The sequence below is a fragment of the Melozone crissalis genome, unplaced genomic scaffold (genome assembly GCF_028551555.1).
Source record: "Melozone crissalis strain CALT ecotype California unplaced genomic scaffold, PUWL_Pcris_2 ptg000034l_1, whole genome shotgun sequence".
Taxonomy (NCBI): Eukaryota; Metazoa; Chordata; class Aves; order Passeriformes; family Passerellidae; genus Melozone; species Melozone crissalis.
Genome location: NW_026535812.1, coordinates 15,043,126 through 15,185,367, shown reverse-complemented (window position 1 = coordinate 15,185,367; position 142,242 = coordinate 15,043,126). Strand labels below are relative to the sequence as shown.

The 142,242-nt window shown below is 45.0% G+C and overlaps 3 protein-coding genes across 3 annotated transcripts; 2 read left to right on the top strand and 1 right to left on the bottom strand.

The window, feature by feature from the left end:
• Positions 1–19,882: 19,882 nt before the first annotated feature.
• OSTN (osteocrin) lies at positions 19,883–74,330 on the top strand. Its single transcript, XM_054283049.1, has 4 exons — positions 19,883–19,992; positions 67,469–67,567; positions 70,263–70,480; positions 74,246–74,330. Exons 1-4 carry the CDS (start codon positions 19,978–19,980, stop codon positions 74,328–74,330), a joined length of 417 nt encoding a protein of 138 aa, XP_054139024.1. The 5' UTR covers positions 19,883–19,977.
• A 4,681-nt stretch (positions 74,331–79,011) lies between these two features.
• UTS2B (urotensin 2B) lies at positions 79,012–87,965 on the bottom strand. Its single transcript, XM_054282941.1, has 5 exons — positions 87,646–87,965; positions 85,385–85,486; positions 82,057–82,094; positions 81,254–81,347; positions 79,012–79,585 (listed from the first exon to the last, which is right to left on the bottom strand). Exons 1-5 carry the CDS (start codon positions 87,767–87,769, stop codon positions 79,560–79,562), a joined length of 384 nt encoding a protein of 127 aa, XP_054138916.1. The 5' UTR covers positions 87,770–87,965; the 3' UTR covers positions 79,012–79,559.
• A 9,819-nt stretch (positions 87,966–97,784) lies between these two features.
• CCDC50 (coiled-coil domain containing 50) lies at positions 97,785–136,114 on the top strand. Its single transcript, XM_054282684.1, has 11 exons — positions 97,785–97,867; positions 115,662–115,724; positions 117,060–117,189; positions 121,636–121,726; positions 124,379–124,487; positions 130,115–130,221; positions 130,810–130,854; positions 131,419–131,523; positions 132,415–132,494; positions 133,489–133,580; positions 134,567–136,114. Exons 1-11 carry the CDS (start codon positions 97,819–97,821, stop codon positions 134,584–134,586), a joined length of 891 nt encoding a protein of 296 aa, XP_054138659.1. The 5' UTR covers positions 97,785–97,818; the 3' UTR covers positions 134,587–136,114.
• Positions 136,115–142,242: the final 6,128 nt, after the last annotated feature.

Below are 142,242 nucleotides of genomic sequence, written 5' to 3'. Positions count from 1 at the left end.
AGTTCTGGGGGAAAATGACTTTTAAGACTACAATATTGCTTCAGTGGAGATTTCACTTTGAATGTCATAGCAGCTCTTTTCTGAAGTTCTGGGAACACACATTTAAGTGTATTATAGTGTGTTAATTACTGTATGTTCTTTGTACCTATATTTTATTATGTAATTTCTATGATGTTTTTTATTTAAACAACAGTGGTGAAGCTAATCCTTCAGATTAATATTAAAAAAAATAAAATCAAACTTTTTTTCTGGTTTATCCCTTTTTTTGTGTAAAAATGGCCTTAAAGTTGCATTTGCACCATAGTGAGTGGGCTCTCAGAAGGGATAGTACAGAGAAGAAAATAATACTTACAGATTGTTTAATACAAGTTTGATACCAGGCTTACAACAGTTACAGTATGGGTTACTTTGAGTGCTGGTACCGGCACTGGTGTCCAAACCCACCCCAAATCCTCTTTACTTGTCCTGCCCTGTTACTGCTGCTATGCTTCTTAACCATGTTGGGTGGTTAAGTGAACCAGTGACAAAACAGAGGCTCACTTATAGCTCAGGATGTTAACCTATAGACAGGTACACACAGGTCCCTGGCACTTCCATGAATTTCTGATCATGTTTGTGAACCAAAGGTGTGAGAAATTAAACCTGATCAGACTGATTTGCAAAAATGCTTTTGAAAGGGAATTTATGCAGATACAGGTTCTGGCTGTTTTTCTGATCAGTCTTCCTCCTTGAACACAGGACTAAAAGGCACTTCCCAAATCCAGTCCCCTGCTGTTGAGACATTCTTAAACTTTTCAATCTCCCTCTTAAAACTAATTAGGTTATTTTCCTTATGTTATTCCCACTGTGAGGCTACCCCGTACTCTGGGCTCTGATGGCTGGACACTCTAGTTTCAGGCTGAATGTATTCATAGTAGGTATAATCCCTTTTGTCCTTGTGCCAAACTCTTGCTCTAGTTTAGACACTTCATCTCCCTCTCCAGTGTTTAGCCTTGATGTCTTTGCAAAACACTGTCACATGTTGTCTTTTTCTTTAGGTCAAAGAAGGCAGGTTCTTTTACAGTCTTTCCTAACCTTAGGAGCCCATCTCTGAAAACATTCCACTTGTTTCTCAGATGGATGACCAGTGTTACTCAGGTTGCTGTGTAACACACCATTGTTTACAGAAAAGCATTTCTCTTTTATATCTTCCTGGTATATTTTAGGGCAGCTTTTACCTTTCTCATCACTCTCTCACACGGGTTACTAGTCTTGAAATCACTGTCAGGTGGCAGTGGATTTTATTATGTGGGTTATTTAATACACCTGTGAGCTTTATTTCCTGTAAAATGCAGTTAACTCAAACTGAGTGTTCAGTGCTGTTCGGCTCCAGCTCTCTCGTGTTGATAGTTCTTGGTACTGTGGACTTCCTCAAGTGTTTAGACTGAAGAAAAAAGATGACTACAAGATAGAAAAGTTGCAAAACACCTTTCTGGGTTTACCTGCAGTTTTTCACAGCAAGTGTGGTGAGTCAATGACTAGAGGGTGGAATCTATCTGAAAAAGTTGAAGGTTTTCTAAATAGATAATGGCACGTTTTTGTGAGAGACTTGCTCTTGTGATGCTGGTACTGCTTTTTACTGTTCAGAATTTCACTCCAATTTCCAATCTGACATTTGTGGCTTTAGCTTTTTCTGGTTTGCCCTGTGTGCCGTTTGATGTGTTATAAACAACAATCTATGCTGTGTTTGTCTGGATTTCTGCAATTGTTTTTTTGTTTGCCAGCCACCTGAGAAGCGCTCCTCTAAATTGCACTTGATTGCAGCCTCAGGTACAGATATGAGGTTTCCCTGAAATGGAAAGGCAAATGGAAAAAGTGCATGTTTTATGAGCACAGAATATATTGACAGAATTCACTGCTTGCAGAATGTCATTTGAGAGTGAGAGGATAAAAACAGAATGAGTTTTATAATTCTTGTTTTTCTTTTGAATGCTTTCATTAATTCTATTGGGTATATTGATATTTTGTCAGAGGAGAACATTAATTGCATTTGTTTAGTATCCTATGGACATGTTCTCTCAGAACCCATCCCAGGCTCTATTTATTGCCTGTTTCTTGCCCTTTCCTTTGGCTGGAATTGTATCATAAAAGAACTCTGAGGTCCTGATCTTAGGGCTGGCTTTTGATGAGGGGATAGGTTCTCCTGAAAACTGCAGGTGAGAATTTGTTACTGTTGCCAATCTGATTAGTGTATGGAAGAGAAATATGTTCTACTCCTGGCTCTGATGTTGTACAGTTTTATAGTAGCACTTAAATGCCTGAATTTTCAGAACATCACCCATTTACTGTATAGACCTGAGTCGGTCTTTGCATTTTTGTTTCAGTTCCTCGTCTGTCAGTCTGGTGTGTCTGCTTAGATTTCACATTTCTGTAATAAAAAATATCCTCATGTAGCCCCTGGCCAAATGAATCCCTTTGTTCTTGGCTGAGACCAATTGGCTCCAGATGAGCAAATTAATTGTGAACTGATAATTTTTCATGACGCTTGGGGATTAATTGGATGGGAGTTTTAATATAAACCATGATGTAGTTATGGAGCAAAGCCTGTTCTTGGCTGGCATCAGCAGCATGCTGCTGCTGTCCATGTCCCTCATTCCAGAGGTTCCCACTGCACTGAGCTGCCATGCTGCAGCTAAGTAACCCTTACACCATAGAAAGTGATTCAGCAGTGCAAACAAAAGCCCTGAGGTAGTCCCAGGGTTAAATAACAGATGGCAGAAACAGTTTTTCTTGGGTGTGCTTAGAGTGTTGGCCATCGTGGCTTGGGGGAAATTGTTGCGCCCACAAGAGAAAGAGCCCTGTGCTGAAAAGCCATGTTTTTCTCCATGGTGTTTTCTATTGAACTAAAACTATTTTGCAGGGAGGCATGCCAGAAAAGCTTAGCTCACAGGTTTAGTCCAAATTAGGATAAATTTTCATGGGACCAGATGCAGAGTTGAGTGGGGCTTCGTGTCTGATCATCCACTGATGTGTGCATCTGCCTGCTTCTAACCTGGCCTCTGAGCTCCTGTGTGAACAGTGCTGCCAGCCCAAAGTACTGGCCTTCACCTATTGAACAGTGCTTTTCCTCTTGGCTCTGGCTCACGAGCTGGCAGTCTGGCTTCTCTCCATCTTGCTTTGGATGCAGAGCTGGGCACTTTCCATTCTTGGCTGGCAGTTGGGATGTTTGGCAGAGATCTCTGATCTGAGTAAATATGTGTGAGGGCATCTCTTCATTGCAGAGCTGCATGGCATTGCCTTCCCTAATCAATAATGAAAGAAAGATTCTAGGACGTGTGTAAATGTGTTGGAGGTCAGAAGGTGAAGGATGTTGTTGTCATGAGCTGAGAAAGATGTCAGGGTTTTTGTGCATAGTTTTCAAAGGCTGAGTTAAAGCAATAAGTCACGAGGGAGATAGCCTAGTAAAACAGCTCTGTCTGTATACACAAAATTTCCAGCTCCTAGTCCATGCAGGTAGTGTTCGATGAACTGGTGATGAAAAGGAATTAGTTGGCTGGTAATTAATCTAAAAGATTGTCAGAGGATTTTACAGGCTTATACCAGGGCTGGCTGGAGACAATAATCTCTTTTCTCGAAGAATGCCGAGGTCCTGACGCCCAGCTCGTTGGAATGAAACCTGAATGCTTTTTAATTCTCTGTGAGAGATTTTTTTTTCTTTCCCCTCTTTGGTTTTTGTTTTTAGCAAGGAACAAAATGTTTCATTGTGATTTTGTCAATTATTTTGATATAATGGATTAAAAGAGTAAATGTCTTCCAAATCCCAAGGCCTTTTAAAAGAATTCCATTCAAAACACATCAGAGCTGTTTTCTTCCCTGAATTTTTGCTGAAGTTTAATTTTAACCAAAAGTTTACACACTTGAATGGCAGCATGACTTCCCTTGTAGGAATGATGTGCAGTGGATAATAACTGCAGACAGGATTTTTTTTGGTCAGGTTATGTTTTATGCTATCCTGAAGGAGAAAGGGGTGGGGGGAGGTTTGTATCCATTTGGCAGCCTTGTACTGTGCCAAAGCAATGTAAAAAGGCCTGAGAGTGAATAAGAAACAAGAGAAGTATTTGGATTTTAACTGCTCCTGGATGAGAGAGCAGGATTCATCCATGCCTTACTGTAATTTTGCAATTCCATTGCAAACTGTTATAGTGCAGCAGGGAAGCAGGGAAAGAAAGGAGAGGTTAGTGCAGTGCAACACAGCAGGCTTTGGAGGGGAGATGTTCTCCTGGCTCCAGGTTCTTGTGTCAGTCTCCTGAAGTGACTGGAAGGAGCAGAGACTTTAATGGCAGCTATTGAGCTGCCCAGAAGCTCATGTGGATTCTGTATCATCTCTCCTTTCTCTCTTTCTAGTCAGACAGAAAGGAGACCTCTTGCCACCCACAGAAGCTGCAATGAGGTCTGTCATGCATGGCCAGCACCAAAGGTCAGCAGACTCCTGACATGCACATGGGGACCTTGTTGGCTCTGGTCAGTGTTTTCTGACCTCCCCCTTAGAGCTAGAAAGGTGAAGTGTTGTTTGAGAAGTTGCAGCTTCATTTGAACTGAACTAATTTCATCTGTGATTATCAACTATTAGCTGTTGGATGTTTTGCAACCCCACAAATTTTAGGCGAGTGTTATGTTCAGGGACAGGGCTTAGATCTTTCTGTAATCTCCAGCACCCAGGAGATACAAATCTACAAGGAAGAGTGTGGGCAAGCACCCTTGGTGCCTTGGGCACAAAGGAGTGGGGCCCCTGGAACAAAATACTTCACTGGGAAACTGGAAGACCCTACAGTGCCCCATTCTGGGTTGGCTGTCAGCCTGCAGAGTGACCTTCAATAACTTGCTTTTATTGCTTTGTTTCTCTTAAATGTGTGATGAGGAAGATACTATGATAGATGTTCTTACTGAGGAATAGCCCTCTGTAATTGCTGTCAGTTTTATTTTCAAGAGGAACATTAATTACAGACTTTATTCTTTCAAAGATTGGTTTAGTATCATGAATTTGGAGGGTTAGCTTATTGCTGAGAATGTTTTGGTTTTCATGCACTCCTGGACCCTGAGATGTTTAATAGAAGGATGTTGCAGGTGGACACTAGAGGGCTTGCTAGCATCTCTCCCTCTGCTCCCACCCGGGCACAGCAAGAAGGTTCAGCTGAGTAAATCAGAAAGCCTTCACTTAGGATCTTACAGCTGGATTTAAGTTTTGAGGATGGGGGAAACTGAGAAACACGGGGGAAAGGAATTGTTTTGTGCTGCATTTTCAAAATTCCATCAGCTCCAGGAGGATGATAGCACTTATTCTGCCTTATGGCGATGACTTTTCAGGTGCATTTTCAACCAGATAAAAGTTGCCAGTGCAAGGTCAGGCTGTTTTTCAGTTAAACATCCAGCCAAGCAGAACAATCCCAGGATGAGTTAAGTACAGGCACACTCACCTCAAGAGCTCGTGGTGTGTCCAGCCAGACTTATCCTGGCACCATTGTTGCCTATTGCTCTACTTTACCTGCTGCAACTTCACAGTGACTGGTTAAAAAACAATTATATCACTGTGTTCCCCCATCAGCTTGTGCTAAGAAACCTTCAATCACAGTTCTGGGCAATAGAAGGCAGAAAGGCTCTTATTAATTAATGTGCTGCCTGCAACCAGCCTTGCAGCAATGGGTTAAGCAGCACCGTCCCTGTAGATGGTCACTCACCAAACTATTTTTTGGGTTGACCTGCTAGGATTTCTCCCTTTCCTCCCTCCCCTTCCTCTTCTCTCTTTCTTTCTCTTTATTCTTTCCTTCAGGTCTCTTGATTTCATGCTGGCTTTCTAAATTGAGGATAAAGTTAATTCAGTGCACAATGCCACAGCTGGAACGAAATATGGCCAGTTGCCCGTGTGGAGGGGAGGGCCCTGTGCTGGCTGGGGGTGGCTTGTTGCATCTCCTGAGGCCACTACGGGCTGTCACTGATTTATTGATAGTGCTTCTAGCTATAAAGCAAGAAGTTAACTAATTATGAACATATGGTTCAGCTCACACTTGACTCAGCAGCCACCTTGTTAGCCTGGAGCTGCCTAGGTGTTCAGAGCAGGAGAGGAGGGAAATTTTGGGTGGAAGGTGTGGTCCAAAGTCCCACTGACAAGCCAGAGGGAGACTTGATTGATCTTAATCTATTCTTTTTGTTAGGAGGCAGCATGCTGCTGTCAGGAACAGCTTGGTAATAACAGATTTGGGGCCTCTAAGTCCTTGTGGTTATAGCCAGCATGCGACACTCGGTCAGCTCCTTGCATGCTCTGTGCTTAATTGGTCTCAATGGTGGGGTCTGAAATGAGACTGTGGTTCAAGGTGCAACACATGCTGTACCTGAAAGTGCAGCCTGGGAGCTGCTGCACAGATGTCAGCTTTTTACCAGTGGGCTTAGCACTGGGGACCCGGAGGGTGCGCACAGAAAGGGACCAGCGCTGTCTGAGAGGACCCTGCCGATTTTCAGTGCTTAATGTGGAATTAATTAGAGGAAAACTTTAGAGAGAAGGAGTGTGACTGGAAGAGGAACAAGGAGGGAGGCGCAAAGAACTTGTTAGGAAGTTAATCAAGGTGGATTGCAATTTTGCCTGCATTGAGTGGTCAGCATGCATAGTGTGGACACAGGAGAGTCTTTAATGGGAATTGATACCAGCCAGAGGGGGGAGGAGGGTGTCTCTTTCTGTCCATCTGTTGGTCTTTCACAAATGAATTGGTCTATGCCACAGGATTCAAAGCAGTATAGTTAGAGACTGGTTTTTTGTGGGCGTACATGGTCTGAGGGAAGAGTGAGCTTATTTCTGCCCAAACTTTTAAAACAATTTTAGGGTTCTTAGGCTTCACTTAACTGCAAATGCTGAGTGTAGAAACAAGACAGTTTTAATAACAGGCATCAAAAAGAACTCCAGGGATTAGTGATTTGACACAGCCAACAAACAGATCATTTTATGACTATCTAGGCAAGCAAAAGTGGGCAGAGGGGGCTCTCTGTGCTGGGGTGCATTAGCAAGACCACAATCAGCAGGCTGAGGGAGATGGTTGGTAACCTCTACTAGGCACTAGTAAAACTGCATATGAGGTACTGTGTCTGCTTTTGGTCTTCACAGTGCAAGAAAGTTGTTGTCAAACTGGAGAACCAAATAGGAGGGCCAATAAGCTGGTCAGGAAGCTGGAGAATGTGAGAGTGAGGGAGCTGGGATTGCTTAGCTTGGAGAAGAGGGCTAAATGAATCTGATGACAGTTTTCTGCTGCTGTGGGGGTATAGAGAGAAGACAGAGACCAACTCAGACATGCACAGTGAAAGCATTCAAAAGCTGGGAGAAGTTATGTTTGAATTAGATATGAGAGGAAGGAAAAAAAGAAAGGAAACCCAGACATGATAAGTTAGAGAGATAATGAAATCATAATTTCTGTGTTTTTTCACAAAAAAAAACTTTCCTGGGCCAAGTCTTGAGCAGTGTGATCTAAATTTGGAAGGAACTCTAATTTTCCTATGCTCAGGCTGCAGCTGGAGCACAGCCCAGGGCCTGGGACAGAGGCACATGGCTCACGTTCTGTTGGGTGCTGCTGTGCTGGCTGGTTCGTGGCTCTGGTGTCACACCACAATGCTCATGGCAATTATCATTGTTGCCTTTATAATGTAATGAATTAGGGCAGATAGTTAATGGGTAAAGTTGATCTGTACACAATAATTTGGAATATAATTCACCCAGATAAAGCAATAGCTTTTCTTAGCAGAGGCTGCTTTCAGCTGTGATTAGCTGGTTAGAGCTGAAATTATTTTTGAGGCTAAATAAGTGCCTGCCCTTCATCTCTATCTTATCTGATGTGAGAGGATGTAGAGGATCCTGAGTTGAGGACCAGAACGTGAGTGGTCCCTCTGGGATTTTATTTTGCTGCTGAAGATGGTTTGAGTTTACCGGGTGGAGATGCCCTGGTGTAAGTTGGAAGCAAGTGACTGATGTCACTTGTACCACAGGTACAGGCTATTGACAGGTCCATCTCTAGTCATGCTCATCTAGAGAAGGTGGAGGGGTAAATTCTCAGGCTATTAAATCTGCTCTTACAGTATATTTCTGGCCAAAGCCTTGCTTTGTGTTTGCCTGCAAGGACCTTCTCTGGCTGAAATCTTGGGTTATTGTGTAACCAAATAGGAATAGTTACATTAAAGAAAAGCACAGAGACTAAATGTTCAGCCCTAAATTCTCAACAAATTCTTATTTGTATCACTCTAATAGTGTGAGAGGGAGAAATCTGAAGCAATGGGCACTTAATCCCAGTATAAGGCTTTAAAACCTGTCTGCATGGTGCAAAACACCTTTGGAGGAAAGAAGAACCAGGATTTGGTTCTTCCCTATCTCTCTTGGGATCACCTCTGCTGTGTTTCTTACCCAGAGATGCAGTGTGCTACGGTGGAGATCTTCTTGAGGTAGTGTTGTCATTCCTCACTGCAAAAATCAGCCACTGCCTTGGTTTGTAGCAAATGCAGGTTATTTAAAAAGATGAGACTCTGGTTATGAAAAAATCAACTGAATTTGGCTCAGATTTGAAACTGGCTGGACCAGTTTGTGGTTTTGTACCTAACTCAAAAAGGTAGCTGCGGGTAAAAACTAGGATGTAGATCATAATCCCAAAAATACAGTAAATACTCAGAAATGTGTGAATTGGAAGTCTAATTTCAGACTTGATGCAAGGACATCTCCTAGTTGTCAAGTTAGGAGAAGCTTTCCTGACTGAAGTTTGAAGTTGTTATGCTGAGGCAGACCTGTAACTTAGTAGGAGCAGTTATTAGCTTTAGCTGGTGCCAGGTGGAAGTTGGGTAGCAATGATCATAGTTTTCTGGGCACCTTTTTTCTCTGGAGTTGACCAAAGAGGGGGAAAAAAAATCTGAGCAGAACTCCCAGTGCCAATGAATGAGACCAACAAATACAGATCAAAGGCAGAGGCAGTCTGCAGTGAATACCTGCAAACTGAAAACCTCTGTTCTCTGCAAGGAACATCATGTTCCTGCTTGAGTATGAGGAGCTTCTTTGCTGTGTGTTGGTAAAATGACTTGTTCCTTCATGCAGGAGCTGCAGTACCTGTGGTTTTATACTCAAAAGCTTATTTCTTTGTCAGAGAGACCTTGACATCACTCTGGATGAGCTCTGTAGGTGTTTTCCCATATAGAATTCAGTGATATTTCCCCATCTGCTAATTTATTTTGGCTTCCCAGCTGCAGCTGGGGCCTGAGTCCTGATGCTGCTATTTCATACCCATTGCTGCTCCCTCTCCTGCTGGATGCAGCTGCAGCCATTAGGGTGACTTTGCATCCCCCTGCACGCCATGTGCCCGATCCTTACCCTACAAAAGTATTGTTTAAAGGGCTCTGAACCTTCTGAACAAACTGGCCTGGCAGGGGGACTTTCAGCTTCCCTTCCTTTACGGGCACAGCAGCCTGTGTTTGTAAACAGAGCCTTAGAGGAGTAGTGGGAGCCACCGGAGGACTGTCAGCTGGTTAATTGGATGTCAGCTCCCTGCCGGGGACGGGCTAATGAGTCATCCTGCAGAAGGGGAATGGCCTTGGGAGAAAGGCAAGGAATTGGACAGCAATAATCACATCCACAGAGGAGCCCAGAGCCCACCTGTTGGGATGAAGGCAGAGCAGCATTTGGGGACGCAGGGCTCCCCTGTTTGGATTTTGCTAAACAGAGATTAAGCAGGCTCTGAATTTGTAAAGTTGAGATATTATTGCTGGAGCATGTGTTAAACAAGTGCTTGTGTGCATGGGCAGTGATCTAATATGCAATATAAACACTTTCAGTTTATAAGTTTTGGTGACCTTTGTTTTTAGAAAAATACCTAAGGAAAGAAATAAAAATAATGTCAATGGGGATTTTAATGCAGGAAATGTTGAGAGAATCATACAAGGAACAATGAAATAACTTCTTCAAATTAAGAAGCTTATTTCTTCTTTTGGAAACATAAGTCAAAGATCCTTTTTGCTGAAAACTGTCTTCTAAAACAGTGATATTTTTTCAATGAGAGCCTATTGTTAACAGAAGTTTTTGATGTTAGTGTTGTGTACATAAATTCACTTTATTCCAAAGAACATTTTGATTTGAAAATATTTATCATTGTAGTTACACTAATAAATAGAGGGATTTTATATCCCTTTCAAGAGGGGAAACACAAATGAGCAAGATTGGATATTGCTATTAAGTCCTTAAATAAGGGTGTGTGTTCCCATTTAAAACTATTTTTGCCAAAGAAAAAGTTAATAAGAGTGAAATGGGTAGACACGCCAAGGAAGGTAATATAAAGGTTAAAAGAATTTTTAAAAAGATAGCTGTAAGAAATCCTGGTGAGTCATCATGTCTCTCTGTATGCTCTAAAATGAGCTGCCCTTTAGCTGAGCTGTGTCTGATGGGTGTTTACCTGGCCTGCTCTTGAAAACAGAGAAGAATGGAAGATCCCTTGCCAACCAAATCCAGCATGCCACTGTTCTCACTGCAGAGATTTTCCTTGATATTGAATTTGTGGTAACTTAAGTTCATTGCTTCATGTCCTGCACTCCTTGAGCATAAAATAAATTCACTTACCTCTTTCAGCAGAATTTCCTATATTTAATACCTGTCTTAAATCTTCTTCAGAGGAAACACCACATTTTTCTTCTTCCACGTTATCCAAATCACTAATTGTTCTAGTGTCTATTTGCTATTTATTATTTGCTGAGCAACCAAGAGAAGATGGGGAGGAGGAAAACTAAGACTGGGCCCTTCTGCAAAGAGAGTTTGTGAGTTTGTTACCCAGGAGAACCTCTGTAGGTAGGAGCCACCTGCTAACTGGAGTGTCAGGGGAGTGGAGTCAGTGCTGGAATAGCCAAGCCAGAGTTGTCATCCTGAGGTCTGAGCACATCTCAGCTGTGAGTGGCCCACCCTCACAAGCACTGAGCTCCCTGGTCCTGGTGCAGCTCATGGCCATAGCACCAGGAAGACCTGAATGCCTCAGTGCCCCCAAGTCATTCAAAAATGGACATTCATGGGGCAGACAGCCAGCAGAGTCAAGGAGGAATTGGCTTCCATCCCAACTTGTGCTGCGTTCTGGTTTTTATCAGGGCTTCTCTGAGGTTTTCTTTATAGACAAAAAAGCAAATGGACAAAGCAGTGTTTCCCCTGCTCTGCTTTCACCTGTAGAGTCCAGACCTCGTCTGAAATGGTTGAGGCAAAAATTAATTTTGTTTCTAAAATTGCTTAAATAGTGCATAGTGGCCTGGAACTGGGGCCTTCATGGATAGGAAAACTCTTCTTTTGAAAGCTGTGGATCCCTTACTAGTGGTGGCATTCACAGGAGCTCCTGTTTACCCTGGACCCTCTCTTGTACCTTCTACAAGGGTGGCTGTTTTGGAGATTAAGGTTTCTAATGAGCCAGGATGCGCAAGAAAAAAAAAAAAAAAACCACAAAAACTTGCAGAGATGTGTAGGGACAGTGTGGTTCCAGTTACCCAAGGGAGGATGGAAGTGCTGTGTCACCTCCTTCCACATGGACAGCATGGCATATTTACCTGGCTGCTGCTTCTGCTAGATCTGATCTGTGGAGTAAAACCAAAAGGCTGTCAATCCTGCACCAAATTAAAACAGAATCATGAGAATTAACATGCTTTATAAATGCAGGTTAAGCACACTATAAGCACATTGTAATTATAGTCAGCTGCCTGGCTGCTGCAACCCAGTAGCCTGGGCTTAGGAATTGACTACACAATTAATAGGAGCTTATATTAAAGGCATTAGTAGAGTAACAAAAGCTTTGTAACAAGAGTGTGACCCAGCCTTGGAAAGAGACAATGAGGGTTTGTGTTCTATAATTAGCACACACAAAACCTCCCCATTAGCTTGACAGTTTTCGATTTGCCTTTTAAAGAAGTGAGCAGTGCAAAGCACCCTCAGCCCATCAGAGATGGGAGCTGCGCAGTCAGTATGGAGGTTTGGGGATCTCAGTGTTGTCTGTCTTTGGTCAGTAATAGCTGGTAAGCTGAGATACCTGATTACATAACTTAGATACAAGGGGAAACTCTGCCCCCACACTGAGTGCCAGTACCAGCAGGCAGCTCCTACCAGCCTCTGAAGAGATGAACCTCCTTTTCTCTTCCTTGCTCACCTGAAACAAGTGGTTCTCAGTGCTGAGAAATATTTTGACCTGTTGCAAGGCCTGATGGTTAAAGGAGAGAAGCAAATGCAGTAAGGAAGGGTTTTTTTCATATATGAACTGAAGTATTGGAAGAAATCTCGCTTTGAATTCAAGCCCACTGTGTCACAGATCTGTGACAGCTAGAATCTCTGAGGTCACACTGCAGGTCTAGGATAGAACTGGAGAAGGATTGTGGGAATTAAAGGTAACAAGCTAGAGAGGTGTCTGTAGGAGCAAATTTATGTAGAATATCTGAACCTGAAGAAAGGCAGAAAAACAGAACTTGAACACTAATGGAAAAATCCTTTTGAGGGAAGGAATATTCAGCAGCAGTTTATCTGCTTTGAATCCCATATTCATCTTGAAATTCAGATGATGCTTAACACAGAGTCCTTCTGGACAATTACCTGTGTGACCAAGGTAGAGTCTGATGGTTAAGGAAGAGGAAAAGGATTAGTGTTCACCTTCAGCTCATGTGTAAGTGTGCTAATTAGCTCCAGAGGTGCTCTGTTCAGGAGATTTGCATCCCTAGTGCTGCTGATCTTTGGGACAGGGCTGGCAGTGTGTGCAGAGCCAGTGAAGGACATGGGGTTGCCCTGCAGTTGCTGAGGTTCAAGGAATGCTCAGATCTACTCCATTCATCCACTAAAGACTGAGTTCTTGCATGTTTCTCTAGGAGTCTGTGATAAGGTTCTTTAACACTAAGCAGGACTTCCCCTCTTAAGAGAGGAGAGGTGGCTGAGATCAAGTGAAATGCATGACAGGGTCTTTCTGTGCTGGGACAGCACCTCTGAAACTTGGTGGGCAGATACAGAGATGATCCAGAGAGCAGCATGCAGTGCTTCTGCCCAGCCATTGACTCTCAATTTCTCCTATTTGCTGGATGTACAATACTGTCAATTTCTGACTAAAGGTCATGGGAGAACCTCTCTTAAGACTTTTTTTCACACTTTGGTTGACCTGTTCTTCCCTTAAGGTTTGGTTTACATCTTATACCCCTCCAAAGCTCATCTGTATTCCCAAGATAAACTCTTCTTGTCATTTTTGCTGTCATCCTACAGTTTTGGGGACAGGCATTAATCTAGAGAAATGTAATTTCTGTTAAAACTTTCCTGATGCCTGACTTTGTACAATGACCTAAATAGCATTCTAGTGCTTACCTGAGACAAGGTGCAGCCTTTCCTATTTAAAAAAGCAATCTTCTTTTTCACTCACTTTTCAACATTTTGCTACTTTCAGAAAAATTTTGTTTCCAAGTGGTCTCTAAGAATATCAGTCATTGCATAAAAATAATTTCCTATTGCTTGCTTTCTCTTCTTTTAACTATGCAGTCTGTGCTGGTGCTTTTTACTGAGCACACATTGCTGGTGGGCCCTGGCTTTCCTGTAGTGCCCTAATATGTAATACAAATGACATCTGTCATGTTTGATTTGTTCTGGTGCTTAAGTTTGGAGAAGAATAGCTCTCACTTGTGACGGGAGGTTTTGAGTCTCTCCCTCTGAGTTAAACTGCCTTGCAATTTGTTGTGGTCAGTAAAGAGGGCTGCTCTTTGCTGAGGCTAAAATAAAGTCCTGCTAGTGCACTGATCACTAGTAATAAATACAAAGATAATGCTTCTAGAAGTTCCTGAGCTTGAAATGCTCAAAAGTAGATGAGTATATGGCTGAAGCAGTGCCCTGCTCTTGCACAGTTTCCTAGACAACCTCTGCTAGCCACAGCAGAAGACAGGCTGTAGAGCTAAATGGATTGGTGCTGTTAAATCTACATTTTCACAAAAAATTACTTGATTATCTTTTACTCCTTCTCCTCAAAATGAGAGTGGATTACCCAGCTATGTGGTGTCATGTTGCTTAAACTGTCCAATATGTACTAGTTCTTACCCTAAACTTGGCATAGCTGGAGGGTTAATGTTTTCTGGGGTTATGCCAGTGATGACTTAAAAAAGATGGTTGAAAATAGTATTGCAGCCTAGACAATTGTTTGCTGTCTTATTGTTGTCTTGAATGGTGAAAAAGCTTAGAGCATCAAAATTCTTATTGAGTGACATTTTAAAAATTAAATTAAAATTTTAATTAGATTTCCTGCTTCTTTTGGTGTAGGCCTGCAGACCTCCTCCCCATTGCCTCTGTGTCCATTGGTGCCACCTGGTTCTTGGTTTTCTGTCATGTTGCTCCCTGCCCGGTGTCACAGTCTGTACTTGGGGTGCAAAGGCTTTGTCTTGTGCTGTTCTTATGATCGGAGGCTTGCCTCACGACTTCTTTCCTTAAAAAAAAATTCTTTTCCTTCAACCTTTCAATTTCTGCTAATTCTGTCCTTTGTTCTTTAGTGTTGACATAATGAATAATTTTATAAAGCTGTGTGGCAGATGATTTGCATGAAACATAAGCAAATAACTTCTCCTTTGCTTATAATGGTAGGGGAAGCAGTGTTTGTTTAGCTATACTCTGGTGTGCCTGCACTTTTTCTCTGAGCAGAGTTTGTTTTTAACATGCATGTATGGACACAGGAGTATCCACCCAATCTGCTTTATCACACCCTTGTGTGCACTCCTGTTGTGTGCCCTGAGTCCAGATAGATTTCATACACACAGCCTGACCGTCTGATCGTTGCTTTTATGCTTCAGAGTATGTTTTCAGAAATAATTTCCTGCCACATTCCTGACTGTATTTGTAGGCTGAGTTTATCCTGTTCCCTGCTGCTCCATGATCTGCCCCTAGGTTACTAACAACCCCAACAGACAGCCTGGCTCATGCGACCTGCTGCTTAGGCACAGATTAGCTCCCCACCAGCCATATGGGCTACCAACTTCACAAATTCCTCTCCTTTTGCTTTCTGCTCTCAGTAAAGTTAATGGACAGTTTGCTGGTAAAGAAAACATAAAACAAAACTGCAAACCTGTGACCTAATCACCTGGGTTTAACACAACTGGCCCCTCCATCTGCCTTTGCACTGGGATCTGTGAATATAAAGCAGGATCTAGTGCTGAGCATGATGCAGGTTCATCCTGGTGACTTTCCCTTATGGCACAGGTACTTGCTTACAATACAATGGAATTGGACATAGGCACTGTGCATATATTGCACACACCTAACCATATGTAATTGTATGTTCTTAAAAAGATCCCATTGTTTTGGTGGGCTTTAGTCAGTAGTGGCTCTTGTGGTCATTTCCTAAATGTTTTTAGACTGGCAGAGCACATTTCAAGGTGATTTCTCCACTGACATTGCAAGATACATATTTGGGGAGGAATGCATGAAGGGCCAGAAACACAAAGGTTTTATCAAAAAGCTGAAACCTTCAATGCCACATGCTGACTTTGAGGATGGCCTTTCTAAACATTATTTCCTGCCTGGGTCTTAAATGTAGGGTGCCAGGATGCTCAGGGATTGCTGGGCTGAATCTTAGAAGTGCTCCAAGCCAGCATTAGCAATTGTCAGTGGCGTGCTCTGCCCCAGCCCTGTGCCTGGACCTGTGGTGCCTATGGCTCCTGTCCAGGCTGTTCTGACTGGCTCTGCTTGGGCTTCTTGCCACCTGGGACAGACAAGGACATCCCAAAGAGAAGGCAGCAGTAGTCTGTGCTCTGGAAGACGTGCTGCCCATCTGAGATGCAAGTGGAGCTGCCTTAAGCCACCTCAGGCAATCACTAGTCATGAAATATCCTTCTGTCACTGAGGCTCTCTTATATTTAAGACTTGGGTTACAGGCATGCTGCAGCCAGTCACTTGTGAATTACATTTTATATCAGTACTTTGTACCTTATCTTTATCTGCAGTGTGTGTGTTCATGTACAGGTAACCTGATACCTATAAATATGTCAGATTATCATCTTTATAGCTGTTGGTTGGATATTTGGCTTTTGCTAAAAGTTGGATCCTTAATTTAAACCTGGAATTAGGACTTGCTTTGCATCTTAGGTCGCAAGCATTAGTTTATACAGTCTTTATATATCTTTGCTAAAGGACTAAATGGTTATGGAAAGAGCAGGACTTCAGGTAGCCCAATGAATTATATGATTGGTGAAACTGCTGTCACAGTTCCAGCACTGCTGTATTTACAAATATGTAGTTTCCTAAATGCTTCTGGAGAGGCTCCTTCTTTGAATATTTTAGCAAAAAAGCAATTTAAAACTTTAAGAAGAATCAAATGAAAAATACAATATATTTTAAACTTTAAAATGGAGATAGATTTTCTTCAATATTCTGCAATTTAAATAGGAAATATTAATAGTTTTAATCTCTTTGACTTTTCCATGTGTATTGCCATAGAAAGTCAAAGATAACTTATTGGACCTAATCGGACAGTTTACAGGCTCATCCCTCCTCAAAAATAAAAGGTTTTTGGTTTCTCCAAATTCTTCTGTCTTTGGAAAGAAGGAAAAAATAAGCCTTCTCAAATTAATAAAGAACTAACTGTCACCTCTCCAGTGACAGAATGCAAATTGGGATAGAATGAAAGAAAAGAAAGACACTCAAGTAAAGGTAGTTCTTATTTTCCAAATGATTGAGAGGGGTTAGTAAAAAAGGCTTCTATTATTTGTTTTTAGAAAAAAAAATTCTTTCCAAATATCCCAGCTTATGATCACCTTTTTGCTTTCATACTGAACATCTGTAGAAGCAGGCATCATGTGTGAGAAATACTGAAAAAAAATTTGGTAGTTCCACATGAGATGGTACCTTTGACTTGTCTGATGCTTTGGTTCCTGCCTCAAGCTGTAGTTGTTTCTTCAGAAAAAAAACCCCATAACATAAAATTGAAGCCAGAATCCATGCTTTCAAACAAATGGGATTTATAAGTGATTTTTGACATGTGCTGATTATTCTGAAGGAGTATATGCAATTTTATATGCTGTATTTTGTAAATGGAACTGCCTTTAATTTATCTGTACATCAGAGGCAAGTTTTCTCCTGGTTTTGTTCAAGTTGGTAACAGAGAAATGAGATGAAAGGGATGAGCTGGTTTCCATGTAGATTCATTGATTGATTCTTCTGGAAGTGTTACCTGAGGACAGGTAGAGCTATCCCTTATTACTGGGCTGCTGGGGAGCTAAATATCTGGGAAAACCCATCCTCACTTGCAGGTTCTGTGACCACAGTGTCATTCTTTGCAGCTCAGTTATTTAACTGTGTGACTGACCACAACGATCCTGGCTTTTCTCGTCTGAGCTTAATGGTGAAAATATCTCACTTTCATCTCAAAACTAGGTTGAAGATTTGTGGTGTTATTTGAAATGGCTGGGACTGTCCTTTGACTTGCCTATTGAATCTCACCCCCTTGGATCTGTTCTGGCTGTCTGAGGAGGGAGTGCAGAGGCAGGCCTGAGGGCAAGGCAGGTTGCGAAAGAGAAGTTGCAAGAGTCTGTCTTTGGGGACTTCAGGATTTTTATTTAATTCTAAGGTTTGAAACATCCCTTTAGCAATGAGGGAAGTCCATGGTGCCAGCCCATGGTGTGGCTCTGCAGCCAGAGCGGAGCACCCGGAGCTGGCCAGGAGCAGGAACTCCTTTGGTTGTTCCCAGCAGGGGCCGTGCATGAGCAGAAGGGGTTGTTGCTGTTTGCTGTGCTCTGCAGGGTTTATGTGCACCCTCATCTGACTGATGCAGACTCAGAGGAGCAGACACCATGTACAGTTATAAGGTCCTTGCCTCTCTGGTAATACCCATTCATCTTGAGTCCTCTGTCCCATCCTTGTGTAATGAAAATTTCTCAGCAGGATGGTGATTTGTGCTGTGGCCCCAGGTCCTTGGGAGGAGGGGGCAAAGGGGGAGGAAGAGATTTCTGTATTAGCAAATACCTTGGAGGTGGATGCAGGATATTTAGGGAGCACGTGCAAGCCGCCATGTGAGCAACAGGGAACCAAAGTCTTAATGAAAGCCTTTGGGCAGGAGGGTAGGGCTGGCTGCCCTGGACCCTGGCGCTGAGCTCTGCTGCAGACGCCAGCCAGGCCCTGCTGACATAATCCTCTTAGGGAGAGAGAGAGTGGCAACCTTTCCATTTGCTCCATGTTCCATTGGGATGCAGTGTTTGCTGTGTCCAAGTATTCTACATTTCTCCCTATCCTCTGTCTGAGGCACAGCAGGACATCTCAGGAAGGGAGAAGCTCTACAAGTCATACCTCTCCTCAAATGGACCTGGATGGATTTGGGATGGAGAGCTATGAATAGGTCTGCCTCCCATAAATCACTTTGGGCATGGAGTGGCTTTCCTTACAGCCTGCATTGCTGCCTCTGTACATCTCTGCTTTATTCCTGCTGGTTTTCTTCTCCAATGCTAAACCACGTTGTTTTTCTCTTGTTGTGGTTGCCTCCTTAAAGATCTCATGTAGAGTCACTCTGCTTTCCACAAGCTGTCTTCTAAAATGTTGGTTTTCTACCTCTTGATTATGGCTTTCTAACTCTTGAGACTAAACAGATGCTGAGATCAATATTCCAGGATACTTCATTTCTGGTACCAAAATTCCAAATCCAACTACCTGTTTTTTATTGTAGGGAAGAAAGCTCTGATCTAGGTCTGAATTTTGCCAATCACAATCTGAAACAAATGTTCTTCGCTTTTTTTAAAGAAGGAACTACAAAACCAGATTTGCCACCACATCTGGAGAGCCTGAGCAGAGCTTCTCTCTAACCACTATGAAACAGGCCTGGAGTGATGTTTGGGGCCTCAAAACTCTCTCAATGGAAAGTGTAATACCCCAAACCTATGGGTAAGGGTTTGCCAATCCTCACTCTAAAAGGACAGGGCTCTGCCTGTTCAGAGAGAAAATCAAACCTTTACACTCTGCTCCTGCTTTCATTAATATTCTTTATTTTGATCTTTTAAATGTTCTTCCCAGGCTTTGACATTTTGTAGCATTAAATTAAGAGATTTTTACATACCTAACATCTGTGGTACACTGTCCTCTCACCATTCTGGGAGAAGCTGGCCTTAGACATGTGGGTTTTGGTCTTTGCACTGGCCAGGTCAAGTACAGGAGCAGCATGTTTATTTCAATATTAAGTTGTCAGCAGTTTATACCAATATATTGTAAGGAAAAAGAGGTTCCTGAACATTATTAAGTCTTTAGTTTGGGATTAGGAGGTTTTAAGACAGATTTAATTAAACAGAGCAGGGACAGCTTTATGAACCTGAAGTTGGGGTTAATTCGCTCCCCTAGTGCTCTTATTTCTTGATTACACAAAGATGAAACAAATTCCATGTCCTACCTGGGGAGCCCTGGATGGGAATATGAAGTTTCATCTCCAGACAGTTCAGTGCCCTGTCAGGGAGGCCATGATTAATAACCATGTCAGGGGACTCTTAGTGCTGGAAAGAAATGCACTGGAGCCAGTCTGACAGCGAGCCAGTGCCACCCTGGGAGCTCTCATGGAGATCGTGCTGCTGCCTCAATGGGCCTGATAAAAGAGGCCCTTCAGGGCTGCAGCAAGATGGGGCAAGAGCAAAGTGGGATCCAGAAGTTGTCAGGAGGTCATGATTAATGGAAGCAGAGACAGACAAATTTAAATAAGCACCTTTGTGCTTGGCATCTCTTGGACTGTGATGAGCTCCTTTTCAATGGGTCAGATATAATTGGAGCTCGCCCCAACTGCCACTGCCACAGTAACCAAGCGCAAACAAATCCTTCTCAGAGCTGTCTTGAGTTTCTGATGGATTTTCACTGGATGCTTCCCACCTTTGCTTATTTCTGGCCCCCATGTCTCAGTGTTAAAGTGGCATGAGATTTGCAGAGGAGAACACTGTGACAGTCTGTGTTACACTTGCAGAGCTTTTCATCTTTAAACCTCTATTCATACAGACATGGACCTGACATTGGTGAGTTTCCTGCTAGATGCATAATAAAAAAATCAGGCATGAGTGTATTTTGTTGGGAGAAATGAATGAATGAGATATCTGGGGATATTGCAATGAATTAGGTTTTGTAGAATCAAGTGTTTGCAGAGCTTGAAACCCAAAAGGGGCCACCTTGCCTCTGACACCATATAGTTCTGTCATTTCTCTTAGTTCTCTCTACACTGGGGTTTTGTATGAGGTTAAAATATCCTTTTCCAAAAGACACCTGCCCTGATTTTGAAGTACTAGAGGACAGTGTCACTGTGTGAGGGACAGTGCCATTGTGTGGGAAACAGTTCCAGTGTTTAACTGCTGGTGTTATTTCAAGTCCTCCCCTTCTTTCCATTGTGAGTAGTGGCTTCCAACTATTGAATGAAAGGTCCTTATGTACCTGGAACTGGAAACCTGCTCACATGTGGCTGTTCTCATGCTACTCTTCTCTTTTGCTGGACTGAACAGACAAAAAAGATGTTTCTCAATCCAAATACACCACAAGTGTTGGACAAGACCAGGGAAAAACTGTCCCTGTTCTGTAGTTTCATTCCTCTATATGAAATGTGCAGCGATCAGCTCTCTTTAATTAAAAAATAGCTTCAAATACTAAATTTTTTGTGTGAACCAAAAACAGATGAACCTGCAGACCATGTTCCTGTGCCCCTTTGCAGATACATTCTCATTTCTTATTCCAAGCATCTGTATGAATTTGATGGGAGTTCCTGCTGTGGGCAATCACAGCTGAGCACTGAGTCAAGGATACAAATGAAGTCCAGACTTTTAAAATGTCATTTCAGAAGTCTTGTATAGTTAATGCACTAAAAGCCTAACAGTCTTTTTATTTTATTTTGTTTTTTCAGTCAGGCCACTTTATACATACAGTATTTGGGGAAAATTTAAAGCAGGAAACAGTCAGGATATTCTGAATGCATTTTGGTACAGACGATTTTCTCACTGGGTCTTTTAAAATTGTTTTGTACTGTTCCTGGAATGCCAAACAACGATGTTGGAGCACTGTTGACAGGCAGATCTGGACTGGGGCCCTGCAGACAGTTAAGGAAGGGCAATAATGCCACCTTATGTCCTGATTTGTCACTGCTGAGCCAAGTGCTTGGTTCAAGTCAAACACATTCTGAGCAAGGAGTGCTGTGTGCTGAGGCACCCCTGCTTTTGGAGTTATTGCCACAAGGCCAGAAAGAATCTGAGATGAATCTGAAATGACTGGTGTGGTGTTTTGGTAGAGAATTGACTCTTGCTTCACATGAGTTTGGGAGCATGAAATTGTGTGTAAAATGAAAACAATTTAACTCCATAGTGTTAACATCAAAACCTGTGAACATAATGATGCAAGCTTTCAAACCTATAAATATTTACATTAGATGCTTCCTGAGTTTTTAATTTGCACTATGAATTTAAAAGATTTTGAAGATAAATGACACTAAAAGTGGAGCTGCATTGGAAATAGACATTTACAGGCAGTAGGCTTCTATTTGCTTTTGACTGTTGCATGTTTTCTACAAAAAATTGAATTTTTTAGAAAATATAATTATCTGAAACTTAGCAGGACTGTATTTTATAAAAGTAGTTCCAGTAGTAGGAGCTAATTGAGCATCAATATGGCCAGATTCAAAATGAATATTTATTAAGGGTCTCTGATTATTTGTTTGTAGTCCCAGTCATTTGGAGGGGGGAAAGTGTGGTTTAAGAATTAAGGAATACAGTGTTTTCACAGAGTTTCTAGTTGAGAATGATGTGGAGGGCAATCTGCTGGAAAACCATTACTATTTTTCTCACATAAAGGGAACATAGTCCTGCCAAGTGGGTGCTGCTGAAATCATTGGCACTTGCTGAGATAAGCCAAAGCTGAATATGATGCTCTCAGAACATAGGTGGGCAGATAAAGCTCCTTCAGGTATAAGGCAAGCCTATTCTTCCCAATAAAGACTTTCTGCCCTTTGGTACAGATGTTTTCTCCATGTTATTAATTTTCTGTTGGGAAGTTGTTCTGCTGCTCCAAACACAGGCCCACTCAGGGAGTAAAAAGGTTTAGAACATGAGGCCATAAGCCAGTACAAGTACAAAAGCCTAATGCTTAGGGGTGCCAGAAGGCCATAGCTACAATTTTGCATGCATGGGGCTTGCAGAAAGTATGAATTTGATAAAATTCTGTAAAAAATGTTGAGAGCATGCATGTGATCACAGTGGATCATGGCAGAGGAACTTCTGCAAGGGTTGGTGATGTCATTATATACATATTCAGAAAAGAAAGGTGTTTCCTGTAAGGCAACAAGTTCAGTCTCACCAGGGGACAGGTGTGTGCTTGCTGCACATGTTGACACACATTTAAAAATTTGCCACTGTAAATATTATTAAAAATAAGTTAGTGAACTCGCAGCTTTAGTCATCAAGTGAATGTTGTTGCATGGGTCAGCTGAATGCCTCAAAAGATTCTCTGGCATCAAGAATTTATACAGGATCCTTAATTCAGCAGAACTCCAGAGCAACCAAAGCTGTACTTCCAGTTACAGGTGCCTGCTCTTCTTTCTCTCTTCCTGTTTTCTGGGGCCAGCATGCCTGATATCCTGCAGCACATATGGTCCTTTTCTGCAGAAGCGAGTATTTAATTTCTCTCAGCCGAAGGAAAAACCCCCAAAAAGCAAGCACAACCCAGGTTTCGATCTTCCTGTTACGACAGCATGGATTTGTTTTCCTTCGTGCACGGATCGCATGGTGGGGGGTTGCTGTTGTCTAAGCAACTTCTCTGGGATGGAATCCTTTAGAAAGAAAGGAAAAGAATCCACTTACTCTCCTGCTTTTGTAGTCTCATTCCAGGGTTTTGGCATCATCTCCCTGTGTATCTGTTGTGCAGATTAGAGAACATTTTACTCTGCCTTTGCTATCTTTATGCCCTTATGGGTTCCTTTGTAGGCAACACCTCCTCCTTGGATCAAGTTCATTTCATTTGCTTTCCTCCTGAACCCTTATCTCCTTGGTTAAATAGAGTGCCGAAATAGTTGGCAGACTTTGAGCATCTTTAATTATCATTAGCAAATTGTTGAGAACACAGCAGACAATTGACAGTCTGGTCTTCAGAGTGCCATTAAAAGAGATTAGAAAAGACTGTTTGTGTGCGTTGTACAAATTTGTTTGTTTTCTAGCCCTGAGAGTATAATGGAAATGTCCCAGCCAGACTGAGCTGTTGCTGTGGCACCAGTCAAAGCCTGGGACATACGAGTGAGGCATCGTTGTTCTGGGTTACCCAGGACCTCTGGGTTACTGAGCCTGGCCCTTCTGAGCGGAAGGCTTGCAGGGCAAAATGAAATCCCAGTGCAGACTGACTGCCCTGCCCCTCCTCAGCTTGCTGGGCAATGTCTGCCTACATGGCACTTGCAAGAGGATTATGATGCCACTTGTATATAATGACATCACTTAATTATATAAATTGGTACTGTAAAGGGTGAATATCTCAAGTAGATAAGTGTATAGAAAATATCAGTAAAAATGCTTTCGTTAAGAATAAAACAGAAAAAAATTACAGTCTCTAACATTGTCAAGGGAAGTTTGAATTGGAGGTAACGAGTGCTCAGCTTGTTTTCTGATGTGCAGGAGGTTAGGACTGTTTATGTGTTTATTTTGTCTAACATAAAAAAGAATTCTCATTTTACATGTGCAAGAATTCCTCTAAACTTTTGTTGTCACTAATGCCTTATGCTTGAGGAGTTTCCTGGAATAAACCTCCCCAGCACCAGTGTGTAGAGAGAGATTGGTGAAACAAAGGTCAGAAGGATGAGGCTCTGCTGCTGGCCATGGGTCTCCTGGCTCAGTTTAAATTACTGTAGAAAGCTTTCTTTTTTATGTGTCCAACAGGAGACATGCTGAAAACAGCCTTCACGCTTTGCAGAAATTCATCTGGCTTTCCCCTTTTTGTTACCAGTGTGTTTCTCACAATGAATTTGTCACTTCATTTTTGCAGTCACACATGAGTTTGAAATATTGAAGTGGAGCTTAACAAAATGTCTTAGATTTCTCACTTTCATCAAAATTCTGAGTGGTTGCATTTCAAATCAGTGATACTTTCTCTCAGGTTTCCTTGGAAATATGCAGACCTCTAGGAAACACTTAAAAATGTGCCAACTTCAAGCTTCTTGAGAAATCTGGTGGGGTTGATATGATTTCTCACACTGTTTTGCTGACAGATTCACAGTTATCATGGTTGTGTGGTTATCACTGTCCAAGCTCTGCACAGGTGGATACTGTAGTGTAAGGAGGAATTCGGGGGTGTCTGGAGAGGGATTCCAGCTGCTCTGTGGAATATGCTCTAGGATCTCTGATGCTGAGTTTTGCTCAGCCATGGCTCATCCTATGAGACAGCTTGGGTATGCAGGAGAGATGGTTCTGATTTCCCCTGTGGAGTGTTAAACACAGTTTTTAACAGAGAAGAGCTGAGAATTTTGCAGGTCTTGCAAACCACCAAGTGATCATTTCCATCACTGCCTGTTTTTTCAAATAGCTCCTGAAAGGCATTCCATGTTAGAGACTGGAGTCTCCTGGCCAAAAATAATGTTGTAGGGGCTAAAGTTGGACTTGTGTTTAAGGGAAGACTGGAAAAGTTCAGAAAGGAGAAATCCAGCCAGGGTTACCAAGCACTGAAAATGCCTCTGACATGAGAAGTTCCTGGGCTGAAAACAGTTGGGGAATGGAGGAATTTAAGGGAGCAGTATCATTCATCTGTGTGCTCTGTCTAGCTACTGAGGCCATTGTTGAGGGTGCTGCCTTAGGGAGGTGTTCCCTCTGATCCAATGCAGCAAAGGCTGTTTCTGTATAAAACTTCTTTCTAGTAACATAATTTTCTCCTAGCTTTATAGTCTCAGTTTTAGTGAGTACTGAATTCTCAGATAATTTGAGTGTTAATTATTTCCATCCAGAGCTGATAGATGGAACCCTGTGAAGCTGCAGACCACTGGGCACAGAAGGAAATCTAGATTTCTTGCAAAGATTTTACTTCCTTAGAAAGTACTGTACTGCTGCAGAAAATAAACTTTATACTTAGTACCCCAAGAATTTTTCCCCCTTTGCTGTGTAGCTGCTATGCTTTGGGCTCCAAGGGAAGCCCCTGTGTGAATCCTACAGATGAAGTGGACAAAGCTGCTGTCTGCAGCTCTGTGTGGCAGAAGGGCAGCAGGTAACAAATGCTGAGCATCCCTTTTATCCACTTTTCCAGCCTGATATTAGTTTTTCCACTGTTAAACCAGATTAGGATGTGTGTGTAGCTATTGCAGTGACAGAGATGAGGGCACGTTTCCCCTCTGCTGACCTGCTGTGCAGGCAGGGACTCCAGCTGCAGATCTGAGCAGCTTCTGGCCTGTGTGTGCTTGCTGTCCCCTGGGAAACCACACTGAGGGATGGTGGAGTGGCTTGATGAGACAATAACAACACAGGTTAGAATATTCTGATTTTTCAGTCATGTTATGGTTGACTTTGGCAGAGAAACTGTAACTGTCAAAGTGAGCTTCAGAGGTGGGAAGAAGCTCAACCCAAACAGGTTGAGAAGTGAGTTTTTGTCCCTCCCTGCAGGTCTTTAGCCCCATTGCTGCAGCATGTTTTTGCCCACACCCTGGTGGAGCAGTGTCTGTTTTCACATGGCACTCCACGTGATGCAGTTCTTTGGTTCTTCCTCCTTTTGACCCCCTAATCAATTTTTTCCACTTTCGTTTGGGAAGAAACAAAAGGTTTGGTGGGGAGAGAGAAGCAATTTCCTTTTAATTGCGTGTTTGTCCTTGTCTGTTCTCCCATCTTTTCAGATTTCTCGGAGCAGGGTTGGGACTGTTTTGTCTCTCTTATTTTCTCTGGTACCGATGGAGAAGAATGACATTTTCTGCTTGGATAGAAACCAATCACTTCCCCAGACCCCCTTGAAAAACCTTAATTTGCTCAACTAGTCAGTATTCCATCTTCGTTAAAAAGTCCCAGACTGGAATTTGGATTTAATCCTTTGACTCACATTTTTCCTTCTCTCCTTTGCCTTCCACATTCCCACTACTTTCCAAAGTACTTTCCTCACCACATTTTTTGATTGCTGTGCACTCAAGTTACCCTTAGCTCAGGAGGGAAAAGGACAGAAAAATACTCCCAAAACAAAAGCAAATAAAAAAGCCCCTCACCAAAGTAAATAAATAAGTAGACAGAAAACAGGCTGCTAGTTCATTTTCTTCTGTCTTTCCCTTAAGGCATGAGGTAATGCCAAACTATTCAGTGTGTGATGCAACTGCCTGATGGACATTCAGCGAATCCCAGCAGTGGCAAAAACAGTTTACCCAAGTGCAAGTTGGCAGTGAGACCGAGTTCTCCAACAAGAGACTATTTAAAGCCACAATGTGATGCATTTTTAACATTTTTATCCAGCACAGGATTTAATTGCTCACTGACAAACCACCTAGACATTTGTGCCTGGGTGTTTGTGACTGGAATTGTTTGCTGTCTGTGGCTTGTTTCAGAGCTGTTCAGGCATCAGCTGCAAGACTGGTGCAGGAATGATAATTTGTTCCCTTAGCACTTGCTGATAAGGGTTTTATGCTCTGGTCTCTTCAATTTTTCTGTAGTTATTTCTTCCCAGCAACCTTTACCCTTCTGGCAGATGACACAGGAAGGTGTCCTTGGCTGTATTAGCTGCACATAGAAATGAGAACCTGTGGCAGGGAGAGGTGAAGTGTGTTGCTGAAGGATGTGGGGGTATCTGTGCTGTGGAATGAAGAACAGCCACAGCTCAGAGCCACCAGGATGCCTGGCTGTGCAGGTGAGCTTTGCATCAGGGGCTCAGCTGGCCTGGCAGAGCTCTACAGCTCTCCCTCAGGCTGTGCCCCTGTGGATTATGCTGCTGACACAGCCACTGTAGGCATTTGACCACAGCTCCTCTATGTCCATGCACCTTGGTATTCCAAGCCCTGAAGCAGTGTCACTTTATACCAGAAATGTGTTACATACACTCTCCATCAATGGCAAACTGTGATCCTCAATCATTTGTGCATTTCTGTCTTTAATGCTCACCTGGTTCTTGAGGTGGATTTAACTTTACCAATTAAAACCCACTAAAAAGTTTTAATTTAAAGTGCCTAAAAAATGTGTTGCATCAAAGTCAACTCATTGTCACATGGGACTCACAGGATTCACAAACTCTCCTGAGTTGTGGCCTTGTCTGCTGAATGTTTTGACATCTTTGGGCAGAAGTAGCTTTGTGTAAGCCAGTGAAGGGTGCTGGAGTTGCACACACAGCCCAGCAGCTTTATTTCATTAGAGCTACCCAGGCAGTTGAACCCTAGCAGTATCTTTTCAGAGCAGTCAGCAGTGCGCTGGTATTTTCTGCAATGAAAGCTCCAGAGTAAGCCATTTGTTTGGGAATCACTGTGTGTTCTGAGGTCTCAGTTTCCCCTCTTGCTGGAAGGCAGCAGCCATGGTTGTCCTCCTTTGTGAAGCACTCAAAGGCTGCTGCTCCTGGGCTCCCTGCAGGCAGGCACTGCCAGCTCTTGGGAGCTTGCTGCAGGTACTGATCATCTGAATATATGGGAGACAGGAGGAGAGCCCAAGTAATTCCAGAAATTCCCTCTCCCAGTAGCCTCCCTCCCATCACAGCACAGCTTTGGGTATGCTTTGCTTAAGTATTAATTAACAAATGAGCCAATGCAGAGCACTTAAATGATTGTTCTGGTTAGATTGTTGAATCTCTTGGACCTCCTAGGCTTTCTTATTATTCTTTTTTTTTTTTTTTTTACCCTTTTCAATCAAGGCAAGCTGTTAAACGTGGTGACTGTGTTGACATTGCACAATATAGAACCGCCAGCTCCCGAGTCAGATCCTTTTGCTGCCCTTGCATGGGAAGTCACTGCAGAAACACTTTGCTGGGACATGGCACTTGATGCCATCTCACTGCATGGCAGGAGTCCAGGCCAGCACCCAGGAGTGAGTCCATGTGTGAGATTAGTTTAATCCTCTCTCAGAATCCTGTGATGGGGAGGGGAAGGACAATGACCCAGTGCCAGCGTTTATTTTGTCCACAGGTTCAGCTTGAATAGGGAGGAGAAGGTGGTGGTGGTGAGGAAAGGAGAGGAAAAAAACCTTCCTGGAGTTCATTTGGTATGGAGAGGTGCCAAGCCTGGGGGGGTGACTCACGAATGGGGAGTAAAGAAAAGGAGGGAAAGAAGAGTGGAATGATGATTAGAAATCACAAATGAAAGAATCTTGAAGAGGGGGTGAAGAAAAAAACAACAAAAAAAAACTTCTCTGCTTCTCTGAATATGTGTAGGGAGGAATAAAAAATTCCTTGCCTTTTCTAAGAGTCCTATTCATTAGTAAATGCACTTGCCCTGCTGCCAAGGGAAGAGGAGCACTCTGAACAACCTCCTTGGGAGGCACCTACTGGCTCAGCCCTGGTGAGAGAAAAATACTGTGTCTGCTGAAGTTTCTCCTGTGTTCATGTTTCTTACAGGGCTCTTTGGTCTCTTATCTCCCACTCCAGCCTCACATCACCATGCACACATCTCTAGGCACCCCAGAGACCACTAAGGACAGCCCCTGCAATCTGCTCTGCAGTGTGGAATCACAGGGCATTCTCTCCATTGCCTCATCCCTGTCTATTGCTGCCAGTGTGGAGCTATTCCACACGGACCAGGGGTGAGATCCCCTAAATGTACCATCCAAATGTAGGTGGGACTTCCCATCCTGGATGTCCGGGTCGTTTGAATAGCCCTCACCCTGTGGTGTGTGACTGGAACACTCAGCTGACCTGCCCAGTGGGACAGGCTGGGCTGGTGCCCCATGGCTCTGATCATCTGAGCTCTTCCTTCTTCTGCAGAAACCCTGGATGTGATCAAGCATCGAGGAAAGAGGCACAAGTGCCCCTGGGAGGAAGCAGTGGGGTGTGGGTGGAATCTGCAGCAGATTTTGGAGGCAGTTTAAGTGGCTGCTTTACAAGGGAGCTGTTTGTGGCTCTGCCTCTGCCACAAGAGCCTCTTTAAGGGCCAGGAGACATCTGCTCCAGTCTTGACTTTCTTATGGAGCTATTTGATGTGCATTTCACTCATGTTTCTGTTTTGCAGGACAGCTAAGGAATGTTCTGTACACAAGTCCCCATGCACACCATGTGCTGTTTTCTGGACTTAACTGCACTTTAGTTTTCCTCTTTTCCATATCCTTCCAGCCATTTCTTGTCCTTTTAAAAGAAAAGGGCATTATGTATATCCTGCTCCCTCCTTTATGCAAAACCCAGCTTTGAGATGGAACGGCTTTCCCTGCCAATGGGAATATGGGCCGGCCGGGCCGTGTCCGTCTGTCCGTGCGCACGGAGCCCCATCTAGACGGGCCGGGCCGTGTCCGTCTGTCCGTGCGCACGGAGCCCCATCTAGACGGGTCGGGCCATGTCCGTCTGTCCGTGCGCACAGAGCCCCGGCCGGGCCGTGTCCGTTTGTCCGTGCGCACGGAGCCCCATCTAGACGGGCCGGGCCATGTCCGTCTGTCCGTGCGCACAGAGCCCCGGCCGGGCCGTGTCCGTCTGTCCGTGCGCACGGAGCCCCATCTACACGGGCCGGGCCGTGTCCGTCTGTCCGTGCGCACGGAGCCCCATCTAGACGGGCCGGGCCGTGTCCGTCTGTCCGTGCGCACGGAGCCCCCTCTCGCGGCGTGGGACCCGCGGAGCGCAGCGCGGCCGGGCACTGCCGGGCTCTGCCGGGGGCTTTCGGGGACAGCGATTTGTGTTTTGTCGTTTGGGCTCAGGCGGGAATGGTCCAGCCTGACAGCCCTGGGAAAAGAGCTCCCTCCTCCAGCGAGCAGCTCCGGCAGGAAGGAGTAATTTTCACGGCGTCTGAACCCTCCCCTGGCTTTATCCTCTTTGCCCTATAAGACACACACTGCTTTCTTTGAAAACATTTTGTGAGTAAAAATAGAAATTAATAGAAAATATATTATTATAAAAAAGTACTGGATAAAGGTAAAATACAACCTACCCCCTGGTCTGAAACCCCAGGGGAGTGCAGATCTCTGTAAGTGTTATGTGCATATGATTATTTTATTTTCTTTAAACCAGATGTGATGTTTGGACTGGAATTCAAATCCGGATCTGAATTTCCTCACAGATCAGGTTTCTTTTGTTCTGGGACCCCATTTTAATTTTTGGCCAGCCAGAGAGGCAGAAACACATGTTTCCTGAAAGCAGCCTGTGTGATGCTGGATCATTAGGTACCAACAGAAATGACTGAAATGCCACATGTGAGTGCTGAGCAGGTACAGTTACAGTTGTGGAAAGTCTGTACTTTTTATGAGTGCTATGAGGAGTAATTGTTTAATCTGGTAGGGGAGAAGAAGTGTATTTGGAAACTAGAAGTAATTGATGTAGTCCCTGTTCCTGCAGTTCTCACCTCAATGTGCCATCAGTCAAAGCAAGCATTAATTTTTACCTGTTCTTCTAAATTACTTTTGACTACTTTCTAACTCATCCCCTGGGCTCTCTGAGGGTCTCAGAGCTGTGGGATAAGGTTTAGTGGAGAGCTGTCTGATGGAAGAGAGAAGACTGTCCCGTTTTTCCCAATCTCCCTTGCTGTGTTCTTTCTGGTACCCACTCTTCACTGGCAGCAGGGTCCCATGTATTTCCACTAAGGGGATTGAGGGCTGCAGGAGCCATGTAATCCCAAAGAGGTTGTAGAGACTGTGCTGCCAGCAGCCAAGTTCAGGTGCTCTTGCCCATCAGGAGTCCCTGGATCTCCATCCCTGGCTGATGGGCCCATGTGCAGGAACACTCAACTGCAGCACATCTGAGGGTGACAGCACAGGGCTCAGCTATCCTGGGTTTGCAATTACTGCACAGGAAGCTATTGGGAAGGAAATATTCCTGGAGCAGCCCATCAAGTTTAGAGTTTAATTCCTCTGTATATTTTTCTAAAGTGATCTCAGACTATAACTCTGAAAAGTGGAAATCCAGGGGGTGAAATTTGTAGCATAGAATATGTCAAAGGGGTGAAGAGAGAATTCCATTTGCCTTACACTGCTCTGCTGCGTGCTGAGAGCTGCCTGGGGTAAACACAGGTTTGAATTGTGCAACATCTCATTGGTACTCAAACCTGAATCACTGTTCTGGTAACTTTCTTGTGTAGGAAACACATATTCAGGGATCCTTTTGCTTTACATTTACGTAAATGCAAGACTGACTAATGTTAAAATATGAATCAGATTTTATCAGTTTTAAAACCCTTCCCAAACTATGTGCTTGGCTTGTCCTCATTTAGCATCCACATAATTGCTAAAGCAATATTCCAGTCAGTGAGGAATTGCAGGAAGTGTAAAGCTGCAGGTTTGTTTTTGGAGCCATTTGTAGAAGCAGCATTTATAGTCAGTGTAAAATTCTGCGCAAAACCCAAACTGTAATTTAGTTCAAACACTGTTATTTTATCTATAAGCAGATGTACAATAATTCTGATTAGCCAGCTCACCTGAGGGAAACTGAGGCAGGAGCACGGATCCATTGTGTGTTAGGGCTGAGCAACACACCCACGGGAAAGACTCTGTGGCTTTAATACTGCAAGCAACATTTTGCATTATTTAACTTATAAATACATTTAACTGGGGACTGGTTGAATATCCACCCCTGTTTTCCTGCTGCCTTGTTAGACAGTCTGCTCCAGAGTGGGATGGTAACTGCAGCTGTGAGTAACTTGGCCTTTTCTCTGCATGGCAATAGTCTGCAGTGTGTGTCACCTTTCTCAGATTCAGTGGCACAAAGCACAATGCTTTCTTGGCGTGCTAGGCACCTGCAGACCTCCTAATCTGCCATGGTAATAAAGACTTAGCCTGCATCCAGCTCCAGTGAATGATGGAGTTGAAGTGCTGGGACTGGCAGCAGGTGCTTTGTTGCATGTTTAGTGAGGAATGTGTAACACTATAGTGTTGCAATCATTGTTTTCTATTGCTGTAATTACAGCCAGGTCATTGCAGGGACTTGCTCTGAGCCTGACTGAGTATTGTAAATGAAGGTGCAGCTCATTTATTGAGGAAGTTCTTTGACTGAAGTTCTTTTGAGTGCATAAAACACAGAGAATTCTGGTTTTAGGCTTTTGGTATTATTTTGGTTGTTTTTTGATAACTACGCATTAGATAACTAAGATATCTTAGGTAACACAGCTCTGCATCTTCCTAGCTGAAAGCCACAAGCCTTTATTTGAAAAGCAGGTCACTGAGAAGTGGTTATAAGGGCTCAGATTGATTCTGAGAGGTTGTGCAGCCCTTCCTAGAGCTCATTAAAAACCTGCTGCACAAAGGGAGTTGCAGCTCTTTGAGGAATCATCTCAGAACTGTCACAGCTTAATGCGAACTGTCATGTATTATTTAGGCTTGTGAGTGATGGAGGAAGAGAAGATCTGGAAGTGGGAAGGGGTGTTCAGCTAAGGCAAACCATGTCCTGGGCTTTTGGCTGTTAAGTACATGTAATTTGAAGGCTGTTAGCCTGGGGGGTACCTGCAGGCTACTGAAGAATAGCAGCATCTTGGTAATTTAAGAGAGTTTCAGTATCAATACATGAGAAGTGATCAAAAATGGGCTGATGTAATTCCAGGAGCCTTCCACTATGTGGCTGGACTGGCTTCAGGAGAGCAGCATTCTTAAAAACTGGAAAGCACTTATAATTAATTAGTTAATTGTGGGAAGACTTCCAGCCTGTGTTGAATCTGCACACATAAGCACACACATATATTTTAGCAAATTTATTTTTCTGTTCTGTTTTCACATTTATGTAATTGATTTCAAATTTATTAGGGGTTGAAAAGCTGCCACTGGACAAAAAAAAAAATTCTTTGGTGCAGACAAATGACTGTCAGTTTGATTTAAAGTCTGTCATGAGTGAGTGTTTGCTCCCTACAGCTCCTATACAGGCAGGCAAACATAGAATTATGTGGTAGAGATACTAAATGTTTATTAGTTTTTCAGGGCTAACCACAAAGTGGAAATTAAAACCAGAAGTGGAATAAACTCTTTCTTGAGGCTTTCCCCTGACTAATGGAAGGAAATGTTTCTGGGCTGGTTGGTGATTCACTGTCCCAGCCTGTGAGCCGTGGTTGGAATAATCTGTTGGACTGATCAGATCTGGCACTTCCTGCTTTCCTTACCACAGGGTGCCAACAGAGAGGCACTGTTTGCCCTTGTGCTCTGAGCTCTGCTTGCAGCTCCTTCCCATTTAAAGCTCCTTCAACATTTAAATGAAGAAGGACTTTAATTTCATATGCTAGAAAAATTGCTTTAGTCTTTCTTACTGAACTGCCATGTCTAAGGCAAAAGCTATCAGATAAAAGATATTAAAAAAAAAACAAAAACAAACAAAAAACAAACCAAAAACCAAGGCAGGGCTTTGTTATATTTCAAGCAATCACAAGCAACAGTTTCTTTGGCATCAACTCAGGAAATTGTTGTGACATGTTAGTGATTTACAGTGAAAGAATCCAGGTCTGAGAGAGAGGGTGATGAGATAAATGTATGCTTATGATGGAAACAGACCTTGTTAACAGCATGTGGCATTTGTGTTCCCCTTGGATCACTGGTTTAGGATCAGAAGCTCTCCAGTGGGAAACACAACTGCAGTTTTTCAATGAACACCTGACAACACTTAATTTTGATTACTCGTTTTCTGGCTCTCTTGCATGCTGTATGTTTTCTTTTGGGATTCTCACTTGGTCTCTCAGTGTCCATTTCCCATAAAGCAGGGATCTCTGTGCTCTTTTATGAGCCCCTGGAAGGGTCTGGTGAGGTTGGAGTGGATTCACCAGTGTGAAACAGCAACACGTGTGTGCAAATCGCTGTCCTGTGTGAGCTGCAATTCCCAGCAAAGGTTTCTTAAGGGAAGGCAGCAAAGCTCAAGTGTGAGTTGGCCAAGAGGGGTCTGGGATCTGCAGCACTGAAGGTATCTGGATCAGGTTGACCTCCTAGGATTCCTCCTGGCCCTTGTTTATCTTGGATGCTGTGAAGCTGAGACAAAGAGCGATTAGCACAATGAGGCCATGCCCTTGGGTTTCCCTGCCTTTACCATGGAACAGTTCACAAATGGATTGTCTTGAAATACTGGGCTTTTTTCTTGTAAACTGAACCCAGCACAGGTTATTTATCATCATTAGTTTTTTATGGTTATTTGAGGCTTCTTTTAGTCTCTAGGGAAATCCACAGATTAAAGAGGTCTGTACTGCTGCAAACTTCTTCATAACCTGATACCATTCATATCTTCAAGGTAATGCCTACCTTTAACAACAGTAATGTCTGAAATCAAGGAAAGACAAACAAATCTTAGTGATTAGGGAAGAAATTGTTGATGAAAAGTTCATGCCTTTCATTCAAGTTTTGGATAAAGATTCATCTTCATCCTCTTTTTAGTTTTCTCTAGTGTCCCCACCCTGACTGTGACAAAAAAATCATGCTCAGTGCAGAACTTCAGGTAGACTAAATTCAGTATTGCTGTACTATCTGATTGATCCAGAAAAGAATTCCTCTGGCCTCATCACTAGATGGACACAATATGAGAAAGTTGTAACTCAGCAAGACCCAAGAGAGCCTTCCACTAACCATTGTCACTTTGGTTCTGACCATGTTCTTACTGTATTTTTTTAATTATGATCACGTATTTTATCTCCAAGAATTAGTTTATAATTTCTGCTCATCAGCTGTTGTGAGGAGCTTGATGGAGTGTGTAATAATTTCATATTTTCTGCATCAGAGTCCCTATCTCAAGACATTCATTACCATTCTGTCTTGGCATTACATTCTGAAGCCATGTCTGTCCTGATGCGAACTCTGGTAACATGGATGAGGTCTCTACCACACCATCCATGGAAGTAAATAAATATGCCTTAAAAAAAATAATTAAAGTTTGATTAAGAGCAAGTTCTGAAATAGTATCAGTATTGCCCTGTGTTTAGTTGTGTGTCAGGGCTGTTCTTGTTCCTTTCAGCTTTGGTACAATCAGTTCCTGTATGTTATCCAACAAATTTTAGGGGATTATAGGAAGTTTCACTATCAATAGACAGCATCTGGATTTCTGACATTCCCGTCTGCATGAAGTAGGATCTGTTCTGCAATTCAGGAGCATCATTATAATATTTATTTTACTATTTCACAAATATGTCTGTTCATTTTCAGTAATTCTGCAGGGATATGCACTGTTTTCATTGTGTTTTTCAAGTTGCTGTGGTTACAAGGAGATACTCCACTTATTATTTTCCATGTGCCAGATCTGTGCCCTGGCTATTGGCCCAATTCTATGAGGTATTTAATACCTCCTGAAAGTGTCAGGGTGCTGTCAACTCATACATAAACCAAAAGTTACTGAGGGCATTTAGTCAGCCTCGCTGTCTGTGTATGTGCTGCCAAACATGGAAGATTTCCAGTTTGATGCTCCTCTTTGGCTGCAAGTGATGCAAGTGTCAGCCTGAGCAGGAACAACATGTGGGAGAAATCAGGTGAATTGACCTCTCCAACAAGAGAAACAGAGGGAAATCGACTTCCACCTTTAATATCTAGCAGTTCTTTGTTTCTGCAGTCCCATAATCCGTACCTGGATTTCTTTGGCAGAATACCTGAAAAGGGGAATTGTGTAGGAGCTCTGCAGTTAGAGCACACTTGAAATCCAGAGGTAAGCTCTGAGTATGGTCTATGGTCCTAATATCATCTGCAGTAAGTGCCCTGGGCTCTCAGTGTAAATTGGACAGGGTGCTTGGCCAAGTCACCCCATTTCCTTTTGCTGCAGTTCAAGCTGAAATTGTTTATCCCTTTTCTGCAGAGCTGCTGTTCATGTGCTTCCCCTGTCATGGGTCCTTTCTCAGCAATGTGGGGTTTACTGACAGCAACAGCAACTGGCAGAACTTGGGGTTAAATTCTGCCACACTCAGGCACACAAAGAACTGTATATCTGTATCAACAGAGGTATTTTCCATGGAAATTCACTCCAATTCCACTTCATCCTGCCAGGCACTCACTGCCCACTGCTCAGGGTAACATTTGGCTGCAAGATCCCCCAGCTCTGCCTGTGATCAAGTCTTTAACCAAAGCAACTTCTGCGGCTGCCTGCAGGATGTTATTGTGTCAGTAGTGCTGCTCCTTCCCAGCAAAGGCTGAGACTCAAACCCCTCTGCAGCCTACATTTGTGCATGTGCTGGGCTGGGCCAGAGCAAACTGAGAGCAAAACTGGTGTGCGCTGGGACTGGCAGCTGCTGGGCATCCTATCCTCACACTTTTTACTTTCTGCAAAGCCTGTGAAAACTTTTAGGTTCAGATTTCTGGAAAATTCTATATTGATACCTATCCTTTTTTCTTGTGCATTGGGGCTGGGTTTCACTGGGAGCTCTTAAACACTAAGTTCTTGTAACCCCTAAGGAATATACGTGAATATTGAGATGTAGCAAACCCTTCAGAGTGGCACCAGACACTTCATGGCCTCACATAACTTCGGGGTGTGATGGAAGCATCTGACTTCTGACTCATATAATTCACAGTTCTCTCAGGGCCTAATACAGAGCTCCATCTCAGGGTCTCACCCTTAGATATATGTATAGGAAATGAGCATTGTAAACCCAAATGTCACCAGAAATGGCAGAATTGTTTTGATTGACCACTTACCTGTGCAGAACAGCTTCATGCTGCAAGGTGGAATAACAATTTTCAGTTGTGTAAAACTCTACTATATTTCCCTTTCAAGAGATTGCATAAGTGCTTTGAGAACTTGGCAAATCCTGTAATCTTGTCTTGCACAGAAATTGCCACACTGAGGTCCCCTCTAGTCCTGTACACCACGGCCTGCAATACATTATTTCTGAAGTCCAGGAAACCCTGCAGTGGACAGACATGGAATTAGTAATGTACAGCTGAAAATGTATTTTTGGTGAGATGTTAATTTGTAAAAGTACCCTTTCCAAGCTTTGTTATTGCATATCTGCTATTAATCTTCATTAGTACAGATTCAGTGCTTTTGGGAGCTGTTTAAATGAATGATGCTTTTAAAACTCTTATGGTGGAGCAATTAGAGAAGTACTGGTTTTCTGATAAAAGGATACACCTGATTGCTATTTTTTATTATCAGGGGAGGGAGGGGAACCTGGGCTTGGTATTTGAGATTCTGGGAAACAGAGAAGCTTTTCATTCTGTTGTGCTTTGGGCTTCTTTTGTAACTATTGGGAAATCACTTGAATTTGGATGGATGCTCACATTGCTGTGACTTGACAAATTATTGCAGATCACTGAGTCATGCTCACTGTCTTGATGCAGGTGCTCAGCTCTCCCTTCGTGTAAGGTCTTGTTGCCTTAGTGAATATTCCTTTATTGCATGCTTTGTGTCTGACAGATCTGCACTTGCAGAGAGGTGAGAGCTTTCACAGGGGTGCTCCTCCACACTGGGGGTGCACCCTGGCTTACTGGTGCCACTCTCTGTGAAAAGTGACATAAATTCACATTTGCCTCAGCCTGTGGCTAGATCCAGCTGCAGGAGGGCCAGCCTGAACATAAGCCAAAGGTCTGTAGCTGTGTGGGTGATCACAGAGCTTGGCCTCGGTGTGAATTCACCTCTGCATTACATATCATATCCCCAGCAAAGAGGCTAATTGTGAGGGAAAGTGCAGAAAATATCAAGCTCAGAAAATGCTAATTGTACTTTTAATATTGCTGTGAAGAATTCATCCCTTACCCATTGTTGGCTCACAGGCTAAGGAGCAGGCCAGAATAATTTCTGGGGGAATTTGAATCAAAAGTAGAGTTCCGATTTGGTTGGTTTGTTGGTTCCCCCCTCGCTCAGATTTTACAGAACTAAAACCCTGCTTTTCCACAGACACTGGCACACAGTGATCATCTTAATCAGAAATTGAGGTGAATGCTTTAAAAAGAAAGTGTCAGCTGCTATGGAAGGGTAGAGCAGAGCCTGGATTTAAGAAAGAATTGGCTGTATTTTCATCTAGTCCAGTGTGTTTTATTGTCAGGCTCACTTGGAGGAAGCATTGGGTAGGGACATGGGAGTCCTGAACTGTAAGGTTGGTGGCTGTTCCAGATCAGGTGGATGACCTTAGAGCAGGCACATCCCATCCCTTTGTCTCCATTTCTGGTAGGTAATTACATCCCACTGCTGTAAAATGCAGTGAGACCTTCCAGCAAGAGCTGTTATTATCTTTATGACAAACATACCATGCACTGTGTGAGCATCACAGGCGCTGCAGCTCCAAAGGCCTGGAGCCCTTCATGGACAGGACACAAAAATTATCCTCAAGCCATCATCACCTGCCTTCCAGTTCAACCTGATTTCCTGGGTGTTTGTATGGGAAAGAATGGGCTGGGCTTCAGTGATACACACGTTTGCTGAGATCATGTCTGGGCCAGGCACGTGTTGAATAAAGATCACCAGGGTCACGTTTGGTTTCCATGGTGATACTACAAACAGCAAAAGCAAGCCAAAGGAGATTGCACGAGAGCACTAAAACTGCTTCTCTCCAGTCCTGAGGGTGTGAATGTGTCCAGTTTGGCATGCAGGTGCAGCTCCAGGAAAGCATTAAACATGGCAGGAGAGCAGCACAGATGCTCCAGCTGAGTCCCCTGAGCCTGGGGCCTCTTGCTCTGGGTGTGCTCCTGTCTCCTCGAGATTCAGATGCACGGAGGAGTTTGTTGTGACGCTTGTTCTCTGTAAGAGAAATGGAAAAATAACACTGAGAGTCCACAGTCTGGTAGGACATAGATGAAGTAGAGTGAAATTAGAAATATGCAGGAATGAAAGCATGGATAGGTGGTATTGGTCTAAGTCTTCAAGAGGTTACAATACCATGATATCAGCAATTGTTATTTCAGTACAATTTTTATCAATTTTTAAATTTTTGTTGGTTTGCTTTCTTTTTTTGTTCTCATGGTCTTCATAGCTCCTCCTGCTCTTGTCTGGGTGGATGTATTAATCATCTCTTCGTTGTGAGACTAATGAACCTATTACCAGAAATTCTGATGATGACTTGGGAAAATCAATTAAATAAAGGAAGACTCTTAGCACACTGCCTTGGAAGGTCACTGCTAACAGAAGGAATTATTTTCCTCTTGTCAGTGGTATGGCTGGAAGCTGTTAATGTCATGCAGCACTGTGCTGCATGAAATGAGTGATGTGGAACTTGCCAAGTTTTATTCTAAGCGCTGGTGTCTGTATCAGAAACCTTGCCACTCCACTGCACTTATGGGAAGGAGTGGAAAAGGAGGGAAAATAATTTTTATACAGTATTTGTGTGATTGGTGTTTTAGCAAATTCTCTGGTTTTTTTTATATGAACTATCAGCAGTGCAGCCTTGAGTGTTCAAACGTGGGCTGTCCTCTGCCAATGTAAGAACAATGCAGGTGTTTTAGGCAGGTGACCTGTGGAGACAGGGATGCTTTCATGCTGCTGTACAAGGAACTGGGGAAACATCTGGAGACGGAACTGCAGTGCACAGCAGTAAAACTCTGCAAATTATTTGAGTGTGGGCTGGCAGTGTTTGGGCAGTTCTGCAGGTCTGACTTGGGCTGTCAGAGCAAGCAGCCTCCCATGCTGTTTGTCACAGAGTGCCTGTGCAGCCCTGACCAGATCACCCTGTGCTGCCTTTGGCAGGAGAGCCAGCAGATACTGCAGGAATGCCCCAGGGGCTGTCCTGCCAGCCTGGGGACATAAGGGACAGCAGAGCCACCCAGACCACAGCTGACTGAGCTGCTAAGGTCTCTGAGGCTACAGCTGCAGGACAACTTCCCTGGAACCTGGCAACTTGGCATCGTATTTGGGTAGTCTGCTGGGCTTCCTGCACACCTGTGTATTCTCACTGAGCAGCATGAAAGCCTTTTGGCATGCACCACAGGTAAAAGTTCCCTCCTGTTACTAATATTCTTTTTCCTGCATTTTAATTTAATTTCCCCTATCATTCCTTCTTTTTCCACTGCACATTTCCCCTTGAAAGCTAAGATTGCATGAACGGATGGATGTTTTTCTCCCCAGGTGCATGTAGCCTTTTCTGCTGTTTGAAGAAATGAACATTTGGGTTGAAGTGCACCTGCAATTCCCATTAATGTAGCAAAGTGAAACCAGCCCACTGGTGGAAGGAAATAAGCTCTGAACTCCCTTACTCTGACAACAGATCTTGTGAGGAAAAGAAAAAGCCCCAGAAGATGGCAAAGTAATCTGGTTTTTATGCCTGGGCAGTTTGTAGGATGTATGGCGGCTGATGGAGCCTGCATGCCATCAGGAGCTTTGCTCTGGACAGGAATGCAGTGCAAACACCCACAATTTAAGTATTTAACTGTACTGGTATCACCCAAAGATGTGTGACCCAGATGGATGAGCTAAAAACTCCTGCAAATGAAACTGTGTATGTGGAAGCTGTACAGGTTGTAGGAAAGGAAAACTGAGGGGACGGAAGTGCCTTCTTGACTTTAGTTCTTCTGCTGAGAGGTGGGGGTTTAGCAAGCAACTTTTGCTGTGGTTGTTCATGTCCTGATCATGTAGGGCACTTTATATCTTACCCTGCAGTTGCATTTTAGGATTTCTGTTTGGATAGAGATATGTTGCATACCAGTGAAGAAGGCTAAAAGAGAGAGGAGGCACACAAAGAGGAACAATGGCAATTTTGTTGGCTCTCAGGTGCAGGGACTGATGCAGCAATGCAGTCTGGGTTTGCAGTTTCTAGACCAGAGCATTTGCAGACCCCAGCAAGCCAGAATGGAGGATCTGAAAGGAGAACAGGGGAAACAAAAACTGAGAATGAAAAAATAAATCACATGGTCCAACTGCCAAATGTTCCCAGGCCACAATTGACTTTGGCACCCCTCCATCCCCCAAGGTCTCCAATTACTCTTAGGCCTCCACCACGAGAAAGTCAATGGTTTAAAAGTACAGTAATTAAAGAAATTCTTGATGTCATTTGGGTTTTGGAGCATTTGGACATTAGTGTTGTGTGATTGTGTTTGCACATGTACACCCTGCTTTGCTGAACCTGAGCTATGCAAGGACTGACACCTTCTGCCCTGGGGGAGAGGGAAGATGTGCCCCCCTGTTCTCACTCTGAGAATCCAGGAGCTGGGGGGATGATAAGGCACTTTTTGTGGAAGAGCTTTTAAGGTGACAAGTGCCCCCTTTGCTTTGTGCCAGCCCCACTCTGCTGGCCTACAGTGCTCTGGTTCCTTTGCAGGGGTGAATGAAATGTGAATAAAGTGTGTACTACACTCATGGCATGGTGACACAATCAGCTTGACCCTGGTGAAGTTGCTTGTGGCTCCCTCAAATGTGTTCAGGAGCAGAAAGGTGATGGGGAGAGCTCTGTTTGTACACAGCTTGTGGAGCAGACCCAGGCAGTGTGCTGGCCTGGAGCCTCCCCTGTGGGAGCAGGAGACAGCACGTTCAGCAGGATCATTCATCTGCTCTATCCAAAACAGTCTCAGCTGCAGAAGGGATCCCTTCCCCTTCCTGTCCTGTTTAGGGTTAGGAGGCGTGCTGTAGCCTGAAAATGTTCTTACAAGATGAATGTGCACTCCAGCATGCTGCACTTGAGCTGTGATCAAACTCTTACACAAAATCCCCACCACTGGATCTGGGTATCGCTGTAGCTCCATTGCTTCAACTGTAATTGAACTGCTTTGGGCTAAAGTATTGTTAATTTTCTTCACAGTAGCTGGGGTGGGGCTGTGTTTTGGACCTGTGCTGGGAAGTTCTGATAATTCCAGGGATGTTTTAGAACCCTGATGCTGAGCAGCACTTCCACATAGCCAAGGCTTTTCTGTCTCACCTCAGCCCAGCAGTGATGGGGGTGCACAGGAAGCTGGAATGGGACACAGCTGGGACAGGTGACTCTAGCTGACCCAAGGGATGTTCCAGACCATCTGACATTATGCTCAGCAAGGAGCTAGAGAGAAGGTCAGAGTCAGGCAAGGCTGCTCAGGGAGTGGGCATCTGTCAGTTGATGGTAAGCATTGTTTTCATTTGTATCACTTGTCCTTTCTGAGCATTATTTCTCTCATTTTGTTAATTTCCTTTTCATTAAAATTTATTATTGTTATCCTATTTCAATTATAAAATTGATCTTAGCTCACCAGTTTTTTTACTTTTACCCTTGGAAGTTTCTTTTTCCCCTGCTGGATCAGGGAATGAGTGATTGTGGTTCTTTGTTCCTGGCTGGGTTAAACCAGGACAGCAGTGAGTAAAGTGAACACACAGGAACAGCATGGGCTCAGAATAAAGACACAGACCTGCATGTGCTTTAAACAAAGGATAGATTTTTCCTTCAGAAATGTGGGTCTAAAGGTTAGAAAATCCTGCTTGCACTGCTGTAGAGTATTTCATCATTTCAGACTGGTGTCCTGCATGTTGAACTCTTTCTGCTGGCCAGCAGCAGCTAGGTTCTTTACTTTCTCTCTGGATTAAGTCCCAGAGGTGGTATTTTGTTAACGAGTACTTCAGTATAAAATATTGCTTCTCTGCAGATTGGAGTACAGATTTATGTACAGTGGTGCCAGACTGCACTCACATACACTGACTGTTCATCAGGGATGGATGCTGTGTACCAGCTGTTGGTACCCAACATGCAATTTTAAAAATTTTTAAGTCCCTAAGAAGTTATTAAAATGACCTAAAGAGCAATTAAAAATGTCAGTTAGATATTTGCTCTATCAAATGCCAAGCCACATAGTTTGTTTAATGAAATCAGTTTCCAGTAGAGTTCACAACATCATCAGTGACCTAAGCAGTGCACCTGACAGCTTGCCTGCCATCTCGAGCTGTAAATCTGGGTAACTAATGGTATATTGAAGAAGAAAAGGTCAATAAATGCAGAAATGTGGAGAATCTAATCTTTCCCTGGCACTTGTTATTCCTCCCTTCTCACTCTCCTTTCATTCTATAATCTGTCACATTAAACTAGTCACGCTTGGCCAGAGCCTGAGCAGGACAAGTTCCTGATAAAGCTGCATCTGTTCTTGCCACACATATCAGATGGACTGCAGCCCTGGAAACCTCTCTTCTGGAAATGCAGTTTAAGAAGGAGACATAAATGTATTTAAATGAATTAAATCTCAGGAAGAGAAGGGAGAGATTACAGGAGTCACTCATCTCTTCATGCACAATTTAAAAAGTTTTCATGGGCTTGGTTTTGCTGTGAATAAAACTGCTACTGTTGAGAACAGAAATGTCTTAGGCTTCTGAACAGCAGAGCTGGTTGTCTTTCTGTCTGCCAGCACATTTTTTCCCTGCTTTGCCCAGTCCAGAAAGAAATGACTCAGTCAAAAAGACTTCCTTCCTCTCCCTTGGGTGATTATTCCACAGCCTATTAGGTCTCCCCATTAGGAAATATTTCCAGCATCCTTTTCCCTGCACTTACTTTTAAAGCGTATTCTATGACTACGAATTATCCTAAACAGTGCCCTTCCATCATTAGTGTTTCCATTTCTCCAGTGCTTCTCTGTGGCTATCACATGTCCTGCAGCATTTCACTGGTGTTTGGTGTTTGTTTCACTAGCTGGGCTGCAGATGTTGAATTTATTTAACCTTTCCCTGTATGCCAAGCACAGGACTGGCACCAAGACATTTACACACCATTAAACAAGGGAGGTGCCTGCTAAATGTAATGACTTTCTTCTGGTGCTTTCATGGTAGAGGTTGTGCTTGAGAACAAGGGCAGCTTCTATTCTAAACTACATGGAAAAGGTGCAACTGCTGAAGAAGAATTGTTATAAACAGATTATATATAGAAGTACATTAATTTAGCATCCAGCCATGATTTAAGTCCACAGGGGAAGCAGCAGTTACATTTAATTGGCATTGGCCTCTCAAATAAAGACATTGCATTTTTATGTGTGCACAAGAAATTCCAACCAAATGGAGGAACAAGTATTAGGTTTACTAGGATTCTGAATTTTTACTGCAAAGGATATCTCTAAAACCACTAGAGTCTTTTAGGCTGTGGGAAACATTGCAAATGTCACCACACTACGTCTGGATGCATAATATGTATTTACTTTTGTGTGTCTGTATATTTGAGTTTCTTTAAATGTTAAGATTTTCTCTGAATTTCTTTAGCTCACTTCATGAGCAGTTATATAATTGCTGTATTTTGTATTACAGTAAATTGTTGATATGTGCTACCCACTTGAACTCTAGATATATTTTTTTAAAATTAAAGGTAGGGCAGATAGCTCTGTCTCTTATTTAACTTGTAAACATTTAGCATTTCCCTTCCTTTGGTTACTTATTGAATTTACTAAACTTTAGGTCTTAGTGTTGAAATTTTCCATGCCAACTCCATCTATTGAACAAAATATGGGGTGTGTGTGAATGTAAATGGTACTTTCTAAACTGATTTATTTTTTTTAGGTTTTTCTGAGAACAAGGCAACAGGAAAATGTGATATAAAAGTGCAAGAACAGTCATACCAGGTCAGGCCAGGCGTCTGTCTCGCTCAGGATACTCGCTCTGACAGAGCCAATCCTGCAAGCGTGTATTTGTCACTTCCTTCAAATATTCCCCCAGCCTCCAACAATTTGTGGCTGAGGGATTTTAGAACCAGACACAATATTTTCTGCTTGATAATCCTTGAGGGATTTTCCTTTGGTGACTTTGTTTTTGAATCTGTGTAAGCTTTTGGCACCTAGGATGTAATTTGGTGAGGAGTCCCACTGTTAAAATACACCCTGGTTAAAAAGAGGTCCTTTCTGGTTTTTAAGCATATTTCCTGTCATTTTCAATTCAAGATCCCAAGCTGTTACATTGGAGCCAATCATTTTGGGAGCCAGCTCTGCCAAACCCCCTCTTGGTCCTCATTTTGGATCAGGAGCAGTCAGCTCCAAGCTCTTTGCTGAGCAGACAAAGTAGAAGGATTTGGGATTGTTTCTTCCTGTGTGCATCACTTCACATTTATTGACCCCCAATGTCATCTGTCCATTTTCTGGGCCAGACAAACCATCTTGTCACCTTCACCTAAAGTTTTCCATAATCATTCCTTAATACTTTGGAATACCTAATTATTGGTATTCCAAAGTATTAAGGAATGATTATGGAAAACTTTAGGTTGTTGCACAAGGCTTGTTTTTCTCAAGATAAAAATACCAAGAGGTTTGGTTTTTTTTTTTTTTTTTTGAGCAGCTTTAACCGCTTCATATGAGAAAAAAGAGGAAAGTGGGAGTCAGGACTGTCAGGAATATGCATATTGCTATGCCCATGAGCATCCCAAAATTTCATGAGTCATGTAAAAGGAAATGCTGCAGATGCTTGACAGCAATGATTAAGGAAAACTGCAGATTTTCTGTTTTAATGAAAGATAAATACCTTTTATTAATGTAACTTTAGAGGGATGACTTGAGATACCAAAGGCCAATATATTTTGGTTAAAAAAATTAAACAGCAGACCCAGAGCTGACTGAAGTTGAGAGTGAAACTTGCTTAGAAATCAGTCGGATGTTGTATCAAATGTAAAAATAATGTTCCTGGGTTAAGAATGAATAGGAACTAGTCCAGGAAAAAGTTAAATGAACCTTCAATGTACATGCTTGAGTAAATGTTTTCAGTGGGGACACGTATTTTGAAATTGAAAACCATACCTAAAGGCTTTGCTGGACTCTTTGAGGAGTTGTGTAGTTGTCTGAAAATACTGAATTCATGTGAATTGTTTGAAATGTAAAAGCAATTAGAAAATAACTTCTTTATCAGGGGGTTTGACTGATCATTAGTTATTTGTTTGTTTTTCATGCATCTCTCCCAGTGTCCCTGTGAGCTGCAAACTTTGAGAGTCTTCTCAGGGTCTGGTTTGGTCCCCACGGAAGTTAATAAGTGGCAAAGTTCACCAAAACAGTATCAACAGGATTTTATTTATTTTTTTTTTCCTTCTAAAGGAAGTTTCTTAATCTCCTCCATTCCTTCCCCCGTTCCTCTCCAGGGGATCTATTCCACACAGCCCATGGAATTTTGGCCTCTCATTTGTACGCGGAAGAAAAGCAAATTTCAGAATGTTGGAACTTCCCACAGATCAGAAATTCCCTTTTCCAGACAGTTCTCCATGAAAGTGGCTTCTGTGGCTCCCTTATGGAGGATTGTCAGGCAGCTGCAGGAACACCTGAATGGGGAGAAGGAATTGTGAGGTAACAGAGCCACCCCCCTGCTTGGGGTGAGGCCTCCTCTGCCCCTGCAATGGCACTGAGGGCTCCCAACCCACTGTGGGATATATTCCAGAGCTTTGGCTCCTCTGCTGAGTCAGTTTAACCTCTCCAGCTCTAAAGGAAGGGATTATCTTTGTTAGAGAAGGGATCTCAGAGGTTCTGAGCAGGGCAGCCGTCACCCCTTAGCAGCATTCTCAGGGACATTTCAGTCCAAGCCTGCCAGCAAGAGGGAATTTTGAGGTGCGCCAGGAAGCATTGCTCCTTCTTCACACGATGGGCTTTCCCCAGCATAAAAGAAAATAAATAACAACAGAAGCAGAAGATTCCAATAGCCAGTAGAAAGGGAATTAAAATAGTTCTAGTGTCTCTCTTTACGTTGTCCCTGCTGCTTATATTTTGCCTTCCAGTGTATTATTTCTGCTGTCCACTCTCCAGACTCCTCTGTTAAATTTCATGTGGGAATATAACAAAGTAAAATTTCACTGAAATGCAGTAGAAACAGAAATAAGGGGAGGCAGGAAGCTCATTTTATGTATAAAAAAGGTAGAATTTAAATCATCTTGGAAATGTGTGTGGGGCAAGGCAGGGGCAGGGGGTGTGAGGGAGATCCTGAAGGAGTTCTGCTCCTCTGCTGCCATGTCCTTCCCACACCAGCTGTGACTCTGCATGTGCAGAATTTGAGTGTGGGTGGGACACTGCTCCTCATTCTCCAAAGTACATCTCCTGTAGCCATTTCCACAAGTAGGAGACCATGTAAAAGCTACAATTTCACTGTTTCTGATTTGTTTGTTTGTTTTCCATAGAATAGGGCAGTTAAAGTTCACACTTATACAGATGACAAAGGACCAGAGCAAATTTTAGAGCACTTTCTTTCCCAAGTGAAAATGATTGGCCTTTTCTGTGCTGGAAAAAATAATTAAAGGTGGCTGAGCTGGTCTGATTTGTTTGCTGTACCCTTAGTCTGTGACAAAGTCCATCACAAAATGTTCTTACAGAAGTTGAGCAGTGAGGAAGGAATGATGAAATACTGACTAATGGAGAAAAATAGAAATAAAATTATTTCCATTGTGTCTTTAGGAACAACAGCAGCTACCTTAAGGCTCCCTGGATTTTCTTCCTTGCACTTAGGGAACATAAATAGTGATCTTCATGAGCATCTTTGTGAGAGACTTACCAGCAGTGGCTGAAGGATTTTGCAGTTCTAGAAGGGAAAAGGAAATCAATCCCCTGCAGCAGCAACTTCAAGACCATTTAGCCTAACTTAAAAAATGTTCAGGGAGCAGAGATAAAGACAAAAGCAAGGAAATGCGTCAGATTCCCAGAGAGAGGAGGTGAGGGGTGGTGGGATGCAGGTATGTGCCTCTCAGAGCCCTGAGGTGAGGATCAGAGGAGATTCTGTGGGCTTTCAGATCAGCCTGGCCCTGCAAACACTGACTGTGATACCCCAGCCTGGGGGGCTGCACCCTGAACAGAGATGCCCCAGAGCTGTCCCTGACAATGTCATGTTGGAAAGGGACACAGAAAATGATTGTTTCCATCTATTCTAGTGCAGATTATCTGTGGAAAATACCAATGCTGTAAGGCAGAAGCTGCTTTATATGGCTCAGGCTTCTTTTATCCAGGGCTAACTTCTTGAATTTCAGAAATTTTTGTTTTTCTAATTGACACCAGTACAAAGAGAAGAAAATTAACTGATAAAAATCTCTTGCAGTAAGTGATCCTGGGGCTGCCTTTGCCATTAAAGTCTCTCTTCACAGCAGGGTCTTAAGGCGTGTCTGGAACAGGCACAAGAAGTGCCTTCCTGAACCATTGCCTGAAAATAACTCCACCAATGGACACTTGTGCAGAGATATTTTGGAAATGTGCTCCATCTCATTAGGAAATTCAACTGTGAGTACCAGGCACTCTGCTGAGGTTCCTGGGATGTCAGCCCAGGATCTCAGCATAGCTCAGAGAGCCGGTTTTTTAACTAAAATCTTTGTGCAAAATAATAGACATTGTGACGTGGGAAGCTTCATAAATTGAAAAATGTCAGTTGGTTTTGCAGAGGTTGCTTACTAATTTTCACCCCATAAAGATTTCAGAAGGGATTCTAGCACTTTGTTAAACTGCTGCAGTGAAGAATTCCATGTTTATTTATGCACACCTTGTAAACTCCCTGAAGTGGCCAAAGGCTCTGGTTTCATCAGCACACAGCTGGTGACTTCTCTTGGTTTTGCTGTGCTGGATTAATGTTCCCAAATGTTCTCAGATGTGTGTACATTAAATTCAGGTGTTTGTTCCCAGAGGAGGTGTGAGCACCCAGCTCACCTCTCCAGTCCAGCTGCTCTTGTCCAAAGGCCAGAGCCCTGCCTTGCCCTGTTCTGTGTATCCTTACCTTTGCAGGATATTTTGCAGTCAGAAGATACTTTTGCAGCCAGATCTGTTTTCTGTTTGGAGCTGTTGGCTTGGTTTCAGCCCCTGTCCCCTGGGCACCTCCCCTGTCACACTCAGCACACCTGGGTCTTGCCCTCTGCAGGGCAGGATTCCAGCCAAGTTTATGGCCCAAAATCTCGGCTGTTGGCAGGTTTAGTTGATTGAAAGTCACTGTGAAAATCTCTGCAGCTCTGTACAGTGAATTGTTCCCCCTTTCAGGATATGTGCCCCATGGAAAGCTGCTTAAGCTGGTGGAATAAAGTAATGTTTTCTCAGTTTTCAGCAGGTCTCAGAGGCTTCCAATCCTCCTGAGCCACATTTTCATTCCAGTTACACCAAAACAAATGCTACTGAGGACAGAGGAGATACAACACCAAAATAATACTGTGAGATACAAGAAACCATACACTTATTTTGGTACTTTATTCTTCACCCTGTGCTTGTGTCCTTGTGTGTCCCTCCCCGTCCCCAGCAGGATGTCCCCAGTGCTCCTGCCCCAAGCCTTTTTTTGTTGAGCCATATACTTCCCTCATCTGGAATATCTCCATTGGTTTTTGTGAATTTCTCAGGATTTTCATCCCCTATAAAGAACATTTAGTTCATTGCTTGCAGTACTGACACTGCCTCAGCCCTGCAACAACTGTGGAAGATGGGCCAAAGGCAAAGTTGGGGTAGGCAAGAATATTCTCCGCTGGAAATGCTGGGGGCAGATTTTGCAGTCCTCTTTGTGCAAGTTTGACCCAATCAGTGTGTAAGCTGGCCAGAAAAGGTATCTAAACATTGCTGGTATGAAGTGGGTGTGCAAAATGAGTGGGACTTGCACTTCACTGGGGCCAAGGGGAGGCATTGAACGGCATGAAAGGAGAAATAGAATGCAGAGATGTGTGTGGGCATTTATCTGCATGAAGAACAAGGGAAAATAAAGCCCTGTACAGAATTATGCTATTGGTGGATCTAGCTGCTGGTGTTTTGATGAATTATTGTTGCTATTACAGCGATCTGGAGCATGCAAAAGGGATGAAACTTGTCAATTAAAAAATAAATAAACGCATTTAGGACAATTTTCTTAGTTGCCAGCTCTCTGGAGGGCAGTACCAAGGCAGCTCTTGCTGTTCCCTGAGGAGGGGAAGGGGCAGGTGACCTGCACTGTGTCTGCTGGGCACTCCTGCAGGGGCAGGGCTGGTTCCACTCCTCTCAGAAAGCTGCAGTGCCTGCCTGGGTGCCAATGCTCAGTGTGTACATCGGTCCTGCCAGCCCTGGGATCCACCTCTGGCACTCAGATGTGATGCTGATCCCTCTGCTGTGCTGAGGACTGGCTGTGTGGCAGGTAAGGAGCTTCCCCTCTCTGCCTCCAGAGCAGGCGTGACCTTTGCTGCGCCCATGGAAGGGGATCTGTTGATGGCTCTGTGTGGAGAGGGATGATTTTTCCTGGCAGCACTCTTAGGTTTGCTTCCTAAGTAGTAAGAATATGTACAGTTATCGTTTATGTGCCTTTAAATTCTTTCCTTTACTCAGAAGAGGTCAGTGCGTAGAAAGAGAATTTGGATTATTAGGCTGCTGGCACTGACCTGCATTTTCCACTGTGTGTACTTGGAATACAGTTTGGTGCCTCTCCTCATTTGTTTCCTTTTTCCCTTCCCCTCTTTCTGCTCCCACCTTAATAAGAAGTTGGATTTCTCTTTCAATGCTAAATATTTTAAAATTTTCAGTGATCCATTAAACCACTTTAATTTCTCTGGAAATCTTTAAGATTGCACATTTGATCTCTTGAAATGTGAAGAGCCCAGTGAAATGATTGAGGCATATTAGTGCTTCAGTCCTCAGTGTGCCCAGAAGACACCAAATTTCTGTCCTTGCTACTGGAACAAGAGCTTTGAGAATGTGGGATGTAATCCTGTGAGGTGCCATAGCTGTCACTCTGAGCTGTCAGTCTGCAGGTGGGGAACCTGCTGATGGGGCTCTGGGAAAGGAGAACTCCTGACCCTGTAGTTTTGAACTACTGTTAATGGTTCATGGCACTGTTAATGTCATGATAAAGGCCACCTTGGTCTATGTGATATTTCTGCCACTTAGAATCAGTGTTTTTCAGAAAGTAGTTTTACTTAGGTAGGAAAGTTATTTTTTGTTATGAAGAGAGTTGTGACTAGGGGTTCTCTGTGGCGCAATCCATCAGCATGTTCAGCTCATGGCTGAAAAGCTGAGGTTTGAGCCCCTGCATGGATGAGTTTTCCCTTTCCTCTGCCCCTGTGATGAAGGTTGGAATTAGATCACCTTTAAGGCCCAGCTCAACCCAACCCATTCTATGATATTGGGCTGCAGGGTTTTGTCCACACAAGGCTGGCTGTTGTAAAGTGGGATCTGTGTTTCTGGTGGCAGTTCCCAGTGCAGAGGAGAAAAGGAGCTGCCTCTGTAGCCCCACAGTTATCTCAGGGCTTGGGAATGGGGATTCAGGGGATGTAATGCCATAGGAAATGGCCAGGGATGCATGTGATGGCATGATAATAAGTTGTGGTTCCTAGGAACCAGTCCTACTTCAGAGCACACAATGGAAATAATTCTGCTTCTGCTGCTGTTTTGCTCTAAAAGAGATATTAATGTAAGAAATAGAGTAATTTAGAAAGAACTGTCTTCTCCCCAGCTGGCTGTTGTGGCAGCAAAAGCCCCATAACTGAGCCATTCCCTGAGCCAAGGTTATTTCTAAACCCCTTTTAGTTCATGGAAAACAATTTGCAGAATTTTGAGTGGTTTGGGAACAAGAAAAGTCATTTTACAAATCATTGTCTGCTGCAGGAAAAGCAATTGTCATGGACATAAAACCACACTATGGGTGTTTTTAGTGTATCAAGTCATGTGACAAATCAGAGGGCTACCAAAGAACAATTTCAACACTGTCAAACAGCTTCTGCTCTGCCTGCACCGTGATTATCCTCTCAGTTTACACAGATCTTTGCCCTCCTGTGGTGCTTTAATAACACCACTGTTACCTGCTGACATTTGAATTCTCACAGCCCCTGCAGTCATCAGTCACTGCCAGCCCTGGGCTGGGGTTTCTCTCCCCATCCCAACGTGGGGCTCGCAGCTCAGACAGCTCTTCCTGACACGGCTTCCCATGGCCCCAGAAAACAGCCTGCAGAGCCTCTGGGTGATGTGCCTGGCTGCCCAGAGGCTTCAGAGCTTGGGCAGGCAGCAGCAGGAGGGAGAGGCTTCATTTCATGAACCCTGGCTGCTCCTCAGGGTGGTGCTGCTCACTCCGAGTTATTTGTGTGGTGGGAGATGGAGGGGAGGGGGGAGTCCCTTTGGTCCATGGGGCTTACAGGACCAGGTGGAAAAAAGAGATGGAAGAAGGGCAGGATTGAGGTGCTTCAGACAGTGACTGTGTGTGATAAATGCCTTGAAGAAAAGGGGTCTGAGTTTCTCTCCACTCAGTCTCTGCAGCCAGGCTTTGGCTTGTCTGTGCTGGTGTCAGTCACAGTGCTGACTCAGTGTAATGGCAGCATTCTCTGCTGTCAAGGTGCTGAGTTGAGAGCAGTTATTCCACTGCTAACTCCCTGAATAGAAGCCAGTCCCATGTCTGGGGTGGGAAGAAACAGGGATGGCTGGGGCTGGCTGGTTTTTCTCCCTGTTGGTTGCTTATTTGGTCTACTGAGAACTAAACTCATCTCTCCACAAATCAGGGAATCAGGCTCTCCCTGCTACTGAGAGCCTTAGGTATGGGCAGGACTGACCCCAGTGGCATTGCTGTGTGCCCAGGAGTGTCTGTGTGCAGCCAGACATGGCACCGCCCAGGGCAGGGTCTCTGCCCCACGGGATGAGCAGAGGTGAGATGAGCAGAGGTGAGTTACCTGTGGCAGTGTTCCTGGTCTGTCACTCCTTCAGCAGCAGCCTTAGTAGCCTGCCTCACTTTTTAATTTTTTTTTTTTCTTTGTTGTTGTTTTGTTTAATATTCTCCTTATGTTATAATGTACTTTTATTCTCTGTTATTTTATCGCAGATTTTGCAAAAAAGATCGGCCACCTCTATGTTTACCTTAAGCAGGTCTGATGTGCAAAGCTTCCATACTCTCCCAATGCCATTTTTTTTCTCAAAGGCAGCCAGGCTTTGCTGTGGCAGGGCTGGGCTGTGCAAGTATAGATGCTTCAGGTCCCAGAAGGAGCCTCTTATGATGGAACATCCCAGCTTGTGTTACATGATTTAGTTCAGTACCCAGCTCCAGATCCTCTCTGGTCACTGCAGTTGTGTGCCTGGTGGCAATGTGCTTGATTTGGGCTCTGAGACAGGGATTGGGGTGCTTAGTCAGCATTATCTGTTCCATCTCACTCCTCTGGTTGAGTAGTTCCAAATGTATTTTGGATACCTAACAATTCCAAAATAAATGTCTAGAAGAACATCAGGAAGCCCGTCCTAAGCATCTAAATGACTGTGTTAATGAGACTGAGCTCCTGTGGCTGAGATTGCAACTCATTTTCAGATGCCATCAGCATCTTTTTTTGGTGCTTTGTCTCTGTCCTCCCGTGACCACTGCTTGGAGAGCTGTGTATGTAGTCAAAGGAACTGCTTTGAGGGGAGGGCTCAAATATCAAAGTGGAAAAAAAGCATTCAAATTTAAAAGCTGACCATAAAGCCCAGCACATCATTTTCAGGAGCAGAACCTTATTGTTACTCTGCTGACAAACTTCTTTTGAGGGCAGCAGCACGGTCCAGCACCATTTCAGAGTTGTCTCGAAGCCGCACGTAACCAAAATAAATATATGGTTACATAAGGAACTATGTTATATTGCTGCTGCCTGCTTCCAAGTGTAATTGTAAAGTAAGCACAAATGCAGTGTGCCTGCCTTTGTGGAGGTACAGGGCAAACCTCCTTCCACACACAATTCCATGGATTCATGCCTGGGATTAATTAATGAGGCAAGCAAGTGCAGGGGAGGTGGGTTTGTCCCCTCTTCTCAGGTCCTTGTAAAAGATGTGGAGAAGACAAGGGACAGGTAGGGAGAGGCTCTAAGCAGGCTCCAGGGAGCAGCCACGTTGCAGGCAGGGCAGAGTGTGGCTTGGGACGCTGCCCAGCCTGGTGTGAGTAACTGAGGCCCAGAGAATTTCACAGCTCACATGAATCTCTGGTGATTTATGCAGCTGGTTAACATGGTTTACTGTGGCAGTGACTGACAAATGAACAGGCTGCCCAGAGAGGTTGTGGAGAGCACTGGCAAAAAGTTGCTTTTGTTGACCCTTCTCTGAGGAGCGATGTTGGACTAATCAATCTCCAGAGGTCTCTGTCAAACTTTACCATGCTGTGATTCTGTAACAGAACACAGCTCTCCTGAATCCCAGGGTAATGCTTGAAATGTAATGTTTACTGGATCCTGCTGTATTTTGATTAAATACTGCCAACAGCAGTGTGTGACCAGGCTGCACATGCAGGTCGTGTGTGCACATGCATGGGTACCTGCAGAGTTCCTCCATATGCAGGGATTGCACAAACCAGCACATCCAGCCATCCAGAAGAAAATGCAAAAGATTGCTGAATTCCAACTAGACAGACTTTCCAGCTGGAAAAAAAGAGGAAGGATGTGTCTAGGGAAACCTGGCCTTGTGCTATTCCTGCCTCCAGGATCTTATGTTAAATCTCTGTACAGAACAGTTTCTCCTTAATACTCACCTAATCGAAGAGGGCCTTTGCACAGGAGGAACAGTAGATTCATCACTTGATTATGTGGTAGGTTACTCACTATTCATGACTCTGTATTCTTCTCTTTAAGGCTCCCAAGCTATTCCAGACAAGGGAAAGTAATGTGAGTGTGTAGCTGTACAGAAGGGCTTGCTGCTTTTCTCACACATCCAGCTCATGTGGGCGCAGTCAATTCTCACAGCTGTGCCACTGCTTTAGTTCATGCACATTGCTTGTGAAAAAAATAAGCTGTAACAAAAGTTAAGCCTGGCAGTTACTTGTACTGCTTTTTATTGTAGATGTGCGTTATGGTTCTCCGTGTGTCACTCCTCTCTGCATGGCACAATGCAAAATGCACAAAGGGAAAACCCTGCCAGCGGGGCGAGCTCGGCGCTGAGACGGAAGGAATGAGGGAGGAGCTGGGAATCGGGGCGCAGTCCTTTGCACCCATAGGAGTACCTGGATCTGTTCAAACCTGCCAGCACCTCCCTGCTGCTGCTCGCAGGGGCTGTGGGAGGCTCGGGGGCCGCGCTCCCCGCACGGCACGGCACGGCACGGCCGCCCCTAGAGGGCGGTGACCGACTGGAGAAAACGGGATGGCTCTGACACATCCCGGGCTGATCCAGCTACCCAGGGAATGCAGCTCACCTGCGGAACGGTGCAGAGTCAGCTCTCTGTCCAGCTGGAGTGGACCAGTAATGTACCAGAATTTGGCTCAAGTGTTAGGATGAATTTACAAACTGTTGTGAGATAGGTAATTCTGAGAAATACCAGAGACCTTAATTTCTGTAATGAAGGTTTGCTATTTCCCTTGTTTGCTGGTTCTCTTGAAAGAACCAATCCATAAGCACATTTATATTAGAGCAAAGCAGGAAAAAAAAATCAAATCAGCGAGCACAAATTGCTCTGAACTCCTGGGTTGACACTAACAGCATGCTCTGTTTGGATTCCAGCATAGCATAGTCCCATCTCAGGGATGGGCTTACCAGGAATGAGGGGACAGAACCTTCCTTATTAATACCATTTGGTACAGGAACTGTTTCCATGGAGAAAAAGCTTCCCAGCCTGACCTTTCACATGAATTCCTTTACCTGCATGTCACGTAGGAAAAGGGTAGTGAGATTTTCTGCAGTGTACTGTGATGCTGTGAGTGGTCCACAAGGCTCTGCCCAGCTTCCATACCTCTGCATCTGACTGAAGAATATCTACCCTTCCTCTTTTCCCCCTGTTGTCACCATTTTTCTGGTCAGTTGCTTTCTTTGCTTCTTCTGCACCTCTCGTCCTGGTGCCAATAAACAAAACTCAACCACACTTCTCAGTTCTGCCAGAAAATGATGAAAAGTTGTTTGAAATAAAGTTTGAGGCGAGGACAGCTTCAGGGCAGACACATTTTTTCCTCCTTGTGCACATCTAAACCTGGGCTGCTGCTGTCCATTGAGGGCTGCCCATTTGTAGCTGGCCCTGGCGCTGCAGTGTGTGCTGTGCAGGTGCACACTCTGCTGTCCTGTGCTTTGTGTGCTGTGGCACCAGGGTTCATGGGCTTGTTTCAGTGGCAGGGACCATCAGCACACATCTTTGACAAGGCAGGCAGTGTGAAAACATCACTCTTCCCTCCTAGCACAGAGAGATGGGGCTGGTTCCCAGTTTATGTTTAGCATTGACTCCGAGGAGCACAGTTAGAGGGGGTGGAAACACAATCTACTAATTTTCGTTTCTGTGTTGCCAGTTGAGTCAGGACCAGGCTGACACCGTCCCAGAGCTATTACTGCTTGTTTGGTACATTGAGACGTGTGTGTGTTTTTGTTACCCCTTGTCCATTAGCTCGTGGACCACTGTGTCCATAGCACAAAAGGTCCTGTTGCTTTTCTTGGCCATCTTCCCTCCTCACGTCCATCTTGGGCTGGGAGCCAATGGCATGGGCACCGGAGATAAAACATCTTCTATTTCCAAACAGAACCTTCTGCATCAGAGCCTGCCTTGCCTTTCAAAAAGCTGTCCTTTTTGGGACTTTTGCTTTGTTTTCTGAGACCTTTTCATGGATTCATCCATGTCCTGACCCAGCACCTATGGCAAACACATAATTCCAGCACAAAGGACTTAAAAAGGCACATATATAGAAACTTCTGGTAAGAAGCCTAACATTCCTAAAGAATGTTACTGTCTTCAGTGCTATTTTCTACCTTTACTTTGGGGGCTTTGTTTCTCCAACTCTATCTAGCTGCAAGGATTCATCTTAAATGGAAGTGACACAGCAAAGCCTACTTTGATAGTTTGCAGATTTAAAAAAAATAGCTGTCTTAACATAGGTTTTCCTTCCAAGGTAGAATGTACCTTCTATTGGAAAGCATTCATGCACATTGTTAATGCAGGGTCTCTTTTCCATAGTCTGGCTTACAGTGAGTCATCTGCTCTCTGGCTCTCTGTATCAACATGCAAATAGGTGGGAATTAGCTTTGTTTCTGAAATTCTCTCTTTTGTATTGACTAAAAATCTGGGGTGGTTATTTTTAAATGTTTCCCATTCTGCAGACAAGATATGAATGTAAATGCAACAAAAGTAATCTTGGATGTTCTCCCTGTACCAATAATGTAGCTGTAAAATGCTGTGTTTTTATTAATCTGGTGGAATGCTATTCCTTTTTTAGACTGGTGTCAGAATTGGGCCAATTTTTTCTGAAGAGTTTATTGTCTCAAGAAGTAAAAATAAATTGAAGTCACTGTAATTTGGAATATCTCAGTTTTTTATCTCAGAGCTATGTGAATCAGTATCAGCTGAGCACCTGGCTCATGAAAATCAGCTCTTTATTTTAAAGAATATAGTTTTTAATTTGAAAAGAAAAAAAAGCACTTGGATTCTTTCTTAGAATTGTGGGGCTAACCTTGCACATCTGAAAAAATGCCCACTTCTGCTAACTTCAGTGTGGTGTTGTTTTTCCATGTTAAACTGAGAACTGGACTGTTCCTGATGACACACTCAGTGCTTAGTGAAAATATGTATAATGTTGATAATCATAAGTAATCAGAATGCCTTGGGTCACAAGCCTTTACTCCATGCCAGATCAATCAAAAATTCCTGAGCACAGATCTTTCCTTTGGCCATGGCACCTGCTGGGCCCTCACTGTTCACACTGATTTATGGGGTTCACATTGATTTATGATCTTGTGTGAGGAACCAGTGGCTGCTGGAAAGGGCTGCACCCTCTGAAGGGGCTGGAAGGTGAAACTCCCATGGGACAACTCAGTGATAGAAGGAGGAGGCTCCTGTGGCTCAGATCCCAGGGATGTACCATCACTGCTGCACGTTTTAGTGGGAGAAGGGAAGGACTGAAAGTGCAGGAATATCAAGCATTGTATTCATGTGCCATTCCCACGCCTTTACAGACAAGGTCTGACAACCCCAAATATAGTTTCCACAGGCAAGCGTGCTGAAGAGCCAGATTGCTCAACACTTACACAAGTGAGCCCCTGCTAACTCCTGCTCTGTGAATCAGAACTTGGCTACTTAAGGAAAACAGCCAGCTCCACTGATTTGCAAGCCAGTGTTGAAAGATTTATGGGAATTCTTGTGGGACCATGAGGGCAGTAGGGAGGTAAGTTTGTCTTTCTCTTGGATGGTAACAAAAAGAGCTTCATCTCTTGTGTCCTTACCTCCTCCAATTTTCCTTTCTTTTGTCTTCATAGTTGAGAAAAATCACATTATATTTGTTGATTCATTCATTGTTAAGACAATAAGGACTCCTTCCAAACTCTTGGTTGCCCTAACTTAATTATATTGTAAGTATAATTAAACCACAGTGTTGCTGAGGATATGTGTTCCTTAGATGCTCTGCCAGCAGAGTAACCACCATTATACCTTTTTCATTTTCCGGGAAGCTTCCTTGGCAGTCTTCACTAGAAGGTGTCAAAAAAGTTTTAATAAATCACAGACAATTTAGAGCAGGAAATTAAATGTTAACACTCTAACACGCTATTCATTTTTATTAGTAGTATTTCTTCTTTTGTTTTGTTTGCTTCTTTGCTTGTTTTGTTTGTTGGTTGGTTTGTTGGGGTTTCTTTTTCCCCAGAGAGAAAACCCACATGTGTGCTGGTAGAATGTCTTATGCTAAGGTCAGAAGCAGCCTGTGAAGGTGACAAATTACCTAGATCTGAGTCTTTCACAACTCCTGGTTGGAGCTGATGGTAAATTGTGTGTATCAGCAATCATTTCTGAAATCTTTTAGATTTTTTAGGAAGGATACAGTTGATAAATTGTGAAATAGAAAATAACTTTTCTTAAAGGAAGACCCTCAACCTCAGAGTAGGTCCAAAAGTGGCTGGAGCCTTGCTGTAGCATCACTGATCCATGGAAAGGAAAAAATTTTGATGCCAGTTCTTAGACATCCTCTTGGAGCCAAAGGAGGTGACACTATGGCTGCATTTCTGCTGTTTTTTCAGCAGTCCTCCCCCTCTCCCTCGCTCTTGTGAGGTGTTGAGTTGTAGATGGCTGAGTCTCAGCTGTTCTCCAGACTCTCCCCTGTGATGTGAAATACCAAAGCACCTTCACTGCCAGCACTCAGCTCTCTGTCATCAGCGTGCTCCCAGTGTCACAGCCCAGCTCTCCTACCAGCCACATCAACACCAGGCATGGTGGCAGAATGGAATCCGGCAGAGATTCTGCTTCAAGACCTTAAGACAGAACCTGTAGGAACTCCCCAGAGGAGTAAATGCCTGTGAGTGCCACCTTGTGTCCTTCCAACAGAAGAAAGAGGAAACTCAGTGCCCGGAGCTGCAGTAGCTGGTCAGCAGCACCTTGTGGTCATACATCACTAAGGTAGCCCATAAACTGATCATACCTCATTGTTAGATTGTCATGATTTTTTTTTTTTCTTTTTTTTCTTTTTTTTTTTTTTTCTGAGATCCTGTGTGCTTGTTTTAGACACATTGGTCATTGCTGCTGTGTCCTTGGACTTTCAGCAGCGAACCACCACCTAAAAGCAGTAAAATGGACCTCAGTCCAGGTCTCTTTGTGCAGCAGCATTTCCAGCTGTGTTTCAGCAGTCTGGTGGTGTTTGGCTCTGCTCTTTTGATTCTCTTGCTCCTCCAGTACCCTCAGAGCGCATTTGGGCTTCTGCAGCTGCCATCGCTGCTCTGTTGGACCCTGCAGTGGAGAAGAGCCTCAGCCTGCCTGACCCTGGTGTGGCTGCTGCTGTGGCCAGCTCATTTCTGTGTTTCTGCAGGATTTCTGCAGATCTGCTCTGGGCCACGTTCCCCTGTTGGGAACTGAGAGATGCTGTAGAAACCCAGAACACCTTGGGTTGGAAGGGACATTAAACATCACCTAGTGCCACCCCCCTGCCCTGGGCAGGGACACCTTCCCCTGGACCAGGGTGCTCAGAGCCCCCTCCAGCCCGGCCAGGAACATGTCAGATCTGGGGCAGGAGTCCTTGCTTTGCCTCAATATGACCAAAGTCTTGTTTTTCCCTAATCACTTTGATCAAGACAAATGAAATCTGTGTTTGCTTCCTGGCTGGCAATTTTTTCCCACATACTGCAAATTTCCTTTCACTGTCCATGGCTTGTAGAAACAGCTTTTGGCAAGTCAGAGTAAAAACTAATTTCAGAGTGCTGTGCCTTTCTATTTAGGGAATAAAATTACTGTGAGTTAACCCTTAAGGAGCCTGCACTGGTTAGAATTTTAAACCCCAAAATGCTTCGCGAATCTATTAAAATCTAAGATTTTAAAAAATGGGCAAAAAGGAAAATAGGCTTATTCTAGGGAGGCAAACAGGGAAAGAAAGAAGTCCTCTGGTACTGCCTAGGAAAGATAGGCATCTCCACAGCTCATGCTTTACAATTCAATAACTTAACAGTTCAATAACAGAAATGAAGTGTCTGAAAGACTTAAGTTCTTGTCACTTACTTTACAAAGCACAATCCTTTTCTAATGCTTAACTTACAGTGGTGTTTGGTCTACTAAAAACATGGTAATTTCTTTCTGAAGCTAATACAGTCTTTCTGATGTCCCCCAAGAAACAAAATTTAAAAAACCCTCAGTAATAAGTCAGGACATCATTGTTTCTGTACTGCAGTTTACAAAAGTGAGAGTTTAGAGGAATGGTGATGCTGCTGCTGAAAATTTTTCTACTCCCATGACTGTCTGAATCTTGAAATTAAATGAATAAAAAGGAAAAATAAAACCAGAACAAACTCCTATATCTTTAATTATAACCTAATCATTTTGATCACAGGAGTAAATATAACATATGTGAGGCAAGTTTGTGTGTGAGAGTGCAGGACAGAGAAAGGTTTAGGGCAAGGATCAGTGGAAAATCTTTAGAAATGATGTAAGAGAAAGCACAGGCAGTGATTGGAGTTTGTAGCCTACACCAGACACTATAAAAACTCTGAAAGAAAGCTGAACATTAAGGATAAGTAAGGAGGAAGAACATAGCAGAACCATTAAGGTTGGAATTGCTTGCATCCAATGCAAGGTAAGAGGAGTGAGGGCAGAATATGTTGGGGATGTTTTGTGTCTTCTGCTCTCTTTACAGAAGCATTCTTCTCTTCTGTGTTTTCCTCTTTTTGATGTTTTCTTCATTTTGTTTTTTAAATTAACAGACATGTAAAAGGTATAAAGATCTAATGGGAAAAGCACAAGTACTTTTCCCAGTAGTTTTTACTTTGGAATTAAGATAATAGGTGCCTATCACCTAGGATTTTTGGTAGTAAAACTGAGTTACAAATATGCAGTGGAAACTTATTTCCTTCAGTTAATCAGGCAGTATTTAAACAGAATGTGTCAGTGCATTTTGCAACAGTGACAAATTACTTTTATGCTGTTTCAGTCCTTTGCAGTAAACTGCTGTCTTTTTATATTGTTATGGATTTTCCTTTTGTGTAAGTTATTGTCAAATGCATATTAGTTCTTAAAATAAGCTGAAGAGCTGTGACAGAATAATTCTTTCACATTGCTAAATATCTTATGTGGTAGACAAGTTTGCTACATCTAATATATTGGAAAACATGAGATAAATTATTTAGGAAAAGTTTTTAATTTATGGATCTGCAAAAGGGTTTTACTATGTCCCATATTAGACAAATGTTGATCCCGATTCTGCTGCATTCCTGCAATAATAGAATAACTGCAAAAACATTCCTACACTAACAGAGCAATTATCATTATCCAGTGATCTGGCTAGTTCAGCTTTGTGCCCCTGTAACTGAAGGCAGACTCTGATTCTGTGATAGTCATTGTAATTTCTCCATTCTGAGCTCAAAACTATTTCACTGGGGTTTTTTTCCTCCCACACTGAAGTTGTGCAAGTAAATACATGCAAATGACGTTTGGTTTAGATGTCCAGAGGCTACAATAAAGTTCAGAATTCACTAATTTTTGAAGCACTGGCACACAGTGCCCTTAGCTTTCCTTACTTGGTGTTTCAATTTGCAATGATTGTTCTCTCGTGGGGAGTGCAGAGCTGAAATCTGAGGAGCTGAGAGAACATTTTTTGCCTCTGCCCACTGCTTAACTCAGGAAACTTATTATTGCATTTATCTGTCTCTGCTCACCTGTATCCAAAATGCAGCTCAACCTACTTTTCCTGTAAAATACTTTGAACATTATGAGGAATAACAGGCAAAAACCCCCCAGCTCAAACCAAGAAAATCTATGGTGTAAATTATGGGAAAACTGCAAAATATATCTGACTGGACCAGGCATTCTTCATTTTTTATAAATACCTGCCAATCTGATTTCAGGAGATTAGGACTTTGTTTTCACTCTTGGAATGAATGACAAGTGCCTTTCTGGACTTCTTGAATAGCCAATTAAAACACACAGCAGTTGTTAGAGCTCTGTTATTAGACCCTGACAAAGATTGCAAGTGCTTGTAGCTTTCCTTCTCTTCTTAGCTAACTCAGAGAGATGGGTTACTCTCCAATTTACATTTGCCATGCATCTCCCCCAAGACTTTTCTTCTTCAAGTAATACCCTTGATCAGAATGTTAAAGTGTTTCTTGAGTAAATCAGTATCAGTGTGTGAATCTTGTTAAGAAATTCCAATGCCATTCTTGTCTCTGAAAAGCTTATCTTGAGAGATATTTTTATTATACTTTTAATGGTCTGTTTTTCTATTGATAACCTATTTTGCTAATATACTCTTTATACCTGGTGTGAAGATCTTCTACTTATCACTTCAATGCTGTTAGGAAAAAAATTATTTTCTAATATAGAAAACCACAATCTATTTCATGATTTTTCTTGATGGAAAGATTTCTTATTTTTGCTTCAAATTCTGAAGATGGCACTCTAACAATGAAAAGGTTTTGGCTCTTGTGGAAAAGAAGAAAGAAAGCTGAATGTCAAACTGTTGGAAATGTTAAGAAAAGTTGGCATGTTTAGTCAGTACATATATAAACAGTGTAGGGTTGAGAGTTTGTTGGCAATGAAGAATAATCTAATAATGTTTTGTATTCCATTGTACATACCAGGAATACTGCAGCTTACTCAATTATCTTTGGAGGAAAGGTGCAAATAGGTTTTTCCCACTAAGAGATCGTTTTTTACACTTCATAGCATCCCTCTTTTTTAATGGCCCCTGAGCTTCTAGATGGGCTTCATCACTTCTGTTTATCTGTTGCCTCATGGTCTCCTACTTTTATGGTATCTATGTGAGTTTGGGGTTTTTAATTTTTGAAATCTGTAGCTAAAAATGGATTTATTACACAGTGTAATAGTGTAAAAGTGTAGCCAGCTTTGCAGGATGTCCAACCTGTGTCCTTGCTGCCCATTCTAAAGAAAATTGTCCTCACTTGTTCTGAATGGCCGTTTGGTTTCATGCCCTGTTTTCAAAGGAGGAGATGAGAACCATGACTGTGTTTTCGCAAGTGTTTGCCCACCTCTGTCAGTTAATTTGTCCCTGAATCATGCTTGTGTCTGTCCAGCAAAGGTGCCCTGGCAGGGCTGTGCTCATTTATGCCCTTCCTGGACTCCTCATGGGAATTAGAGGGTCACCTTCCATCCTTCCTTCACATGATGCCAGTGCTGCCCCCACAGACGTTGTGTCCTCTGTGGGCAGGGTCCAGGCGAGCCCTGCAGTGACTAAACTATGATTGAAACCATGGCATAAAGCTCTGTTTTATGTGAGTACAACTGGTAGGAACAGCTGTGTGCTCGAGCAACTTCTGAGCCAAAGCACAGCTGTCAAACAGGCAAAGGTGACTAACGTGGTGATATGAGAACATGCCAGGACTGAGCACCAGAAATCATGGTACAGGGAATGCAGTTACTGAAATGAAGGCTTTAGAAGTCAATCAGCAAATCTTGACTACCTTGAGAAACCTTGAAGGAACTTCATTTTCAGGAAGTGGAGCATGCTTGGCCTTGAAATTCTGTCTGACAAAAAGATTCTTGTGGGACACAAAAATGCCTAGTTATCTCAAAATAGCTAATCATAAGCCTCTTGCATAAGTCTGTGAATTTCAAGCTCTCTCTGGTTCCACTAGATGAAACCTGCCTACCTCTATATCTCTATATAGTCATGAAACTGAAAATAGAAGGAAAAATACATTGTAGAAGTTGTCAGTGTCTGTACCATGTATAACAAAATATATGGCATTGTTTAAAAATCTATGCCTACTCCAGAAACACATTATTAATAACATAAAGAGCCTGACACTGGCAGCTTACATTTCATTTTGTCACCAAAGCCCCATGTTTCAATGTGTGGCTGCAGTATCTTTTAGAAAGCAATATGTGAGAAAGGCTCCATATCTCCTCTGTGGGATGACAACAAAAACACCACTCTAGCCTATTTTTAAGATCTGCTTTTTTTTCTGAGGGTGGGATTTGTTTTGATTTTTATCCTTTTTCCTTGACATTTACATAACTACAAGATTGCACCTGAGACACACAGGGTCCTTCAGCAGTTCTGAAATCACTGGCGCTGGTGGCAGGGGCAGTATTTTTGGCTTTGTGGTGATATATATAATCAGAGGATACCTTTTACAACTTTTAAAAGTAAGGAAAATTTGTTCCAGCAGGAGCAGACTTCTTAGAGCTTTACACAAGCCATTTTTAAGTTGTTCTTTTTGGTAAGATAATCATCCATCATCATTTTTTTGGCCAACGTATATTCCATTTGGGCGTGCAATGCAAGCATAGCAAGGCCACTGTGAGTACTCAATTTGATTAATCAACTCAATTAAGATAGGTAGCAGCAGTTAACATTCTGTTTTGTGGTGCTGGAGCAGTAACAAAATAGCTCAGTAACTGGTTTGCAGACCTGATTTCCCCAGCTGGCCGGAATCGGCACAGTCCCAGAGACCTTCCTGGCCAGCAGGTGATGAAGTTCATCACTTCCCAGTGCTGTCCCAGTGTCACAGGAGGAGCACTGGAGGCCAAAGAGGCACTGCCAGGAGCTTCCCAATGCCTGTGGGACAGCCAAGCCTTGGCTGTCATTTTGGTGGCATCCAGGCAAAACCTCAAGGCTTGGCCACGGCTGCTGATTGCAAGAGCAAGGTCCTGGTTTGCAGTGCCTGGGCATGTCCCGTGCTGGAGTCGCAGAGCAGAGCACAGCCAGCAGGACACACTGCAGTGAGGGATTGCAGAGCCAGGCATGATGTCTTGCCTCGGTTCTCTTGCTAACAGGCCAGTAAGAAAAATAAGTCCCTTGTGATTTATGCTTGCAGAGTAATCTCCACAGTGATGTGAAATATCACGGTTCAAATGGGTAAGAACAATGATGGCTGTTACCGCTTTTGACAGGCAATGGGTTTGGAGCTTGGTGATGAATTGCATTCTGTCTGAGGTTTGTTCAGCCCACTTATCTTCAGGATGTCATTTTGGGTTTTGTTTTTTTGTCTGTAAGAAAAAAATCTTTTAAGTCTTTGGTTTGATGTTGGAGACTTAACAGTTTCTGTTCGGTAAAACGTTTTGCTTTCTTGTGATATTTTCCTGGAATTTGGCTCTGCACTGGTTCCTAAGTAAAAGTTTTGTATGTTTATCCTGCTTTGATAAGGTAGAATACTGTTCTTTCTTTTATCTTTAATTTTATTTTAATTGGACTGCCAACAAAGATACCTAATTATAGGAGGAATTTTAGTTTTGACACATTTCAAGCTAAAGTATCACTAAGACACATAAATATGTCTCAATTTCAGACTTGCAATTACATTTAGAGAAGGGAAAACCATATTTTATGTCAGATAACACAAGACCCTGAGATATTACAGGCATGGAATTATTATCCCTTGACCTAGCTCTGTGAAGCTGGTGGTGAAGAATTTTCTGGAAGGATATAATTTCAATACAATCAATTTCAAATTCAATTAAGGGTGCATCTTGAAAAGTTTGTCAGAGCTTTGCTTAGTCTCCTTCAGGAAAAAATACTGTCCAGCCTCTCTTAAATCCTCTCTTGGAATGTGTCAAGCTGAAATATGGATGGGGTGAAGCAATAGCCAGTGCATGGCTGGGAAAACCCCTTTTTGGCCAGAGGGCTCTGCTTGGCCAATTGCAACAAGTTCAAGGAGAAATACCAGTAACTTCTTTTAATAACTAAGGTCCTTTGTCATGGCTGAAGGTGGTAAAACTAAGTTCCAGACTGGCAGAAGAAAGTGTGATTTTAATTGTATTTACATAATCCTCACTGCATTGTTAGTTTTGCAATTGGTTTTCTAAAGCCAAACCGTTCCACTACAATAACCCTGCCTTCTTCTCCTGCCTTGGTCCCATTGCTGCATGAAAATCAGCACAACAGGGTCTTGCTGGACTCGAGTTTTGCTCCCTTTTCAGTCAGTGACACCACCTCTTTAGCTGCTTATTTCTTTGGGAAGTAGAGCCAAGCTTTAAGACCTTAAAATTTCCTCCGCTTCTAATTTCACTGGCGTCGAGTTCTGACCAGTTAATAAAATGTCTTTAGTGCTGCAGGTGCCTCACTGTTTATTTTCATTAGTGTACCAGCTGCTATTTTTAGCTCTTTAGTCTTTGGCTTGAATGAATACCAGCACAGATCTTAAACCATAATAAACATATGTTTTTAACCTTGCCCTTTATTTTTACATCTCTGTATCCAAATAATCAGGATGTGGTTATCTGTGAAGGTAGTAGAGTGCTACTTCAAATTTCAATGCACACCCACAAACAAAAATATACATTGTGGAGGGTTCCAGCTTTAAAAACACCCAGGCAGACCTCTGTGTTTATGTCAAGCAATGGGGCTGAGAGACAGTGGCACCAGGTGGCTTAGTGCTTTGACTTTGTCCTTTGATTCCAGTGAACTGTCTGCCTCACCCCTGCAGAGTAACCAGCAGCTTTCTTCCTAACTGCCCATCCCCTATGGACAATAATAATAATAATAATAATTTATTGTGTGTATATATAAATTCATATACTCTTTGTGTTTCTGCTCTGCCAAGTGGAGACTCAGCAAAGAACTGCAGTATAAGACTTGAATTATGAATTGAAGTCTGAATTATGCTCTGGGGCAGGACCTGGAGACAGAGAAAACAGCAAATTAGCAGATGCCTTTGGCAAAAGGCCCCAGCCCAGCTCTTCCTGACATCACCTGAAAAACTCCTGCCTGGGGAATTGAAGGCACATAAGGTTTAAGATCGGGATCGTAACAAGGACTTAAACAATGTAGGCTAAACCTGTGTCCAGAGGTAACCAAGCACCTTCCCCATCCTGAGCCTCCCAAAACTCCCTGCATTATTTAAAGGCTTGGTGGGCATCTGCAGTTCTGCAGCTGTGACACATGGTCAGAGCGCCACCAGTCTCAGCAGCACAACCCTCTGCAAGCTCATTGTGAATAATTTTATTGCAGGATGCCACTGGAGGTTGTGGCTCCCACTAAATCATGTTGAGAACTAGCAAAATTCAGCCTTGCCTTCAAAATACGTGAGGGTACATGACTTGTGTCACAGGGGCATCCTGGGCTACAAGTCAAAGGCTCCCTGCTTACAAGACAGCATGCAGTTCATCTGGTTTTAAGGCAAATTTGCACTCCGCACTGCTGCTGCTGCAAGGATTGCACCTCTGTGCAAAAAGGAATCAAAAGATTGGCAGGGCTGTGTAGGAAGGAGCAGAGGAGGGAGCTGATGCTGCATGCAAGGGTGAGGAGCATTCAGCTGGCATTCTCTTCATGCAGTGACTCTGACAGATAAAACTTATTAACAGCCATGGGGAGAGTCTCCCTTTGTTTTTTACTTCTTTAAGACCTGTGGAGCAAGACTCCTCAGGGGATGCAGCTGTGGAGTAATTTACAGATTGTTCTCCTTGCAGATGCTGCAGTTCCAGCTGGTGGTGGCGCATTTGGCCCTGGTGATTGCCCTGCTGTGGTGGAACTCCAGCTCTGTGCTCCTTGCACAGGCAGCTCCAGAGGTAGGTGAAGGTTCCTGATGGTTCCTGTTCTTCCTTGGGCATTCTTAGCCACAGAAGAGGACACTGGGGTACCCAAACACTGTTGGAAGGTGTAGGATCAGAATTGACCCTGTAAGGGCCAAGGAGGAGCCTCAAGAAGAGAGAGAGGCAAATTGCATGTCTGTAGGGCAACAGACTGAATGAGGCCTCACCCAAACTCTGACAGCCTCTCCCAAACACCTGGGGATTTCCTGTGTGTTAAAACATTGTCCAGTGGATGGAGAACTTCCTGAAGAGGGGAAGGAGGTGATGGAAGGGGGAAAGCAAACTTCTCTAACACTGGAGGGAAAGTTTGATTCTTCTTCTTACAATAATAGCATGAGAAGGCTGAAGCTTTCAGAAGCCATAAGGAGATCCCTGGGAGAAGATCATCTGCACAAAAATTACAAATTAAAGGAGATGGACTAGACCAGGAGGGGGAGAGAACAAAGTCACTTGCCTAAGCTTGCAAAGGAAAGCAGCAGATGAAATGGATGAGTTGTCTCACATTTCACCCAGGATAATATGTAGGGGTTGCACCTGAAAATACTTCTACTGCATTCCCTATTTTTGTGTCATCTTGACATAAGGCAGATTTGGCTGAAAAGGTATTTATATAATGGTTTCATGCCATAAAAAAAAAAAGTCATGTATCTAAAAGTTAACTGAAAGTAGCACTGTTTGCCTCTAGGGTTTTTACATAGGTTTTAAGATCAACTTAAACATTAGATGGCTACTGAAGAATACTGATGGATTCCTCTGCCTTGCTCTCTGTTTTCACACAAGCATGACCTGATTCTCCAAAACACACCTGGTATCCTGCCCCCATCAGTGATAGATTTTTGTGAGAAGAATATAAGAACAGAAAATCTTTGCAGACTTGTATATCTAGAGACCTTCACTGGACCAGGTCATGTTTATCTGATGATGGGCCAGAATCTGTCTTTGAACCAGTTTAAAATCTCAGTATCCACAACAATCTATGCCAGTGCTTTCTCTTCATCTGTGTGCTGTGTTTAAAAAGTAACTCTTTATATTTATTTTAAATCCACCATCTGGTGACTTCACTGGGTGTACTGGGAAGCTCTTTCTCTTGAGGAAAAAAATTGCTAGTTTTTATTCATTTCATTGCTGTTCTCAAGTTTGCAAACCTTCCACTATACCACCTACACCCACTCTCATCTCTGCTTATCTGTGAAATTGTACTTTTTTCAGTGGTTTACCAGAAGAAAACTGTTTTCTACTTGTGATTATCATTTTAGCAGTCACTTTACTTCTTACAATTCCATTACATCTTTTGAATACAAAGTAAGTGGAGTTGCAAGGTATTCAAGAGCAAAAGGCTCTTTTTGCCCTTCTAATTTCAACTGTTATTGTAGGTATTTATCCCCACTAACCAGAAGGAAGGGTTCAGTCTTTTTTGAAGGTATCATTCAGTTGCAAACCTCTATGAAAGTTCTGTAACTCTAAAAGAGAGCAGAAAGGACTGTTCTGTGTACTTGAGGCTTACAAAAAGCAGAGTCAGGGGACAATGCGAGATCCTTTATAGAGATTTCACACCATTGGCGTGATCACTGTGCTCCTGTGCCCCTCCTCACATGAAGGTCACAGTTTTATGCACTCCATCACTGCCTGCCCCCCATCAGCAGCGGGGAACATCCCCCCCACAACTGGAGATGACAAGGATATGGCATCATCCATGTGCTGCCCTCCTTCACGCTGTACTAAACCCACCATGCACGAATAACAACAATAGCAGTGTGCTTCTAAGGAGAATAAAACCTGTTTGATGCTGTAAGCTGTAATGTTTCCATCTAATTCTGTCAAGATCAAGTGAACAAGAAGGTGCATTTCATTCCAAGAGACAAAGATCTGAGCTTGTTTTTGTTGACTGTCTGCTGCCCTGTATTTTTCTGCCACATGCAAAGCAACTCTTTCACCTTGATTCATTTCATTTCTTTCCCAATAGACCCCAGTATTTTCAGCTATTCTTATAGCAAAGTTTGGATTTGAAATGGTGTTAAGCCTAATGGTGGAATTAAGGTTCAAACTGCTGTGTCAATTCAAGAGTGTGTTCTTTCCTTTCCTCCTCTCCATGTTGTGTTACTGCATCATTTCTTTGAATGCCAGGGCTGAGAAAGTTTTTTTGGGGACATTTTTTGCATAACAATTAATTAATTTGTCAGATATGGATGGAAACTTCTGTAGAAGTTTTCATTACTACTTATTAGCATTCATTTAAAAAACAAAAATCAGTTTATTGAAAACTATCGGAATGGATATTGGAGTTGGGCAATGGTGATTGCGTTTTTCAGACGGATTAAATTACTCAGCTCATGCTATAAATGATACTAATCACAGTGCTGAGATAAGAATAGTGGGATGGCCTGCAGAAATTGGCTTTGTGAAGTAACAAATTTTGATATTTCTTGCAATAATAATGAAAGCAAGTTCAGTTCTATTAAAAAAGAATTCCAGACTCTGACAGCAAAATCCTATCTGGGGAAACAGGCCACATTTCAGAGAAGGATCTTTGTTTTAAAACATTGCCCCAATTTCAGTGAGTGTCCTGGTAGTTCTGTATTTACAGGACTGCTCCTATGACACTGATTGAATTCTTTTATTTCCTGGGACTTGAGCAGCCAGCAAACTGAGATTTTCCTGCTTTCTTCTGCAGCCTCTGGAGCCTCCTGCTGCTCTGGGTGTGGGAGACCATCCCATTGCCAGTGAGGAGAAATCAGCCACCAGCCTGGCAGCCAAACTGTTCCTGCTTGATGACTTGGTGTCTCTGGAGAACGAGGTGACTGAGACCAAGAAGAAAAGAAGCTTCCCAGGATTTGGCTCCCCCATTGACAGAATTTCCTCATCCTCTGTGGATGCTAAGGGCAAACAGAGGTAAGCTCTTAAATGCTCCTGCCAGTGATAAAGTTGGAGGAAGGCTGTTGCGGGGTGCTCTGGACACTGATGGGTTAGCTTTAAAATGTAGTTTAAAACTACATTTCTGACCATGAGCTTTGCTAAAGCAAGAAATGTGCCTGAGGTTCACGAGCAGAGGGGCAGGGCCGGGTGCTCCTGAGGCTGGGGTGGAAAGAAGGTGTGCTGGAGTGGATGTTTTGAACAGAAAGATGAAGGACACATCATGAAAATGGGCAGGCAAACACCAGAATGAGCTTCAAGACCTCCTTTAGCTTTGGATAAGTCAGGGTTTAAACAATGCAGCAATGTGTGTTTGAAGATAAACTTGTTTATAAGAGGGCTAAGCAAAGAATGATGCTCAGCGCGGCTGGAGAGAGACAGAGTTTGGGGCACAGCTTCAGGGGCTGCTCCCTGTGTGTGACAGAGCTTGCCTGTCTTGTTCTGCTCTTCTGGTAACTGTCTTCTCTTGGATGGAATCCCTAATGCCACAAAGTATTTAATAACATGCTTAAAGCTTAATCTGGAAATGGAAAGTATTCATGAGAGCCAGTCAATACTACAAGTATTTTTTCAAACAAAGTTTTGCAATATTTTCTTGTTGTTTTTCCATTTATCCACCCAGTCTGCCACTAGGACTGTTTGGCTGCAGCCAAAAGTGATAAAATACAAAATTCTTAAAACCTTAAGTAGAATTATACTGCTCTGTCTGCCTCTTCAAGATATCAAAATCAGCTCACTCTTCATTTGCTTTTTAGCATGTTTTCCCTTTCCAGGCAAAGAAAAAAAAAGGTAGTTTTTGAAGCTGTAATTTTTTGCAAAGGTACATGCTGTTCCCTATTTTTCTCTTTTTTTTTTTTTTGGATGGAAATCTTTCATTCTATACGCAGTACAAGGGAAAAACTAAACAAAGAAACAAAAAAAAAAATCCTCAAAACAACAGCAAAAAGCAAAGTACTGACCACCCTGTCACAGTGGCTCAGCCAGCAGATCACAGCTCATTCCTGTGCCCGCTGAGCTGGTCACCTTTAGAGACCAGGAAATTAATTTGTGAGATCTGATAAATAGATTGAGCCCCCCGAGTCAATGCAGTGCCTGGCACAAAGCAGAAAATTTTGGAAAAAAGCAGATCAAATGTTAGTCCATTCACAGCTTGTCCTGACACGCACCGATGTCAGGAGAGCCCAGATCCTGGTCTGCCATCAACATCCCTTTTTGTAGCATTTTGAAAGGCACGGGAAAATCGTGCAGGAGGCAGGAGAGAGAGAAAGAACCTGCGGGAATCCTAGACGAGGCTGTTTTAAGTAGAAAAAGCCACTTTGTCCCTGGTACGCCCCGGCACGGGGACGCTGCGGAGCGGAGCGCGGCGGGGCTGCGGTGGCGCGGGGCGGCCGCAAGAGGGGACGATGGGCTGCGCTGGGACTGCTCCATCCCTGCTGTGAGCTGTGGTACAGCCCCTCATCCCTGCTCTGAACACAGCATGGCACTGCTACACCTCCTCATCCCTGCTGTGAGCACTGGTACAGCTCCTCATCCCTGCTCCGAGCCCTGGTACAGCTCCTCATCCCTGCTCTGAACACAGCATGGCACTGCTACAGCTCCTCATCCCTGCTCTGAACACAGCATGGCACTGCTACAGCTCCTCATCCCTGCTGTGAGCACAGCTACAGCTCCTCATCCTGCTCTAAGCAATGGCACAGCTCCTCATCCCTGCTCCAAACACTGGTACAGCTCCTCATCCCTGCTCTGAGTGCTGGTACAGCTCCTCATCCCTGCTGTGAGCTGTGAGCACTGCTACAGCTCCTCATCCGTGCTCTGAACACTGGTACAGCTCCTTATCACTGCTCTGCGCACTGGTACAGCTCCTTAACCCTGCTCTGACCTGTGGTACAGCTCCATCCCTGCTCTGAGCTCTGCTACAGCTCCCCATCCCTGCTCTGGGCACAGAGCACGGCACTGGCACAGCTCACGGGGCAGAAGCACCGTCCCACCCCACCTTTGCCGTCCCCTTCCATTCCGGGGAGTTCTCTCCCCATTTCTCCAGGCAGGCTCGGGATGGCTCTGACAGCCCAAGGGTCCCGCCTGTGCCTCCCCACCCGCGGGGAAAGCAGCTCGTCCCTCGAGGTGCCAGGCTGAGCATCCTGCCTTGCCTTCCCTTTGCCTTCCCTGGGGCTCGGGCAGCGGTGCTGGATGCCTGAGGAAGGGACAGGCCAAACAAAAGCTCCCCTTCCTTTGGGATGTTCTCTAGCACTGATGTGGTGCTCCCCTCACAGGGGATACAGCACCAATTCCCAATCCCTGGGCTGATGTGGAAAGCAGCTGGGACAGAGCCAGCAGGGCTGTGGATGCTGGAATGGTGCATTGGATGCTGGAATGGTGCACTGGATGCTGGAATGATGCATTGGACTGGAATGGTGCATTGAATGCTGGAATGGTGCATTGGATGCTGGAATGGTGCATTGGATGCTGGAATGATGCATTGGACTGGAATGGTGCATTGAATGCTGGAATGGTGCATTGGATGCTGGAATGGTGCATTGGATGCTGGAATGATGCATTGAACTGGAATGGTGCATTGGAGTGGAATGGTGGTTTGGATGCTTGAATGGTGCATTGGATGCTGGAATGGTGCATTGGACTGGAATGATGCATTGGATGCAGCCCTGCCCCAGAGGTGTGAGGAAGGAGCCTGCTCAGTGAGCCCCAGGGCTGCACAGCTCTGGGTGGGTGTGCACAGCCCCAGAGCCCCTGGGTGAGGCAGCCCAGCAGTGCTGGCACCACGTTAGCCTCCAGTGCACCACAGCATTCTCTCCTGCTTGTTACTTTGCAGTTGCCAACTTACAGAACAAAATTTATTTTTATTTATGTTCCTCAACAAGGACCGATAAAGAATTAATCTCCTAGGGATTCTCTTGGACTTGCATTTCACTGACAAGTATTTCTGAGGGCAGAAGTTGAGGTCGTTCTCAGCTGCAGGAATTCTTGCCATTTCCACAGCTAATTAAAATAAAACTTTTGCTGGTGGAAAAAAATGCTCCAAAAATGCTGGATTAAGATGGGAAAACTTATTATTTTATATAAAAAGAACAGCAAAAAAAAATATAGCTGTGTAGGAATTCTTTCACACATTCCTCATGCCCTAATTAATTAATCAAATTGTCAGGAAATTTACTATATACAGGGAAAAAAATCAACACCTAAATCTTCCCATTTTCAATCAAAGGACTGCTCCTATAGAATTTTGATGAACACTATATTGCCAAAGAACCTATTGGAAAACCCTGTTAGACCATCTCTGTCTTTTCCCCTCTTACTGCGCAATACTTTCCACCTCCTTGCCAATCTTGGCCCCAGCTGGCCCTGGAGCTTTCAGAGACCCAGGTGATGGGTCACCTGCAGTGTGTGCTACTGTGCAGGAAACAATTCCCCTTTATAAATGCAGTGTATCACCTTTCTTTTATGAACAGCAGTTAACATGTGAAGTTAGTTTGCTGCCAAATAAAAACAGGGGTAGTGGATCAAGCTCAGCCAGTCTGTAAAGCAGCTGCAACTGCGGCCTTTTGTAAAACAAGTGCAGCATCTTATTTTTAAACCCTCACATCTCTGGCTGCCCCTGCCCACTGTTCTGTCTGAACAATAAGGTGTTAGTGGGATGAATGCAGAAATCAAACGTGTAGTAACACCTTGATTATTCACAGATGTATTTTCCCATTTGTTTCCTCCTCTCTGCTCATTTTCCTCATGCAGGAAAGTGCTGGAGCTGCCTAAGAGAAGGTTTGGAGTTCCTCTGGACCGGATTGGAGTGAGCCACCTCGGTGACACCAGGGGTTAGCAGCTCCTGCAGGTGAGCCAGAGCATCCCAGCTGTGGGCAGACTGGAGAACCAGATGTTCTCCGCTGCTAGAGGAACTCAGTCATGGCAGCAGGCTTGGGGAATGATGGCTTCTTATCCCTAATTTCCCACTGAGTACCTCTCTACAGACAAACAAACAAGTATTCCTAACATTTTGATCTCCTCCGCTCCACCTTACAGTGTGTTTGTCCAAGCCTTGCATTTCTGACATTGGAAAATGTAATGTTTACTGCCTTTTTTTTTTTTTTTTTTTTTTTTGCCTGCAGATGCTTCTATTCTGAATGAATATTGGAAACATTACAGAGTTTTGGAAGATGCCTCACAGCACGTCTTTTCTTTGCCTAATGATACAGCACTCAAGGAATTGACCTCCTGCAAAATCTGTTTCAAGTTGCATTTTACCAATGTTGCATTTACAAATAATAACACGTTCAGTTCATCAGGTCAGAATGCTCACAGCTGTGCACTGTGTCACTGGTAGGAGGGAACAGAGAATGTGTATATATTTTTATTGCATGGCATTTATCTGTTAAACTTGCAGAATTTTATTAGCACAGGCCGGACTGAGATTTTTGGATTGAAAATAAAACTTCCAGAGATGCCAACAGCAGTCCATGAAAAGCAAAGAGTTTGCTTTGCATGTCTCTTTCTGGAGGGGAGCTGATCAGTAGATGAAGGGAGGATATAGCAGTTATGGGACAAAGCTTTTGATCTGCTGTTTGGGTGGAGATGTTTTCTGCCCTCACTCGGAGTTACTCTGAATAAGAACAGTGACAGGATCTTAGTGTTTGTCCTGATGTTTTGAGTAATCTCTCTCTTATCTCTGCACCATATTTAGACATGTTTTCATCCTATGGCAGATCCTGAAATGTGGTGAGACTTTTAGTTGATGAATACATTTCACCCCTCCCTATGCATAACATAGGATAGTGTCCAAATATGAGGTCATCCACTTCCAAGGCCATCTGCATCTTGTGCCTTATTTTAGCCTCCTGATGTGTGCACAGGGCATGGTCAGAATCCAGCTCTAAAAGTTCAAGTATTTCTCACTCTGGCAAAATGTAAACATGTCCTCTCCACTTCATTTCAGGGTAAAACAGGTTATGTTAAATCCTCTTTCATCCTTTTCACTTCTTCCCAGATTATAAAATACAGCTGAGAAGAGCTCTGTGCTGACATCTCAATGCTCAGATTCTTAGCTGATGTTTTCTAAACCTCACATTCTCTCTTCTTCTTGGACTTTGGTCCATATCAGCTAAATTCCTTGGATTGCTATTCTGGGGTATAAATCATCCTTAGCATTGCAAAAGATGATCCATTGAGAAAGGGATTATGCAGGATTAAGGGAAAAAAATGTTATTCTTGCCAAACAGCCTGTGTTAGGCAGGAAGCAATGCTGGAGATGGGAATTAAGTGTTAATTTCCTGATTTTGTATGAGGCACAAAGGACCTGGCCATCAGCTAGCAAAAAAAAAAAAGAAAAAAAATTTAAAAAATTTTAAAAGTATACTTAAAAGCTATTGTAAGGATTGGGACTTTTGTACAATTGTCCTGGTTCAGCCATGGTGAGAGATGAGGCTCCCACTCAGAAGGGCAGGTGACATCTAATTCATGTGCTCAGACACAGCAGGGGCCTTTTCCATTTTCCTCCTTGCCTACAGCCCTGCCCAGACACCAAGACTGGCCCAGACATAGAAAATTTGCAAGAAACTTCACTTTTATTGATATTTCTAATATAGGCTGATGCTGCTGAGAGGAGCAGCACAAACCAGTGACTCACATCAAGAGGTGTCCCTGTCTTTGCCATCTGCCAGAGCACTGCAGCTGAGCTAGGAGACCATTCCCCCTTTGGTGGGTGAGCTGTCCGTGCTGAAGCACTGCAGATGCTTTCCAGATCAAGCCCTCAGAGGTCACAGAAAAGAAGAAGGCCTGTAAGTCCTTATGTGATGATCTTGGGTTTCTGCTTCCTGCTTTTCTCCTGATCACACTGCTAATTTTCTGCCTTTAAGCCTCCAGGTGAAGGGTGAGATGTGGGCTTGGTAGGTGCATGTAGACTGACTGACTCGAGAGTTTCAGCCCATGCTAGGAGCAAGCCTGCAAATGCATTGCCAGGCAGTGCATTGCCACCATCCATCCTCAGCCTGCCTTGCAGTTTAGGGAACATTTATCTTCTTGCACTGACCTCATCCAGACAGGCTGCAGATAATCAGCTTGCAGGGCAGCCATATGTGTGGGGCATGGGCAGATTATGGAAGTGCTGACCTGACCACTCAAACAGCTGCCAGCCAAAAGAGCCATGGACAGAGTCAGTGCCTGACACATTTTTGGAGAGAGGGCAGAGGAATCCAGTGCAAACACAGCAGCTTTGCAAAGACACTGCTGGATCATAGAAGTATTTAATAATTGGCAGGTATTAGCTGGGGTTTCCAAAAAAAAAGGCAGTTTTAAAGGCTGAAAGTTGTGTGCAGAAATGGCCTTCATCTGAAGGGAAATGTGAAAGCAAAGCAGGACAGAGGGGTCTCTGGTGGTGTTGGTAGAACTGGGAGCTGGAAGCTTCAGTCCTGCTTCCACCCCACTGTGTGGATTACCTGGGAGAAAGCAAGAGTCTTTCTGTTCTTTTGTTCTTTCATCCATCACAGAGCACACTGAGACTGCTTGTGGCTCAAGAAGCAGTTTTTAAAATCTCTAAATTGGCAAGTGCTGTTTCAAATATGATGATGTCTGAAAGGCCAAACACCACAATTTGGTTTTCTAGACAATGTTGGATGGCTCCAGCCCTAGTGCACAGCATGGAGATCAGCAAATGTGAAATGAGGATTAATTGCAACATCCGTTGCACACTAGACTTGCCCTGTGCTGCCTGGATTTGCAAATCCATTCAGATGTCTGTAAGGATTTTCTCCTAATAAATCCACATGATCTACTGGAATGTCTCAGGGAAATCCCTTTAATTATTGCCTGTGGGTCATTAACTTTAGCAAGAGTGACTGCCCAAGCATGGGTAGGGTGTGAGCAGCCGCTCTGTGGAGGTGAAGGTTTCTGCTCTGGGTGTTCAGGAGAAAGGACAGGACCCTCACACTGCCATGCAGAGGGTAAGCCTGGGGAGAACACCACCTCTGCTTCTAATTAGTTAATAAATTGCATTCAATACATGCTGATGTCTGCAGCACAAGCAGCTAATACAGCAGCATGGAGTGCCTATCAGGAAATAGGGGGTAGTTTGGAGCACTTAAATAACCACACTGATAGGATGTAGCAGAAAATCACTACTAAGCAGCATGATGCATTGCACTCCAGGGAACTCCTGTCCAGGGTCAGAGCAAGCTGTTAAATATCTGCAGACACACAGTATTCATTTTCCTGACTTGCTGTTGAGCTGTCACACTGGCTCAGGAAGAAGGCATGGCTACAGCAAGCAGGTGGCAGATGGAGCTGCTGCTCTGGCCTTTCCTTACCCTGGGATTTCCTGCAAGCTGAAATCATCTGAGCTCAGCACCACCTTGGGGCACTCAGTGCAGCTCTTGGAACACACCTCCCCTTCAGCTGGAGCACCAAACCTTTAAAGGAAGAGAGAGACTATTCTTGTCCATAGGTTATAATTTTTTCCTGGATTTGGTGCCAGTGTGAGGGTATGTGAAAGTGTGTTCCCACATACTTTTTCACTCACACAAAAGCAACAAAGAACAAATGGGAAATGGGCTGTGAATCACCACCAAAGAAATAACAAACAACTAATGGTAACAGGAAACTGTATTTTGCATGTCATTAGAACTCACTGATATAATCAAGCAAGCTGGCCTCATTCCCTAGATGCTGGCTTTGGCCTCCAAAGGATGAATAGGATTCCTGTTAATGAAGTGTATGCAAGGTGCTGCTGTGGTAAGCGTGTGCTTCTTGCCAGAGCCCAAGGCAATGAGTGTAGGATGGCAATTACAGCTTTGGGAGAGGTAACTTTGGAAGAATATGTAAAATGCAAGCTGCAGTTAAATCACATGGCTCAACAGAGCTGGAGAGACAGTTCAATGCTAGTCAAAATCATTCCACACATTCACAGTGGCCACCAGATCCTGCTCTCATTTAAGTTGTTGGAAACTTCGAAGTTAACATTGGGAATTATTTTGAATTTACATTTTGGGAACGAGGTCCTTTGCTTTTGCAAATAAATGTGGGTAATGTGACTTGAGATGAATATATGTAGGAATCACTAATGGATTGTGATCTTTTCCTTTTGAACAGGGCCAGATAAAATTTTGCAGTAGAAAAGGCCAGCTAGCACCTGCATTGACCAGCCAGATTACCAAAAATCTCTGCTCAAAACATCTCTTTGGGGTGAGTAGGTAGAGACCATTGGGTCTGGTCCAGTCCAGTGAGGACAGTATCCCATAAATAGCTATGAAAAAGACCCAGCTCTCATTCCTGTTCTGGCCAAAAGGATATCTGTTTCTCAGGCCCATTAAACCCATAGGTGTTTAATGGGAGCCTTTCTTCCATTGTGAACTCCACATGACCCATTAGGGTAACAGGAGCCAACATCAAGGGAAATGTGCTGCACTTTGGGTCCCTGCAGGGGCTGAGAAAGCAAACACTGAGAAACACATGCTTCTGTGCAACAGAAAATCTTTATTGGAATGGTATCCAAAGGATCCAGAGCTCCCTGCCTGCCCTCCCCTGTGCACACTGAGGGACACGGCAGGAGCAGCCCTGGCTCAGCAACCCAGCCCTGAGCCCTCCACATCACACCAGCCTGCCCTCATGTCCCAGCAGCGGCCACCAGGGCAGCACAGAGCTGCTCAGGAGGGGACAGGAATAACCCAGACACTGCTGGGAGCAGCGTCTGCAGGTGTGGGCAGAGCCCCAAGCCCAGGGAAGCTGAGTTAGTGCTCAGTGCCTCAGGGACCTGGTGAGGAGGGGGAGAGTGCACAGTGACAGCAGCCTGAATGGCACACACAGGACAGCACAGAGAGTTGGGAAGCATCTTCTGGGTAGAAGATCATGGCAGGTTAAACCTGGAAGAAAGGGACAGCAGAGAGTGGCAGTGGGCTGCCAGCTCCTGCCACGGCCCCTGTTGGACCTGGCTGTGGTGCAGCCACGGAGGATGGCTTCCAGATCAGCAGCACGATGAGGGAACAGAACAAACTCTTGATGTGTTAATACCCAGCAAGGCAGTTTGGGGAAGGGCTCATCTTCGTCCTCCAGACCTGACAAGCCTTCAGATGCAGTATTTCCAAAAGCAGGCTGTGAAGGGATACAAAAGGAAGACGTCAGCATACAAGGGACTTTTTCCAGCTTCCCACTCTAGCCCTGGAGGAGGTCAATAACATCTCAATAACCAGCTCTGCGTTCATATAACACTTTTAGAAGGTGTCTCTTTTAGCTGCTCATAGTGTAAATATGGGGTCTAAAAGTTGTCTTCATGTAGCTTGATTTAAAAGGTTTCCTTTTCTTCTACTTCAGCAATGTCAGGAACTAGCTTTTTCTTTCCTGTCTCCTGGTCAGCAGTTTTGTTGCTTCAGAGGTGTGTGCAGGGCTTTGCACCTGTGGCTGACTGGAAGAGCAGGATACTCACTTGGAGAGATTAGATCTGGTTCTTAATTTTTTTAAACCCAGTCACTACCACTCCGCTATCAACCATCTTACAAACAACATGGATTTCTGTAGAATCTTCTAAGAAGACTAAATTAGGGAAGGATGTATATTTTGGTGTTGGAAAAAGTAACTGTATCACAACCAGCATGAATCCCATGAGAGTTTCCTGTTTCCTCAAGTGTGAGGAGATTTATACCTGGTTTTTGAGAGCAGGATCTTGGAAGAAAACTCCTACTGAATCAGCAGTGCTCATGCTGAGACACGAACTCCTCCCGGACTGGAAGGACTTTAGGTGAAGGCAAAGATTCCCTGATTTCATTTCTGTCAGAATCTGATTTAAACCTGGCACCAGCAAGTAGCTTTATCTACATTAAACCTTCCAGACTGGTGGGGGCATGAATTACATTAGCCAAATTAATTACAGCCTCCAGGGGTGCTTACAAATTGCATATTGCCTAAGGATCACCTGAGCATCTAAGCAAGCCTTGCACAAAGGGATTTTCTCTTGGCTCTCTGGCAGCTCTCAGCTTCCACGTGCACAGAGCATGTGGGCTAAGGGCAGAACCAGTTCTTTTGGTTTTAGGCCAGATCTGCCATCAGTGACTTCTGGTTCACAGCTGCTACGGCTTTGTGGAGGAATCCATTGAAAGCCAGCACGAGCAGCATTGTCCATGTGCTTGTCAGGGGCAGCTTCACAGGAGCACTCGTGCAAAATGCCCCCGAGCCACTGGATACAGACTGGACAAACAAAGCTGGGAGACCAACTGAGGGACATACCAGATCTTAGTTCCCTGCATTCTTGGTTGATTTCCACGTCCTTTTTAGCTGTTTTTCAGCAGCAGACAAGTGCTCCTTTTTTCTCTGCGGGGAGGCACTGACCTTGGCAGAGGGGAATGCCTGCAGTCCACATGCCTCATTATGCCTCCAGCAGTTGCTTTGAGGCCAGAGCAAAGGAGGGGTGCACTGTGGGGACGTGTTCATGCAGAACTGCCCCCCTCCAGGGCAGCACTCATGGCTCATGTAACCCCACAGTCCTCTGTGAAAAGCAGGATGTGACACTGCCTGCCTCTGTGAGGCCCTGGGTGTGCAGAGCTGGTGTGTGTGCCTCCACAGCAGACAGGGCTGGGGACACAATCCTCCTCAGCAGCTGCTAAACCAGCCAGCCATAAGAGAGGGCCAGAACTGCTTGAAAAGCTGCCAACCAGCTGCTTTTCTGCATATTTGGGGCATGTTTGCTGCGACTGCCTTTGTTGCACAAAGGAAGCCCTGGAAATGAGGGTGGACAGGATGGCTGCAAGGCTCAAACTCAGAACCTACCGCGCTTTTTGGGCTGGGATGCTGAGAGGCTTTCCAAGGCATAGGCCACCTCTGACCCATCCTCAGCTGAGAGCTGATCCTTCAACTTCTCCAGCTGCTTGAACAGAAACACAGCAGTCAACAAGGGCCCCAGCATGAGGAGCTCCACAGAGTGCTGGGAAATGCAGGCAAAGATCTGCATGCACATTGGCTGGCAGCCTCACTGGGAAGGATAGAGGGTTCCCTGGGGCAGGACTATTCCCAGAGGATCTGTCTTTGGAGCACCCACACCTCCTCATGCCCTCCTTCACTGAGCTGCTTGTTTGGTGGCAGTGGTGTGGGCACTCCATGCTCATCCCCCCAGCCTAGGTGTAAGCCCCTGTGGAAGGGAGGCTGCGGGGAGGGATATTGCAGCACTGAGTCAGGACGGTGCTCTCCAGGCATCCAGACACTGCAGCAGAGCACATTGCTTCTACACTGCCCTGGGTTGTCCCTCCTCTCTCCCTCACAGTTCTCACTACCTTCCCTTGGTTATAAAGCGGACAGTCTGCTGTCCACATTATAATTTCATCATCTTTAGCTGCTCTCTTGTGGACTGGGAACATCTACAGCCGCCATCCTGACTTTTGCTCTGACAGAGCTGTTCTCAAAAGTCAGAGCTTATGTCCCTCAGAGCTGGAGTGAGAGGCTAGTGGAGGACCTGGCAGCCTCCTGTCTGGCCTGATGCACTGGGATTTTTCAGTCTGAAATTAAAGTGCCATCTGGAACTTAGCAGGATCTCCAGCACTCATGCATCTATGTGTCTGTGCATTTACTCCTCTCACCTCTTCAAGCTCTTCAAATTTCTTTGCCAGCTCCCAGTCTGCAAGAGGGAAAAGAGTAACATCAGTATCTGCATGGCCTCCTGAAGCTTAAATTAAAAAACATGTCTTCATTTGCCCTCTCCAGAGGTCCACAGAGGTCCACAAGCAAAGACCTAGTTATCATTTAACTCCTGCTAGTGACCTTCAAATGAATAACAGCAGAAAGAGAGAGAAAAGCAGGTTTTCTCTGCTGAATCCTATGGGACCTTATCCTAATTCTCCATTATGAGGGAGGCTTCTTCACTGCTCACCAGGCCATAGGGAAATTGGCCCAATGAGGTCACTTACTATGTGATACCAATTCAGGTGAAACTCTTTGCTGCTTTTTAATTTTTATCCTGCTAACTGCAAATCTCTAATGCTGTCTTTTTTTTTTGTCACTGGCTTTTTATATGAAATCCCACTGCTTCCTTCAAGGCTTATTTATCCTCACATCACCCGTGCAGGCAGAAGTCAGGAGACACAAATTTAGCCTAGCATAACTTACTGATTTATAAGTCAGCAAAGATCCAGGCTGGCAGAGTGGAGCAACAGGAAAAGTCACATAGCAGTAAGTGCACAGATTCCACACTTCTGAACCTTAGGGAAGTGTGAGGAGCTGGGGCCCAGCCTCAGAGATCAGACTTAGAGATCTCAAGGCAAGTCAGTACTGTACTGCTGTCAAAAAGCTGTGCAGGTGGATGAATGAACTGCCCATGCAGAAAGAGGGGAGAGGTGCCTAAGAACAGGATTTGAAACATCCAGCTGAACTGAGAAGAGCCTGGAATAGCAATAGGGAAAGCTGCAGGGGTGGGAAATTGTCACGGACACATTTTATGAAAAATCCTTTTTGTTAGGATTTTTTCTCCTGAGAAGCTGAGAGGCCTCAGAAACAAAATGTAAACATTGATTATCTGCTGCTGTGGAATGCAACGGGTGCATCTTTGATTGGTCTCATGGTTGTTTTTATTTAATGGCCAATCACAGTCCAGCTGTCTCAGACCCTCTGGTCAGTCACAAGATTTTATTATTCATTCCTTTCTTTGCTAGCCTTCTGATGAAATCCTTTCTTCTATTCTTTTAGTATAGTTTTAGTATATTATTTTATTTTAATATAATATATATAATAAAATAATAAATCAGCCTTCTGAAACATGGAGTCAAGATTCTCATCTCTTCCCCTGCTGGGGTTGCCTGCAAATTCCACAGGGGATTTCAGTCCCACTGCTCTTGAGGACTGAGGTACCTTATTCCAGACCCAAACTGATGTCAAAACCAGTTAATTTTTAAATAAGACAGATGAGTTCAGTCAAAGCTGAGTGACTGGCTACAGTAGTTCTCCTGGGAGGGGAGTGCAAAGTGATCAGCTGGTTTTAAGTGCTAGTTTGGGGAAAAAATGCAGTAAAATAACCAGAAGAGCCAGGAAAGAGCTAAAGAATGTTTTTGCTGGGCCCCACAAGCAAACCAAAAAGCAGCCCTGGAGCTGCCTCTTTTCTCTGTTCCTAGTGTGGCAGCAGGCATTGGTCTGGATCTTCAGGGGGATTTAAGACATAATTCCCCTTGATGTCAGATTTCAGATAAGACTTCAGCACACAGACACATTGCCAGACTTGGGCTTTTTTTTTTGAACATTTGAAACTGATCAGGAGGAGGGTGCCAAGAAAGAGCTGACTGCCTTCTTGGTTCCTCCTTCAAGAAAGGAACAGTTTTGTTGAAAAATCCTGAATATTTTCTGATATTCATCCAACAGTAAAAGCAGCAGTTCCTAAGCAAATCCATTACATCAGGATTCAATTTGAGAGATGAGATGGGGATGGGGATGGAATCAGAAGGTGTGGGCTCTGTTCCTGGCACTATCAGCAATGACCTCAGGCAGACTCCTCCTAAGAATATCTGTACATACCCATAAGGTAGAGACAGACAGACCCTGGCATATCTACAAGTCAAAAGTGTCACTTAAGAATTATTATTATTAACATTTTTACCTCTTTCAGAGTTTCAAGTGCCTGTTTTGCCTTGATTTTCTGCAAACTGTAAGTTTGGCCAATGGCTGCTATGAATGCAAAATGAACAGCAGTCGAAATTTGGAACAGATTATCTCAGACAGGGAGAAGGAAGTTAATTTATGGATGAAGCTTTGAGAAACTGCCTGCTGTAAATCCTCTGTCTGTGCTCTGCTCAGAGATTCATTATATTCAATTGTCTGGCATAAAATGCAGCCTTTCCTCTAGGACTAATAAGTGCAATAATCCATAAACTTATCATAAAAATGTTATTTCTTGAATGCATCCCCTTTGCAAGAAGAATGCCTTTGTTAGGTTAAGGGCTTGATTTATTTATGTTTATTTATTTGTCCCAGGCTTGTTTAACCACCGCCTTGCTGCATTAACAAGGGTCTGGGGAAGAGCACCGAGTGAATTTGATAAATGGATTTTCATAACAAGGATTTTGCTGGGCCCCCTCTCAGCAGTTTTCACAGGGAAGGGCAGCTTCCTGCTCTGAGACCACCACATCAGCCCAAGCTCTCCCCTGGCTGCAGAGGCTGTGGGAATAGCTGACCTCTGTAATCCATTTGGTGCTTGTGATGGCTCTGCCTCATGTCAGGAAAGCCCAAGTTTCTCTTCAGCAGGTCTGAGTTTAGCCACGGATGGGTGGCTTTTAAATTTGGTGTCTGTTCACAGAGCACAGGCAGGAAGAGGCTCTCCCTGGCCCATCTTTGGTGGCTGGGTGGGAGAAGCCAGATGTCTCAATCTCCTCCAGCAGCAGCAGCAGCAGCAGGGGCTTAGGCCCAGGCAGGAGCTCCCTCTGCCCTTGTCCCAGACTACACTGACCCCAGTGGGTCTCACTGGAAAATCTTGGTGAAATCCCCCTGCCCCAAATGGTAACAAGATGCTGCTGTCTCTCAAAAGCACATGGGGCTGTGTGGGGTGTGGGCAGAGAGGTGACTCCCAAAGCTGGTCCATGCCCCAGGCAATGCACACAACACCTAAGGGATAGTAGGGCCACAGGGACTCAGCAGAAAAATTTCTTGTTTTTACCTATGTAAATACACATGTTCCCAGCAAAGTCTTGAGTGTCTGAGGATCTAGGGTACATGGGTTTTGGTGGCTTTACTTTGCATTGCAAAAGCAGATTTTTTTTGGAGCCCCATGCTGGAGAGCATCTGACATTGATCACATGTAGGCTTCATACTGGGTGCTGCTTCCACTTCCTGAGCAGTTGGTATTTCTGAGGAACCTGAGAAGAAGGTTCCTTGCATTCATGCAAACACAGATTCAAGAAGCAGAGATCTCCCCTCCCCTTCACTTACCAATATTTTCTGGTCTCCGCCATGCGAATTTCTTATTAAGAAGCAGAGTCAGCAATGTGTTCTCATGATTTGTGTCTTCTCTTTCTGGAAGCACTCGGTTCTCTGCAGCACATAAAACACATCTTTCTCAGTCTCATCAAATTAAGAATCAATTAATCAATTGATGCAATTAATCTCTTAATCAAATTAAGAAGGATGAGAAGTGGAAGGAAAATGTCTCCTGTCAGCGCTCATCAGGGTGGAAGGAGCTCGGTGGAAAAGGAAGGTGTGCGAGCACGGAACAGAATGTCCAGGCAGTGAGGGCTGTGCAGGGGCAGGGCGTGGGATGGGGGAGCCCTCCCTGCCAGCCCTGGGCTGCTGGCCAGCTCCACTGCAGCCTCATCAGCACGGCAGGCTGCAGAGAGCTGGAGCCATCACCTTGATTTACACAGTCCCTTCTGCAAGGTGGGTGGAGCGGGCGCCTCTGCAAAGCCACACAGGAGCCCACAACATCCTCTCTTCTCGAAAGGGCAGGAGTTCCCCGCTCACTCCATGCACCTTCCCAGGGCTGACAGAGCTGGGAAGTCCCTCCTCACTGAGCTGAGGTGTGGGTACCTCTGCTCAAAAGCCCTGCAGCCCCACAGCCCTTTCTTGAGATTACTCTGATTCCCAGTGGTACTGAAGGGCTCTTCCTGAACAGAGTTCAAGTGTGGAAGAACTTAAAGGAAGACCACGCAGAATTTTTCCAGGAAAAATCTCCCCAAGCTGCTGTCCTAAAGCAATTTGGAGCTCTCTAAGAGGCCCCTTTAGGGCACTTTCTCAGTGGTTTTACTTTCGTGGTTGTGACTGTGCCCTCAAATGAATGGTTGTGAAGGTCAAGGGTTCAGCAGAAACCAACAGACACAAGGGACGGGGCTCTTCAGTGCCCTGAAGGCTCTGAGACCCTCCTAGCTCTGCTCAATGGATTTCCAGACCAAATGTTGTACTAATTTTTGAGAATGACAGAATAGGAGCCAGACTTTATAGCGAGACTGAGCATTCAAAAAACTCTTTGGTCTGAACAGCCCTACACCACACCCGGACCCTACAAAGCCCTAGAAGATGCCTACAGAATTCCATGGAAAATACTAAGAAATTATATAGCATGGCTTTTTTTTTCTCTTCTTCCAGGACCTTTAGGACTTCTCCTCAATGCAGTTACATATGGCTATCAGCCCCTCTGAGGGGATGAATGCAATTTTTCTTGGTACACATGAAACAAAACATTGTACCAGATGAGCCTGAAGGATGCTCAAGAGCATGTGGGAATCAGCTCCATTAGCTAATGTCACATAAACCTGCAGAAGCTCAGGGATGCTGGCCAAAGGGAGGCTGGCCAAAGGGATGCTCCAAGCATTTGGCCAGGCTCAAGCCTGCCTCATGCTGCGGCTGAAGCCGCTGGTCCCCATTGTGATCTCTGGAAATAAACCCAGGGGAGCGAGCAGAGCGACCTGCAGTCAGCATGGAGTGCCATAAACCTCATTCCTAACTATGAAGGACAGTTATAATTTTAAAATAGCTACTTTAAGTTTTTTGGGGGATTTGCTACAGGGAAAAAAAACCCCAACGCTATAAACACTCCAGTGAAAGCTAAACAGAAGCAGGATTAGATAGAGTGGCCTGGGGAATGTTTTGGTTGTAATTCCAAAAATAAATAGGTGATATTAGAGAAAAAATAATTTGAAAAGCTATGTTATTTTCAAGCCTATACTTAGTGAGTCTTTCTTTTTTTCCACTGCCAAGCCTCTTTATGAAAGAGCACTAATGATTGACATTTCCCTGCAGTATAAACTCAAGCTAACATTAATTTAAATTATGGGAGAAATACGTATAAAAAGAAGTTCTGTGAAGAAAAAAACGTTCAGCATCGCCGTACTACTGACATTTATGAGCTGTCAAATCTCATATGGTACATTATGGAGTTGCTACTCTCTGATATTCTAATTTTTTTTTTTTTAATGTTCTTATGGGAGAGAAAAAGCTACCCTTACCAGATTTCACCAGATTTGATATTTTCACTGATTAGCAGGAGGTGTCATACAGCCAGCTGCAGAGCAGAAGGACAGCTTTGGCTCATGATAATATGAACAAGCCTCTCGCTCGCACCCATGTTAACAGACAGTACAGCTCGAGGTTCATTTTCTTTTCTTTCCCAGAGAAGAGAGTGTTGCATTGGCCATGGCAAGCAGCAAAGCAAAAAGATAACCACCTACCTGTGTCATGTAGTGTGTATTCCAGCTTACCTTGGAGTAAAAAAGGGTCTCCATACGTTGACGGGACGCACAGAGCCATGGTCAGGATGGTCAGCACTCCCAGACACAGCTGGGCAGACCACATCTTCTCCACGCTCCCAGAGCCCAAAAGCATCCTTCCTTCAGGCACGGTGGAGGACTTCAATGCAACCAGCGCCAGATGAGCTCACTTTTAAGAGGCAGTGGATGTGCCGTGATTGCAAATGGCCTTTGGAGGAGGGGAGAAAAATATCTCTTGAGATATAATTCAACCTGTCAATATGATTCACTCCGCTGGGAGTGGACAGAACAGCCCAGTAACATAAGTCATATGGAACCTGTTCAATATCTCTCATATCAGACTGATCTAATGAATTCTGATGTTCCCACAGGCGTGCACTGTTCACGCACGTTGATATACATTCCATACATACACACATTAAAAATACTTTTTCAGGGCTGTTACTTTAACAGAGTTCAGGCATGAGGACTCCCACGTTAGCAAGGAAGATTTGTCTAATGTACAAGCTGCCATATTTTTCCAGTTTGGACAGAATCAGGTTAATGGGGTTTTGTAATTTATCATCTCACTTCCCAGTGCCTATATTAATTAATGTGAGATATAATGAGCGCTGAAGTGGTGGGAAACAGAGGGGGAGAGCTCTTTTCATTTAATTGATTGGAGAATGTTGAGTGTGTCTTGCTCGCTGTGACTTATGGCTTTGTCAACGGGAAAGGCATCACACCCTATTTTGGGATTATGGCTGAGTGGGGGAGTGCAGCTTTGGCAGTAGGTATGGAATACGTCAAGGATGGGCAAGAGCCTTCAGTTTTTTTCTTGGGGAAAAAAAAGAAGTAGAAGGTCAGATGCTGGTTCTGGCTACACAGCCTTGTTTTATAATTTTAGAGCAAAGTACTGAGACAGTGCATATATTCCACATCTTCTCAGGCCATGACTGCATTTTGGTTTGACTTCCATTTGTTGCCTATCCATCACTGTTGATCAGGGACCTGCTACTACTTTTCCACAACAACCTTACCAAGAAAAATGCTGTAATAGTAGCAGTGCTAGGCTTTGTTCTTCACTTCCTGCAGAGCTGAATCATCTGTACTTGTCGTGGTTTAAGCCCAGCCAGGAGCTAAGCACCACAGAGCTGCCAGCTCACTCCCCCCGTGGTGGGATGGGGAGAGGATCAGGGCAAGCTCTGATTTGTACATACACTCCTAGTGAGTCACTGTGTGTACTTTTTTGACACTACATCATGCCAGATTACAAAAGATAGCTTCATCTGATGGTACCTCTCAACTAAAAGACAGTATCATTTCCATGTTTGGGCTTTTGGCTTCAGGTCCCCAGCTCCCCATACAACTTGTTCTGTGCCTTGGATAGGTATTGAATGACAAGCCTTTTAATAAACCTCGTAATATTTTATTATTTAATATATTATTAACAAAAATGGAGTGGGAGAGGCTCAGATTTTTTTGTGGGAAATGCCTATAAAAATGAATGTGATGCTTTCATTAATGAAGAGTTCTTTATTGAGAAAACATTCCAAAATTTTCCCTGCAGATATAATATGTATAAATTAACCAAATTTGTAGTTTCCCTCAGACTTGAGAACTAGGGAGCAGCTATATGAAGTGCTCTCCTTCTTCACAAAGTTCTTTTTGGACTGAGGGACACATATGTCCCACTGGAACACTTTTCTACCTCCATCTCTCTAAGGTGCCAGTTTCAAACTGGTCAGAGGGGAAGCAGAGGCCATAACTTGATGAACACTATTTTGCACAGGAGTCCAGTCTGGAAAACAGCAGCTCTGGCTCAAAACTATACCCCTAAGGGAAGATCAAATCTATTTTGACTTAGTGTTGAATGGATTAATCTCAATCTGTCTTGAGATCTGCTGTGAAATTGACTTTGCCTGGATACAGAAGGTGAGTTTCTCCATCTTATATAAGTTTATGGGATATCCACAGATCTCTGACTGTTCTTCCCTACCTTTGGATACAAGATCTCATGGGCTGTTGGCAGGCTCTTTCAGGAAGTTGAGCTATTCCTGGGATTTCCTCTTTCACTGCAGAGAATCTTCAGATCTGGATCATTGCAACTGTTCAGCCCCCAAAGCAACTCATGTAGAGAGTGTGCCAGACCTTTCAAGTGATGGCTCTGGTGAAGGAGTGGAACTACCATGCTACATTTAGGTATGAGAAGGAAGATATCTGGATGCTGGGAGGAGTGGATGCTTTCATGGGATGGATTGGTGGAGAGAAGCCTCACAGTTGCTGCCAGGCACTAGAGGATTTCTTTATTTTTTGAAGTTAGGGGATAATTGATTTGTACTGTTGGGCTTCTCTAAGGCTCCCACCGGGAAAATTCCTTTGCTTTTACCCCATTAGTCCAGGTGCTGGAAATAATACCACATTTTATTGTTCTTATGTATTTTATTCTCCATAGGAAAACCATGCAGTCTCCACAGTCTTTCTATTACTTCACTCATTGATAATGTCGGATAAATGATAATGTCATTGATTTGTGTCTGGAGTTCAAAGATAATGAGAACATGAAGATGTGAACTCTATCCCTACCTCCCATGATCCCAGTCTGTTCCTTCATGTAGAAGTTTCTCTTTCCACAAAGCTACTCAGACTTCAGGTGACCCAACACAAACAAAATGGAAAATTGACAAGGATCAACAGCCCAGAGGGCAGGAATAGAGAAGACTTGGTTCAAGCAGTGCCACCAAATGCAGCTGCACCTGCTCTCAGTGTGAGAGAGGTGTCAGTGCCTGGAGGGTGTCAGTGCCTGGAGGGTGTTAATGGTCCTGAGTGCCCTCAGGTGGGGCCTCTCCACCCGCTCTGCCCATCAGCTCATGAGACCCATTTAATCTCAGCCTGCTCTCCTGTTCTTCCCAGAGCTATTCTGGAGGAATCCTGGTCTAGAGCTCAGCTGTCTTTGCCTGCCCATGGTCCCTATTGATCTGGACCCAGACCTGCAGGTGGACTTCCCTGCTTGGCTGTGGCTATGTCCTGTCTCTGTGGCCCTGTCTGGTGCTCACTGAGCTGTGTTTGGCTCTGACTGCTGTCATCAGGCCTGATGCTGACCAGTGTATTGATTTCCATCTTGACCTGGGATCTGCCTCATCTTCATGGGCTTCCCTCAGTCCTGGGGCTCTTGACTGAACCTGACTGCAGTCTCTGATCCTCACCTGCTTGCCCTTGGGTCCCTGTTCCTTAGGGAGCAGCTGGCCCTTTCTGCTTTCTGACATCACCTTCCTCAAAGTGTTCAGCTTCTCTCTGTGCATGGACTCCTCTTCCCTGCCAGGGTAGATCTTGCAGCAATTAAGATTTTCAGGTATGTTATATAAAATTGCAGTTTCTCTGAAGTGGCTTTGTGCTTTGCAGTTGTCTCTAATGAAGGTAGGGCTGCAGCCTCCAAATAACCTAACCTTTGCTAATCCCAAAGCTGTAACCCTGCTGTTCCCCAGCAAGCCTCAGGCAGGTGGAATTCAGTGCAGGGGTGAGTGAGTTGGTGCAGGAGGCAGTGTTGAGCTGCTGAAAACAGGACAACATAAAAGGGCTGTTTCTCAGAGCCAGCTTGCAGTGGCAGGTTTCCAGACCACATTTGGGGTTTGGAGGGAAAAAAACCCCACAATAGTCTCTCTTTTTTCAGAGCTTCCTGAGAACACATAAAACGCCATGTGTTCCAGCTGAACCTCATGAGCATCCAAAGACTTTGTCATGGTCTTATGGATGCCACTTAACCATAGCCCGCTTCATCCCAAAGCAAGCAACCTGCTGAGAAAGGACCTATCAGGGAAGTGATTTTACTAAAGGTGCTTAAGAAAGCACATATGAACAGTGCCACAACCTCTGCACTGAGTGTGTGACTTTGCTGCAAGTCGGAAGCCTCAGCTGGTAGAAACAGGACTTCTCTCTGTGTGGTACATATGGAGAGATTCATGTATTGCTGTTTTCTTGCATAGAATGATCCTAAGAATAAGATGAAGATAAGGAACAACGAAGAAATTGGAAATGGGGAGTGGACATGCCTTGTAGAGGGAAAAACAGAATGAGGGATTGACAGTGCCAACAAATCAGGGAGAAGCTGGTAAGCATTTAGCAGGCAAGAATGGAGAGCTGCCCTCACGGCAGGGGTGAAGTGAGCTTTGTGCACAGTGTCAGAAAGACAAGAGTTATCCTGCTCTCCATCCTGGGCAGTGGCTTAGTGCTCCCACGTGTCCCACCACATGCCTCTGTCCTCTCTGTCTATTCACATGCACAACAAACTGTTTCCATCCTCTGTAGTCAAGTCCTTCCTTTCTTCTATGGTGTCTGCCTTTCTTGCCTGTATTACCACTGTGCACTTATTACTATTTATCTCTTCTGTCTACATTCCTATTGCATGTCTGCTCCTCTGAATCTCCAGCTGTGCTTTATCTGGTAGGAATCAGAGGAGCAGATACTGAAATGCACCCTGTGCTCATCAGCTTTCATCTCTTACACATTTAATGTCTGATTTCTCCTCTAACCAAGTCACTTCTATGCTGGAGCCAACTTGAGAGAACAAAGCCCACTCCAGAATGTTATTTAAAGCACCACTGGAAGGTGCTCAGATATCCTCCTGATGTGTGGTGCAAAGTCCCAGCCAGAGCAACTTGACTGCAGAGAAGAATTAAAATATTGTGCTCATAAGCCAGGAGACTAACTCCCCTTGCAGCTTCCTGAGAGGAGGGAGTGCATAATGGGGAGGGAGATGTAGTTATAAAGATTCTATGAGATTCTCTGTTCCTTAGGGGACTGTTAAAACCAGTCAATATTTATGAAGCTTTTAGTCTGAGTCATGCAATTTGTTCCCCCTTCTATGTGCTTGTCTTTGGGGCTCAGCTGTTGCTTGGCCTGTTACTGATATAAAATTAGATGCTGTGGTTCAACTGTATCCTTGCTTGGAGAAAGAAAAGGGAAAGGTCCAAGGCAGTGTAGAGGAGCTCAGCTGCCACCTCACTGCAGGCAACCAAGGATCACACACAGAGGGGAGCATCACCAGCTCACATCTGACAGGAATCGTACTAAAGAGAACCAGTTCCTTGAGGTTTGGGCTGGGGAGGGTAAGGAGTGAAGCTGGGCTGTCTGGCTTTTGCTCCCAGTCTAGGGTTTGCCAGGGAACCATTCAGCTTCTCAGAGAACAAGGCAGCTCCAAAGTGTTGCCCTGCAGTGAGGGGGTGAAAGAGTAAATCAGGACTCTGATGGTGTTGGATGTGGGATGAGGCAGCCTAGGGAGGAAACAGGGAGCAAAGGCAGTCATGCCCCAGTTCTCACTTCTGCCTCAATCCTGAGCTGAAGTAACTCTTAGAATCAGCTTCCCTACTGACTGGGGTGACTTGGCTGAGGCTCCTGGTGAGGAGAGGAAGGCAATGTGGAAACATTTTCTGCTTTGAAATGTGCTGTGACTTGCTGCTCCCAAAGACAGTTCCAGTGATGCTCCTGAATGGTAAATATTGGTGTGTATGTGTAATCTAATCTGACTAATCTGACCTCCATGCCAGGACAGTGTCCTGAAGAGGCATGATCTGCGATGACCTGGTTAAACCACCAGATTTACCCTGAGCTTCACCCCTCTCTCTTCTGACTTGCCTTCTCCAAGCCCCAAGTTCATCCTGATGAATGTAGCTTGTGCATGTATTACTATGAGTAAAGACATGGCTGGGTAATTTCCTGCTAAAAATACCAGTAAGGGCACTTTTAAGGTTGTGGAGGTCAGCTCTATCTGCTAACAGTGCCAGCTTTCACTGTCAGTCCCCTTTCCCTCTCTTCCTGCTCAGTTACCATCTGGTGTTTTGGTTTTTGATAAATGTTGCCCATTTTTTTTGGAAAACTGTCACTACAAGTCACCCAAGGGATGACTCGGAGCATACACAGAGCTGTAGTGTTTTGGTGAAACTTGTGCAGATAATCAAAAACTTTGCCTTTTGGAGAGCCTGTCTTCTAACTTAGCTTTTCATTTGCACCCCGATCTACTGAGAGTCTGGGAGTTCTACACATGCAAAAGAGTGTTTTGTTGAATGAATGTTGAGTGACTTGAAATGTGGGCTCCAACTGAGGTTATAGGACATATTCATGCCTTACCACCCTGCAGCCTGGGAAGCAAATCTGGCACAAGTGATAACACAGGAATTTTTTATTTTTATTTTTTTAATCCAGAAGAAGAGGGGCAGGTGCAATCATATAAGGTGATTTTTTTTTTTAGGTAGACCTAGAAATTTTTCTTAGTGGAATATAGCAAAGTCACTGCTAGGCAAGAACTGCACCGACTTCAACCCTCCTCAAATTCCTTCTTACAGCATCAGTCTGGTGAGGTTTCATCCAGATAGCAGTGGCTGTAAATATCTGAGAATGACCAAGGTGCTTCATCACTAGCTGCCACATTTGTTGTGCTTCTTATGCCTCGATTGTGTGGGCTTGCAGGCAGCTCCCTGAAGTGCACTAAGTGAATAATGTATTATTCTGGTGGGTTCTGCTCTTCTGACATAAGAGTAAGAAACGACACATTTAGCTACTTTCTTCTTCTCTCATCTACTATGTAACCTCTAAGTGAGATTTTTGGAAGGCATGTCTCACTTCAGATTGCACATGTTTACTCTCCAACTTGACAGTCAAAAAACCCCCTTGTTCTGTTGTGGCATGGCTCATGATTTTCCTAGTGCTCCTCGTTATGTTAAATGTAAGCACAAGTTATGTTTCTTCTGCTCATTCTTTGCAATCACCCCATTCATTACCCCTGGTGAGCTTTATAATACCTTAATCCTTGCAGGCTTCTGCTCTCCTTGTTCTTCAGGGATCCTGAATTCCCAAAGGCACCATTCAGCTACCTACGGAAATTACACACCTGCTTCTTGGCGCTCCTTGCCAATGCTGTAATGTTAGCTTCCTCTCCTCCACCCCTTCTGGCACAGGACTTCAAACCTCTCCTGAAGTGTCTTAGCTTAGAAATGCAGGGAGGTTGATGTATGAAGTGTTTTTTGGTTTTTTTTTTTTTTCCTGTCTGTTTTTTCCCCTGCATCACTACATCACCTGTCTCCCTACCTGGGAGGCCCTGCAGCATCCTTGCTCTGGGCTGGGGGCAGGTTCTGTTCTTGATTTTTATTTATCACAGTGGGGAACAATGCACTCACATCCTTCAGGCCTCGTGCAGATGGAATGTAGTCCTGCACTGGGTTTTATAGCTTTATACAGGAATTTGACTTTGGAGAGAAAAACCAGAGCCTATGTCCCCAGAAGGAAGTTCCCCAGCATCAGTCACCTCTTAGATACTAGTTTTGGATATGGGCTTGTGCAATGCCTGATAGCATGAGAGACCTAGAACCATTTTCCCCATCCCTTTGCATTAAGCATTAATGGATGCACAAGCTCCTGCCTGTAGGATAATTATCCTCTGTGTCTATCCGGACAGCAGCCTCATCAGTTGGAAGTGAGCTTTGCCGTCATTAAGGAGACTTTAACAAAGACTGTTCTGTCAAAAGTGAACATCTTGATGAGACTTAATTTATTTCACAGTTGTTGTTATCCTGTTGACCTAAAATGACAGCAGGAGACTTGGAGAGGTGCCCAGTTTATTTAAGAAGCAAGCACAAAACAGTCTCTGCCTGCCTGGAGAAAGATCTTAGCAGCATAAAGCAATAAAGCTCCTAGTCCCAGAGATCTGTCTGGCAGCTCCTGCTCATCAAAGCTCACTGTGACTTTTCTGAGGGCCAGTCCAGATCGTGTTGCCTTTTTTTTTTTCTGTTTTTAAGTATCCCAACTTCTCCTTTGTGCATCCTCTCAGGAGTGTTTTCAGTGCTGTGAAAACTGGAAAAATGTTGTGTGGTGTACCTGCATAACAGTCTGGCTTTACTCCAGTGTTTAGGGGCAGATCAGATGCCTGGATGCAGGTATCTGGAGCAGCCTGGTGTTTAATAGCTGTGTGGTGGCACAGTCCAGCTGCAGTGCCACGTCTGAGCCCCTGCCCCAGCTGTCTGGTGGAGCACGCCCCTCACAGATGTGCCTGGTACATGTGCTCTGCCATGGAGAGCAGAGCCAAGCTGGGCACACAGTGCAAGGACCAGGGTCCAGATTTGCAAGCTGCAGCCAGAAGTCCACCAAGTCACAAGGAGAAAAATCATAGTGGGAGGTGGTGTGATCCCTAGCCTTGGAGATTTTCAAACCTCACCTGGGGAAGGCACTGAGCAAACTAATCAGATTTTGTAGCCAGCCCTGCCTTGAGCGGGGGGTTGGACTAGTGCCCTGCAAAATCTCTTCTGAATTAAATTACTCCATGAGAGAAGAGTTAAAATCAGATCAAATTCTGCTTTTTTCATGAGAAACAATATGGATTTTTCTTCCAACAGAAGGTCCTGTGAGAATAAGTACCTGCTTTTATAAAAGAGTGAAGGGTCACTGTCTTGTTATCTTCAATAACATAAAGTGGTTACTTTTCCCAGAGTTATTGGGATTCACCTACCCACTGCAAGATGTACTACTTGTCAAGCTAGGTGCTGTACAATTTGCAGAGGAAAAGCTGATGACAGACTCAGAACAAACACCTTTCATGCTTTTTGCATAGAAGCTGCAGCTTGCAGACACAAGTGAGGGTTGGGAGGGTGATTTGAGATCAACCACACTGAGGAGCCCTTTGAGGGACCCTAAGATGTGATGCTGCTGCAGTACTAGCATTACATCAGGAACTCATTCCCTGTTTAATTCCTTCCCAGGAATTAAAAATCTTTCCCTAAGACCAAAAAAATAGGATGTGAGAAAATGAGCTGCATTGCAAAGGACCAAACCATGCCAAAACTAAGCTCAGAGATGTTGCAAAAGCAGGGGAAAAAGTCAAGGAGGAAGACACAACTCAGAGGGGAAGATATCAGGGACATGGCATGGAAACTGAAAAAAAAAAAATTTTTGGGAGAGACAGTTGCTGAGTTTCAGAAAACAGGACTGGAAAATTCAGGAGTAGCACAAGGTTAACCTTCTGGAAGTAATTTTTTGGCCATTTTCTTCAATGTTTTTGCTTTTTAATAAAATGGAAATGTTATTCCCTTTGATGTTTTTTCTGACATCCTACTGTCTCCCTCTCAGCTCACATCGCAGTCACCCACAGGGCAGAGCTTCCCTGAGCCTGTTGGAGAGGGGGAGCAGGAAATGGGCTCAGCCTCTGTATCCCCTGCCCACCAGTGGCACAGGAGCCATGGCTCATTGGAACAGATGCTGGGAGTAACTAATTTTTAACATGACAATATTAACTTCTTCTTCTTCTTGCACAGTCCTCAGCACCACAAATTATGACCAAACATAACAGCTGACGAGTGACTGGTTGTGCTGAGCACAGCCCAGAGAAGCTCAGACATCCCTAAACCCCAAATCCTCTTCCTCTTATCTTCTCCCCTTTGCCCACGGAACACCATCTCGTTCTGTTTCTTTGCTGCCGGCAAACCAAGGCGGGCAGCAGCTGTAAATCCTCCGTGTCCGCCGAGAGCTGGCACCACCCGTGTGCGGCAGAGCCCTGCCAGGGTCCGCAGGCCTCTCACAGGGCTCAGTGGCCGTGCCAACACCGCCCCTGCCCTGAGGGACAAGGTGCGGGGCCATGGCACCGCTGGGCAGTGGCTCCGGGGCTGCCCCGGGACACGTCTGCTTCTGCCAGGCCGGCGGGACAGTGCGAGCAGGGGCTGGGCTGGCTGGGGATGCGGGGCACAGGCAGCCGGACCTGGTACGGGAGAGCGCCGGGGAGCGGAGCTGTCCGAGCGCTCTGACAGCCGCCCCGGCCTCCCGGCGTAGCCCCAAAGCAACCAACACCCCCTCAACCCCCTCCAAACAATAAAACAATGATAATGATAATAACAATAATAATAAAACCCCAAATGTATAAATAGCTGCCCTCGGAAGCTGCCCGTCCCGCTGAGCCGCTGCCCGAGCCCCGCCGGCGAAGGGGAGGGGGAAGCAGCCCGGGACGCCCCCGTCCGCCTCCCCGGAAGGGGGGCGAGGGGCGGCGAGGCGGCCCCGCTCCGCCCCGCCCGGCGCTTTCTGTCCGCTCTCCCGCGCCGTACGGCCCGACCGCGCCGGCTCCATCCGCTCCCAACTTTGTGGTGCGGGGCGCGGGCGGCACCGCCGCGCTGCCCTCAGCGGGGCCGCCCTCAGCGGGGCGCGGGCCCGGCCATGGCCGGCATCGGCATCGACCACTCCAAGCTGCCCGGAGTCAAGGAAGGTGCGGCTCACCCCGGCGCGGGGAGGAGGGGGCGCTGGACGGGACGGGGCGGTGTGAGGGAAATGGGAGCGAGGCAAGCAGAGAAACTGTTGGTTCGGGGTGGTTTTTCTTAAATGTTATCATTTTACAATTTCCAGGCGCCGCTGCGGTTCGCGGCGCTGGCGGGGAGCCGGGTCAGCGGGAGGGGACGGGGCGCTCCGTGCTCCGGCCGTGGCCCCGCGGCTCCCGGGGCTGTCCCGCTGCCGGTGCGGGTGTCCGGCGGGTGGCGGGAGGGGACGAGAGGCGGAGGCCGGCGGCGGAGCGGCGGCAGTGGCTGCACAGAGCCGCAGTCGCTGGACAGAGAGCCGTGGCCGCTGTGCTGGCCTCGCTTCCGGCTCCCCTTCCCGGCAGAGCGGCGGGGGTCGGGCTGGCAGCGCCGCTGCTCCCCGGGAGGAGCGAGCGAGGAGCGGCGCTGGGGGAGGAGGGCGCAGCCCTTTGTCTGCGCCGGGGCCGAGGCTGCCGCCGGCGCTGCCGCCGCGCTCCCCCCGCCGCGCCCGGGCAGACGGGCTGGGGGCGCCGGCCGGGGCTGCGCTCCCGCGGGGCCTGAGGCTGCCGGGGCACCCTGCGGGAGATGGACGAGCAGCGATGTCTGTCTGTCCGTCTGTCTGTCTGTCCCTGGCAGTCACGGCTCGGCCGGGGTCGGAGGCTCCGCTCGGGCCGTTGGAAAAATGGCATCAGAACTGTGAATATCCACAGATTTGGCGATTTGAGGGGCACTGGTGATGTTGAGGCCCCGGTTACAAACATTAACGTACTGGTTTTTAGGAACACTGCTCTGCATTGGGCTTGGGAGCGCCAAGCAGCCGCTCCCACCCCGCAGACCCCCCCGTGCCCCCCTCGCTTCCAGGGGTCCCGCTGGCTCGGCCTGTGCTCAGAGCACGGATTCACCTTCTGCCAGGCCTCGGCTTCCCTGCTAGCGCAGTGCCTGCCTCACACGTGTGCCTTTGAACTCAATTAAATGTGCCCTGGAGCTGCTTTGCGTTTAGAAAGCTTTGTAGGAGATGGTTTGTTCTTTCTGACAGTGATTTGTGATATAAACCAGTAGAAGCTCTGTCATAATCAAGTTAGTTTAGATTTACTCTCTAGTAATAGAGAGCAATGGTTTCCTGCTTAAAAGAAACCAAACTTCCTTAAACTTGTTTCCCTTGCCACTGGTGGCAAATTTCAATTCTTACAAAACAGCAGTTGTGAATTTGATGATTTAGCTAGCCAAGAGTAGAAGACCTATTTCGGCGCAGACAGCTGGGGTTTCCTTTTGACCTCCTGTCATCCTATAATACTTCACTCAGTGTTACTGGAACAAAAGCTGAAGCTGATGTTTTAGGGGTTAATGTTCCTCCTGTTAAGTCATTAGCAGAACTGTTATTGGCCATTTTAGTGTGGTAGAGATCTCATCCTTAGAGTCTGTCCACACATGGTTGGTAACTCAAGAAAATGAATCCAATTAACCTTTCCAGTGGGTTGATTAAAGTGAATTAAATCCCTGTGTAGATGCTTATATTCACAATTTAAGTAGACTGGATTTGATTTGCCTTTATTAGTTTTTTGAGTTGAACTAACTGGGCTGAGATGAGGTGGTTTACATGCTGAATGAAAGGACATGTACAGCATTACAGTGTAACTCAACCAGTCCCTGGGAAATTTGCACCTATGCTATAGTGTGGATTAAGCTTCGAGAGTGTCCTGTTACTACGATCTGTTGTTACTTGATAGCAATGGGATTAAAGTAGTGTGCCAGAGCAACGTGCAAAGTAGATGAGGTTTGAGCCATGTTCTGCAAAGCCTCAGGCATGTGTCACGCTTTTAGTTTAATGGCATCACTTGTTTTTGTTTTGGAAAGTGTTGAGACTGAGCTATGGTTTGGATTAGGTCTTTTCGTGCTCTATGTCAATGCCAGCCAAGGAAAGAAAAGCATTGCCTGCCATACCGAGGGAAATATTTATTGTTCTGATAGAGAAATCACTGTTGATCTTTCTGGAAAAAGCATTCCCTTTCTTTGTGTAGGGTAAAGGTCGGCTGGGTCATTCATTAACAATGAAGAACCTTTTGGTTTGAGTACTTTGTTCTTCACCAGCTTGAGGAGAGGAGGTGTTATGTCCGGGTTCTCCCTGCGTGCAGGTAGCCAGGACTGCTGAAGGACAGTGTCATCCTCCTCTTCTGGAGTGATCTCAAAAGCTCTTCTAGAAGTGGGATCATTTCGGTGCAGCAATGGCAGTGAAGATCTGATAACTGTAGCTAGGTGCTGCAGGAGGTCGTGCTTCTTGTGTTTACTTTCCTCTTTTATCTCTAAAAGCATTTATTTCAGCTCAAGGCCTGATGTGGATGGCATTTTGCTGGTGGAAACCACTTCAGCTGGTCCGGTTTATTTTGTGGGCAGGGCTTTACTGGTGTAAAATACACCCTCAAAACACACTTTTCCTAGTATGAACTACACCTTGCTGCTGCAGCCTGGTGTTAAGACCCATTTTTCTGTGAGTAGTAGAGTGGATCTGACCTCTGTGGTCAGTAAACCTCGTGTAAGTTATTTGTTTTCGTGTTAGTTGCAGTCTGTGGCCTGTGCTTCTCTGCCTGCATTTCTGTTCATCTCCCGAGTGTCTATGATATATTTGCTTTTCACAAAGCAGCCTTTGCTGTTTGCTCTTTTGACCTACCTCAGGAGATTGCTCCGCTTTGTGTGTAGATCTTTTTTACCAGAGCTCTCATTTGTGAGCCTTTTCGTGATAAAAACATCCTAGAAACATTATTTTGATTAGCTACTGATAAAGCAAAAATAACTGTTTTGGGCCCTGCTTGATCTCTAGCTGCCTCTCATCTCTTGTGACCTGTGCATTCCTAGGAGCTGTCTTTTGGAAGGACTCCACCCTCTTTGGCTGCCTGCTGTGGGTGAGCCCTTGGACTTGAGAGGCATTTCTGGCTGCATGCAGGCAGGCTGAGCTGCAGGGGAGGTGTTTAGGAGCTGTGCAAACCATACCCCTCTCTGGAGGAGGTACCTATGGTCCTGTCTGCTGTTGCCTTTCCAAAGGTCTGAGGCACCATCTCTGTGAAGGGAGTGCCTGCCTGCTCAGGCTGAGGCTCAGTCCTTCATCCATTGCTGTCTCCAAGAGCCATCAGCTGTTGGCAGCAGCAGAAAAAACCCAGGTCTGGGCATTCTCTCAGGGGCTCCTCATCTTCCTGCTACTTTGAATTCTCTGTGAGGAGAGAAAAGGGAGAGGTGGGATGGGGGAGGACTCTAAACTCTGTCCCAGTAGTGTGCAGCTCTGGAGAACTGTGGAAATTTTCATTGGGTGAAGTGTTTTTATTGAATTTTATTTTTAGTAGTACTGTAAGGAAATGCAAGGGTGGTATGTCTGGGATGATGATTAGAACTGACCCTGCCACTCCTGTCTGGAGCTCCAGCCTTTACAAAGGCTGATTGTGGCACCTGTGCATGGAGAGATACAAGAATGCTCACACTGCTTCCTACTCTTTGTTCAACACCTGATTTGACTTTTGGGAGCTGTACATTCAAATGCTGCTGGTTGTAATCTGCTGCCTGAGAGGCCAATATCCAAAACGTGGTAGTAAAAGATACAGCTCTGACTGTGACCTTGGGGAAACAGGAAGAGCTTGAATATTTTCTGTCTTGGCACGGTGTTCTCTGGGGCAGGCAGTCTGGCTGGCTCTCTTTTGCCTTAGCATAAATCGAATAAAAGTTTGCTGTTAGCATCAGTCTTCCTCTTCCTCCCAGCTGCAGACCTTTCTGCTGACCTCTGCAGCTTAACATGACCTCTGCTGAGGCTCCTGCAATAAAAACCTCCTGGCTACTGACCCTCCCAGTGACTGGGGAGGGGGATGAGGTCTGAGGTGCAATGTGTCAGCCTTCCATGGGGCAGACTGAGGTTACTGGCTTATAATGAGGCCTTTGGTGCCTGTCTGTGCTCAGCAACATGAGAGTGGACAGGAGAAATTTGATGTCTGTCAGAGGTGGAAGAGGATTGAGGAAGTGTGAATGGCTGGCATGGTGTCTGATGAGGAAAGATTCTGCTTAGGGGTTTTTCAGGAAAATGGTTTTGAGGGATGAACTGTCAGCTGTGTTCATCTGAAGGAAGCATTGGCCTTTAACTGGATTAGTATAATCAGGGCAACAATTTTGAGAGCAGCTGAGGGTCAGCCGGGTCATTGTGAAGCCACCTGCCCGGTGCCCTTTGGCTCCAGCTGGGATCTTTCCTTGCAGCATCATGATTTTCTGCTTTGTGACCTCCTTTAAGGTTTAAGGGCTCTGAGAAATTCAGGCAAGATGGATGGCTTGAGGGCAGCAGGGAGGTGGAGAGTGATGGGACATAGACACAGGTCACTGGCTGACATCCAGCTCTTCTGGGTAACAGGAGATCTGTTTTTCCAGCATGCATGAGTTCTGTAGCTGAGGCTGTGGCACTCATTTCACTTCTGGTTGAAGCTGGGTGAAAGTTTTATTTTGCATTCAGTGGTTCTGGGTCTGCAGTGCTTGGCAGAGATGGGCAGGATTAGCATATTTCATGCTCTTGGCTCTGAAAGGCAGCTGAACAAGCAGGTCTGCCTCCTCCCATCCCCAAATCCCTAACACTTGTCTGCTCTGAGCTGCTGGGGAGGTTCTGCTGAGGCAAAAATTGCTCGAAAAGCTTTGGCAGAAAGACACCCCAAGTGTCCCATTGATGCTTTCTGCAGAGATGTTTCCTTGGCTCCTGACAGATTTTTGGATGGGGATAAGAGGGGCACAGCCTATTTTTGCACTGATTCCTGGGGACACAGGGATAGCAGTGGGGGTTTTCTCCTGTTTACGATACGACATCGTGACTTCGTCCATCACCCATTGCTGGCCTCTGGGGAATGCTCCCAACTGAGCAGTGTGTTTATGGTCACCACGGGCCTCTGTTTAATCTTCCATTTCCTGTGGCCATGGGAAACGTCAGAGGATGCCAGGCAGGAGTTGGAGATGGCTGCTGCAAGGAGCAGCGAAGGCCAGTTCTGCTCTCTCTGGTGCTAGAAAAACACCACTCAGAAGAACAATGGGATATGCCTTGGAGCTGTGTGAAACTTCTGTTTTGCTGGAATAAGCTTTCTTTTTCTTGCTCAGAGTCATCCAGTTCACATGAATGTGCTGGTTTATAGGACAAAGTGACAGGTTCCCTGCCTGCTTCCCTCTCCCCTTTCCAGAATGTCCCCAGCTGGCTGACTCCCTGCTCCTTCACTGCTGCTCCTGTGTAGTGCTGCTTTGAAGGCTGAAGGGCTGAGGGAGGAGGTTGGTCTGTTGGTGAAATTGCCTCAAAACTTGCTTTAGGTCCATTTTCTGGCGTGACACTCGCTGCTGGCTTGACCTTCAGCTGTTCTCCCAGAAGGTGATAAGGACAGCTGCTGTTCACTGCTGGTTGGCTGCATTGCAGGGAGCAAAGGACATGTTTGCTGGACATTTCCACCGGGAAAGCTGCAGTCTCCCTGGAGGCTGATGTGTGTCAGTGATGCTCTCTGTTCACCTTTCAGCACTGGCTTTTCCACAGAACATGTATAGGACTTTGTGAAGGTCCCTTGACACTTCATTTATACTGCTTTTTTGAGAAGTAGAAATTGGAGTCTTCCTGCTGTTTTCTTTCTCAGTACTTGAGAAGATACCACATAGCTCACTGAATGAGTGTTGTGTGGCCTTGACACTGTATGGCTGCAGGGATGGATGTTTTAGCTGGGCTGGGTAGAGAACAGGAGGGTGCAGCATCAGGCTGGCAGTGTAAAGGGTGCAAGGCCGTGCTGTTGTGAACCTTACCTTGAGCAAAGGGGATCAGTCAGGCCTTAGTGCTCATAAAATTTACCCTGTAACCCCAGACACCCTGTGAATTAAACCAGAAGTGCCAGAACTGTTACTCTTACTGGGGAGAAAGGTGTAGATGAAAGCTTGCTCAGAGCCTAGCACAACCCATCTGCACCTGCCCAATTATTTTGTGTCGGGCTCCTGAAGCTCAGCTGGTGGTTATTTTAATTGCACACCAACCCACGATGTCACCGCCACAGCGCTCTGTCAGCCAAACCAAAATAGGGAGATCTTTTTGTCTTCAGCCTGGCTTGGTAGAGGTGTGGTTTGTGTGCACTTGGTAGCTCTACCCTGCATTATGCGCTCTTCAGGACAGAAAGTCAAAGTGGGTTTGTGAGTGAGTCACTTTTCTTCACTTCCCTTTTCAAAAGAGGTGTGACAAGCCATGTGCAGTGAAACTGAGTTCCTGTGTGCATTTTCGTTCATCCTTTCCTGAGCCCTTTTGCTGAACCAGAACTTGGTCAGCAGAGGAGTCAGCTCTCAGCGGAAATGTTACGTGGGCTCAGTGTGTGGTGTTCAATAAGTGATGACAAAGGGGAAAAGGACATAAGTGAGGAAATATTTGAAACACTGGGACACAGACATTCCATAAGGACACTGACAGGAGTGACATGAGAAGTAATGGGGCAGAAGGGAGGAAGGAAGTTTATGCAAACAGGAGTGTTTCCTGGCAGTGAGAAGGCAGGGGTTTTAATTCCTTTCTGCATTATATGTGTAGCATTGGCTCTTTACATCCAGACAGGACAAGAGGCTGGAGTGTGCTCTGGCTGGAAATGCTCCTCGCAGAGGGACTGTTGCCACTGCCTTGGCACATGGTTGGGATAATGCTGGTCTGGCTTAGGGAAGCCTCCCCTGGTGTGGATAGAAAGCTCTGCACAGCACAATGACTTTGCACTGCAAAAGCAGCTTATTATATCTGTCTGTTCTGGTTACAGCAAGCATTACTTGTAGCATCCTGGTGCAAAGAAATGGCCTCTCCTTCTGCTCTGGTATTAGTTTTGTTATTGAGGTGCTGGCTGGTGGCATGGGAAGGATTTATGACCTAAATTCAGCAGCAGCTCCTGGAGCCTTTGGCAGTGCTGCTGAGGTGAGGTGGTGGAGCACAGCATGGAGCAGGCCTGGGAATCTTCCAAGGCACCAGGGTGTTGGCTGTTTTCATGGCAGGCAGAGCTCTGCTGTTCTCAGGGCTGTGCTCTCCTGCAGGCCATCTGCCTGGCGCCAGGTTTCCAAAGGAAGTTGATGTTGGGAAGAGGCTGAGCTCTCCTGACCTTAATTGCAGTGCTGGAAGGACTGAGTCCTTGGCTAGGGCTGCACAGCCCTGCCTGGATTCCACACATCCCTGATGCAAGGTGGAAAAAGCAGGTTTGTCTCCAGCTCAGTGCTCAGTTAGCTGGTATTCCAGGCAGCTGGCATTGCCCACAGCACCAACTGTGGCTGTGTAACAGGTGAACTTAACTTGGTCCTGATTTAACTGTTCTTTTTTTTACTTGTTTTTAAGAAGCTGAGAGTATGCAATATCACCTGAAGTTGATATGGTTCCCAAAGCAAAAAAAAACCAAAAACCCTTACTGACCTGGAGCTCATTTAGTACTCTCAGAGAGGAGAAAAGGCTGCCAGCCTGCTTTTTCCTCATGCTTTGCAATGTATATGAACTGTGGGCTCAGATGCCACAAAGCAGTTTGCTTCAAAATGATGCAGGGAGCTCTGCCTCCCTGTCCTTCTGGTCTCAGAAGCCAGAGACTTATTCTTACCCTTGTATGCCAGTGTTGATAAATCTGTAGTTGCACTTAGGGCTGTGTGCCAACTCAAGGTTGTGACAGGAAAGGGAACATGTATTGTTAGTGCTGTAGCTTTACTGATTTGTGACTTGTAGATGGATGTGAAATTTTGACTGATCTGGGGCCAGCTTTGGTACTTTGTGTTCCCCAGAGCTGACTAATAAACCTGGAGAATTTAAACACAGGAAGCAAGGGGGGAGAGTCCCCGTGAGGAGCTTGTGGAGCAAAGGAGAAGAGTTTTGAAACAAACCAACAGCCTCAGTTGGTTGGGTAGAGGACAGTTGTTCTTGCCGAGCAGCTTTGCAGGGCTGGCAGCAGCTGAACGGGTGGCTGACAGGAGTCTTTGCTTGCATCCTAGCAGCCACCTTTCTAGGGAAAAGGAAGCTGATAGGAATCTGTGCAAGAATTGGAGCTGACTGCATGGTTAGTTCAGATGCCTTCTGCTTCCAATGCAGCAGCTGGCAGGGTTTCCATCAAGGCTGGGAGGCTGCTCAGAGGCCCATCCTGCTGGAGCTTTGCTTCTCTTCAGTATGTGATCTGGAGGAATAAAACCTGGCTGTTTGAGTGCGCACTGCCACTGTTGTGTGCCCTTTCAGCTGCAGCTCTGGTGCAGCTACAGGCCGTGGAGCAGTCTCAGGGCTGGCTCTAGTCATCCAAAGGCTGAAGAGGAGGTGCATCTCGGGGGACTCTTTATTCTGCTTGTTTTTTCCAGAGGTTATTGTTTCTCTGTACAACTGCAGGTCACTGCCATGTAAAAGCACACTGTGGGGTTAGAGAGGAACTTGAACCTTTTTTTGGCACTTGGCAGCTTCTGTGTGGGTGTGAGGTTTCCAGCAGTCAGCCTTTTGTAAAGCAGTCCCTAAACTGAGTCAGGGCATGAAGCTGTACCAGAGGGGTGTTCAAACCTCCCTTCTTGCATCCTGTCTCCCTTGTATTTTTCTACATTATCTTTCAGGATTAAGCTAGAGGAGAACCCTGTGAGAGCTGACACTTTGCATTATCTCTGCTCCCAGCTGCCTCTTTGGAGCTGCTGTGTGAGGTTATTCACCACAGCCTGAGGGCTGAGAAATGCTGGTGAAATATCTGCAATCCAGGGTGCCATGGCTCCTGAAAGCCATCCTGAACCACAAAGTGGGCCTGCCAGCTCTCTGCAGAGAAACTGCAGAACTGAACAAGGGGTTTAGCTGGGCATTCATCAGAGAATGGGAGTTTTGCCTATCTGGGAAACTGTGTGTGTAAGAGAACAGAAATTTTGCTTATCCGGGAAACTCAGTGTGTCCTTCTGAAAGTTTTGTGTGGTGTAAAATTAGTTAAAATGCTGAAATAAAAGCTGAACTAAACAGATAAAACAACAGAATCCACTGATTGCTATTGGAGATGGATGTGGAGTAAGGGAGTGTACATACAGTGCAAATCTCTTCAGATGCAAGCTCCATGGCCCAGCAGTTTTCCGAGTGGGTGGCTGTTTTGAGTTGCACTTGATAAAAGACTGTTTTTCTATTACCTCTCCCTTACACCAATTTAAATGAGTGGTGTTGGGTTTAAAGCTGGGTTTAAAGGTGCCATGACATTCTGTCTGCAAAAGAAACCAAAAAACCTTTGAGAAAAGGGGTATCATGTGATCCATGGGGCACAGCTAAAGGTGTGTCTTAGAGTTGCAGTGGTGCTCATGGGGCCTGTATGGGCCAGAGATTTTGACCTCTCCTGGTGAAGGCAGCTCCTGCCCTGCTCTCCAGAGATGTGTATGGTAGTTTGCCTTTGGGGTAAAGGGTAAAGCACAGCTGTTGGACTCAAGTGTTGTTTGTTTTGCTGTGGTCCATGGCTGGGAGGTAGTGGTTAAATGACTTCTAGGAAAACTCCCTGCCTTTATTGTTGGTTGTTCCATTTGCACATGTGGTATTAGCTGAGTCAACTGAGGCTGTGTCCAGTGCTGGACAGGATGAACTACACAAACAGCTTTTGTTCTCACTGATGGTTGAGATTATCTTCTTCCATACACAGACTCAGTTACAATATCAGATGTTGTGAGTGAAGTATTTGGCTGCCTGAGGTCTGCTGTTTGCCTGTGGTGTCAAACCAGCCAAGCCATCCCTACCTTGAGGTTTTTGTAGCAGAGACCCACCTAGGTGTTACTGGTGGCTCCACAATGCAATGGCTGAGCTCACTGGTGATTTTTTGGGTGTAGGCAGCCCTAGACAGGTAGATGGACACTGGAGCAATCAAGAAATTTCTACAGAGCTTAGTGTTCTGAGCCTGGCAGGTAATGACTTGCAGACATTAACACATATCGTATCATCTATCTGCTCTCTGCTTTAAAGTGTTAATATATTCTGTGTGTTGAGCCCCTGCAATAGAAAGCAGCAGCTGTAACAGCAATGTTGGCTGTAGGACTTGGGAGTATTGGACAGCTCTTGTGACTCAGGGTATTCTGTGACTGGGGACCCAACTGGACATGGCTGAAAAGGGTGAATTTTCAAAGCATGGATGTCATTACTTCTTAAGGCTCAATGCCATTTTTAGGTACATCTGAAAGTCTCGGCACAGAGTGGCTGGAAAGCTGCCCAGTGGGAAAGAACCTGGGGGTGCTGGTCAGTAGCGTGCTCAACATGAGCCAGTGTGTGCCCAGGTGGCCAAGAAGGCCAGTGCCATCCTGGCCTGGGTCAGCAGTGGTGTGGCCAGTGACTGTCACCCTGTTCTGGGCACTGGTGAGGCCACACCTCAAATCCTGTGCTCAGTTCTGGTTCCCTCACTGCAGCACAGACACTGAGCTGCTGAATGAGTCCAGAGAAGGGCAGTGAAGCTGGGAAGGGTCTGGAGCACAAGTCCTTGAGGAGCTGGGCGTGTTTAGCCTGGAGAATAGGACTCAAGGTTGACGTTATTCTCTCTACAAGTCCCTGGCAGGAGGTTGCAGCCAGGTGGCCATTGGCCTCTTCTTCCAAGTACCACGTGATGGAACAAGAGGAATTGGCCCAAGTTCTGTCAGGGATAGTTTATACAGGATGTTAAAAAAAATCATCTTCAGCATAAGGGTGACCAGTGTTCAAAACAGGAAAGTATTTGGGAGGTTCTCCATTCTAGGAGATGATAAAAAGATGTGTATATGTGGCACTAAGGGGTATGCTTTAGTGGTGAGCTTGGCAGTGCCAGATCAGTGGTTGTACTTGATGACTTAATGTTTTTTTCAACCTAAGTTATTCTAGGGTTTTGTGATTGAAATGTACCAACTCAGCATTTTCTTCTGGAAGTCAAAGAGATGGTTTTTCATATTTGTGACCTATGGGTTGTGTTTTAAGCTTTGGGAATAAGAAGACTTGCTGTTATTTAGGAACATTGGAGGTGAAACCAGTAGGGGGGAATTATCCAGTGATGAAAAACACAGCAGCCTTCTGTAGAAAAGCAGAATGATAAATCTTATCAAATTTTGTGACTGAGGCTTGCTCAAAGGATAACCTTTTGAGGTGCCTTGTGCTATTTTTCCACTATCTTGAGTATCTCCAACTTCCTGTTTACACTGCAAGCACATCACCTTCTGCTTTGAGGTCTTCAGCAGATACTCTCTCAGCTTTGGGACTGGTCTGTGGTACAGTGTGCAGGCTTCTTTACAGAAGTGAAATTGCCAAACTAGTAGCCTCGGAGAAGGCACTTTATGAATGTTGATGATTTCTGTCCTAAGGCAGGTTAAGAAAATGTAATGAAGTTCTGAGGGTTTGATTCCAAAATGCATAGTCTTCCTTCTTAAAGCACTGTTAGGCAGGTGAGAACTTAATGTTGGAGGATGGTGCAGACAGAGCACAAAAATCTCATGACCTTGACCTCAAGGCATTTAGCTTAGAGCAGAGAGGATAACCTCCTTCCCAAATCCCAAGATGTTCTTAGCTTCCAGGCCAAGACTGCTAGTAAAAAAACATAGCGGTTTGGTGATTTATTTATTTTTAATTATTATTATTTTGCATGTTTACATTTTTGAGAATTAGGCTGAGACCCCTCAGCTTGGTTCCCCACAGAGTCACCCAGTCTCCTCGTGCTGCCTCACAGCTCCCAGTCATGTGTGATGCTTTGGTGCTGTGGCTGGGGAGCAGAAATTGTTCCCTTTCTCAGACTGCCCAGACCTGCCCTCTGTCTGGGATCCACCTTCTCCCTGCATGATTTTCTGATTTCCTTGGCATGATGAGGCCTGGTGAGCAAGGCCCTAGGAATGTCATCTGTGTAACTGCAGCAGCCAAACATGTCCTAGCCAGCCTCTGTCAGCACCCCTGTGTGGCAGCAGGAGCTCCTGCTGTGATGGGAGAGGCAGGGCAGAAATGGGAATTGTTGAGGCTAGACCATGGATCTCACAGAGCAGCTCTGCTGGGGCTGGGAATAAACATCCCAGTTGCATGTTTTATCTGCCCTCAGGGCAGCCCTTCACCTCCAGCTGGGTGGCTACTTGGTCAGGTTGACTTTGTTTCATGGAAATAATTCCCAGATTTTGAAGGGTTATCTGGCTTGGAGTGGCCTGACCAGTCCCTGCTGGTAAGAGTCTGTAAGAGATCCCAACTTGCTTTCTAATCTGCAGGAGTCTACAGAACTCAGGCATCCTCCTGAGACTGCTGGCTTGTAAAAGGCTGCATTTGATACTTGCCATCAATTTATCAGCTCTCTAGGCCTAAAACTGATTTTTAGCTAATGATCCTGCTTTTTCATGTTACTTTTGTCTTTCCTCTCCCTCCTGTCCTTTAGATTAGAATTCAAGAGCTGCAGATGCTCTAAACTAGGCATGACTCACGCCTAGTTTATTTTGTGAATTACCCAGCACACAGGGCTGCCGGGAAAATGCTGGGAGTGGAGGGGGTGGGGAGCAAGAGATGGTTTCTAAGACCCAAAAGGAAATGCTTGGAACATGCATCTGTGGTCCCTGGGTCACTGAACTGGCATGGATCCTGGACACGTTACATGGGCCACGTGAACCAAGGGGGCCCTTGGGACCCACAGTGGATGTCAAAACCTGATCTAAGACTTCAGGCAGAGTGAGGGGGGTGTTTTGCTGTGAACTTTGCTTGAAAAGCCAGCAGGGGCTGACCTCTTGTTGAGACAGTGCACCACAGCACCCATTCCTGGGTGTTACCTACCTGTTTGTCACACACCTGAGTATCACTAGCAACATCTAAGGCTGCCTTTGCTCCTCTCTTGTGGTTATCTCCATCTGTTTGAAACAGTTTGGGGTGTTAAAAATGCTGAGCTGTGGAGCTGAGGTAATGCTGGAGAAAGTTAGTTATATGGGTGGCAGAATATAAAATGGAAGAGGTTATTTAATGAAATTTTGCTGAGCTGTTGTGCCTAGGGACTTTCTTATGTCAGCCATAAAGGCAGGGCTGCAGCCACGTTTCCAAGAGCCTCAGATGCACCAATACACAAAAAGCATATTTCCAGTGAGAACTACCAGAGGAGAAGATCTGTGCTTGGAGATTGCAGAGGCTCTCAGGGATTCCTCAAGACAAGTGAGCTCCCTCTTCCATGCATGGATTTTGGATCCTATCACTGTTAAGGTTGATGCTTCTGCCCTCATCCTCCCCAGCTGGCACCACTGCTGGCCATAGCAGCCACTGGGATTCCTGGGCAGGCATTTCTTTATTGACAGCTGTGCCAGAGTGTTTTCCTGGTCTTCTCCCTGCTGTGCCAAGGTAGATTGGCTCAATCAGACTTGGTAAACCTGTTGTGAATGTTCCATGCTTCACTGGACTTGCCAATTGTAGCTGCTCTCATTGCACCCCTGCTGCTTGTTTGACTGCCTGGTGGCTCCCAGCCAGGGCCCAGGGATGGGAAGTCAAGTTAATTTGCAACAGTGAAGGTAATATTAATCTCACCTTTCATTTTTTAGACATACAGTTAGGAAGCAAGGAAATTGATTTCTTTTCCCTTAAATACAAAGCCTCTCAGAGAGGAGGAATTGAGTCTGTTGTCCTTGGGGCCATCCTATTTCTCGGCACAAACCCAGTGTACACAGAACCTAGTAATGATTGTGCTGTACCCTGCTGAGACTGGGCAGGGAATGAGAACTAGTGCTGATGAAACTTCATTTCAGAACATGCCTGGCCTGTCCACATCTCCAGTAATTTCATAGTTGCCTCATTGTTGGATGTGAGTCTTCAAGGATTGGTTTCCTTGGCCTCACTCACAGCTGCTGTCATGCTTGGCTCGGTGCCATGGGTACTGGGTCTAATTGTGAGGGAATGTTCTGCACTGCCATCAGCCCCAAATCTGCTAGGGAGGTGCAGGTGTCCCCATCCTTTGCCACCTGGCTGGCTGACAGTGCTTCCTTGTGTCCCTAATGGGGTGTTCTCATCTTCCTTAGCACGTTGTTCTCAGGCTGATGGGACTTGAGGATAATGTGCTCACATGGCTTGGAGGCAGCCAGCCCAGCCAAGTTTCTGACAGTGACGAAAGGTTTCTTGTGCTGCCTGCCCTGCCAGCAGCCACAGCAGCACAAAGAGAGAGCTGTGTGCTCAAGCTGTCTGCTTGGGTTTGTAACAGGAGAGTGTGTGCAGCCAAATGGCTTCTTCAGCAATGCTCAAATAATTCCAAATGTGTGAACAAACCCAAGGCTCTCTGCTGCCCCACCAGTCTGCTCCATGCTGTGTCTGTCCTCTGTGAGATGGGAGCACCAGGGAACCCAGACACTGAGAGGTTTCCAGTGTGCACATCACTGGTAACTGTCCAGCTTCCCTCTCTCTGTACTGGTGGGTCAATATCACTGGTTTAAGACCCAGCCCCTTTATTCATGTCCAAGCCCTGCAACTTGGTAGCTCATCCCAGGGCAGCATTCCCACTTGCTTTGTCAGTGTTGTGTGCATGTGGGACAGGCAGTGGCAGGGCACAGCCCCAGGTCTGGGTGCTGCGTGGCCATCTTAGGGATGGCACTGGACCTAGGTGGCTTTGGGTCAGGAGCTGGAAGTTGCACCAGGGTACTCTGGCCTACATGTGCTTCTTGGCCCAGTCACTGAGCTTCAAACCAACCTAAACAGGAGCCTTTGTCCCTGCTTCATGTCTGTGACAGCCAGCAGCTCTCACCTGTAGCCTGTAAGAACTGAGTGAGAATTTGAGGAGTTTGTTTGAACACCCATGGATTACTTCCAGCACTTTTCTGGAGGAGCAGTTAGTTAGAAGAAGCAGGCCTGTCTATGCAACACAAGTCTGTATGGACTTTGCCTTTTTATTTTGAGCCCATGCTTTCTTTAGGAAGTCTTTAGTGGCCTGTCAACCCAAAATGGTTAAACAATCATTGCTGCATCGTAGGAATATAGCTCAGTGATAGAGGTGAGACTTTTCTGGGGTTAGTGCAAGACTGTCAGAAGACAAGGAGCAGTGTTCCACCATGGCACTCCCACTTTCTTGCCCATGTGCCAAGCATGTTTCTGTAATGTGTACTTTTGCAAACAGAGAAATGTGTTTGGGTGTGGGTAGAATGGAGTAAAAACAAACAAAAACAAAGCTAAAGTCCTCCTATGCTTGTTTGCCTCTCTGGGGAGGGTGGAGCAAAGGTCTGCCAGCACCATCAGCACCATGACTGACTGACAAGTCAGAGCTCTTGAATACCACAGGGATGAGAGCAGTGTGTGAGCCTGTGCAGGGTGGCTTTAAGAAGGGCTGGGATGTACTTTTTAAAGCATTTTTTGTAGCAGTGATCCTTGTGCAAAAAAATGTGTAGCTCTGAAATGTTCATCCTTGCTCCTGTGCTGTGTGCCTTGTGTTGCTGGTCCAGCTGTTCAGGCAGCTGTGCTGTGGACTTGCTCAGAGACCTATTGCAGTTAAAAGTAACACTTCCCTCCCATCCTACCATTCTCTTGTTTGTTTGTTTTTTAAACACTCAAGAGCAAGTACTGCTTCTTGAATACCTGGCAGTAATAACAGCCCTAGATTTGGGCAGACTGGCTCTGTGCTGAGGTGTCTTTGATCAGCTCTGAACTCATGGTAAGGCTCAAACCTCTGAGTTGGATGTGTTGGATGGTTCTCCAGCAAGCCAGATGATGTTTCTTGTGAGCAGAAGGTGGTTGCTCCACAATTGTTCTAGGAAGCTGAAGCAGTATTAGGGATCACAGAATTAGTCTCTAGGGCAAGATTCCCTTGCCCTGTCCTGTAAAAAGCAAGTGTTGGTGACCACCAGGCACTCTGTGTTTGTCACCTGTGAATAGCACTGCTGCATGTGACTCAGCTGTGGCTTTTCCAGATCTGTGGCTCAAGGCAACATTTCTTTCTTTGTACAGAAATGGCCACTGGAAGCATTTCAATGCTATTGAGTTTTATATCATCTTGCCTTTTTTAAAAGAAGTTGCAATGAAAAAAAGCAACAGCAAAACCTTAATTACACCATCCAGATTTATTCATGCTTAAAGTGGGCGACTGTGGGATCATATAAGTGTAACCTTTGTCCTCATCTCCACCCTGCTGCGTGTCACTGTCCTTCCCTAAGTGTTGCTCTGGCTCTTAGGAGCTTTTGTCATCTTAAAACACCTTTCAGTGCAGACTGAACCAAAAACTCCATTGAATATGGTAAAGCATTGTCTCATCTCTTGGTACAGACAACTAGAAACTCTTCCAAATATTTTGTGAGGACACCTGGGTGTGGAGTAATGTCTTGATGCTTCTCTAGTGGAGCATGTGCACCTGTGAGAAAAGGGAAGGCTTGTGGGATTGTGGCTTGGGAAATGCAGCTACTTTCTCATTTCCTTTGTGGCAGTGGAAATGTTTTATCTTTTCTGACTCTGAACCCTTTCACAAACAGGATCCTCATAAATTCCCCTTGTACTTTTGATGCATTCTGGGGGTTTTGGGGTTATTTTCAGTTTATCTTTTAGGCTGTGCCTGTGCTCTGCTAAAGAGAAATCTTGGTCTTCCCCAGAGGTTTTGCCAGTGGAGTGCAGCAGGAGGAGTTTGTCCTTCCCTCTGTGGCTTCAGAAGCACCTTGAAGTTCTCTGCTTTGTGATATGTTTCAAGTGGAAGATATTCCCCTCTGTGGGTGCTGTTAAGCTTAGCTTGTCACATTGAGGGAAAAATAAATGACAGACCTCTATAGTGTATATTTTTTGGTGCCACTGCCTAAAACTCCCCTCAAAGCAGGCAGAAACCCCAGATCTGGCAGATCTGTGAAGAGAGGCCCCATTCTGCAGTCTGGTGGGACAGGTCACTGTCTTTGGTTGACAGAAAAGCTGCTGTGAACCTGCCACCAAAAGGCTGAGCCTGATGCTGTGTGTCTGTCCCTGTCCCAGTATGTGTGGCTTGTGTTCTGTTGCCCTACTGCCTATCATAACAAGTTAAAAATATACTCTGGTGTTTTTCTACAGTGTAGGTAGAGCATTCCTTTGAAAGTTCAAGTGGGAAAGTGATAGGCATTGGCAAAAATCTGCTGCTTTTAAACTGGTGCCAAAGGCAGTTCGTCTGTTTCCCATTTCACTTGTCTGAAGGTCATTTTCAGCATCTTTTGAAGAAGCTGTAGTTATCCCTGCCCATAATGCTGTGGCTGATCCCATATCTGGGTTCTAGGTGCAAATCCAGCATCTGCTTTTAGACAGTCAGTGAAGCTTACAAGAAACAACTGAAAATGATACCTGAGCTGGTAGAAATGCCTTGAGAGAAATGTAGAGAGAGCCATGGAGCTCAGTGTGCTCAGCTTTGGAGAGGTGCCAATGTGCACCTGCCCTCTGTGCCATGAAAATACTATTCTCAGACTCTTTAACCTGGCACAGAAAGTCACAGTCAACACAAATGCCTGCCCTTGGTTTTAGCTGAATGCAGTCAGTTGGGCATTGGTAAAAATATATAATATATATTCTGGAATGCAGAATGCATTATATATTATATATATAATATATATTCTGTTTGAATGGAATGCAGAGCTTTGTATGTAAGGTCTGATCCAGTGGTAGCATGGATTGTTCTGTTCTTGAAATAGAGGTTGAAGGGAGAGTGGAGAAGGTATTTCATGCCAACAAGGACAAAGAAATAAACGCACACAAAAATAGACATGATGATAGGAGGGGGGGAAAAACCACAATTCCAGACCTTGGCTAGTAGAAACTGTCAGAAGTTCATATGCTCCCCTGACTACCATAGCTTGTTTTATGCTTTTTTGGTTTGCTTTTGGTTTTTCTGGTGCTAATTCTCTTTACTTTGTTTCCCTGTTCAGTGTGTCGAGACTTCGCTATTCTGGAAGATCATACCTTGGCCCATAATTTACAGGAACAAGAGAGTAAGTAGCAACAATCTTCAGAGCAAACTGAAGCCAGCTTGTCCCAGCAGATAGCTGGCTTTATTTGATTTTGCTAAGAAAAATGCTTCCTGCTTTTATTTAATTTTTTTCCTTTTAATGGAATACAGTTTATTATTGCTGTCTTCACTATCCTGTAGCACTACACTTCACTCTGCTCCAGCTCACATTGTACCCCAGAGATAGTTGCATTTTATATTTCAATTTTGAGCTCTCCTTTAGAGTTGAGTTTGTTTGTGCCATTTATGATGAAAATTGCATGTAGGAGTGCACTTGGGGTTTTGTTGCTGTGCAAGGTTTTTAGAAATGACTAGCAATTTTGGAAGCTTCAAGTTTTATAGTCTGACCTAAAGTACCACCAGAAGAGGTCTGTTTGTTTACTTATTTCAGAATTACCAGTGTCTGCCTTTTGAAAGGAGCCGTTCTTTTCAGACATTTTGAGGTAGGGCAGCTGTACTCTAGAAGAGTTTATAAAGGAGGAAAAAAAGGACAGCCAGAAACTGCAAAGTGACTGGCGCTTTTTTTTTTTTTTAATTAACTTTTTTTTTACATGCTTATCTCTTAGTTTGGGTATGTTTATGTTGTAGTTTCAGGTGTGGTGGCCTCTCTAATCAGCTTCTCATGGATTTGGTATCTGCCAGTACCAGGTGCTAATGCCATTCCTGCTGCTCCACCAAGGGTGCAGCTGCTCATGCCCTTGGTGCTGGAACCTGAGAGCATTGAATTAAAGAGGGCTCTGGGCTGCAGCTCACGTAGCCATTTTTTCTGGCAGGCAATATCCATGTATGGTAAAGGACTCACTGGAGCACGAAGTTGCTCTGTTGCTAAATATAAAGGTAGGGAGATTTTTGGAACTGGTTCTGCTGAGAGTGAGAGGAGTTTTCTTCTGTAGAGGTTATTGAAAACAAAATAGAAAAGTGTCCATAATAAGTGGTTTAGGTTCAGCTCATCCTCACTGGCCTCTGGTGGTCCCTCCCAGACCCACTTCATTTGTCTGTGGTGATTTTCTGTGGTCAGAGAATGAAATTCAAAGCCTAAAAACCATTCCCTATAAACCTGGATGTGTTTAAGATACACAGAACTTGTTTTGGTATCAGACCCGTATACAGCCCCCACAGTGCTGAAAAGAGGCAATCTCAAGCTGCTAGCAGAATTTCAGTTCAGGACTTTCCCACCTTTGGAGAGATTGCTTGGTGTTTCCCTGCCAAGATCTGTCTTCCTTTCTGGGCTGGAATCTCCCTCCCACTTGGTTTATCTTGTTCACTCAGTGAAGTTCTGCAGCCTGATTTGAGGGTTCTTGTCTGTGTTTATTTCCAGTTGAGCATCACTTGGCCACAAATGTTCAGCGTAATCGTCTGGTGCAACATGACTTGCAGATGGCCAAGCAGCTGCAGGAAGAGGAGGATAAGAAAGCCCGTGCTCAAATCCAGAAACACCAAAAAGACTTGTGAGTTTGTGCTGGAGATCTTGGAATGGGAATGCTAGTCCCATTTGGTCAGAGCACTAATAGCAGCTGCTTTGAGCTGACAGTGTGTGGGGTTCATCAGCCTTTTGCTGTTGTTTCTTTTTTTCTTTGGCTGTCCACTGCTGTGAAAGCAGTGATACCAGGTTCTGGCACAGGAATGAGAGAAGTGGGGTGGTCTTGGAGCCCATCCTGCCTTAGATACTGTTGCCTGTCCATGAGAAGGAGTCTTCCCATTCTACTGCTTGTTGTGAAAATGGGGTAACTTGGCCACCTGTGTTGACCTTGTCCCTTGCTGAAGTTTGAGAGTGAAGGAACTGTGCCACAGAAATACCCAGTGCTACAGGGAATCTCTGTCATGTGGAAATGCAGATATTGGTGTGTTTGCCCTGTGCCTGGTGAATGTTTTTGAGGAGCTGGGTGTGATGCTTTTGGTGTCCTGCTGCACTGACAGGCCCTGTGTGTGCTTGCAGCTATTTATTCAACATGAAGTGACCTGGGAAGGGAATTGCTGCTCCAGGGTGGCTTGATGGGGATGGATGTTGGGGGACAGGCCTTCTCTTGCAGTCACTGACTGCTGCAGTAACTGTGGGAGGGTTTAATGACTGATCCAGTTTGCTCAGTCCCCACACGCCACATCTTAACCCTGTGGTCTGTGGTTTGGCTCTCTGTGTGCCATGGCTCTCAGCTGTGGAGCTGGTGTAGAAGTGAAACATGGCAGCACAGGGCAAAACAAACTGTGCTTTCCAGTCCAGAGTGGGCTTGCAGAGCACTGGATGGTTCATGGGACAGGGCTCAGCCAGATCCCACTTGTGAGATGTGGGTGGATGGGGGTCCCTGCAAACACAAGGTCTGCAAGGCAGGATGCATCTCCCAGCAGCTGTGCTGCCTCCTGACTGTTGTTGGGTTCTGGAATGCCACCCACCAGGTGCAGTTGGGGGTGGATCACTGAGCCTGGATGGCTCATCTGGCAGGACCAGTGACAGAGCAGAAGAGCTCTGTACTGCAGATGTAGGAGATACAGCACTGGCTTCAAAGCAGCAGCTCATGAAAGCTCTGAAGCTGGGGCGTGACAGATCAGCCACTGTTTTCAATGTTCCCAGCACACTGGTACAGACCTTGTGTACATATGTATCTCTCTAAGTCTGTGCTTTTTTTCAATAGTTCTATTTCTTTATTACCAATTAGAGATGTGAGTGAGTAAATGACAACATAAAAATTGATTTTGTATGGCAGACATGATTCTTCTTTGTTACTTGCTGGGAGCTGCAAACAATTTTCTTGTTGTAGGACTCTAAAATGGCATTTATGAACTTTGTGAGCCAAAGCACAGGCAGAACTGCTGATGTAAAACGTTATGTCAGCAGCAGTTCTGCTCCTGAGAGCAGGAGCTCTTCTGCAAGAATAGTAAAAGAAGTTGGAGGCATCCTTTTGTAATTGGATCTGTTTCTTCCTTAATTCTTTGTACATTCCCACTATCTCTTCCTTGTCCAAGAGTAGCATGTACTAGCAACAAAATAATCCCTGTTGTTGTTGCTTTCTGTGTCATGTAGCAGAGTTTGATGCTACAAGGTGATGGAAGGAGTAAGAGAGCAGAACTGAGGGGTCTTTAGAAACAGGAAACAAAAAAGCTCTTCAAATTTATTGGCTTTCTAATTTCTCTCAGAAAGACTTTGTGAAGATAAATGAGAGGAGAGAAACATCTCTTTTTAAGAATCCAGGGAAGCATCAAACCTGATTTTCATGCTTCTTTAAAAGCATCTCTCGCATCTAGCTGAGCAGCCTGCACACTGCTAAGCATAGTAGCAAGATTACTAAAATAAAATAGTGTGAAAATATGTTCTTTCCCTGTTTTGCTCTCAGTGTGTGATAGTTCTGTTGCACTGATGTGAACAGTTCCTTTGAACAGTTCCCTTAAACAATCCCTTTTTTTCTCCTCATCTGGAAACAACTAGTATCTGCAGTCACTGTGAATGGGAGGGAGCTTTCTGATCACACAAACTTTTAGGTTTTTTTCTCTTTTTTCTAAACTGATGTAGAATTTTCTCGACTTTCTTAGCACTCCTGGCTGCCCAGGAGGGAAGGACACATGAGTGGGATGTTCAGGAATGGTGATGTTTATGTTGCTCTGGCTGATTTTTGGGGTCTGATTGGCACTTGAGCTCACATTAAGGAAACTGAAGGGCAGGAAGAGCTGTCAAAGCTCTTGAACCTATTTTCTTCTGCTCACACAAGTTAATACATTAGTTCATGTTCACTAAGTAATCAAGTCTCAGTATTTAATTACTGCTGAGCAATAAACCTCCAAATCTAATCCTCTATAACTGTTGTTCTTAGGAATTGATGTGGTGTATTCCAAGATGTGTCATCAGAAAGAAGAAAATGCTTTTGTGTTTGCAATACTTCAGTGTTCTTTGCTGGTAACACCAGCAGGAGAGGCAATGACCTTGTTGCCTTGGCTCTGAAAGATGATTAGTTGTTTTTCTGTCCTGTTTGTTTTCAATAGGATGTATTTTAAGCATTTAGCAAGTCAGTTTGTGCTGATGAACTTGGCACCTTAGCTCTGCTCACAGGTGCCAGGGGAACTGGAGACGTGCAATGCCTTGATGTGTCTGACCTTTCTAACTTATTTTCTACCCAGTTTCATGTCCTCAGAGCCTGGGGTTGTAAAGGATCCACTACCAGGCTCACGGACAGCCTGCTCCCTGGGATTTGCTTATTCAGATATTGTTTTCCTGGGAGCTGTGGTTCTCTGCTGGTGCCAGGTTTGCCAAAGTCTCTTTTTAAAAAGCAAGTTCAAGAACTAGATTTGCTGCTGTGTGAACTCTCGTGGCTTTGAACAGATCTGTCCCCAGAGTCAAATGAAACACACACAGGCACACGCAAAAATTGCCAGGTTTTATTATCTGGATGAAGAAAATTGTATCCTGGGATGTTTGACCTATTGATAACTCCAGTCCAGAGGTCTGCTCCCAAGGAACTGTTGACAGAAATCTTCTTTTCCTTCCTGCTGTGTGTACCTTTTTGTTGCCTATGACAAATGGGCTGTTCCTTAGTGACATCTGTCCTCTAAAACCCTGTTGTTGCAATGTTCTTCCTCTCCATCCTTGCCACATATCCACTCCTTCTGCTTCTCTCCTTCTTCTTTACTTTCTGTAAAAGAAGGTTCCGTGCTACTGGCTGCTCCATCCATGCCACATTTCTTGTTTTTGCAACAAAATGTGCTTGTCTGCACTTGAGTGTTTTAACTTCCTCTTCTCATGTCCTAGGTTCTTTCCCAGTCCTTTGCCTCCAGATTCACTAGGTCATTTATGCCCAGATTCTTGCTTAAACCTAGAACTAGTTGCCCCAGCCCACATAGCACAGCTTTGACATAGCTCAGTCTGCTTCAGTTATTTGCTTGTCTTCCACTCTTGATAGTGTTTTCATCACCTGTCTGATCATTGTCAGTGTATTCTAATAAGGCAGGCTCTGCTTGCTGCTGCTCACAGCTGTTTTCCTCCTATGCCTTGCCTCTCAGTAGTTGCAATTGTGGGGATTGGCTTTCCTGACATGTTTAGAGCTGGTCTTTAACTCAATCTCAACAGTGCTGAGAGAGAGAACTTTTAGTTTTTCTTTTCAGATGCCCCAGTCCATTTCTGAATTGCCCTGAGGAATCCTGAGCCATTGTTCCAGCCTGTTTGCTGGACATCAGAGCATGCTGCTGAGTGTGGCACTGTTCCTGCAGATGCTTTTCAGCCTTCCTGGTCTGTCTGCACAGCCAAACCTCTCATGTCTCAATTGCTCTGATCTCTCCCTGTCCCCAGTTCATGCAGTCTTGTGTTCCTCCATCCACACTGGCACTGTGGCAGTGGCTCCTTTCCCCCTTGTTTTGACACGTGTTGCTCCCTTGCCTCTGGGCACTGATCCTGCTTTTGTATCTTGTCCCACCTCAGTGGCATTTCTCATTCATTACTGAACTGCCACCTCCAGCCTCCACTTGGCTTATGTACCATATTACTGCACTTCTTTCTCCTTGGCTTACATGTGAAGGCCACTTCCCAGTAGTGCCTGCATTAGCCATACCCCTGAACCTCTCCTTAGATACCACATGGACAAAAACTCAGCAGAATTAGGCTGTTTGCAGACTCCTGAGCACTACCTTGGCCTGCCCTATTTTGTGGTACCCATCTCCTTTCTTAGCAACCTGCCCATGAATCTCTTTTACATTTTACTCCGTGGATGTTTTGGGAAGTATTTTCTAAATTTGGCCACCAGTAAGTACAGGGAGTCCTGGTCTCTGGTGAGGATTCATAGCTCTGCACTAACACTGAGTAATAATTCTTTTGTGTAAATTGGGTGGATTTTTTTTTAGCTCTTTTATCCCTTTCTCCAGGCTGACTGATGCTTGTGAGTGCAGCTGCCTATAATCCCTGTCTCCTTGCCTTCCAGGGAACGCCAGGACTGCGAGATTGCTCAGGAAATCCAAGTGAAGCTCGCGTTTGAAGCCGAGGAGCGCCGCAGGCAAGAGGAAAAAGACGAGGTAACCTTTAAAGCTGCAGGGATGGATGGCAGGGCTATTTGTAGCAGCCTTTTCAGGGCAGACATTTCTTGGCCAGTAGCCACAGGAGTTGGCTTGCATGGTGGCAGTCCTTGTCATGACAGAGCTCTGTATGCACAGAGATTTTGGGGAGTCCTGTTACAGGAATAAGATACAGTCATGGTCCTCACACTCAAGGGTCATAAGGGTTGTTGATGCCAGTGGCCTTGCTAATGAAGAGGTCAAGTAATAGGTAAGTCTTGCTGAGGTGTTTATTGCCCTGCTGTAGGAAGTTGTAATTGTTTTTACACTCTGAGACCTGCTTGCTTTCTTAAATGCAAGAAGACAGGTACTGCTCTTGGGAGAATCCTGGGCCATTATTTCTTTGTCTTTAATGCAAAGATTTCAGACTCTCAGCCCAGCCATCTGTTTCTGGCTTCTCCATTCTTCAATTTAGTATTTCACAGCCTGAACACCCTGTTACAGTTTCTTGCTGTAAGGAATCTGTAAGCAGATTCCTTTTGTGACTTCAGAATGTTTCTCTGCTCCTTTTGCTTGAAAGTGGGTGGTGTGGTTTGTTCATAGTGTACAAAGGGTTTTGCTTGTTGGTTGCCTCAATGGATCAGCCTGTCAGATAGTTTTCAATAAACCCACAGAGTCGAGGAACACCTGTGAGAACCTGCAGTTTCAGATGGTTTCCTGAGGAGCCTGGGTTGTCTTGAGATGTTCAAGGGGCACCTGGTAGAATTCTCTGTATTAGGAAGAGCTTGAACACAAGGCTGTATTTCCTGGCAGAGCCTGAAATAAGAATCTGCCCTTGCCTGACAAATGCATTGGGGTTTTTTGCAAGACTTAATTTTCTTCTCCTACCTACTTCAGTATCAAGCAAGTACTGAAAGGCTGCCCAGACAGATGGGATGGCTTGGCTTCCCAGAGGAGCTTGTGCTAACAGAGTGGGAGGAGCCCATTGGCTATAGGATTTCTGCTTAAAAGGTACTGATCTGTCATATTTTTATCAGGAAGGTGAAGGAGATACAAAACTAATATTGACTTGTAGAACTGCACCTTTCCTTCCTGCTTTATATAGAGAACTGCAGGGATGTCAGCAGTCTGACCACAGGTCCTTGCAGCCTGTCAAACCTGCCTGCTGACCGTCTTGTGCAGCTGGTAGCAGGCTCCAGCTGACTGTGCCTTAAAGCAAGGAGAAGTCATAAATATTCTCTCTCTTCCTGCTGGTACATGGGAAGTTCCCAAGTGTGTCTGTAATGTAGCTGAGGACTGAGGCAGATCCTTTCTGGAGTGCAGGTATTTTAAATGAAGCACTAAGCCTGCCTGCCCTGCCTGCTGATGAATCCTGTTTGTAAGAAGTGGTTTGTGTGGATTTGCAAGTCCTGAGCTGTCTCAGTCCTGGAGATAATGTGCTTTAGCTCATATATTTATAGACTTACAGTACTTGCTAGAAAGGTTAACCTTGTCAGGGAAAGGAGTTTGTGGAGGTTTAGTTTTTTGGGTTGTTTTTTGTTTTTTTTTTTTTTTGAAAGAGCCTGTGGCATCCCCAGATTTTCCACAAAGCTGGTTTCAGAGCAGATCTTCCCTGAATCCTGAAATAATAGTTTGTACTTGAGCAGCCATCCAAGGTCCTCCAGTGCTGGCTTGGCTCTGGAGGGTGTTGACTCTTAGTTTGCATTTCAGCCATGCCTTTCCTGCCTGCAGTGTCCACTTTACATGCATGGCTCTGTAAAGGTCCTGAGGATTAGGAAGGCTTAAATGAATAGCATCCAGAGGGGCAGCATGACATGCTGGTGTCTCCCAGCTTTGCTCCCCAGCTCCAGACTGGCTTCACTGACTCACAAGCTCATGGGCCTCAGAGGAGCAGGCCCCAGGGAGCTGTTTGTGGTTCCTAGGCCTTGTTGACCCATTAGTCATCTGGAAGGAAAGCCAATTAGGAAAATGGAGTGCTCTTCTCTTTGGCATATCTACCAAAACTGTGACAGGAGACAAATGGCTGCAGTCCCCACTGTGCTCCTGCCTTGTGCCTAGTTTGCTCCTCCTAATGTCCTTTCGATTTTCTTTTCCTTCAAGTCTCTGTCTGTCAAACTGATGCATTTCCCTGCCTGGCATCCTGTAGTCCCTGCAAATTACAGCCAGTGTGAAGTGAGTTCACAGTTTACTTGGGGAACTCCTTCCAGTCAGAAGTGCCTTTAGCTGGACAGTCTTTGCCTCTGTGCTCTTCTTTCCCTGGTAGAGTGTAAGGAGGAGATCAAGCCCATTGCCATTACTGGCTGTGCACTTTCGTGACTTCCAAATCCTTGTGGAAAGCCTGAGGTTGCACACACAGTCTCTTCTGCCCTGCTTTGGCCTTTAGGGCTTAGCAGGCTTGTGTGCAGGAGGAGCAGGAACCTGGGAGTTTGCCATGGTGTTGGAATCTCAGTACTGGGCTGAGTTGACTACTGGTTGCTGATATGGCCTCTTGTGTCACCCATTAATTTGAAAGCTTCATCCAGTCCAGGGGTTGAATTTGAGTAACCGTTGTTGTGTCTGAAAAGTTAATTTTTTTTTGTAAGGATTTTAATAATTGAATAAAGAATTTGATCAAAAGTATCTGGAGATACTTTTTATTGGTGATTTCATGGCTGTTTTCTTCCATCTCTGCAGGATATTGCCCGTCTCCTACAACAGCAGGAAGAGAAAAAGCACAAGAAGCACTACCCAGAGTCCCAGGGACACACAGGCTATGAAGAGAGCTATTATGCACAAAATGGAGGTATGTTTCTGCAAGATAAAAGGTCAGGATCATGGCAATGTAGGTGAACCTGGTGATCTGACAACTCTTTATCCCTCAGACTCAACTTTATGCTACAGACCTGCATTTAGCACTGTAGCATTACATCAGTTTCTAGGGTCAGAATCAGATTATTTTTTAATCAGGAAGTATTTAGTTAAAAAAAAAAGGCAAAGACAATTGAATAGTTTTTATTGTCCTTGAAGGTGGCCTAAATGACAGGGATAGGTAAGGTGGTTTGTGAATGTGCAAGTACAGCCAGACATGCATGTTTTAGAAGTGCTTGTGGAAGAAGACAGTGGCTGATAAGGTAGTTACTGCTGTGTCACACCAGGGGTGTGTGGGGGAGAAATGCTGGTGAAATTCCATGCTTGCATTTGAAGAGAGACAGTTCCATGTGCTCATTTGTGATGCTGGCACAGCTACATGAAGGAATAAATGCTGGTTCATGGAGATGTTTCAAAAATAGCTCCTTGCAGGTATGTATCCAAGCTGTAAAATTAGCACAACTGCCTTGAATGACTTACTGAAGAACAAGGTCATCTCTACAGAATGTCTCTGCTGTGATTATCATCTGGGACTGTACAGTGTGGAAATGATTTGATCCACAGTGCTCTATTGCTTCATTTTGGTCAGCTTCTGTGATTGAATACAGACCTTCTTTAAGCTGGGAGGAGAGAATCAGGGTGTATTTAATTATGGAGCAATCTGGGGATGGCTTTGCTCTGTGCTGGTGGTGGTTCCTGTGTTCTTTCTTCAAAAATGTGGTGAGGAAGATGGGTTGCTTTTGATTAACAGATTGTGAAGATGAAGATCAAACCTCATTTCTCATTTTAACATCAATGCCATTGGCAATTTAAAATCCTTTATTTGAACTTACACAAAGTATTTTAGTTTCAATTTGGAAGAAGTTCAAAGATAGCCAAGAGAGTTCAAAGCACAAAGTTCAAAAGTGCAAAACAGTAACCAAGTGGAAACTTCATGATCACAAATCCTTCTACATGTACAAAGCTGGGAAAAATTGATCTTGGAGTCCTACAGCCAAGCCACTCCTCAGGTTTTCAGAATTAAATGGGGGAAGTCTGAAAAAATACAATATAGGCAAAAGTGTGCATGCAGAGATGGAAGGACAGGATGGATTTTGTAACAAATCAGCTGACAAAGCCTGTGACTTCCTGAAGTAAGACTGTGGTTTGGACTTGGAAGGTAGGATATCTTGTGGGCCTGTTTTCTTCCTGCAATAATCTATAATTTTGAAGGTGAGGCAGGAGGTGTTTGCCTGGCCAGTCATTGCAGTGCTGCTCTTAATCTGTGCTCCTTAAGCTATAAAGGACTGGAGTGGATTTTATTCCTGGATCATCTAGCTTGTTGTTCTGGGAACTCTTAATTACTTGAGCACCATTTGATTAGGTTTCAGCAGCCTTGGTTTGTATTGTCCTCATTAGTTGTGAATTGAAACAAATAAAAAGCCCTTGCTTTGTTTAAGTTTGTTTTTGTTTTGGTGAGGGTGGAGTGTGTTTTTGGGGTTTTTTTCTTATTGTTTGAGAATGAGGTAAAATTTATCCACATCCAGGAGGAATGTGGATGAGGCCTATTGCTCCAAAGCAACCTGAGCTCTTTAAAAGTGGAAAAATAAACACAAGAAAAGACAGAGTTCCTCCCAGCAGTGCCTGTGCCATGAAAAACATTTTTGTATTCACTCAGTCACTTGCTGCCTCAGAGAGTAACACCAGGGTCTGTGGAGTGTTTACATGGCCCCCATGGAAGGTGCCAGAGGAACCAGCACCTGTTGATGAATTAATCACCCTGAGATACCCCAAAAACAAATTATCTGCTTGGGTTGTCTGGCATGGTTGTGTTACCTGCAGCAATCCTTTCCCAGCACAGCCAGGCTTTGCTCTTTTGTGTTTTCCTGCTCTCTGCTGTTGTATTTATTGAGCTTTCCTCAATGACAAAATTGAATTAATTTTTTGATCCCAGTGACTGTTGTTCAAAAAGTGACTCTTGCTTTCAGGCTCTGGTCTCTGTTGTTCAGTAAGTCACTTGGATTGTTTGATTGGTTATTTGCTTTCTGTAAATCATATTTATGATCTAAAACTCAACAGAAAAAACCCAACCAGTTAAAGAGTGACCACAGCAGTTCCTGTTACAGTTCTTGGACTTTTAAAAAAACACCTGTTCTGGATAAAAGTCACACAGACTTGTTTTGAAGGTGGATTTTCTGTAGGCTCTATTTTTGCTGGCTCTGAAAAAGTTTTTTCTGAATAGAATGACTCGAAGGGAACATTCAGTTTTGGTGTAAGGTTTGTTTTTCTCCCTGTGAAATCTAGATAGATTGTGAGACAGAGCTATTCATTAAAAAATGCAATTCATGTGCAGTGAAATCTATTTAAAATATTTTGAGATACTCTAAAGCAAACTCTGGACAGTTGAGGAAAGTCTGCTGCTGCAGGGTTTTTCTGGTGGGGGTTGTGTGTGTAGTTCTGTTTCAAATCAATCTCTGCTTCAAGGCATTTTTTTTATTTTGAAAAGCTGCTGTAGAGAGATAATCGTTCACTTTGTGCAATGATTTTACTTAGCAAATAGGTTAGTTGAAAAAATAAATCAATTAGTAAATAGTATGCAGGCAGATTGCTGCATCCTCATAGCTGTTTCAGGTTTATTACTGAAACTAAAAGCAGAGAAAAATTCTACCTGCTTTCTGGAAAGCAGAGAGGAAACAATCCCACCAAAATGCCAAGTAAGCAGCTTTTCTAGCTGCAATGCTGAGGTCAGGAGCCTGGGTTTTCTGAAGTCTTAATCTGCCCTAAAATTTCTGTCCATAACTGCCTTTGCATTCAGAGCTGAAACTTCTTTTTGGACAATGAGTAAGTGCAGGCCCTGAGACTTGTGGGTCTGCAAAAGATACAAGACAGTCTGTTGTGGAGGATGTTTGGATGCTGCAGCTATCCTGTTCTTGCTTTTAAAGGAAAAAAAACCTCCTATCCTACCTGTTTACTTCTTTTCTGCTTTATGTGGGTCTTCTCCCACAGTTAAGTTTTTCTTATGAAAAACCTTGTCCCTGAAGCCAGGGCAAGGCTCACCTGTGCTTATAAACCAGGGTCCAACCTGACCACTCTGCTTGGCCCCTCCTGCCTTTATGCCCCTCATTGTCTCCCAACTTTTCCTGCATCTTGTGCCCTTCTTTGCAAATCTTCCCCAGGTGGTTTCAGGACCTGCAGCAGCGATGTGTCATCAGGAGATGAGCTGCTCTCTTGGCAGTTTTTCAGCCCCAGTGGCATCATTAAAAGTCATTTGTCTCTGTATTGACTTGTCCTTGTCTAGGAAGTGCTCAGACACTTTTGGGTTGGACCTGTGCTTTCTGTTCCAACCTTGTTGCCTCCTGTGCTGCCCTGCTAGCCAGGCTGCCATTTCACTGTGTCTTCTCTTATACCCTGCCAGCCTTATCTGTCTCTGTTATTACTCTTTCTTTCATCATGCTTTGCCTGCATTTTCAGCACCTTGTATCAAGCTCCTTCCTCTCCCTGCTGTGAGTCTGGCCTCGAACCTCCATTAACCCCTGCACCACTAACCCCCTCCTTGTTTGTCCCCCCATTGCTCAGAGCAGCCCTGGGGTGAGCCCAGAGAGCAGATTTCTGAAGCTCCCAGAGCACACAGGCATGGCAGGGGCAGGCACCAGCAGAGAGAGCACCGAGGACCCCCCTCACCTTTGCCCAGCCGTGCCCCCACACACGGGCACTCCAGCTCAGAGGGCCGTGGAAGGTCTCCTCAGCTGAGAGAGGCCAGAAATGGCCAGCAGCAGGAGCAGAAGACAAGCAGCCAGGGAAGGTCCAGGAGACATCTCAGCCTTGACCTGGAAAGAGAGACTGAGCACCGTGCCTATGATCACAGCAACAGCTGGGAGCCGCAGGAGAGGAGGAGAGCTGGCAGGGAGAAGGAGAGGAGACTTCTCAGTCCTGATCTGGGCTTGGAGCATGGACTCACAGAGGAAGCACGGCACAGCAGAAAGCCACCAAGGCAAGACAGAGAAAAGCACCTTCCCCTCCTTGAGATGGAACTGGAGGCAGAGCAGGAGACCTGGCACCGGGGTGGCAGACAGCACCCTGAGAAACACAGATCTCACCACCAGGGCCACTCGTCACACAGGATGGCATGGGATGAAAAGCTCTGTGATGCTGAATCTAGAGATGACCATAGGAGGGGTGAGGCAAGAGCCTACAAAAGGGCAGGACACAGGAGACACTCCCCCTCCCCTCATGCTGTGAGCCAGGGGAAGGTTGGAGACTGCCAGCGAGACCCAGGTAACCGAGTGATGGGGAAGGTGTGCCTGTGTGTGGCACCTTTGTGTGCCCCATACTGTTGTCTAAGATGTGTTTGCCTTCCTTGAAGATGCTTCTCTCCTGTATCTACCTGCAATGTGTACACAGGGAATCTTGCCCAGGTTTCTTCCTGATTTAGCAGAATTCTTCTTATCAATTAATGTTCTTGCTCTGTATCCTGATGTTCCATGGCATTGGAGAGGATGAGTAAGAAGGCTCTGTTGGAGGTGGTGCCCTTGGTATCCTTTTGTTTAAGAAAACAAATTTCTTCCCCCCACCAAAAAAAAACCACCACACCATCCCCAAAGAAAGACCCCCCAGAAAACTCCAGCCAACACCCAGCTTTTGTTTTTAAAATACATTTTGTGCAGTGGCCTCCTTGTATGGGAGGGAAAAAAGGGAACAAACCCCTGAATGTTAGGTTATGGTTGTATTTTGTGGAGTTGAGATGCAGGACTGTAGTGAGCACACTTTGCTTAAGCACGAAAAAACCCAGCAATTTTCATCCACTTCTTGTTGAAAACCCTGCTGCAACTTAATTCATTTTGGGCAAAGATCACTAGTGGCACTGGGCATCCAACTGGGTTCTATTTGCAAGATTCTTGCCAAATTCTGTGCAAGTGGAATTTTCTGGGAAATGTGTACCTGTGTAGTTCTTGCTCAACAAGTTCTTGGCTTTAAAGATCCAGACCCATCATTCTACTTTTAAAGACACTGGGACAGTTCTTCTTCCTCATGATACAAACACTTTCCTTAGAGAAATAGAAGGTTTAGCTTTGAAATAACGGAACTCTATACTTAAAACAAGAACTGAACATTATATGAACTTTAAAAATGCTTACTTTTCTGTTTTCTCATTGAATTTTAAAATTCATTGGTCATGCCAAGGAAGAAATTGTCTGAAAACTCATGTGAGCCTGTCCTGGGTAACCCTTGGAGCCCATGCTGCTTCAGCAGTGCGTTCAGACTCTGCTGTGCTCATATCAAATGTTGGGCTGCTCTCTGCTGCCCAGTTTTGCCTCTGTATCTGTATCAGATACAGAGAGTCACAAGTTTATCAGAGAGTGACAAGTTATAATTCCTTTGCTAGCACTGCTGTCACCATAGGGACATGGCCTGTTCTGCCCTGGAGTTGCATTTGTTGTCTGAGACGGGGTGTGGGAGGTACACTGTGATGATCTCTGGTTCTCTTGAGTGGGGGGTTTGCAGGTGGCTGAGGAGATGGTGGGGATCTCCTTCCCAAAGGATTTGGAGAATGGTTGAGTTGGTTGTTTTCTCTCAATTCTGCAGGCACTAATTTGAGGGGGAGGACACAAGGCCTGTACGATGGCCCCCGGATGGAACAGGAGCTGTCTGATGCAGAGATTGCTCGGAAGCTGCAGGAGGAAGAGCTCCTGGTAAGTCGAGAGGGTGCATTGCTCAACTCAAAGGAACTAAGGCAACCAGCACAGACAACTTTGCTTTGTAAACCTTTAATGTATAAGAGTGACTATAAGACCTAAGGTCTTGCTGCCTTCTGCTAATTACCCTTGTCTTCCATACACACAAATATGGAGTGACAGCTGGCTTCCAACTAATAAGCCCTATTTTTTGAAATAAACACCCCAAAATTAAAATGCTGAAGCAAAGTGATATTAAATGGATGTTTCCAGGCAGGTGAAGATGGCATGTAGTCAGTGTAAGCAGCTCACAAGGAGACAGGCCGTTGCCTGTCTTTAAGAGAGAAGGCAGCAGAGTGGGAAATGCATTGTGGTGTGGCCAGGCAGATAGATAAGGGCAAAATTCAGCTGAAAAGTTGAAATGGCAGATTGGAGTTGGGTTATGAGGTAAGTATGAGGGTAGCTAAGTGTATTTGGAGAGGATGATGGTGTATTTGTAAGGGCACATACTTGCCCTGCCCCGTAGGTTGATGAGTATGATTAATTCAGAGATGGTAATTTTTTGTCTCTGATTTTCCTTCCCCACTTTCCCCCCCCCCCCTCCAGGCTAATGAAGCAGATCAGAAGGCAGCTCAAGTAGCCCAAGATGAGGTGAGAAACAAGTCAAATACTTGTGGAATTCCTTTACTTGCAGAAGCTGCTAAACAGCCCTTGTTTTCTCTGACCCTCTAGTTGTTAATTTCTTTCCTTGTAGGGGAAGCCTGAGCCTCTTGTGGGAATTTCTCTCAGATGGGTTTTGTGTATGGGCTGGCCAAGCAGAGAGTTGCACTGCCTGTTGCAACCATGACAAAGGCAGGAAGTTCATGGTTCTGCAAGAGCATTTCTTGTAACTAAAACCCAAGGGGGACTATCCAAGATGCTATGAGAAGAACCACTGACCCCCTTAAGGAGAAGGATAGAGGGCAGAAAGGATAGAGGGTCAGAAGGATAGAGGGCAGAAACGTTCTGCAAATGCAGTTCTGGTAAATCAGCTATTGGACATGCTGCATGCTGCCAGTCTTAATTTTGCCCTGTCCCTTGATTTCCGATCACAGATGGATGAAATCCTGGATTTGTACCCTTCCCATTCAGCAGCTGTCCATGGGAAGGGGTTTGAATAACTCAAACCCACAAGAGCAGTAAAATTGTCTGACAGAGCCTGTGTTTCCTTTCTAGGAAATTGCTCGTCTCTTGATGGCTGAGGAGAAAAAGGCTTTAAGAAAAGAGAAAGAAAGAGAAAAGTCTTCCTTTGAAAGGAGGAGGCATGATCAAGATTGGAAGGTATGGCAGGTTTTCGGAGGCGCCACAGATAAGGTGCTATAACATTTTTCCTATTTTCAGAGGGAGGTGAGTGTGTATAGTGAGAGCAAAAGGTGGTGATGCATCTGAAGGGTCTTGCTGTCTGTTACTCAGCTGCTCCTGAGCCTTTTGGAGCCACCTCCTTGCATAGATGCTTTTGGCTTCAGCCTCAAGCAAGGTAGTCCTTGGGACTCTAGCCTTGGAGGATGGCACTGGATGTCACAGCACCTTGTGGCCTCCCTGAAGCACTGTCAGTCCCTGGTGCAGGACCTTCCCTTCAAAAGCAGTAGTTGGTTCTGTTTGTGTAAGGGCAATGCAGCTGCTTCAGTTGTCACTCTGCCTCATAACTGGCTATGTAATGAAAGTTCTGAGTTTATCATGCCTGGTTTTGGTAGGAGTAACACCAGAGAGACTTGGCTGGCCAGCATGGAAGGGGATAGGAAACAAATTTTATGGTCAGCACCGCTAAGGTGCTAAAGGGGATGTGGTGTTAATCTTGGGGCCAGATGGAGGTAGCTCTGGTGTTTTCAGCCTCCTTCCTGAGTTTCAGTGGTTGCAGGAGCACAGCTGTCTGCAGCTGGTCCTTCCTGCTCAGCCCAGCCTTGTGCACTGTCATTACACCCAGACTGTGTTCAGCCCAGCTTCAGAACTGTCCCTTACTGCTGTCATGTTTTAGCACAGAAATTGGCTTGGCAAGGCTGGGTTTTTGCTGAAAATGATTCCTGATGCTCATTGCCATTTGCATGTCTGGCTGTAGTTAATTTTGTGTGTAAACCAAGCACAAAAGGTCTGTGTGGAATTGTGGCAGTCCCAGTGTCCTGGCCGGTGCCTAGCAAGGCACACAGATGAGCTGATTTCCCTTCTTCCCATCAGCCTGATGCAGGCGAGTCCACGCGCTCAAGGTCAAGAGAAGGGCCCGAAACTCAGCGACACAGAAGTGACAGGCCTTCAAGGTGAGCTTGAACTGGCTGGCAAGAATGGGGAGTGCAGCTGGGAAGCTGCTGAGAAGCTGAGTCCTAGGGAGGAGGTGTGGGATCACCAACCTGACCCACCCAGAGGGCACCCAGTGGAGAGCAGGGCGATGAGGGGCACGGAGCTCATGAGGGGTTGGTGACGTGCGTCACTCCGTCACTCACTGTGCTCGTGGCACTTGTCCATCTTGGTCCCCGTGCCCAGTGCTGACAGAGATTGATGAGCTTGTGCAGTGACATTTGTTAAATGGCAGAGAAACTTTGAGAGGGTTAAAGAGCTTCTGGGGATGTGAAACTAAATGTCATCTCTGGGCAGGAAGGAGCAATCACCATGCATTTGCACAGCTGCTCCCTTGGTCCTTGCTCCCAGTTGAGTCCTGTGCACAGCTCCCACTGCTGCATTTGAACACCACCCTGCAAGCAAGAGCACTGTGCTTTGGGGTGTCTCATCCCAAACTGGGAACGTGCTGTAGCCCAGTGCTGCTTCTGAATCCCTTGATACTCTGGCTGAATGCTCTTCATGAGGTACTAAACCCTGAAAGTGACCCCAGTGGCTTTGATTTCCATTCCAGAAACGAACCTAGAAATTCTTGTTGAACTTGCAAAAGAAACAACAAATGGAGCTGCAGGTGGAGATTGAGAGAGATCACATTAAAATACTCTGGGGGTAAAACTGCAAGCATTAACCACTTTAAAACACTGCCCTTTTGAGTAAAGTTTGCAGTAAACTTCATAATGGAAACTATTTCCTGATAGCTGAAACCATTATTAAATGAAAGGTCCATGGCAAGCAGCACATACTCTGCTTTTCTCACTGCAGAAGCAGTGAGGAGCTGTTCTGCAGGTGGAAGCTCTGGGCCAGGCAAGGTTTGCATCAAACTGACAGTAACAGGCCAGACAGCTGAGATGTTGCTCTTGCTGCACTGCTGTGACTTTGAGTTATTTCCCAGCACTCCTTTGACTCTGTGCTTGGCAGGTCACAGCCTCTCCTGGATGAACACTCTCGGTATTACACGAGCCAGCCCAGCCCCTTGCGCCACCACCCCAGACCTGAGCACTCTCCTAAAGGTAGGATCTGCCAGGGCTGCCCAGCACTGGGGTTGTTGTCAGCTCTTTTCCTCACACAAGGAGCCTGCAGGGGACAGAGTGATGGAAAGTGATGCAAATAAAGAAGGGGAATAATGCCCCAGCAGGCAGGTGATGCTGGGCAGTGTTTGGGTTGGACTTGCTGAGCACATTGCAGGCTGTGAGACTGAAAAACTGAATTGGTTTGCCTGGAATTTGTCAAGGTGCTGTCTGTATGTCTTCTCTGATCTCTTAATGATGAATGACTGTAAATCTAGGTAGCAAATGACAAAGAAGTGTCACGAAGACAACGTTATGATGGATTTTAGGTGACTCACTGTTCTCAAACAATCCAATACAAGACAGAACCTCACCTGTCTGGTGATCAGATGGGATGATCAGACAGAAATTTGTCCCGAGAGCAGGCTAGTTTCATTCCTGTAGCACCTCAGCACTGCTTTGTTGGTTTGTTTCCTGAAATCACTTGGCACAGAGCAGTGTGGGTAGGGTTGCCCTTGCAGTTGTTTTCAATCTGAATGCCCATTGTCTGAGTTATCTGTAGAGCCTCTGGGGAAGGAAGGGGGCAGTCTGAGTTTTACTCAGTCTCAAATTTCTTCCAACTCCACAGTGAGACTTAAATGTGGATGCTTTCCTTTCCAAAATTTAGTTTGGTAAACTTGGGTTGTGTCTTCATCAAGCAAGCTGGAAAGTTGATGGCACTTTATAGGGTGTGTTTGCTTTAGTGAGACTGTGCAATGGGGCTGCAGCACCCTAGAAGAAATGCAGATGTCTGCCTGTCCCATGGATTTGTCCTTCCTTTGCTTGAGTCATGTAACATATAGCTCCCATTTTGGCCTTTGACTTGACTAGTACCCTAGAAGTCAGAAAGATGGACAATAGGGCAGGCCAGGTAAAATATGTCTGCAGGCAATCATTTTTTCACCAGGATTTAGTCTCACAGACTGTTTCCTTTCTGTTTTGTTTTCCAGGTTCCCGTAGGAAGCAGTAAACTGTGCTAGCCTTTGCTTTGGTACTGACTCTTCTGTAGCAAACATTACTGGAATTGCCAGGCAACATTCTTCATCCCTGACCTGATGGGAGGCCCACCCTCCACTCCCAGGATCATCTCTTTAAGTGTTGTCATATTAAGGAAAATTGTTTGTTTCAATTTCTTACTCATCTGTGATGACTTGAGCAGTGCAGTATAATCTAGCTGCCACTGAGCTGTGCCAGTCAACCAGCTGGCTCAACAGCTCCCTCATACATTCTTTTCAGGCTTTCTTTTTATTTTTAAGTTTGGCTGGAGCTCTGATGAATAGGACAAATTGAGATGCATGTACAATGGGGGAAAATTGAAGAAATGAGTTGGGTTATGGCAATGCAGCAGAACATCAGAAGTACAAGTCCTTTTTACATGAGGATAACTTAGCAAAGAGCTATAAGAGGAATTGGGTTTCTTCCTGTGTTGGATAGGACAGCTGAGCCAACCTGACAGTCATATGAGCTTGCAGGAAGGAGAGAGCCTTGTCAAACATACACCAGCAAAAGCCAAACCCTGAGACTGGTGAGGCAGAAATAGCCTATGAAACAGAATTTTTAAACTGCTGTATTTCTTTCTAGGGTTTCCAACATTCTGAATAGAGTGTATATAGGCATTTAGCTCTAGGATATAGGATAGAACAGTTAAAAGGAAATACAATTCCAACTGAAGTTAGACCTTGCATGCATGACTTAGTATTTGCCAGGGAGTTCAAGAAGCTGTGAACTGTGGTTTGGGAAAACTCATACAAACAGATCTGTGTGTCTGAAGGGACCTCTGTGGTCACCTGCTTTGAGCTTCAGTGTGGTAAAAGCCAAGGAATTTCATTAAAGCCAAGTCAGATCTCATGTAACTCTTAGCTCAGTTGCTGATGCACTTGAGTAGAGTAATTTGTTTCTGAACTTGGATATGTCTTGTAAACATGGGGCTGATGGAGAGAGGGCCATATGGGCATTGAGCATCAAAATCTACAGTTACAGGCAACCTGAGCCAGACACAGAGTGCTGGTCAGTCCACACGATGTCTGTGCTGACTGCTTTTCCTCTCTGCTGCTCCATCCAGCTCCAGTCAGGAATAAAAAAATCATTGCTTTCTAGGGCACAGCAGGGTCTGCAGGTTTGCTGTCTTTATATATTTTCCCATGCAGTGATTCCGTCCTGGCTTGTTTTCCCTCCACTCTTTGAAAACAATTTTTCTCTTGCACAAAAAGTAGCCTTTCCCCCTGGCCTTCTCATTCAAATTCTATAGTCTTTTTAATAATTTTTTGCCATTATTTTCAGGTGTATTTTTAAACTACAAAGCTGAACATCTGGACACTGTCTTAGAGTGTGTTCAGCCAGGGCAGGCTGGTTATTCATGGGCCAGCCCAGTTCATGGCAGAGAGCTTGGCTGCCTTGCCCCTGCAGCCCAGCCTTAGTGCCAGCACCAAGTCTGTCTCACCACTCTCTCTTGGCTTTGGCTCTGCAGAGGAGGGCAGACACCTGTGTCTAGGGCAGGAAACGTGGACTTGTCCTCACCACTGATCTGCCTGGGAAAGGGGCCTTGGCAGCTCTCTGGAGCTTTGTGGGGAGGGAGCACCAATAGGAAATAGGAAGAGAGCCTGGCTGTCTGCTGTTCCTCTAGTGCACAGTTCAAGCCCTAAGGCAGCTGTAAGACTTTAACCTTGGCTGTTCTTGGTCAGGATAATTACTGGGCCAAATCACTGGGAAGACAGGGCAACTCTTTTTTCACATAAGTTGCAGGTGCAGGTTTAATACCACAAAACAAGGCCATGTCTTGCCTTGACCAGTAACTCAAAGACTTCCATCTCCTACTCCCACTGGCCCATTGGCAGCAGTTCAGTACCTGTGAAGAACCACATAACCCCAAAGGATCTCTGCTCCAGGGGTGCCCTAACCTAAAACCTTGCCATGTAGGACTTTGTGTATGGGCAGAATCCTGCTACCTGCATCCCTTGCTTCCACACTGTGGCTCACCTGCCTGCTCCTAAGTGACTTGCAGGGTCTTGCTTGCTGCTGCTTCTCAGGAAATATCCCAGTCAGCAGCTGGATTTTACTGTCCTTGCCTTCTTCCCACTTCTCATTCTGTCTCTGTCCATTCAGAAGTGTTCATGTTCTTTAAAAGGATTCAGAAAAAAAACAACATAGATGCTATTTTTTTCTTTTTTATTTGATAACTTGGCCAAGTGTGGCAACCTCATCTACCAAGGTTTTATTTTGTATGGATTTGTTTTTGTATTTCATGTAACAGTCAAAATTTCTACTGCTGAAAATGTCATTTTTTTTTCCTGTGGGCTTTTTTCTTTCATTGCCATCAGAGTAATTACTGTTGTGAAATGGATGCCTGGTGGGTTTGTAAGAATTAATACTTCCTACAAACACCCCAGTCCAGGCACTGCTGCTTGTACCACCTGATGCACTTGTGAAAACTGGATGGAGAAAAGTCCTGCCAAATCAGAAAGCGGTTGAGCTTTGTACTTGCTTGCAGAAAACTGGTGATTCTCTGCAGAAGGCGTGGGGAAATCACCAGCTAGGAATTCAGCCCTCCATGGGCCTCTGTATCTGGCTGTGATGGACTTTCTTGCACTGCAGTTGGCTGGTGTAGCTTTTGTCTTAACCTAGTCAGAGAAGTCATGAGCTCTGTGACATTTGAAGAACCTGTTAATTCAGGAGGGATGCTTGGGAGTATCCAAGTTGTTGATGTCAATGGTAGTGAGTAGAAATGTGAGGGAAAACTCTGATAAATTTAGTTTGGAAGCTGGGTAGTCTGAAGAACACCTCAGTGCCTCCTCTGTGGAGCTGTAAACTCTCCTTAGTGGCCAGTCAAGCTCTCTGGCCCAGACACCAAGGGACAAGAGCCCAAGAGAAGGATCCCAGGAGCAATTGCTGCCTTCTTGGATGCCTTTGAGGAGTGCTGAATGCTTTGTCAGCTGTTTTGCTCTGTATCCTCCCTTAGTCCTCATCCTTTTTTCTTTCTGCCTGCCTTTATTCATTTGCTGTTCCTTGTCTTTCTCCTGTTTTATTACTCCATAATCCTTGTGAAAAGGGGATTCCTAAGGCATTGCTAGAAAAGGGAGAGAAATGCTAGGAATGGCAGCTGAGGAAAGCAGGCAGTGAATGGGATAAGTTGTTCATCTCATGCAGGTTGGGGTCCTCATGCAGCCATGCAGGTTAGAGACCTCCTCAGGCAGAGGTTGCAACGGGACTTGCATCTTTAGTGACCACTTTTGGAAAGGGATTCCATGGTCCCACTGAAGTCAACAAGAGCTGAGATTATGGATGAACAAAGAGCCACCTTCCTTGGGGTCAGCAGCCACAGTTCTGCTGAGAATCAAGAAGATGCAGCTTGTGTAGGTGAGATGCAAAATCAGCACCTTGGACATGTGTTCCGGGAAAGAGGCACAATGAAACTTAACCTTTAAAAAACCACTCGGCAATATTTCTTCTCTATGACAGAAAAATGTTTATGTACCTTGGTTTTTTTACTTGTTTACTCTTGCCAAGTTTCAGTAGCTTTGCCTATGGGTTTGCTCTGGATTTAGTAGCATGTTGGAACCCTTGCTGGGAGCCCTGCCCAGGTTGCTTGGGTCCTGCATCTCTTTCTGACTCTGTGCATTAACAAGGCATCCAGCACCACAGGGAAAATTCACCTCCTTGAAATCCTGGCACTTCCTGACCTTCCTAGCAAGCTCATCTCAGCAGCAAGAGTTCTCCCCACCTCCTCACCTCTGTCCAAAGCACAATGGGTCTGCAGAAGAGAGGTCGGTGACCTGACGGGATCGTGCCTTACACGCAGGGATACTCGATGTCTTCAGCAGGCTGACCTGAGTCACCTTGCTGTGAAACTCTGTCTTAATGGGGACTGTGCAGATTCCTGCAGCAAGAAGCAGTTCTCATCACAGGGATAGATCCAACAGGTTGATTTCATCTTTTTTTAAAGAACTTCATGAGTTTGAACTTGGTGGGGTGAGGAAATATCAGCTGTTAAGGGATAGATGAATTCTCATCATTGAATTTCTCCTCTTGGGGAAGAAGGATAAAAGTTACAGATGCTGCAGTCTGCTTCTCTCTCTAAAAAAGGGATCTTGTATGTACAGTATTTTTATATCTCTGCATTCCCATCTATCAGGATTTGAATCAGGATTGATAACATTCTCTACTTATGGAAAAGAATGGGTTGTTATTTCTACAGTGCTAGATGTCTGTTTTTTATTTTGTGCCAAATTACAGCCACTGTTACATTCTAGTGTTTTCATTCAGTTTATTGCTGTTCATCAATGTGTATATTATATATTTTTATTATCAAGGTTTTTATTTTAATTCATATTATCCTGTATGCAAACTAACTGTGGATTGCTAATTTATATATGTATAAAGGGGAGCACTTGGAGACAGTGTGAGGATTCCCCTACTTAGTTTACACTCTTGTAACTGAGCGCAGCCAGTCCATGAAACTCACTGTTTCCTTCAGAGAGCAATCTCCTGTGTTTGCAGGTGGCTCCTGCTGTCCCTCCTGGCAGCACTGGCACTGCAGGGCTGTGTGGGATGCAGCAGGAACTGGGGCACAGCTCCCAGCACAGCCTGGTGGGTGCCTGGGCTCAGGGCTGCCCTGTGCCAGGCAGGAATGCCCAGCAGGGTGGTGGTGGCTGAGCTTTGCTCTTTATCTGTCCCCAGCCAGTGCACACTTGGGTTTGCCCCACTCTCCCAAGGTGTTCAGGGCCTGGTTTTGCAGCTGCTTTGGGAGGTGGGAATGGGACATATCCCTTGCATGGAGCACACCATGGGTGTAGCTTGTCCTCTTTTTGTTGCAGAGGACAGGCACAAACCTGCAGAGATCCCGGTTTGCTGCACTCCAGCACGTTTGTGGCTGTGCAGCACTGCTGGGGAGGGACTGGCTGTGCCCAGGACAGGCGGTGGGACATGGATATCATGTTCAGGAGCTGCCCAAGCCTCTGTTCCTGGGCTGGAGATACTATCAGCCACCTCCTCCCCATCAGTAGCACAGGGCAAGGCTCAGCTGGGCAGTTTGGGCTCTTCAGGAGAGTCCCAGAGAGGACAGTGGCACACACAAATGAGTATTTTCTACTTCATGGGAAACAAGTTCCACTGTATCAGTGTTCACTCTGAGTAGACTCCATGGTCTGTCTCCAGCTGCATCTGTGCACTGCAATATAATTAATTGCCTCAGATAAATAACTGCAGTTGTTTCATTTAGCTCTTCAGGGTAAACTTTCAGCCTGTTGAATCTAAATATTAGCCATGCAATGAGGTGGATTAGTCAGAAGGCTTAAATTCCTCAGAGCTGCAAGTGTATCCTGCATTGTAACAGCTAATCCTTAAATACGAATTGCACACTGACAATGATCTGTCTATGCAAGCCTATTCTTGGTTTTATTTTGACTGTTCACTCTATAATTTACCAGGTTTGGCATAGAACTTCTGAATGACATTTAACCAAAGTATCATGTCTGTGTGTGTGTGTATAGCATGTTTTGCTTCATACTCCTGAATTGTCATAGAATGTAAAGGGAACATTGCCTTGCCCCATTTTGTTCAATAAATTGCTGTATTTTGTTATTCACCAATTCCTTCTGTCCCTCCATGTGCTTTTCTGGAAACCTGAGTGGGTTACACAGAAGCAGGGGAAAATAAGACTTTGTTCCACCCTTTGTTCCTGGAACCTAGCTGCTTCTACCAACAATTATGTTCTTCCACTGTAATAGATGTAGCAAACAAACAAATTTGTATTTAATTTGATTATTTTGTTGACAGACAGATGGAAAAAAGGCTATGTAATATCTTGGAAAAGATCTGGACTGTTTCATTTCCTGAGACTGTGATACTGAAAAATAAAGCAGTATGATTATTTGCAAGGATAGGATGCTCTTTCTTATTTCATTAACATAACTGTTGAGTTTGCAAAAAGCCTGCTTGAAGATTCTCTCAAACAACACATACCTACAGTGGTGGGACAGAATGGAGAATGGCAAATGCCCTGGGACTGACTGCTGTCTTCAGAGGCATCAGCTGAGGATGCAGCCACATGCAGCTCAAACGTGAGCAGACCTGATCCCATTGTCATGTCACAAACTCAATTTGTGACTGAGCATTCTGAAATAGGAAGTTACACAATATAAATTCCAGATCCTTGCATCTGGACTGTAAACCTTTCTTAAATGCTCATTTACTCATTTGTGTCTGCTTGCCAAGAATAAGCATTGCACAGGGGAGTAGGGAGCCCTTTGGCACCCCAGTACAGGGGTTTCCCTCTATGAGCCAGGGCCTTGGGCTGCACAAGTGAGTGCTCTGACTCCAACAGTGTCCACTTTGGGGCTGGATCTGTGTCACAGCACCAGCCCAGTGCTTCCAAGTGCCTCGATGCCATCTTTACCTTCCACCAGCTGCATCTCAGAGTCCCTTGGGCATTATCAGTGAGTGGAAGGAGGAGTCAGCAAAACACACATGGCTGGCAGGGGAAGAGCCTGGTTGTAAAAACAAGGCTCTTGGGAGTGCCAAGAGCTGTGCCAACTTACAACCTATTGCAGCCTCTTGTCTGCAGTGGCTGGGTCAGCCTGTTTTCTCTGAAAGGCTTCTTTCATGCCAGCCTTGGCACTTGTTGAAGCACTAGGCTGTGGTGGAAGCAGGGCCAGCTGGAGCCCTGAGAAACATCTTCCACCTGGTGCAGTGATGTGCACATGGAACTGGGTGTGGGGACCATGAAAAGAACACTGAAGAGCCCCTGGGGACTTTTTTCTGTACCAGAAAACTTTGGTTTCTGAGTTTCCAAGCTGCATGCATCTCCCAGGCTGTGGGTGTGCCATGGTGGGTGGATCCAGTGTGCCACTGGTGATGGATCAAGGCTTCCCATGTATCCTCCATCTGTGAAAAAAGTTAAGCCAGTGGAGATTGCTGAAAGCCAGCATTGTTGGGTGCCCCCAGCCTGACTGCCCCTATGGCTGCTTCACACTGCCCTGCAAGGTGGGAGCTGCAGGTGGCAGCTGCAATCTCCTGCCTCTGTGTGCATGTCCAGGTCCTCATCTCCCACCCAGCTCCACGCTGCTAGGGGTTCCCTACCTGGAAACCGTGCTCCTTTTGTTCAGCAGGCAAATCACAGCTGCAGAGACCCAGAACCTAAGCCAGGTGAGGTATCTGAGGCACAAATGACTTGCTGTAGTACACATGGTAGGTATGCACTGTTCCCAGTTCATTTTCCAGAGACCTGGTGGGTTACAACATGGCTGGAGATGGAGAACATCCCCTCTGCCATGTGAAGCCCTGCTTTATTCCTGAAACTGTTCCTTCTCAATTTCAGTATTGAGCAAAGCTAATCCCTACATTCTTTGCACCATCCTGCTAGCACACAAGTGATAGCTCCTGGCACCAGTCAGTTATCTCAGCTCTGAGGTACACGTGTCCATCACTCTAATTTCTTTTAGTGATCCTTGAACAGTGCCCTGAGTCGATCCTGAATCACTCTGGCCAGAATTCCTGTCACAGTTAATGGCAAAAATTAGATTTACTAAATGAGACCTGGGATCAGGCTGCAAACCAAGTTTAGAACAACCACAGAACTTGTGTCTGGCAGCTGGGCATTTGTTGAATGTCAGTGCTTCCCTGACCCCAGGGA

Coding starts and splice junctions, on each gene's coding strand:
- CCDC50 (XM_054282684.1), top strand. CDS start 97,819: ATGGCCGGCATCGGCATCGACCACTCCAAGCTGCCCGGAGTCAAGGAA. Junction 130,222..130,809: donor TGCAGGAGGAAGAGCTCCTG/GTAAGTCGAGAG, acceptor CCCCCCCTCCAG/GCTAATGAAGCAGATCAGAA. Junction 131,524..132,414: donor GGCATGATCAAGATTGGAAG/GTATGGCAGGTT, acceptor TCTTCCCATCAG/CCTGATGCAGGCGAGTCCAC.
- UTS2B (XM_054282941.1), bottom strand. CDS start 87,769: ATGCTTTTGGGCTCTGGGAGCGTGGAGAAGATGTGGTCTGCCCAGCTG. Junction 82,095..85,384: donor GCGGAGACCAGAAAATATTG/GTAAGTGAAGGG, acceptor TCCCTCTTGCAG/ACTGGGAGCTGGCAAAGAAA. Junction 79,586..81,253: donor ATCCCAGCCCAAAAAGCGCG/GTAGGTTCTGAG, acceptor ATCCCTTCACAG/CCTGCTTTTGGAAATACTGC.
- OSTN (XM_054283049.1), top strand. Junction 67,568..70,262: donor TTGCACAGGCAGCTCCAGAG/GTAGGTGAAGGT, acceptor TTTCTTCTGCAG/CCTCTGGAGCCTCCTGCTGC. Junction 70,481..74,245: donor GATGCTAAGGGCAAACAGAG/GTAAGCTCTTAA, acceptor TTCCTCATGCAG/GAAAGTGCTGGAGCTGCCTA.